Source organism: Manis javanica, chromosome 11, assembly GCF_040802235.1.
Source record: "Manis javanica isolate MJ-LG chromosome 11, MJ_LKY, whole genome shotgun sequence".
Classification (NCBI taxonomy): Eukaryota; Metazoa; Chordata; class Mammalia; order Pholidota; family Manidae; genus Manis; species Manis javanica.
The window spans coordinates 108,920,614-109,042,509 of record NC_133166.1 but is presented as its reverse complement, the minus strand read 5'-3'; the positions used below and the strand labels follow the sequence as shown (position 1 = coordinate 109,042,509).

General features: G+C 54.8%; 1 protein-coding gene across 1 annotated transcript; it reads right to left on the bottom strand.

The window, feature by feature from the left end:
• Window positions 1-2,904: 2,904 nt before the first annotated feature.
• Window positions 2,905-106,238, bottom strand: LRP5 (LDL receptor related protein 5). Its single transcript, XM_073217229.1, has 23 exons — window positions 106,038-106,238; window positions 75,649-76,045; window positions 69,392-69,589; window positions 66,277-66,473; window positions 65,022-65,153; window positions 49,558-49,954; window positions 47,428-47,599; window positions 37,670-37,886; window positions 35,620-35,909; window positions 33,593-33,819; window positions 32,176-32,360; window positions 29,719-30,042; window positions 28,007-28,206; window positions 24,150-24,358; window positions 22,977-23,167; window positions 22,236-22,445; window positions 19,022-19,147; window positions 15,932-16,168; window positions 13,923-14,033; window positions 12,063-12,299; window positions 10,886-11,025; window positions 5,610-5,707; window positions 2,905-3,366 (listed from the first exon to the last, which is right to left on the bottom strand). Exons 1-23 carry the CDS (start codon window positions 106,114-106,116, stop codon window positions 3,105-3,107), a joined length of 4,836 nt encoding a protein of 1,611 aa, XP_073073330.1. The 5' UTR covers window positions 106,117-106,238; the 3' UTR covers window positions 2,905-3,104.
• Window positions 106,239-121,896: the final 15,658 nt, after the last annotated feature.

Here is a 121,896-nt window from a genome sequence, read left to right as displayed (position 1 = left end):
TGGGACCCCAGCCCTGTGATCTGAGGGTGTAGTCCAACAAGGGCATCCCAGTGCTGTGAAGAGCTGGCTTAGTGGCTCTCAAAAAGGAACGCTGCAGGGGCCAAGAGGCAGCCAGGCCCCACCCGACTCCCCAAGCACCCAGGTTTCTCAGGGACAGAAACTTCCACATCTGCCACATCCCAGCTCCCCAGCATTCTGCCTGGCAGTGGACATGACCAAGATCGGCCATATGGATTTTTTTTCAACTGCCCAGGGCAGCTATCTCTCCAGACGTCTGTGGAAGCCAGGGCCTGAGACCAGAGGAGGCTGAGCTGAGCAAATGGCTCTCCTCTGACAGGGTCGGTGGGGAGGCGTCAGTGAGGCAGGACAGAGACTCAGGGAATCGTGGGTCTCACTGCAAAGAGGGGAAGGCTGGAGGGAAAGGAGCACCCAGTTCTGTGTTTTGGATAAAGGCATGATTAAACAAATGAATGAAAGATGTTCTGGCTTCTTTTCCCCAAGCCTTTATTTCCTCAACTAGAAACTCAGGACCCATCTGCCTGGCTGGGCTGTCATAAAGTATCAGTGAAATAAGCTGGATTAGCTTCACCCCCTCATTTAAGACACAGCTCAAACATCACCTCCTCCAGGAAGCCCTCCAATCTGAATATGATACCATCTGGGCCTCAGCATATCTCAACACTATGCTTCCCCCCCCCCACCTTCCAACCCCCACTTGGGAAACTGCTTCCATCACTGAGTTTGGAGTGCTTTCAAGGGAGAGGCCACATCTGACTAATCTCTGGGTGCCCCAGCATGTGACTTAAATGCAGTGTTCTGCACAGCGTGGGTGCTTACTGAAGACTGACAGATTGACTTGGCACACAGTAGGAGGCCAGCAGGTTGGCCTCCCCCCTAGCTGACCTCATGACAGGAAAAAGGCCAGCAGAGTAGCCTCTGGCCACCAGATGGCACCCTTTGGCCAGGCAATGGCTCCACCAAGGGGCACACCCAGGATGCTGGGGGCAGGGAGAGAGCAGCAGAGTGACTTGACCCTCTGCCCAGGCTATGCAGCCAACAGCTCTCAGCAGCCTAGGCCACGCCTTCCACACTCCCTGCCTAATCTCTGGCCTGCCAGCAACTAGATGTTTAGCTGGGCAGAACGAGCAGCGGTGCTCCCAAGGGTGCCCCCCTCTGCAGTGCATGGCTGGCAGGCAGGCAGGAAAGTGGAGGGTCTCCTGGGGTACCCCCACAGTGCAGCTTCTGCTTTGGAGTCAGCAAAGGCTCCTTGTCTCCCTCTGTCGCCTGCCCAGCCTGAGATTAGTACTTCAATTAGCACCTCTGGGCATGTGGCCCATCTGGGAAGAACAGGAATCCTGGGTGCACTGGGGGGCCCTGGACCCCAGCAGGCAGCTCTGAGGGGCAGGGGATGCCGCCGTGGGCTTGGCAGCTCTGGGTGCACCCCTAGCTCTGCCGGCCCCTAGCTGTGGCGAGTATGTCACCTCTCTGAGCTTTAATAGGTCACAGCTTCCATTTACCAAGGACCTGCTACTTGCTAGGCACGCCTGGGTACAGGCGTCCTCTCAGGCATTATTCACCAGACTTACAACTGTCGGGCCGACGGCGCCTTCCTTAATGGATGGGAGGCCGGCTAATGAGTGGGTAAGGGCTGAAGTGTAGGCATGCAGAAGCAGGCGCCTTGAGTGCAGGTGCCCACAAGGTGGCAGAGGCAGCCTGAGCTGGCCCACAGGACGAGGTCTTCTGTGGTCGTGGCTGCTCTGCACCGATGGCAGGTGGCCTCGTCCTGTGTCTACTCTTGGTCCCAGCAGCAGCAGTCCACCTGTCTCCATAACCATCAGTGTGCCACCTATGACCCCCGGGGCCTCCCAGGCAGCTGTGGGGTGGGGCAGCAGCTCCCCAAGGCCAGTCCCACAAAACCAGGCCCTGCAGGCTGTGTGCCTGGACAAGCCCATCTATGTCCCCTGGCTGAGCAGTCGTGGAGCCCCAGGGGCCGCCGCCCCCATCCCGAGAGCTGGGGCCACAGGACCCGTGTGTTCTGGGGTTCCTCTATCCTGGAGGCTGTCGCCCTGCACTCCCCCAGGGCCACGTCAGGAGGCACATGTGCACTGATTCTCTAGTGGAGGGCATGCCCACGCTATGCATGTGGTTCTCCTCTGGCCTTCCCGCTGGGGTCAGCCTTTCCCCACAGCTACATTCCTCTCTCCGCTCCGAATGTGGTTATCCCTGCCTGGCACCAGGAGAACAGCCCCGCTTCCTCAGACATACCATTATGTGCTGACTTCTTAGTCTCCTTCTGCAGACTGGCACCCCCTCTCCAGGGCAGGGACCAGGCCTTACTTGTCCATCTCCTCCAGTTCCAGCAGGGGGCATAGGGCAGTCTTTACAGACTGCCTGGGTGAGAATGGGTCCGACACCGCCTGTCTGCAGGAGAGGACATGGCAGGGGCCGGGGAGGGCGACAGGGCTGGGGGCTCCCTCCCCCTACCACTGGGGGCCACACAGATGGCAGGGCCGGTGAGGCTCCCCCATCCCCTGCCCCATTGCATGGGGCCAGCACACACAGAGGTCAGACGGTAGCAGAGAAGGGCTAGGGAAGGGCCCAAAGCCCAGGCATATAATCTGCAGAGCCTGGTGCAAAATGAAAATGCAGGGCCTGTTTCTCAAAAATCACCTAAGGGTTTCAAGATGGCAACGGCAGAGCGCAAATCCAGTGTGAGGCCCTTCATGACCACATGAGGTCCCAGCCCTTTCAGTGCAAGCCTGATGAAGAGACACCCATGCCCAGGACAGGTCACAGCTCTGACGACCGCCCCAGGTGGCCATCCCAGATGGGCCAGTGGCCGGCATGCACTTTGGGGGACACTCAACTCAAACGCACACATGTCATGAAAGAATGGCAGTGATGTTTACAAAAAATTAAGTTTATAAATATTTTCTCCACTGTACAAAGTTTTCCCAGGCCTGCCCACCCCATCACTGTTCACATTTTTCATGTTTTTAAAATCCCAGCTATATTTATTTTTTAAATCATAAAATATACTTTTTCTTTGTTCATATTTAAAACTATTTACAGGGGCACAGAGAGGCCAGGGGGCCCAGCCGAGGTCAGGATGAGTCTGTGCAGGGAGAGGGAGGGGGCGGGAAGAGGTGGAAGTAGCTCCTCTCCGTGGCAGGTGAGGGGGGGTAGCTGTCCTCTGCCGACAGGTACTGGCTGCGGGGCGTGGGTGGGGGCGGGTAGGGGTCTGAGTCCGAGTTCAGATCCAGATAGTACTTGCTGGCCTTCCAGCAGCTGGCACTGTAGTCGCTGTCGCACACATCCGTACTGCAGGGCGTGGCAGGGGGTGCCATGCTGCGGACGATGTAGGGCCTGAAGGGGACAGGGAAAGGGGAATGGGACCTCGGTCCGGGGAGACCCACATGCATATCTGAAGGGCATAGGGCCCTGCCCCAGCTGCATGGTCTCTCTGAGCCTGAATATCCCTGCCTCTAAAGTGGGCAGGCCTGCACCTGCCCTGTGGGAACTGGCAGCCCCAGGCCAAGGTCGCCTTTCTGGAGGACAAGACCTCCAGAAACAACCGGGTTGACCATGGACAACTTACTAAACCCCTCTGGCTTCACTTCCTCATTGACACAATGGGGAGGATGGAACAGTACCCATTTCAGAAGGGGATTATGAGGACTACATGCGATTCTTCACAGCAAGTGCTAGAAACAGTGCCTGACACCAGAAAGCGCTTGACAACCGTTCCCCATTATCATTATGTAACGATGGGAGGCAGCTGGCTTGGAGCAGTCACATCTTGAGCTAAAGCAGCCTGACCCTGGAGACGTCTCCTGACCGCCCCGATGACGACACTGCAGGCCAGGCACCGCCTATACTCTGAAATCCTGTGTTGGGCTGCCTTGTGGCCTAAGGTGGGGACTGGGATCTTAGAATGTGGGGCTCACAGAGGGCGGAAAGGCGGAGCCAGCGCCCAAGGAACAGCGGGGGCACTTGAGGCTGGGAAAAGCAGCAGGAGGGTGACCTGGGGTCAAGGACTTAGGCCCCAGGACGGACTGTGTTTGAATCCAGCTGCGGGACCCTCCCTGGCAGTGATCCCCTGCGCAGTGCCCGGTCCCCAGGAGGACCAAATCCAAGTCCATGCGAGCTGCCTTGGTGGGACAGTCCTCTCTTCTCACCCACTGCAGGGCCTGTTTGAGCCTGGAAACCCACAGGCCTGTTCAGCTCCCACCCCCATGTTGTCCGTACTGGGGTTTCATGCCCACCAGCCTGGGTGCGGAAGGGGCATGTGAGGAGTGGGATCCAGGTGTGCTGACCTGTGTCCAGGGGCCAATCAGAGCCTGCAGTGGGCAGGGTGAGCTTCTTGACCTCTGACCCACAGGAACACTGGGCACCTCACCCCCAAGTGGACTACCTGATGGGGTAGGTGGCAGGGGGCCCAGGCCAGTTCCCTCTGTAGGGCTGAGGGCTGCAGCATGCCCCTGGACCACCCCGGTGGAGGCAACGCTGGGGAGTGGCGAAGGCCCCTCGTCGTTGCCCAGCCACCGGAGCAGTGGAGACCAGGATGCGCGCCACCTGCCATCTGATGGCCGTTTGGGACTCTGTGGCTGCTGGGAGCCCTGCTGCCTCAGGAGAGATGCTTCTCTGTGCGGGGCCGTGGCCCTGTTCTGGGACCTGCTGTGGCTCCCTGGTGCCCTGGCCTCAGTCTCTCCCCAGAAGCCTCGTCCACTGCTGGCCCCAGGGCTGTCACATCCGCACCAGCCAGCCGGGCCCCTCAGTCTTTGGTCCTCCCCATGCTTTGCTTGTTCTATCCTGATCTTGGTCCCACCTCTGACCCCCTTTCCCTCCCCCTTGGGCCCCCCTGAGCTCACCCTCCTGCTGCTTTTCCCAGCCTCAAGTGCCCCCGCTGTTCCTTGGGCGCTGGCTCCGCCATCCCGCCCTCTGTGAGCCCCACATTCTAAGATCCCAGTCCCCACCTTAGGCCACAAGGCAGCCCAACACAGGATTTCAGGGTATAGGCGGTGCCTGGCCTGCAGTGTCGTCATCGGGGCGGTCAGGAGACGTCTCCAGGGTCAGGCTGCTTTAGCTCAAGATGTGACTGCTCCAAGCCAGCTGCCTCCCATCGTTACATAATGATAATGGGGAACGGTTGTCAAGCGCTTTCTGGTGTCAGGCACTGTTTCTAGCACTTGCTGTGAAGAATCACATGTAGTCCTCATAATCCCCTTCTGAAATGGGTACTGTTCCATCCTCCCCATTGTGTCAATGAGGAACTCCTGGCCTCCTGGGATGGGGGCCTGGCTGTGCTGCCATAAAAACTGCCTGGTGGCACCATTCAAGGCATGTCTGCACGGACATGTCCCCACTTACAAAATGCCCCTAAAGCTATTTCAAGAGCCCGCTCAGAATGTGGGACTTGGTTAGTGTCCAGCTTCAACACCCAGGCCAGGGCTCCTGCTTGTGGGAAGGCAGCCCGGTGTGGTCCCAGGGCAGCGGCAAGCCCACGAGCTGGACCTCTCTACCAGCATCCTCCAGGCAAGGGGTGGATGTGACAGCCCTGGTGTCCTCCCCACCCCTGGTATGCGGAGGCTGGGGCAGGGTCCCTGTACCTGCACGGTCTCGCAGTCGTGGGAATGTTTGAAGAGTAGAACATGTCCACGTTGTACAAGGATGGGTCTGTGGCAGGGGACGGCGGTGGGTTCAGGATCTGAGGAAAGCCAGGCAAGGGTTAGGGGCCTGATGGAGCAGTGCATCCCCACCCCCTGCCAGCCTCCCTCCAGGGCAGGGTGCCAACGGCCCAGGCCTGCTTGGCTCTGAGGCCCACACCTCCAGGAACCCCTGGTCTGCAGCCTTCTGGGTCAGGGTTGGCCAGACTCGGAAGGTGGACTGGCAGCAGCAGTCACCCCGAAGGCCATCGCGGTGAGAGGTGGAGGCAGCTGAGGTGCCCAGATGCCCACCCTGCTGATGCCAGCTCAGAGGCGGGAGGTCCCTGGGCACCTGCCCTCCCCTGCAGGTGTCCCCTGGGCCAGCGAGCACCTCCCCAGGTTCCTCTGAGACCTCTCTGCCAGCCCCCCTTTGGACCTTCCCACGCTGTCTCCCCCCACACGGTGCAGTCTAATGCCCACGACATATTCCTGGTTCCCGGCGCTCAGGTGGCCCTGTCCCTGCTGCAACCTTGATGAAGCACAGGGGTCCCCACGTGGGGGTGGGGGGGCGCAGGCCTGTGGCCGGCCCTCAAAGTACCTCTGAGCAAATCAGGAAAAGGTACCCCTTTCTCAAGGGACTGTATTGCCCCAAAACTGTGAAAATAAACACAATTTTACTGTGTGAATACACCTTTCAGAGGTGGGCAGCATGTGACCAGCCCCACAAAGGGCCAGAAGGACATGGGGCCTGGACACCCAGCCAGGTGTGCATCTCCCCTGGCAGCCAGCCCGCCTCCTCTGGGTCCACCAGCAGCTGTCCCTGAAGGGGGCACTCCGCCTTCCCACAGTAGCTGAGAGGGAACAGGGCTGACCCTGCATGCCTAGGACCGAATGTCCCCAGGCCACTGAGGGCAGAGGAAGGGCGCTGTGGCTGCCAGGCTGCAGATGCTCCCTGGGGAGGGACTACCCCTCTCTGGGCCCCAGCTGCCCGGTCTCCAAAACGGGGCTGGGGAGACCTGCTTCCTGACACCTGGTGAGTCCCCTACAAGAAGTGCCCAGCCCTTCCAGAGGCACCTGGGCCCCTGCTTCGGTCCAAGTAGCCAGCCTGGGGCTTCCTCGGGATGTGACCCCAAAGTTGGATGGCATGATACTGGGGGGAGGGAGTCCAGAGAGGGGAGCAGAAACCAGGCAGGGTAACCCCACATAAAGGGCCCCCAGCTATCTGCATGCCCCAGGCCAAGGGGCCTTTTTGTCTTCTGCCCACAATTTGACCTGCTTTCTCTTCGCTTCCAATTCCAAAGGCACCCGGAGCCTCTCCTCTGCCCGTGGCCTGTGCCCCCCACCCCTGGGGGCCTGGGGAGTTCAAGGCCAAGGAGTGGCCCCGATGGTCCTCCTGAGACAGTAGTTAGATTTCCAGCAAGTACCGGGGGTGCGGCATGTCGGTGCCCCCTCAGCCATGGGCTGAGCACGGCTGTGCCCTCAGCATGGCCTGGTCTTGGCCCTCGGGACACCGCCTTGGCCGATGGGCTTTTACTGCGCTCAGGTGTTCCTTTTGCCTCTCGCTGGCCACTTCCCTGGCATCCCAGCGCCTACTGATAACTCGTACGCTGCGCCTCCTCTGTTCTCTGGCCTCTCTCCTGGTTGAATCGCCACTAGCAAAGGCCACCTGACAGCCCTCAGCACAGAAATACAGGCGGGTGCCTCCTGCCTCAGTACATTTAACTACATTCCAGAAACAGCAAACATTTAAATAAAAAGCATGCAACCTTGAGAACATTTAGAAAGAGAACATGGAAAGAATGGTTTCTTATGATCAGAGCTGGGCAGCCTTTCTGAGCTTTCCAAAAAACCAAAAAAAATCCTCGGATGTCCACAAAAGATCTCTTAATTTACTGCATAAACAACAAAATACACCATAATCCAAATCAAAAGACTGGGAAAAAAAATATCAACACACATCTTAGGCAATGGGCTAATTTTCTTAGTATGTCTATATGTAAACAGACCTTACAAGTGATTAAGAAAAATACCAACAACCCAATATAAAAAGGACATTAATAAACCCTCCTGAGAAAATAAAACCACAAAGGTTACTGAACATGCAGAAAAGATGTTCAATGTCATATGTAATGAGATAAATACAAATTAAGATTATACCACCAACCATTCTCACCCTAAATTAGAGCTGTGGGCAGTGTTCAAGAGGGACAGGCCTGCTGGTGTGGGGCTTTGCTGGTGGGAAGGTGGACTGTCCCCTCAGGAGGGCCACTGGGCAAGGGAGGTGAAGATGACCAGTGCTCGGCCTCCCGCTGCCTCCCCTCGGGAGGACAAACGAAGCGTAGGGGTCCCATGCAACGCAGCTGGAATAACAAAATGCCCATGCGACCTGATGCCCCCACACCACCTTACCAAGGCTGCTGTTCAGCCACCAAGAAGAGGGTAGCACTGCCCGAGGAGCAAATTCCAGGGAAAGGCAGGGTAGGGGCAGCTGGCCCCACCATCTGCCGAGGAATGGGGGACCGGGTAGTTACCACGTGTTTAAAATGGGGCCATGATAGCGCCACCTTCGAGAGTGGGTTGAAGTGGCATACGGAGAGGGCTCTCAGCTGGGGACCGTCAGAAAAAAACTAAAAGCAGTTTTTTAGAAAAAAGTGCCAGTGTTTTACCTATTATAAAAAAAAAAAAAAACTCAGAGAGGAGCTATCACTACCTTCAGATGCTATGATTTGGGTTTTAAAAAGTACATGTGAACCACTCTGTATAATACTGCAATATGTGCCATTGTACATGTGTCCAAACGCCCAGAATGCGCACCACCAGGAGTGAGCCCTGCTTAAAACAGGTGACTGTTTCAGGACTGTGTGTCAGGGCGTTCACCACTTAGAGCACCACTTGGTGCAGGATGTTGACAACGGGGGAGGCTGTGCATGGGGGTACAGGAGGTACACGGGCAATCTCTGTACCTTCTTCGCAATTTCGCTGTGAACCTAAAATTGCTCACAAGAAAACAGTCTTAAAAACAAAGGCGTAAGTATGTAAAACTGATGGAATCTGAGTGAGGTCTGAGGACAGCCTATCAGCGTCCTGACTGGGACACTGTACTATTGCATGGACTACGTATCTGTGTCCCCCAAAATCCCTATGTTGAAACCTAATTCCCAGTGTGGTAGTGTCAGGAGGTGAGGCCTCTGGAAGGCCATGCGGCCGTGAGGGTGGGGCCCCATGCAGGAGGTCAGCGCCCTTGGGTGAAAAGCCCTGCGAGCGTTCCCTTGCCTTTCTGCTGCGTGCGGAACCCAACTGTCTATGAACCAGGAACGGAGCTCTCATCAAACACCAAGCCTGCCGGAGCCTCGACCTCGGACTTCCTGGCCTCCAGGACTGAAACCCCGCTCGCGGTGTGAGCGAGCCAGGCTGTGGTACTTTTGTGAGAGCAGCAGAGAATAGCACAGCCAGCCATGGTTCTGCAAGAGGTTCCCACGCGGAGACTGATTTAAGGGTGGACAGTGTGAAGGGCGTTGCTGCTTCTAACGGCTCATGAATCTACAATTATCTCAAAGTGAAAAGCAAAAACATGACTCTGCTGGGAAAATAAAGTCCACACTGGCACACTCGCTCGTGTACAGATTACCGTGGGAGGACACACGAGGACTGGCCACAGAACTCGCCACTGGGGGCTCTTGCTCTGGGTGAAGGGGGATGTCTTTTCGCTGAATATTCTGCCATACATTTTGAATTCTGTATCACGAACATATATCCTGATACAAAATAATGTCATTAATTGAAAAACAGCTGGCTCCATGCAAGTTTCTTTTTGGGTGACGAAATGTTCTAAAATGGTGGTGGTAGTTGCACGACTCTCTGAATATTCTGAAGCCCAGCAAACCGTACACTCGAAGTGGATGAATTATAGGGTATGGCAATTCTATCTCAATAAAGCTGGTGAGAAAAAGAGCTGGCTGCTCAGTGTTGTCTCACGCTGCCGAAGATGATCCCTCCAGCTCCTAGCAGAGCCTGGGGACCGAGGAGCCAGTTTCCTGGGCCTGCTGGTGTCTGCATGGGGGCCCAGGGGCTGTCCTGGAGGAAGCCTGGCCTTCCGCAGCTCCCTGGTGCTCTCGGCTGGTACATGGGCCTGAGAGTCAGGAAACCGCAGCAGCGGGCAGGGCGACAGGAATGATGGTGGGCATTCTGAACTCCCAGCTGCAGGCTCCTCGCTTCTGCCACCCCTAGACGCTGCCAGGCCCTGGAGCCTCCCGGGGTCTCGGTTCCTATCCTGCACACCCGAGGTAGCAACCTCCTCCTCTACATTCTTCCTCCCAGAACCTGCCATTGTTGTTGGATAAGAAGGGGACAACAGCCCAGACACAAGTGGCCTCCAAAGGGGAAGGAGGCCCAGCCCTGGTGGTGGGGCCCGCTGGGGACGCCCAGAGGAAGCGCGAAGGACTGTCTTCACCTTGGGGAGAACAGTGTTGCAGGAAGTTGGGCGTTTAAGAGTTTAACAGCACAGAATCATGTGAGGTCACACCCCGATGTCTCGTACACACAATCACACCTGGGCACCAAGCCCACCCAGTAGCCCTGGGGCTGTGCTCTCGGAAGTGGCGGTCCTCCCCAAGCCAGCCCTGGGGAGAGGGTCTGCTTGTGCAGGGCTGGGGCACTGGAGGCTCCAGTGCTTCACGCTCTGTGCAATCATTTCTCTCTCGCACGCGGCCCGGCCGGGGTCAGCCCCTCACCCCATTCGGGCTGCCAGGGAGTATTTAAGCCAGAAGCCACCTGTGAGTGCTTGTCCTTTGGAAAACCAGCTATTTTCTGGGAACCAGAAAGGCTTTGGGTAGAAAACAGGGTACTCCGTATGGGGGCAGAAAGGGGAAGCTGGCACAGACACACACGGGGCACCCTGTCAGCCCCTGCAGAGGCAGCTGCAGACAGGGCAGGCCTGCGAGGAACAGAGCTGCCACCAAACACTGAGATGCCCAGCAGCAACCCTCGGAGGTAGGGGTACAGGCAAGACCTCCACTCTTGGTATCTGTATGTGGTCTCCAGATTACCCACAATGGACAAGGAGTATCTGTTTCTAAATATAGAAAACTAAAGAGAAAACCCAGGTGTCCAGAGGGAGCAAAGGGGGCGTGCTCACCATTCTCCATGGTGGGGGAACAGCTCGTAACCCTAGAAGCATTGCCTGGCCAGCCAGTAGTGGCGGGGACCCCTGGCTGGTCAGGCCTCCTCCAGCCCCCACTCACCGGTGGGTGCAGCGTGGCCTTGGTGCTGGACGAGCTGCTGGATGAAGCCCCGGTGACGTGGTTCCGGTCGTAGAGGGGCACCCCGCCCCGGCCCCCCATCAGGCTCACGGAGCTCATCATGGACTTGCCACACGAGATGCCTGGTGGGGGTGGGACAAGGTGAGTCAGAGGCCAGGCCGCCCAGGGTCAGGGCACGCCCCCTGGGCCCTGCAGCCCAAGAGAGGCCCTGCAGCCCAAGAGACCCAGGTGTAGGTGGGTGGGTCCTGCCTGAGGAGGGTCCCCACCCTGCAGGCCCTCTACCCGGCACCAATGTGAATCTTTTCAGTTAAACAGGAGGGCGGGAAGGAACTCAGTAGGCTCTCAGGGAGCCTGCCTGACAGACAGGGCCCCACTGTCTGGGGGCTGCCGCAAGGTGACAGTGCCGCCACATTGGACCTCCCCGACCTCTCAAGAAACCCAAGAGAAACCCCACTACCCCAGGGAGAGTCAGGCCACATCTGCACAGACATCAGGGTCCAGTGAGGTGGCTCTGGGCAGGGAGCCAGGACAGGAGAGAGGGACCCAGGGCTGGCACGGGGCAGTCCCTACAGCGGCCCTCGAGCTGCCCTCCCTGACCCTCTTTGGACTCAGCACCTACTGACCCCACCTTCTTGGCTACACCGTGACATGGCATGAACAGGTGTGGTTCAGCCTGGAGGAATGGCCCCCAGGCAGCTACATACATGGCCTCCAAGGTGTGGGCTCCTGCTGGACCACATCTCAGAAATTCTAACTGCTCGGCCCCAGGACCACACCCAGGACAAGGCTGCTGCTTGCTATGTCCTGACTCCTTCTGCTCTAGAAAGCCTAGTTGCACCCATTTCCAGGGGACACGAGGATTTGAAGAGGACACAGGACATGCCCCAGGAGAACACGGAAGGACAAATCCCAAGAGTTGTCCCCACACCTCCAAGGCCAAGGGACAGGTCCTGGCTGTGCAGGCCTCTGTGTCGAGGATTCTGATGCCCAGCACAGCTCAGCAGGAAAGCCTGCACGCCGGCATCCTTTAGCGACGTCTGCCACGGGCATGAGGGGGCTGGTGGCAGCATTCCGGGTCCACTAAGCCCTGGTCCCACAGAGACCACTGAGGGGCTCCCCCACCTCCGCCCAGGGCCCCTGCACAGCCCAGGCTCCTCACCTGGGAAGGGCCCTTGCTGGGGGCCGCCTGGGGCTATGAAATTGAGAGGCAAGTGGGGCGTCCCGCTGACATACTCGTGCGGGAAGGGCCCCCCGGCCGCCGTGTAGCGCTGTCGCACTACACGCTGGCACACGAAGTAGACCCCGCCCACGACAAAGAGAGAGAGGATGATGCCGATGACGGGCCCGATGGTGCTGCTGTGGGCTGGGCTGTCGTCAGAGGGCGGCTTGGTGATCTCTGCCGGAGAACAGACAGGAGAAGGTCACAGGAACAGGCTCTCTAGCCCCAGGGTGGGCGCTGTGTGCTTGGGGGTGGTTCTGCCTGGGCCCACACCCGCTGCCGGAGGGCAGGGGGAAGGGGACCACTGGGGGTGCATGGGCAGCAGGCTGACCCCCACTGCCCCTGCAGCCGGCCTGGAGCACCCTCCTCCTCCTCTGCTGCCACCTGGCTAAACTCTCCCTACTTCCAGACAGCCCCTCAATGTGACCCCTTGTGCAGCCTCATACCCATCCTTGTCCGGCACTCTCAGGGTGGCTGAACACAAGTGCACCAGCTTGTCCCATGAGTCATGCCCTTTGTGCAGCTGGGCAGCTGACCACCAGGCCACAGGAGGGAAGCAGGTCGGCGGGGCCCAGGGGCTCCAGGCCTGTCTGTCATGGACTCGACCCATGCTTAAAAGCTGGGCTGGGCTGACAGACGTACCCAGGGTCCTGGGTCTTTACCTGCAAGGGCTTGCTGAGCCCCGAATGTCTGCCTGACACAGAGGCCTAGGATCCTGAAAGGCCCTAAGTGAGGGTAATGTGAGGGGCAGAATGCGACAGGATTTGGACTTGGGGGCTCAGCCAAACCCACAAAGCTAGGAGCAGGCTCAGGGCTACACAGGTGTGCCCAGGGGTCCTTCTGGACATGGCGTGACAGCCAGGTGGGGGTGGCTCCACCATCCAAGCCATGGGGGACAGCAAGGAGGGCTCTACACTCAACTTTGACAAGAGGACATTCCCTTTCCCACCAGGCCGGCTCTGTGATCCCGAAGGCAATCCGCTCCGTCCCTCCTGCCAACCAAAGCCCACAGGAGAGGGAGAGAAACTGCTGGCCCCAGTAATAAGACTATGGATAGACACCAGCCCTGACCCCTAGGGCCCAAGCCATGCTGTCAGACTGGGCCCGGCGGCCCCGCCGCTCACTGAAGACGGAACCTGGAATGCCTGGCCTGGGTGACACGAAGGCACAAGGTGCTGTGAGTCCCTGGGGGCTGCTCCTGCTTCCCCACCCATAAGGCCTCTCTCCTGCAGTCAAAGCTCTCAGCCAGGTCCCTCTGTAGTATATGGCATGTCCGTGTTCTACTTGCTGGGGCTCCAGCTCCCTTCCTGTCTCATCAGAGACGCCCTTCAAGAGCTACTACCTCTAGGAAGCCTCCCCTAATTGCCCTGGCCTCACATCCTCTGGCCCCTGCACCCCTGGCTGCATGGGCCCCGCCACTGGATGGTCAGAGAACGTGTGTACATGTGCACATTGCACCTCCTCAGCCAGGCAGCAGGCTGCCAGGGAACATGCCCCACCCCCATCAGGGTAACCTTGCCGCCTGACAGATGCTGCTGAATGAGGGCCTAGCAGGCGGAAGCACGGCCCTCTCAGGCGGGCCTCTGCGCCTCGGCCCCAGGTGGAAAGCCCCACGGCTCCCAGGCTTCCCCTCCCCTTCTCAGCTAAGCCTCCCAGCTGCCTCTTCTTCCGGGAAGGCCTTCCTGCCTCCCCCCAAGCCAAGGACTCCTGGTCCCCACAAATGGCCCCCAGAATGTTTCCTCATCCAGACCCCACACTTTTGGGGTGACCACTCCCCTGCCCCGTGGGAAGACCACTCACCACACATGAGCTCATCAGAGCCGTCGACGCAATCGGGGAAGGAATCACACTGCTGTTTGATGAGGACGCACTGGCCACTGGCGCACCGGAACTGGTTGGGCAGGCAGACAGCTGCAAGGAGGGGCCTTGAGTTCAGAGAGGCCAGAGGGCACCATGCGATGGCCACCAACCAGTGCTCCCTGCCCTGCCACCTGAGACCCAAGAGAGGTTCCAATACAGAAGGGACAAATGGGACTGTTTCTAGAGCAGAGCCGGGCAGTGGTCACACCAAATCCAGTCTTCAGCCTCCCCTCCATGGCTGCTGTTCCAGGGCCTACGCATCGCTGGGCTAGGGCAGGCAGGGAGAGACCGCCGCCTCCCCGAGGTACTTGAGGTTCCTTCCACGGGCCAGGCCTCCAGAGCCAGCCAGAAATAAGCCGGCACCTGCCCCAAGGCTCTCCCGGGTCACCTGGGAGGGGAGAGCCCACTAGAGGAATGCCCTGGAAGGGGCAGGGTCACAGCAGAGCTCTTGGGGGAGGACCGGGGAGGAGAGCTCAAGCAGGGAAGCAAAGCAGCCCTTTCCAAGTGGCCTAGGCAGCTCATGGTCCCCCGCAGTCGGGGGAAGGGAGAGGCTGGTCCTGCAGGCCACACTGTTACCTCACCACTCCAGTGAGGACCTGGAAGGAACTGCAGCCCCGGAGGAAGGCAGCGGCCCCAGGCTCTGCCATCACTGGCCCCCGGGCACATCCTGCCTCAGCTCCCCACCTGCCTGCCCCCGTGCCCCTCTCTGGGAACTAAAGACAAGGGGACCCTGTCCTCGCAGTGTGGGGGACGATTTCCTGGTAGCCAGGCAGGGGAGGAAGCTTCTGAAACAGGGTGAGCCGAGAGCCCGCACTAGACCTGCTGGAGGGACTGCATCTGACACCAGGAGGGGCACTCCGTGTGGGAGGGCAGGGGGATGGCTCAGGGGTCCTGCTGCTCTCTGGGACGGGCGCCAACACTCTGTGTGCCCAGGCCAGGGCCTGCAGCAGGGCTCAGCACAGGGCGCTTAGGCCACAGGTCTGTCATAACTGCTGCACTCTGCTCTGGGAGGCCAGCTGCGAGCAGTACATGAACCAAGGAGCCCGCCTGCGTTCTAGTACGCCTTTATTCACCAAAACCCACGGTGGCCTGGATTTGGCCCTCAGGCCGCAATCTGCCAATCCCTGGCCTATCGCCTCCATCAAATCCTCAAAGGGTCCCCGAGTTGGAAGATTTAACTGAGGCTTTATAAAACCATCTGGGGAAATGACCCTCAGGCCCTCCTCTTCCACAAAATGGCTACTCATCATGACAGGGAGGGTGGGTGGTGACCACACAGCATCTGTGTATCTGAGAATAGCACCCTGCAGCTGCGGGGGGGGCAGCTAGAGTGACCCATGGGCAGCTCCGCAGCAGTCATGGGGCTGAGGCGCTAACAACATACGGCAGAAAATAACCGAGCAGGTGCTCCACAAAGGGAAATTTCAGAGGGTGCACAGAGACACGTTTCACTGTCAAGATCCGAAGGAAGACCCTGCTGGTCTGAGTGGACCGGATGACCACACCGACCCTGTTTTGTCACTCCCGACTCAATGAGCTGGAGACCACCCAGGAGTAAGCCCTACCCCCACACTGCTTGGTGGAGGGCAGCACGGCAGTCTGGGGTGGGGAGCAGCCAGAGTCAAGTCACGGAAGCCCAGCTGACCCTTGGACTTGCCTTGGGTTTCCGTGAAACCCTCGACTCAGTGGAGGCCGGCAAGCCAAACTGCTTGGCAGGACAGGACGGGGCCAGACGGCAGAGCTGTTCTCAGCGGACCTAAAACTAACCCATCCCCTCCCAGGATGAGGAAGGCCCGGCAGTACCGCCTGGGCAAAGGCTTCACAGTGATCTTTCTCGCCGGCGGCCGGAGGAGCCCACGCTCCGGGAGGGCGAGGCTCGGGGGACTGCGGCTCTCCAGGAAGGGCACGGAGGGGGCGGGGCCGGGAAGGGCGGGGCGGGGCCGGCTCACCGTCGCAGTCGGCCTCGTCCGAGCGGTCCTGGCAGTCCGCCTCGCCGTCGCAGCGCAGGCGCAGGTCCACGCACTGGCCCCGGGCACAGGGGAACTGGGCGGCCGAGCACACCGGGCAGCCCTCCTCGTCGCTCTGGTCGTCACACTCGGGGAAGCCGTCGCAGCGCCAGGCCCCAGGGATGCAGTCAATCTCCCCGGTGGCGCAAGCGAACTGGTCGGGGGAGCACGTGGGAGGCTCTGCGGAGGGGCAGAAACGCCATCACACGCCGCCCCGCCTGGCGACGCGAAAACCAGGCGATGTGCTCCTGGGTGTCACGGCAGGGGACACGCTGCACTGGCGAGTGTTGTACCCACAGTTTCCAGACCGTGCCCTGTCCGCCGTCCCCCCTCCTGCCCCAAGGTGACGATGGCGGGGTTAATAAATACTTGCTGAGCGGAGACACAGTCTTTGCTGTTTTGCTTACTGTGGAGGCGAAAGGGGGCCCTTGGAAACCTGGGTTTGCAGCAGAAGGCTTCGCACCAACAGGAGCAGAAGGCACTTTGGGCTGGGAGGCTGGGAACAGCGTTTCTCTGGGCCCTGGACCTCCTCACAAGCACCCTGAGGGCCCTGAGCCAGGTCTCTTGGATCCTGGCTGCCCCGCTGGCTGGACACCCTGCCTCTGCCTGCCTCTGGGGCCCCCTCTGCCAATCTGGTGCCGAGTCTGCGCGCGTGTCAGCTTGTTCACCGGAGCATCCGCTGCACTGTTGCTGGGAGTTGGGAGGGTCAGAAAGCAGGTGGTCAGCACCCACGCCTGTTACATTCTGGGGGTACACGGAGCGGTGGGCTGGGACTCTGTGGGCGGGCAGTGTGCCCACAGGAACCTTGCTGAGGAGTGTGCCAAGGGCAGGAGGGTAGAGACAGCATGTGGAGGTGGCGGTGGGGGGGGGGAAGGCTCCCGGAGGAGGGAGTTTCATGAGGGGAGGAGCTGGGAGGGTGCAGGATGGGAGGATCTGGAGCCACCTCGTGCCAGGCGACTACAGTGAACCACAACACCCCCGGACCCAGCTTCCTCAGCACAGTGCCCTAGCATGGGCCGGATGCCCCACAGCGCTCGGTGAATGGCACTGTGGGACTGTTCTGGGGGCCCAGGGAGTGGGGCCGGGGTGGGGGTTGGACAGGCTCCCCTCATCAGCTGTGCAGCCTGACAAACCACCCCCCAGCCACCCAGATACTCTGTTTGGTCCCTAAAACAGAAGCAGCAGCCCTCTGTCATGGCTCCTCGTGGGGAGTAACAGAGAGAGCAGGGTGTGTGTGTGTGTGTGTGTGTGTGTGTGTGGCTACAGGTGGCTTGGGAAGGGTTCAGTGGCACTGAAGCCATGCAGGCTGCACCTCGCGCCATCTGGCTCCTGCCATTCATGAGGCACAAGGGTCCGCATCGCCTGGGCACTTCGGCGAGCCCTCACCCTGTGACTCCCTGGAGAAGCAGCCAGGGAGGACTGAAGATGGGTACACAGTGAGCACACGCTGCTTGCATTACGAGGAAAGGGCCTGGTATCCTCCAGTCTGGAGGCTCAGGGCCCGGGGCAGGTGCTGAGAGAGGGGCCTGTCCCCCATGGGAGTCCAAGGGAGAGCTGAGAGCTCTGAGCAGACCCCACTTCAACAGGGCGGCTTAGACAGCTGTGGGAGCCGCACGGCCACTCAGGATGCAGAGGCGCGTGAGCTCTGGTGCTGAAGCTTGGGGAAAACAAGAGGCTTAGGGGGGCCAAGGGAGCCCCCACCAGAGCACAGACACGAAACGGACCCTCTGCTCTCGGCCAGGCTTTCTGGGGTCACAGTGTGAGGTCGGCAAGCAGAAAGACCCAGACAGGCCCTGCAGCCCTGCTCGCTGGGCTCCCAGCAATGGCCGATCTCTCCAGGGAGCAGACAAGCTGTGAGAGCAGGCCTCTGTACTGGCGAGCGTGTGCTGAGCACCTGCTGTGTGTAGGGCATGGTGTGGGAGTCACGGGTGTAAGAACAAGAAGAAAGGCACAGGATAAAGACCTGCCCCAGGAGCTCAGAGGAGAAGCAGAGATGAGAGGGTCTCAGGTAGAGAGGCAGCCCTGGGGATTGGGCCTCACTGTGGTACAATAACACCTGTCACTTTTTATTACTACTGCCATCCCCATGACTAACAGTAGCTGCATCCCTGTGTGCCATGTGTCAGGGACCATGCAGAGCGCTCTGTTACTTAATGCCCATAACAACTCCATCAGGGATGTGCTCTCAACCTCTCTTTTTCACAGAAAGTGGAGGCTCAGAGAAGGCAATTGACTAGCCTGGAGTCACTCAGCTGGGATTTGAACCAGGTCTTCTGATTCTACTCACAAAGTTGACTACTGCCCACTCAGCTTCAGACCTTCAGAGGAAGAGGGCCAAAGGTAGGGGGAGGGGAAAAGACAGAACTACAGAAAGAAACAGACAAACCCACTACTGAAGTTGAAAACTTCAACACCCTCATTAGTAACAGAGCTCAAGCAGACAGGCAAGAAGGATACAGAGGACCTGAACAGCAATGCAATTAGCTGGGTCTAATTAACATTTGTAGAACACTCCACACATTAACAGCGGGATACACACTCTTCTCAGGCTCACACAGAACATTCACCCTGAGAGACCACATGCTAGGTCATAATAGATACCTGAACCAAGTTAAAAAGATGGAAATCACAGAAAGTATGCTCTTGGACAACAGTAGAATTAAAAATTAAACTAGAATCAGTAACAGAAAGATGGCTGGAATATTCCCAGTTATTTGCAAATTAAACAATACACTTCTAAATAATTCAGGGGCCAAAGATATCCTCTCAGGAGAAATTTAAAAATATTTTAACTAATCAAAGAAAATATAACTTATCAAAATTTGGGGGATGCAGCAAAAGCAGTGCTTACAGGGACATTCATAACCCTTAATGCACCAATTAGAAAAGAAAGGAGGGTAAATGAAGAGACAATTGGCCCTGGAAACTGGATGCCACAAAGACTCTGATTTTAGGTGTTAGGCAACAATTTGGCAGGCAGAGAATTAGGTCCCTGTCCAGCATCCCAAGAGAAAGCACTGAGGTCACACCTACCACCACAGGTCAGTAGGTTCTGCAGGAGCACGAGGTGGACTGGGCATGAGCACCGTGGCGTCCCATCACCCTTGGCAATGCAGATATGGGAGCAGCCGCCGTTGTCCTGGGCACACGGGTGAGCTGCTGTAGAGACAAAGCGGGAGGGGGTTGCGCTGTACCTCCCACCTCAGTGCTGTAGCCAGAAGATGCTGGGAATGAGGGCCAGGCAAGAACTCACAGGAACTGGCACTCCTGTAGGCCAGGTCCCTGCAGATCCTCCCACGTAATTCCCAGGGCAGCCTATGAAATCTGTTTCCACTGACACTGTGCTTTACAGATGAGAACAGGGGCTGAAATCACTTACAGAACCTGCCCACTGCACCCCAGCCCGTGGGCACCAGCTCTCACTGCCCACAGCCATCACTCTACCCTGTCCACCTGTCCCTCATGGTGTGGTGGCACACCCAGATGATATGTCCACATCCTGATGCCCAGAATCTGCAAGTGTGACCTTATTTGAAAAAAGGGTCTTTGCAGATACAATCCAATTAAGGATCTGGAGAAGAGGTCAGCCTGGATGTTCAGGGTGGGCCCTAAATCTGGTGACAAGTGTCCTTATAAGAGACTATGGAAGAGGTGAAGACAGAAACAGAGGAGGAGGCCATGTGATGGCAGAGGCAGCGGTGTGGGACACAAGAAGCCCTGCCACCACCAGAAACCAGAAGGGGCAGGGGCCCCCGGCCCACCCGAGCCTCCAGAGCCAGTGCAGCCCTGCGACACCTTGTCGGGCTTCTGGCCCCCAGAGCTGTGGCGGGATGGTTCTGCGGCTTTAGTCTTCCGGTCTGTGGTGGTTTGTTAACACAGCAGGGCACTGAGTCCCTAGGAATGAAATGCGTCCAACACCTGAACAACGGGAGGGCCCGGGAGGAGGCTGATCACCTTGAGTGACAGGAAATGACAGGAAGCTCCCTCTGCATCCCCAGAGCCAAAGAAAAATCACAGTGTCCCTCCTCGACCTGCAGGAGCAGGTGTTTGTAAAGTGACAGAAGCCATGGTTTAGAGCAGAGGTCAGCATACTGTGTAGACAAGAAAGAAAATAGTTTCGGCTTTCCATGCCAGATCTTCTGTCACAATTCCTCAAGTCTGCAAGCTGTAAGCAAAGGCAGCCCTGGGTGGCACACAGACCAACAGGTGTGGCTGTGCTCCAATGAAACTTCATACAAAACCGGGTGGTATCTGGGTGTGTCACTCCTGACCGTTGCCTCTGTTTTGCAGTTTAGGTGTGGGATCTTGTGGGGAAGCTGGCTGGGGGACCCCATCCCAAATCAACTCGGGAGAGCTCACTCAAGGATTCCTGCCCTCTCCCAGACCCAGGAGCTTCTCCATGTCACCCTAGACATTGCACAGTAGCACCCATGGGGGTGTCCCTCATGTCAACTATCCCTGTGCACTAAAGGCTGCCTGGCCCTCCCATGCTCTCAGGTCCAAGGAGCTGCTGGCCAGCGTGCTTTCTGCTGCCATCGGGGGGTCTAGACATTCACGAGCTCAGCGTTCACTGCTCTGACCACCTGCCAGCCTTCTGAAGGCCGGGACACCCAATACCCGGAGATTTTGCTGAGGACGGTGTAAGGGGTCAGGTAAATACATGCATTCCAACCCAGATCCACGGGGTGCCTCAGGTGCCCAGAAGCTGGGGAGTGTTACCAGGCCCAGGCCAAGGGTCCACAGGGACAGAAACTGGCCACCCAGCTGTCAGTACAGAAGTGACCAATTTGCTGGGTCTGATGTCACACCCTGACGCACAGCAGTGAGCCCATCGGCCTCATTCAGACCCAACTGCTTGTACTTACAAAAAAACTCTATAGAACTAGGTTGCCAACTGGCCTGCCCCACTGGAGGTAAGCAGCTGCAAAGCCCCGTCGCTACAACACGGGGTCTGGCCTCAAGGGCAGGTCCCGGCATGTTCACAGCCAGCCAGAGGGGCGAGTTCACACTGTCTGTGAGCTCCACTTTGCTCAGCTGTACAGTAAAATTACTGTGAAATAACATACCTAATAACGTACTGAGCATAAGGCCTGGGATGCAGGACAATCAAAACATGGCGTGGCTGAGAGGGAGGCCAGGGGCAAAGACTTACCCACTAAGAGTGACGCTGGAGCAGAGTGAGACCCGAAGGACTAGCAGGAGCCACTCGGACGCAGAAGGAAAGGAAAGGAACGGGGGTGAGAGAGGGGGGCCCTGGGGAGTGGGGACACGGCCAGGGGGAGGACAAGGGGCCGGCATGGGGCTGCAGAGTGGGTGGAAGCAGGCGGTCTGAAGTGGCAAGACCTGGGGCCGTGACAGGACGGGCAGGGACGGCCTGGCTCACTGCGCTGGCCCTGCACCAAGCATCCAGCCAGCAGCCCAGGGGTACTTGCTGAACGAAGAGCAAGAAGAGAGTCAGGCAGCCACACAGACACACAGACACACACACAGACACACACACACACAGACACACACACACACACACACACAGAGACACACACAGAGACACACACAGACACACAGACACACAGAGACACACACAGACACACACACACACACACAGATACACACACACACACAGACACACACAGACACACATACACACATACACACACACACAGACACACACACACACACACACACAGACACACACACACACACACACACACGGCCCTAAACACACAAGGAGCCGTTTGTGGAAGAGCAAGACCCCAGGGGTAGAGGTCCCTCGTGCCCAAGCCCCTGGGCACAGCCAGGCAGTTGTAGGCAGAATCTTTAAACGCCCCCCCAATTTCCCACCCTGACCACAGCACAGCGGTCGGGATGAGCTAGTGCGCCCCTGTTTTGTTACTTCACACGGCAAAAAAGATTCTGTAGGTGCGACGAAGGCTACTAATAGCTGATTTGGAGTTAATCAAAAAGATGCAGATCTAAAAGTGGGTTGGATTTAGTTATGGGGCCCTTGAAAAGCAGAGCGGGTTCTCCAGTGGTGGGAGAGGAAGAAGGTGGGAAGCCCAGGGTCTCTCACTGAGATGGAGCGGGCACCGGCTGCAGGGCCTCTAGGAGTGGCAGGCGGCCCAGCCAATAGCCAGAGAAACAGGGCCTCTGTCTCCCAGCCCTCAAACCAGCCCAATCTCCTCCCTTATCCAAGAGGCCACTTCAGGGGTCACCATGCTCTGGGCAGATGCCCACCCTCCCCTTGACGTACAGAACTCCTCTGGGCTGATGCCCTCCACAGCGTGGATGCCAGTCAGGTGGGCGACACGGCCCTGGACACGCGTCCGCTTGTCCCCAGAGGTCTTCTCCACGCGCTCAATCATCTGCTGCTGGCGGTCAACCCAGTAGAGGTGCTTGCCCAGCACAGTCAGGCCCACAGGCTGCACGATGTTGGCATCCTCCAGGGTCAGGCGGTTGGCCCCTGCAAGCGGACGAGCACCCCCTAGTGGCAGCGGCCCTCAGCAGCTCAGCCCATGCTGGGCTTGGGAGAACAGAGGGCTGCCAGGGAGTGGAGGGGGGATTTTGTGCTCGGGACAGGGCTGGGAGCCGGGGCACATTCTCTGGAGTCAGGCAGACCTGAGACCAGTCCTCAGACAGCCCTGTGCCCGCCTGGGTGTCTCCCGTGGACCCTGCTGCTGGCCCCTGCACACACAGCACCTACCTTCCCCTCCCCTATCCCATCCCATTTTCTGGAGGAAAAACCCCTCTGAGCATTGCTGCTCACTCTTTTCCAGTCCAGGGAAGCACAGCCTGCTCACCCTCTCTGAGCCGCACCTTCTGCCCCTGCCACGTGGGGACCTCATCCTTTCAGGTGGGGGTATATGTGAGGTACAAAAACCCAGCACACTGTCCGCTCAAGGGAGCTCACTGACAAACCACTATTACCGATGCCTGAGGTCAGGCCTGCGGGCTGCCGAGGGACCCGCTCTCCAGGGAGGCCCTGGGTGCGTACCTGACAGGTCGCAGCTTTCGATGCGCTTCAGGTCTGCATCCACCCAGAAGAGCTTGCCCAGCACGTTGTCCACCACGAGGGCCACGGGGCGGATGAGGCCCGTGGTGAAGAGAACCTCCCGCTCGGTGCCATCCAGGGCTGCGCGCTCGATCTTGGCCGCTCGGTCCTGCATGTTGGTGAAGTACAGATACCTGCAGGAAAGAGCGGGTGAAGGCTGGGCTCCGCACCCTGTGCCTCGGCCAGGGTTGAGCTTGCCAAGCACCAAAGAGACCAGCCCTGACCCTCTGGGCATCCAGTGAGCTGTGGAAAGTTACTGGATCGAGGGTCCTCAGGGCAAGCCCCCGAGGCTGAAAGGTCACATCCATACTGGCTTGAATGGTGTCCCCCAAGAATTCATGTCTATCTAGAACCTCAGAATGTGACAGCATTTGGAAACAGGGTCTTTGCAAATAAAATTAAGTATCAAGACGAGGCCATACGGGTCAAAGAACGCCTGGAGGACCCAGAAGCAGGGTGTGGACACTCTGGCCCCCATCTGGTATGACAGCACCCCTGCTCCCCAAACCTTCAGCGCTCAGCTTCACTGCTGGGCTTCATGTCATCCAGCTTCAGGCTGCCCACCTGCCCTGGTTATTCCCTTTGGGACCCTCCAAGTCTGTCATCATGTCCCAGGTGCCCTCCCACCCATCCAAGAACCTGAGGGTGGACAGTGGGAGTGTCCAGGACCTTCATGGAAGGAAGATGCTCCCAAGAGTTGAGGGTGTACACAGTAAGGTAGTGAGCTCCCCATGGTGAAATATATGCGACTGAACAACCAGCCACCACTTGGGATGCTATGGAAATTTTTGCATAGGGGTCAAGTCTGATGGAGATGCTACCCAACCTGCCAATTAGAATTTACATCCTTCCTGTGTCTCTGAGCAGCCCCCCACCCCCGGCCCTCGCTTTCTGCTCAGGCCGTCCCTCAGTCTCTGCTTCTCATGCCGTGAATGAGTGGGTGTGCTCCCATGTGGGGCTCTGGTGGGACCGTGCACAGCTCCTGATCACTGGAATGGCCGGGGCAGAAAATCCCTCCCAGCCTGAGAGGTTTTCATCCAAGGGATACCCTGAATGTGCAGCAGGGTGCAGCACCCCATACCGAGGGGCCCGCCCACCCCCCCTTTGGCCTCGCACCCTCGCTCTGCGTTGATGACGATGGCCCTGGGCTTGTCGCGGTCCCCACGGAGCACCACGCCCATAGCCTCCCCATTTAGCCGGTGGACGTTGATGGTGTTGGTGGCCTCGCACGTCCAGAACAGTGTCCGGCTGTAGATGTCGATGCTGAGATCGTGGGGCTGTCGGTCTGGGTTCTGGCTTTGGCTTGGAGAGGTCAGAACGAAGGGCTGTAAGACAGTATGAGGCGAGCTGGCTCAGACGCTGCAGGGAGCACAGAGGCCTTGGTGCCTGACTCCAGACCGAAACCCAAAGTTCTGACCCCGCCTGGGGGCCTTTCCAGACAGATCAGCTCCCATCCACATGCCCATGGGAGAGCAAAGTGGTGGTTCTTCCTGTCGCCTCTCCAGGCCTCCTCCACCAGCTCGACCCCAGCCCAGCCCAGCCACCCAGCCACCCAGCCTGGCGGCGCCCATGCTCTCCTGGCCCTGCTCCTGCTGCACAGAGGGACCACCCGGTAGCTGGATGGTCAAACCAGGATGAGATGTCCCCTTCTTGAGACATCTCTGTTCTTGCTTTCTTGGACTCATGCTTTCGGGTTAAGACCCTCAAATCTTGATTTTTAAATTTAGGGTGCCAAGATAACAGGTATACAGAACGGAGGTCTGCCTGAGACCCTCTTCCCTGAGAGAAAGGGATCGGGGTACAAGGCCAGGTGAGGGTGCGTGGATCCCAAGTGCATCCTGGGAGTGGAGGGGCTGGTCGCACCTCTCTGCCCAGGCTCCCCCTTCTCTGCTGCAGGTCTCCACCCCAGGAAGATTCTACCAAGAGCTTTGCCTGACCCGTGCCATCAACTGCTTTCAGGGCCACTGAAAGAAGATCCCTTCAGAGGGGCCTCGTCTCATGAACTGAGGCAAAGGGAGGGGGAGCCCGGAGCCACCCTCAGCCCTCACATGGCAGAGGCTGGATGCCCGGGTGCATCCGGCCTCCTCAGGTTACTCCAAGACAGCGTTCAGGCTCTTGGGTGACTTGATCTGGGGCAAAGGGGGTCAGTCACCTGGAGCTCCTGGGCTACTGGCAACTGTTTGATGAAAAGTTCCGTCCTCTGAGAAGGGCACCATTAAGATGACGCTCTAGGACGGGTCGCTGCAGACCCTCTTTATCTACCTCTTTTCAGCAGTCAATAAAACAAGAAGTCTCCTGGTGGACAGGAAGACCCCTTCCCCAGGCCCAGCCTTTTACGCCCCACCCCCACCTCCCCACACCAGCCTGGGGCCAGTCCTGCTGGGCACCTGGAAGTGTGTGACTCACATCTGAACACAAAGCACTGTTTAAATGGTCAGGTGTTTCTGTAGATAACCACGTCCCCAGGAGTTGTAGGCCCTGGGAGCCAAGTGCCAACTCCAACCGGGCACACTTCTTTCCCCAAAGCCATGAAACTCTCTGGCTAAGGACCACAGCTTCAGGCAGATGATAGGCTGGGAATGTAGCACGATTCCAGCCAGCCCTGGTCGGACCCATGCTCCTCAGGGAGGTTCCCTGGTGGGAGCCAGGCTTAAAGCCAGACTCTGGGACCCCAGTCATCAGAACACGCAGCTTGGCATGAACGACACACTGCCCACACCTCTCTCCACAGGCAGACACACACAAGGAGACAAACTCTAGCGACTGGCCAGTTTTATAAAACCAGATCTCCCATTTTAAATAAGGAATAATACTTACACATAATGCAAAATTTCTTAGGAGAATCCTGTCCTGCACCATGATCAACACCCCCTCTCTACGCCAGGAAGCAGTGCACCTGGCCGAGCAAGAACGTCTGCAGCAGCCCAGGGTGGGCGCTAACCACATGTCCACTGGCGGATGGATGGAGGAGCCCAATGTGGTTCACTCACATGATGGAATATTCTGCCTTCAAAGGGAAGAAATTTCTGACTCCTGCTATGACATGGATGAACCTTGAGGGCATTATGCTGAGTGAAGTAAGCCAGAGAGACACTGTGTGACTTCACACAGAGGAAGCACTTAGCGTGGTCGGACTCACAGAGGCAGAAGGTAGGACAGGGGGTCCTAGGGGCTGGGGAGTTAGTGATTCACGGGGACAGGGTTTCAGTTCGGGATGGTGGAGAGCTCTGGGGAGGGGGGTGGGGCAGGTGGCACCACGACGTGAACGCGCCTGATGCCGCTGAGCTGTGCACTTGAATATGGAGAAGATGAAAATGTTATACTGTGTATATCTACCACATAAACAAGTCTAAGAAGTAGAAAAAACAACTTCGCCAAGTAGATAATAATTTGGAACACTGCCTTGGGGGCCAAGGGATGCCCTGATGAGGACCCAAAGCCACAGAGGGTGGAGCTGAGCCAGAGATTTAGGGAAAGGCCCATGTTTTCCAAATTAAGCGGAGACGCAGGAGCTGCCCCTAACAGGCTTTCCCTTCAAAGTTGCCCACCCCCCCCTGAGTTGCCCCTCATCATGAAAGAATACCTCTCAGATGAGATTTTAAGGCAATTTGCGCCCACTAACTCTCACAGCAGGGAAGCCACAGTCCATCAATTAACACTTCCCAGTCTCCAAAGGACTCAAAGTGACTGTCAGCTGCGGGGAGGGGGTGGGAGGAGCCCACTCCCACTCCCATCAGGCTTGGCTCCCACTGGGACGGACGGACGTTACCACAGCTGCCCAACCCCCTGGGCTTTACCACCAACCAAGGCCACTGGGCTCAAAGGGCAGCTCCCTGACTTCACACTGCTGCCACTGAAGCGCTTTGTCCAAGCAATGCCCGGCCCCCACAGACAGCATGGCGTCCAGTTCGGGACAGACACCGGTCATCTGAAAATCTCCCCTGAGCATTTCTCTGCATCGTTGTCATAATGGGATCAAGATCTCATCAGAACAACAGAAGACCCTCTGCTGGCCACTCGATGGGGAAAGAGACCATCAGTCCTGCGGCTTTTGTCGAAGGAGTCTTGGGAAAGGGGCACGAGGAGCCAGGCAGGTCTGAATTCCACACTACCGGAAAGCCAGTCACAGCCGCCTGCCACACGGAGACAGGGAGGCCAGAGGCTGCCGGACAGCCTTCCTGCCGTAGGGCAGCGAGACCTAGCAGGAAGGCAGTCGGTTCTGCTGGGACGTGTGTTTGGAAAACGCGACTCTGTTCCCATACAGTGATGTTATTCGGGGCAGTTTCACATTTGCTGATGTACAATTTCATGCTTGAGAGACACTAGGTGAGTCCAGAGCACCGAGGGCAGTAGCCGGGCACACACATGCACACGCACCGCCCCCCCCCACGGTCTGCCCCACCCGCACCGGGGTTACAGCTTCCATCCCACTGCAGACGCTTCTCCTAACACTGTTTCACAAACACCAGCTGCAACCTCCTGACACCCACGTCCTCAGCCAATGTCAGGTCTTTCCAAAGTAAAGCAGCACAGGATTTATGTATTTAAGTCACCGTAGGATTTCTGCATTGAACCATTTAACATGTGCAAAAAGGAGCTCCTGTATTTATGAGGTTCCTATCTTTTTTTGAGTGTCACTGACGGAGTTCTGAGAGTTGTGCACCCAGAACCGTCTTCCCCATAAGCCTTGTGGTTTTCACAGTGCAGTTTTGCAAAGCATAGTGAGTTTAAAGAACGCATATGGCATTGCAGAAAAGGCTACACAATTCCTACGAAATACAAATAAATCCAGACATGTGGGAATGAAAAATCCCACGAGGTTTGTCCCCTGCCCCCGCTCCCCTACTAAACAGTCACAAAACCCAGTGTCTACATCTAACCGCAGTCTAAGGGTTCCCACTGCTCAGGGTCCCAGCCTGCAGTGATGTGACAGGAGCCCACAGCACCCCCCACTGCCGCCCCGGGGCACCTGCCTGGGTGCCGTCGTCCTTGGCTCGCTTGATGTTCTGGCGCCCATCCACCCAGTAGATGAACTTGTCCAGTGGGTCATAGTCGATGGCCTTGACATTCCTGAGCCCGTGCAGAGGCAGGGTGAGGTCTGGGCTGTGCTGGTCGTCGGGGATCATCCGGCTGATGGCACATTTCTGGCTGAACAGCAGGAAGGCGGGGGGCACTAGAGGGAGGCAAGCAGATGAGGGGGCTGCACGTCAGCGTCTGGAGCCGAGCGGGGAGTCAGCAGGCTTGGACGGCGCTCCAGGTCGTGGTAAAGGGGAGATTTGTGCTCTCCCCTACAGGATGTATGCGGGAAAAAGGCTGGAAGGACAAAAAGCTCTTTCTCAGGGGAGGACTACGGGGAGCTCTCCTCTCCATGTTACATGGGTCTTTGTTGTTTCACTACTTTGTGAGTGTGTGTGTTACTTTTGAAATGGATATCAACTTTCTTTTAAATTATCAAGATTCAACAGAAGGCAGGCAACAGTGGGGACACATCCAACACCCACCCCCACACACAAGTACTGCTGGGCTGACTGTGTCATCTGCTGTCCACCCGTACACGCTCAAGTGAGCTGCTGAGAACCACAGGAAGCAAACAGTGACACCAGGAGGGGACTCTCTGCAGGGGTGTCAGTGAGCAAGGCCGCTGGGGTGCAGAACGCATCACTCAGAATGTGCAGGCCACTTTACAGTCACCATCAGAGGTATTGCAATTGGGCGGTGTTCGAATCCAAGCCACGGCCCCAGGCCTGCCTGCCACAGGAGCAGGGCCCGAGTCCCAGACGCCCCCTCGGGATGGCGGTCACCCATGCCTCTGCTTGGCCCTTCAAGGTAATGGCTCCTAGGACCCAAGGCAGCCCAGGAGTAGGGAGTCCAAGGCTGGGCCCCAGGCCTGTTGCCCAGCAGCACGGGCCTCAATAAAGCCCTCTGTAGCCTTAGGTTGCACATCTATACAACTGTGCCCAGGAACACCAGCCCTCCAAGTGCCCAGGGCCGCATGAGGCATTTGGACAAACAGCCTCACAAACTACCAGAGGGTTATCACCAGCTCTCTGATGTCTCAGGAGAAAAGCCTGCCAACAAGAGGTAGGATTCTTCCTGGGGCCAGTGGGAGAAAGCCACCCTCAGGCTCTCTGAACCCCCCTTTCCTTATCATCAAAATGAGAACCTTTAGAAAAGGCCTACCTAATACAGAGACTGTGAGAATTCCATGAGTGTATGTGAGGCCAAGTGACAAAGGGTCAAGAGCAGGGGCCCTGAAGCCAGCCTGTCTGGATTCAAACCTTATCGGCTGTGTGACCTTGGGTGGGTTACTACACATCTCTGTGCCTCAAGTTCCTCATGTGTGAAATGGGGACAGTGATTCTCCCAACCCCGTAAACGCGAGGATCAAATGCCATAAAAAGCGCTCGGGACAATGCCTGCTCTGTGAGTGAGCGCTCTCCCCCAGTGACTGGTCTTCACACCCAGACATCCTTCTGGGGAACGTGCCAGCTGAGGACTTAACCCAGCAATAGGTCCTCCACCCAGGCTGCGCCTCCCAGTAATGTGCAACTTGTGCAGCGCACAACCTGCCCAACATCCACGTATACCAAATACCCCCAGACAAGAAGCTCCTTTCCACCTCAGCCTCCAGAGCCGGCCTGATATAATGTCGGGGTGGGGTGCAGGAGAAAAGCTAGACACGTACAGCTGCAGTTGCGGCTGCTGGGGTCCAGGGTATAGTGTGAGGCACAGCTGCAGCGGTGGCCACCAGGGATGGCGAGGCACAGCTGCCCACACTGCCCATTGCTGTGCATGCAATTGTTGAGGCCATCCTGGCGGGAGGAGTGGAACACCAGGATGTCCATCACGAAGTCCAGGTGGCCCTGAATGAGGGTGCGGTTCCGGCCACTGGTCTTGTCCGCCCTCTCAATGCTGTGCAGGTTCCAGTCCGTCCAATAGATGTAGTCACTGTACTGTGTGAGGCCGAAAGGGTGCGGGAGGTCGTCGGCAATCACAGTCCGCTCCTGACCTACATGGAGACACATATTGTCAGCAATGCATGGCCAGGCCACAGCATAGGGTGCCGTCAGGCAGACCAGGTCAGAGCCGCCTAGCAACCTCAGGGTTGTTAAATTGAGCAAAAGAAGCCAGACACTAGAGAACACACACTGTATGGTAACACTGATAGAAAGTTCTAGAATAGCGAAACTGGAAGTCAGGGCAGCAGCCACCCCTTTATGCCAGCAGTGGAGGACTTGTGAAATAAACCATGGGGTAACCATTCGGTGGTGTAGCCATGCACCGAGCATACTTATGTGCACCTACCGTGCACCTTGGGGTAAAAAGCAGGGCATGGGGGCTGAGCTTAGGGGAGGGGGAGTGTGCAGGGCCTCAGGGACACTCAGCATGTTATGTCCCTCGACCTGGACACGGTTCTCCACGTCCTCACTTGTCAAACTGGGTGTGTTGTACAAACACTCCTCCAGGTAAGTTCTATTTCACAGTAAAAATGGTGCCAACAGAAACACGTTAAAGACATGAGAACATGCTCGTCAGAATAAGAGGAAACAGAATGAAAACTACACATGGCATGATCTGGAGTCATGTTTTAAAAACTATTTTTAAAAAGTAAAGTAGTGAAAACAACCTTAAGATATCAACAATTGAGGATGTTTACTTTAAAAATCACTCTAAAAAATGTTGAAACTATAAAGTAATATGCCTACACATGAATACTGGTAATTACAGAGTGTTGAAATACTAGAAAATTAATTTTTCTTCTGATTTTTCTGTATTTTCAGAAACTTTCTAAATTGATTATTTTATTATTAGAAAAAAAAGTTATTAAGTAAGATGCTCCCTGACTGCCTCCATCAAACCCCCACCCCCACCCCAGGGCTCCAGGCTGGGAGCAGACAGGTCCCTGACCTCAGTCATCACTGTACCTAAACACCCCGAGCACAGGCTGGGGGCAGGCGAGCCACCGTCTCACGGCAGCTGCCCGAGGACGACGCCAGCAGCATTAGGTGGTACACTGAGGCACAGAAAGGGAGCTGGGCGGGAGCCACGTGCTTCGGGAGCGGCAGGGCCGCGGCCTGGCTTGCCCTTGCTCTCCCAGGGCCTCACACGTCAATAGCCTGGTGTGGTGGTAACGGGAAACGAGCTATGGCGGACCCGGGCCCATGCACGTGGCCGCCCTCAATCTGCAGGGTCATGCGGGTTTTCAGGGCTGTCGCCGGTTTCCAACCCGGCGTGCCTTCCCTCCAGGTAATGAGCTCAGTGACCCTGGGAGCCCGGAGCCCTGCTGTGACTGGTTTCTCATCTGGCAACAGCCTCCTGTGATTCACTGCGGGGCTGGAGTGGGTCTCGAAGACACAGTCAGACCTTGCCGTTGGCCTCATGGACCAGGACAGTCAGCGTGCAGGGTGGGTGCTGTACGCCCAAGGCAGAAACCAGGCACTGGGGTGCCAGCTCTGCCCCACTCACTTAGTACCCGGCCATTGAGCTGGCCTATGATTCAGTGACCTCATCCGCAAAACGGGCACAACCACGCCCACCCCCTAGGTGGCAGCAGCAGTAATTAGGAAGGAAACCAAATTCGGTGGCACAGGCAGCCCCATCACCTGATGTATCCCCGGAGAGTGGACATGGCCACAGCCCTCCAGCACTGTGTGCTCTGGGTTTAAATCCTGCCCCTACTGCTGGTGACTTGCAGACTTTTTTTTGTTTAACTTTACCTCCAGGTGTTGGGTGGAGCCTGGGAGCAGTCTCAGAACAATGCCTGGCACACAGCAGGTGTTCAAGGTCAGATGGAGATTAAGTGTGTGGCCCTGGGGTCTCAGCGGTGCTCTGGGATCTTAGGCAAGTCCTGTGACCTCCCTGGGCCTCAGTTTCCCCATAAAAGAAAACCTATACCGTGTAGTGTGGGGCCAAACTAGAGTCCTGGCACAGGGCTTAGCTGTCACCAGGGCCTCTGTTGACATGCCCACAGCAGCAGAGCCAGGAGTGGAAAGGGACCACGGCCAGGAAGGCCCCAGCTGGATGAGCACTCAGGTGTGTCCACACCTCCTGAGGCGCCTGAGACTCACAGGCCAGAGGACACAGTGCAGCGGGGGAGAAGCGGCCAGCACCCCAGCCCCTGCAGGACCCCACCAGGCCTCACCCAGCATGTTGGACGACTCGATCATGTTGGTGTCCAGGTCGGTCCAGTAGAGGCGCTGGTCAGCGTAGTCAATGGTGAGGTCGTTGGCTCGGCCCACCTTGTCCACCAGCGTCACGCAGTTGGTCCCATCCATGAAGGCCCGCACGATCCTCGGCTTGCCGCCCCACTCCGTCCAGTAGATGTAGCTGGAAGGGACAAGGCGAAGGGCAGGTTTGCCCATGCTCAGCACAGCGCAGGGGGACACGACAGCCACCACCTCCTTGGCACATGCCTCCCTACCCAACAGAAAGCTGCATCTAGGACGTCTTCTGGGAAGCAGGGAAGGTGTGACGCCCTTAGAGCCCCCAGGACCCCCACATTCCCCTGGGGGCTGTCACCATGGCTCCTTGTGTTCCCTCCTGAACTCCCAGGGCATTTCAACAGCAAGGTGATTTTACAGACACAAAAACCGGATGCAGTGATGAGGTGACCCTGCAATAGAACCTCCAGGCTGGGACGCTTTTGAGGGACAAATGCTGACTAAGCTGGACTGGACGCTGAGTGATGGGGGGAGACCAGGATGAACACGGGTGGATCCAGATGTACAAAAGCAAGACCCCTGGGGTGGGCAGTAGCCGCACCTCGCTCTGCTGCCTCCGGCAGCGGGTCCTTCCTTTCTTTCGCAGCTCCAGAAGAGGAATCCTCATTCCAGAATCACCTACATTTTACTTGCCCTTCTGCTAAAACCTGGGCTCTTCTCTTTGTTCTGCCATCCCGAGATTCTTCCCTCCCTAACAGAGCACGCGGCAGGCAGGGCTTGGGGCTCTCCATGCCCATCACCGATGCTTTAGGGGTGAGCACAGAGAACTCTGGTGCAGAGGAGTCTGGCCGCAGTGCCCAGCACGGGACCCCCAGGCTGCTGGCATCTAAAAGCAGTGCCACATGAGACAGGTCAAACTGTGGCTGAGCAGCTACGAGAAGCTTCTTGTGAGCAGCCTGGAATCCAAGTGCCTCCAAGCGGCTCTGAGACAGCGAAATCTGGCAACACAGGGCAGGGAACAGGGCTTCTTGGCCCAGCTCTGCTCTAACTGCTTATGTGACCCTGGGTAAGTCACTGAGCATCTCTCAGCCTCAGCTTCCACATCTATAAAATCAGGGGCAAAGATACACAGTCCTTGCTGCCCCAGGATGGTGATGGAACCACCCACCTGAAGGTGCCTGCTACAGTGGCTGCTGGTCCTTCCCACTGCTGTGGGCCCGTTTTCCCTCTGTGAAATGAATTAGATCCTCCCAGGGGTCCCTCCAGCCCAACCACCTCGATGCTAGGGGTGGGCAGTACCACTCAAGTCAGAGTGCCAGGCGGGAAGCCATGCACTGGCTGATGTGGAGAATTGGGAGGGAGATGAGGTCACACAGGGCAGACAAAAGGGCCCCTTACCCTTTGGTGGGGTCCAGGGCCAGTGACCTCGGGTTGTCCAGGTCCCTCCACACGAGGACCTGCCGGAACTGCCCATCCAACCGGGCCACCTCAATCCTGTTGGTCCCAGTGTCTGCCCAGTAGAGGTTCTTGCCCATCCAGTCAACGGCCATGCCTTCTGGGTAGTCGAGGCCAAACTCGATCACGTGCTCCACCGAACTCCCATTCATGAAGGCTCGGCTGATGGTCTGGGAGCAGGTGAGGAGAGGGACACGGGTTAGAAGCCGGCATTTTGTGGACATCCAATCATGAGGTCTCGGCCACCCGGAACACCTGCTGACCACATCTGGGCCCAGATCGCCAAGTTCAGCAGTTTTTAAACGGACGTTTGATACGCAGCAAAATACAACGTTTTTAGAAAAAATAACTTAGCACTATTTATATATTTATATTTATACAGATACAGCCCATGAGCCTTAAAAACAGTTGGATCCTTTCACCTAGTAATCTTCCTCATAACATTTGATCGCAAAGAGCTTACAAAAATATAAAAGATGAGGAACTACAGACACACCTGGGAGACACTGCGGGTTCCCTCCCAAACACAGCCAACAACCAAATAAAGCCAGTGAAACAGACTTTCTGGCCCCAGTGCACGTAAGGTCATGGCTATACTGTAGTCTATTAAGTGTGCAATAGCATCATGTCTAAAAAAAACAGTACATACCATAATTTAAAAATACTTTATTGCTAAAAAGTTAACCATCATCTGAGGTTTCAGTGATTCATAATCATTGATCACAGATCACAATTATAGAACTAATGAAAAACTTAGAAATATTGTAAGAATTACCCATTTGTGATACAGAGACACACAGTGAATAAAAGCTGTTGGAAAAATGGCACCAACAGATTTGCTTGACTCAGGGCTGCCACAACCTCCAATTTGTAAAAAAAAAAAAAAACAGTATCAGCAAAACACAATAAAGCAAAGTGCAATACAACGAGGTAGCCTGTACTAAAAATGCAAAATAAAGGCTTTTACACACACAGATGTTCATTACTGAGGGACTGTTCAGAGTTGGAAAAACTGGAAGCAACCAGAACATTTAAAATAAGGGAATAGTTAATAAAATGGGGAGTCTGTGCAGGGAAATATTTACACATTTAAAGAATCATGTTAAAGAGTTCATAATAGGTGTTTACCTGTTACAATGTTAAGTGACAAAAAAACAGCATAAAGAATCCTCTGTAGCATGTGATTGTGATTATGAGAAAAACTAAACGGAAAGAAACTCAAAGAAAATACACGGAAGCATTAGCAGCAGTTTATCGGGGCCTGGGGACTATGGGTGATTTTTATTTTCTTCTTTATACTCTTTTACTTCCTTCTTTACAAATGAACCCTTGTGACTTTTAAAGTCCGAAAATCTTTAAGAGATATGGAATATAAACGGTAGAATATAAGATAAATGATTAAACTATTTCAGTCGTCCAATAATTGAGACTAGGAGTCAGCAAACTCCTTCTGTAAAGGGGCAGGTGCTATTTAGGCTTCAAGGGCCACGTGGATCTGTCACTCAACCTAGTGGGACAAAAGTAGGCACAATCGATAGACAAATGGGCGTGTGTCTATTGACGTGCAGTAAAACTTTATTCACAAAGCCAGAAGGCCAGCCCACGGACCCAGTCTGCCAAAACCTGTGCTGGAAGGCGACATGGCCCTGTCATCTAGGATGTTTACATCTGCACAGTCTGCTGAGCGAGTGGGTGCTGGTGAGGGAGTGGGGGAGGGGGGTGAGTCTAAGAACAGTGTCGATTTATAACCAACATTTCAGTTACACCGTCCCTCTAGAAAAGCCCATCTGTGTGTCTACTTGGATCTGCTCGCTTAGTTTACTGCAATAGACTAACTGATATTTTATTGGCTTGGATTGTTACAATAAATACCATTCTTTAAAAAGAACCGTGAAAGCCTCTGAAGCAGTTCATTAGAGCCAAGGCATTCACAGGAAAGCTTCGTGCACAAGACGCCTAGCAGGCCGTACCTTCAGGCTGACGTCTGTCCAGTAGATGTGATTGTTGGACACGTCAAAGTCCAGCGCGGACGCCTCCTTCACGCCGGTGAGCGGAATGGCCACGTCGTTGTTGTTGGTCTCCAGGGAGATCCTGTGGATGGCGGCCCTGCTGGTGAACACCAGGAAGGCCTCGGGGACGATGCAGGTCTTCAGGTCGCTCAGCAGCTCCAGGCCGATGGGGCAGCCACACTTGGTGGCATGGGGTGTGAAGAAGCACAGGTGGCTGCAACCCCCGTTCCTGTCTGCACACGGGTTGGTTCCTGGAAATACACATGCCTGCTCTGAACATCAGCAACCCAGCAGCAATCCACGGCAATGCCGGGTGGGGCCCTAGGTGGCGCTGATGGAGACCAAGGTCCCGCCCTGGCTCGGGACGGGCAGGAACAAGGGTACTTTAACTTGCTCTGTCCGCACAGCAACCTGTGGAGGAAACTGAAGCCCAGAGAGGGTGCTGAAGGTCACACAGGAAGCGGCTGGGACAGAACAAACCCAGGAGGTCTAGCCTGGCCTGAGATCCGGCCCAGGCAGGGCACAGACGCCACAAGGTGGTGGCAGATGTCCCCCTCCCAGGCTGGATCCTGGGCTGCAGGCCGACCAGCCCTTGAGATCCCACCCAAATGGTTCCAATTCCTCGTGCACTCAGCAGCCTCAAAGACGCAGACAAGCCCAGGATAGCCTCTTTACTAGAGCTTTCATGTATTTTTGGCCAGCCTGCTAATTTCACCCATCTACTGAAGTGCTGTTAAAATTGGCTTTGATTTACTGTTAAATGTTTCAACTAAAAAAAGACTCTTTTCCCCATCTCTCTCAGTAAATCTTGAGATGAGCTAGGGAGAGAGGAAGGGAGATGAGCCCCATTTCTCAACTTAAATTGTACCCTATGGATCATCTTTTTTATCTGCTTTTGTTTTTTAAACACTCACAGGCGGGTCCCATCTTCCACAGTGGCTAATGAATGGGTTTTAAAAGGTGGCTGAAAACTACCATCAATCCATTGCCTTTGCATCAGCGTGATGTTGCAACTCAAGGCCAATTCCATTGACACAGGTGCACTGGCTGCTTCCCGGCCGCCCCACCCCCCTTCCTCCAGCCCTTTCCTCAGCCTTCCCTTCTGCTAGGCAAACGCTGACATGCGCCTGCTGCTCCCTGAATTCCAAGCTCAAATTCCCTCCCTTGCGAAGGCCAGGCACCCCTCACATTCCGGCCACAGCCATCACATAGTGGTAGCGACTAAGGTGTCTCACCCCTTGACTGTAAGCTAGCGAGGGTGGCACCGGGTCCTCTAGGGGCATTCATTCATTCATTCATTCATTCATCCAACAGAGGTGTGTTGAACATCTCTGATGTGCAGGTGCTGGGGTCCCAGCTGGAAACAGAGGCCCTGCCTCCATGGAGCCCCCGGTCTCGTCCCCCCCAAACACATGGACCCTGCTTTCTCCAGTGAGGCCTGACCTGCATCTGGAATCCTTTTCATACAGATAAAGCATGTTAAGTGAGCTTTCTGTAGACCCTGGCTTTCAGGTAAACAGTGTGCGCCTGAGGGGCCCTCCCGGCCACTCCAGACAACAGTCACAGCTCAGCCCAGCGATGCGGCTGGGGCAGACCTGGGATGAGGCCTGAGCTCGGCCACTCATCAGCTATGTGGCCTTGCCTCCTCTCTCCCAGCACACGTGGGCAATACTGTAATCAGCATACAGGGCTGCTTTGGGCACTAAGGTGCAGAGCCAGAGCACCGCATGCCCAGGCACTCATCAAACACTAGGTGCTGCTAGCGCAGTTATCCCAGCAGTGCAGGCCACAACCACTGCCTAGCCAGTATCTCTGGTCAGTACACCACCTCCATGCCCGCCTGTCCTTAACCAGGCATCAGCACCATTTCCTACCCTCCCCATCCCAGTGGATGCGCCGGCTGTGGCCCCAAACCTGGCTGCCTGTGCTCCAAGGGCAGCTACAAGCCTGCGGCTTCTTCCTTGAGCTAGTCGGCACGATCAGTGCGTGGCTGGGGGCTTTCAGGACTCACCAACAGCCCTGGCCACGTTCACAGCCTTGAGTCCCATCAGGTCAGGCAGCTGGTCGATGATGACGTCCCGGCTCGCCTTGACCTTGTGCACGCGCTCGATGCTGCGCCGCTGCCAGTCGGTCCAGTAGATGAAGTCCCCCAGCAGCGTGAACCCGAAAATGTGCGGGAGCTTGTCTTCCAGGAGTGTCCGCCTCTTAGTCCCATCGACGTTGATCACCTGTGGGACGGCAGACACAGGTCTGGGGGAGTGTGGCGAGTGGGCCGAAGCTGCATGAAACGAGGGGCTCGACCCTCAGGGGCCTCGGCTCTGTCTGTATGGCCCAGGCCACTGTGCAAAGCCAGGTGCCACAGCTCACTGGGCAGCTGGACAAGTGACACTGGGTGACAGGGCTGTTTAGAAGCTCTCCCCACAGCCTCCCCTTCCTGGGTGTGGATGCTATAAGGGGAATTCCTCCTGCTGCCGGTCAGCCAGCAGTGGCCGCCAGAAGTACCGAGGTGTGGGTCTCAGACCAGGGCTGGGCTATCAGTTAGCAATGGGTGCCCCGTATGCAACACTGGACGCACCACCCTTGACGGGGGGTTGAGTTTCAAAAGGCTGAACTCCTACCGCACCGCCAGCCCTGGGCAAGACCTCTCACTTTCCTGTGGACTCATTTCTTGCTCATCAGGACCAGATGAAGTCTGAGGGTGCTTTTGGTCCCAAGCCTGAGCCTGTAGCGCTAAGATACTTTCCACCCCCAGACACAAAAGTGGCCATTTACTCTGAGATATAAAAGCTAAATCTTTTTGTTGAAGTCAGTGCTGATTAAAAGCATCACCACAAAAGCCACAGAGGAGAAAAACACTGTCAAACATAAAAACACCTTAACCCACTGAAACACATGAACAGGATCAGGTGTGATTCTGATGACAGATGACCCTGTTGGAGCTTATGTCAAAAGGAAGACTCAGTAAAAAGGCACCGTGCAAACTCCCGGGCTCCCCGGCCAGGATGAAAGAGACAGTGAATGAAAGGCAAGTCTCTACAGGCCTCCTGGGGCCAGATTCTATTCCCAGCTCACCAGAGAAGTCACAGACCCCCTCTGTTTTGCAGGTGGCAAAAACATAAGATCAATTCGTGGTTAGCAGAGGAGACTTTGTCCTGTTGTCGGACAGCACGAACAGAACCGCAGGGCCCCCGGCTCTGCCCTGCCTTGGGCAAGTCCCTGCACCCCATGGACCTCAGTTTCCCCACTGTAACTGAGCGGAGCAGCTGAAGTCACCCGGGAACATAGGCAAACAAAAAACAATGGCTGGGTCCCGACCTGGGGTGACTGAATCAGAACCGGAAGGCGTGGGCTCGGGTAAGGACCTGTAGGCTGCTCCACCCCTGGTAGTGCCAAGGAGCAGCCCAGGACAGAACACAGGGTGTGCATGACATGGTCCTTTGGACCACGAGCTGGCGGCTGTGGTCTCACCTGGAGGGCCGAGCTCAGGTGGTCACTGATTTCTGTGCCAAACTCAAGTGCCCCTGCTGGCCCCTCTGGGCAGCGGGAAATGGCAGGTGATGGATGGTCTGGCACGCTGGCTCCTGTTTTGAGCAGAACCAGGAACCTCCTGCTTCTCTTCCCCACAAGAGGGAGGCACATAAAGGCAAAGGAAACCCACTGTGTGCTGAGCACCAAGCTCCTCATGGAACCTCAGCACAAGGCACGCACCTGGCCGGGGTGTCGCCCCGGGATCAGAGCTGAGGTGGCGAGGGTGGAAGAAGAGCGTCCCCAGGAGCACACCGCCCAGCGCAGGGCTCAGACGAGGCCCGGGCCCCGTCCCACCCGGACTCAGAGTGATGGACTGGGGGACCGCAGACGAGGACATTAACGCTACAAAGAAGACACGCTCCAGAACCAACCAAGACTCCCCGTTCTGATACACCAGAAGGTCAGGGCTGCCTCGTCATGACTTCTCTCTCCCATCTCTTCCAGTCTTTTCTTGATTTTCTTTAGTAACTGAACTCCAGACATAAAGAAATACACCCACTTGGAAGAACAGCAGGACTCTAACACTTGAGAAAATAAATGATCCCGAAGTGGGCTTTTCACAGCAGCTTTTGGCACAGCTTGAGTAAATCCAATGCATCTATGAAAGTACATCTGCTGGACTGGGCCTTTCCCAGATCCTGCAGTAGGAGTGGGGCCTGTCCTCGGCGAGCACACCCAACGTGCCCCACGGGCCCAACTCGGGGCCCCTACCTTACCCCAGAGCCTAGGGTAACACTTCCAAGCAATTCAGAAATAACAGAATCGAATTTGAACTCCAAGAATGTTAGGGTCGGAGAGAGTACAGACAGATTTTCCAGGAGAAAGGCCAGCGAACTTCTCTGCAAAGGATCATAAATATTTTCTCAGCTTTGCAGCTATATGGTCCTTGCAGTGCAAAAGCAGCCTTGTAAGAACGAGTATGGCTGTGTTTCAATAAAACCTTATTTATGCAAAACAACCAAAATTGTTTGTGGATATCTGAAATGGGAATTTCATATCATTTTTGTGTGTCATGAAATACTATTCTTAATTTTTCAATCATTTAAAAGTATAAAAACCACTCTCAGCTTGAGGGTGGTATAAAAACAGGCAATCTGACCCCAAGGGCTGTAGTTTGCTCTGAAAGTTCCTGCGTCTTTGATTTCCAGGGAAGGAAATGACGTCTCCAAGGAATCACCTCAAAATGGTCAAGCCAGATGCAGAAGGCGCCCAAGTGCCAGCCGTGCGCCACCTCTGGCCTCTGCCTTCCTGTGCTCAGCTAACCCCACGCTCCATGCCCAGGTCTGGGTGGAGTGGGGGGAGAGGCGGGACCAGCAGAGCGGACACCAGCAGATCCCAAAGAAGCTACGCTCTGGAGAGCAGGGCCCACAGCTGTGGGGGTCTGCGGGGCCTCCCCACAAAACAGTGGGCCCCAGAAAGTCACCTGAGGTGCAGTTTCCTTATCCTGAATCCTGCTTCCACAGACTTGATCAGGCACCACATATGGGCCCAAGGCCAGTCCTTCGAAAGCTATACATTTAAAGGAAAAAGAGTTTGTTTTCTGATGGAATAATTACCACAAATGAAATGAAAAACCCTAAATTAAAATGGCTATGGTTATTTTTTTCCATGGAATAAGATCCTAAACACACTGCACACCTGGAAGCTCAGTCACCAGGACCAGGAAGTTCCAACTTCCTTCCTGAGGACAGGGGACACACAGGTGACCAGCCTTGTATCTGTCACTCCTGCAGTGAGTGCTTAATCTGGCCATAATGCCAGTCACCTCCACCAACGTAGTAAATTTCAGGAGCAGGTGGGTGGGTATATTTTTAACTTCTCAGTCTGTGGCTTATCCTTGGCCCACCTGCCAACCTGGCCTGTGGGGTGTGCAGGGCCTCCCCAGGTACTCAGAGAGCCCACCCCGATAGAGGACATCCACCAAATGTCAGCTGCAGGGGACGTAAGCTCTCCACAGTCCCAGCCAAGGAGAGACGGCAGGCGACCAGAGAGCCCAGGCATCCCGGGGCCCCCAGCAAGTTCACAGTAAGCCACACCCAGGTGACCCTTCCTGCCTCGGAGATGGGCCAAGACTGTGGGTCTGTGAGATTTCAGCTTGTCCCATCCTCAGGTCAGAGCAAACAGAGGGAAGCAACCGAGAAGGAAGCTTTATAAGCTCAAGTCTTCAAAGGCCCAGGACCAGTCCTTGCTCTCCAGCGGCAACGGCTGAAGCCACCATCCGCAGACCAGCCTGGTCACTGTGTGCGCCGGGTTGCTTAAACGCTTTGCCTACTTCAGGATTAAAGTAGGTTTAATCTTTGACTAAATGATTCCTCCCTCTACTCCAGAAACAGAAGGCGGCAAACTGCACACAAGTGAGAGAGACAAGGCAGGACTTCAGAACAAAGGCGCTGGAGAAGCAGAGCTGCTGCTGGGGAGCCAGAACAGCCCCCAGGCCCGTCCCCTCCTCGGCGTCTCCCGGGAGCACTGGGCCTCTGAGCACTGAGTCTGTCCTGCTGTTGCCGGCCTGTGTGCCCCTCCAGGACACTCCTCCAGGCATGGCATGGCTGTGTCTGTGCCCGCTTTCCAGCACAAGGTGGTGCTCAGTGATGCTGGGAGTGACCACCGAGGGCTGGGGAGATGTTGGTGGGGACGGGCAAGGCTTGTGTGGCACTGTGACCTGAGGGCAGTTCCGCTCAGGGGTGACCCTCCAGGCAGCAGCGGTAAGGGGGACACAAGGCATGGCCCGGTGAGGGGCATGTGGGAGCCACAGACAGTGCAGGAGGGAGTCACGGAGGGCGTGGGAGGGGCCGCTCCTGACACAGACCCATGCATCCCGAGTCCCCTGACCCAAGCTGGACTTCAGAGCCCTCCCACCTGCTTGGGGAGACCTGGCCGACTCCCAGGGGAAAGGGTGAAGACAGTGAGGATGAGGATTCTGTGGCTGAGCGAAAACACCGGCTGGCGGGGCTGCAAGGCGCCACAACTTCTAGAGGAAGAGATGCGTCCAGGTGGGACCCTTGATGTCACCTTTGTGGAGAGAAGAGCCCGCATAGGGGCCAGTGCATGGAGGAGGTGGGTGCTCCCCATGCATGAGCTCAAGGCACACACTGGGTGTCCTGCCAGTGGGTTTCAGCCCCGGGCAAGTGCGTTGTGTGTTCACTGTGACCAATGAAACTGACAGCGGAATGCTCTTGGGGTGAAAGGGTTACACCCAACTTTATTTCCAGGGGGCAGGTCAGTCACTAGAATCCCATTCAGTCAGAGCAAGTCTGCAGGCAGCAAGCCGATCTCTGCCTCTGCGCCTCTCTGCCCCCATAGCCGTCCTCTGGGCCTCCATCCTCGGCACTGCCACCACTCCAGCCTCTGCTCTGCTCTCCTGAAGCCTTGCCACCGTGTCGTGCCCAGAGTACTGGGCGGAGCTCTTTACATAGAGTCAACAAGCCATGTATTGCCCACAGGTGTGCAGTGAGCTAGCCAACCAGGGCCAGGGGAGAATCCTGGCCACAGGAACTCTCATTTTATCCACACTGGGGTAGCTGCAGGACTCTATGCTTGTGGGCTGGGGAGCACAGGAGGGAGGAGCTGCCTGGGGGACCCACACGGGACTCTGAGGGTCTGCCAAGAAGCAGATAGACGGGGAGACACGTGGGGCCCAAGAGGCCATCCAACAGCTTAGAGAGACAGTGAGTCCCAGCTACTTTTATGAGTAAAGTTGAATCTTGTAGCATAAAGCCTAAGAGGTGTGGTGGTCAGAGCAGGAAGGGCTGCAGCCCAGCAGGGCAGGAAAATGAGGAAAGTACCAGCTGGCAGGGGGTTGGAGGGTGTAGGGGAACACCGGGTCCTGCCAGTGAACTGGAGTCCCAGGAAAGGCTGAGCACAGACTAAGGGCACCCTTGCTGCAGGAATTTCCTGCCCCAAGAGCTGCTGACTTAAAGAGGGTTAAGGTGGCTTCCCAGGGAATTCTTAGGCCAGCAGGATGGAAAAGCAGGCGGCAGAGGCAGCTACAGGCATGCAGAGGGAGACCTGCATCCACAGACCTCAGCCCATGCCCATCCCACCTGGCTTCAATCTGCCAGTGTTGGGACTGATTTGGTGTCTTGCCAATGGGTTTCAGCCCCAGGCAAGTTCACTATGGATTCAATGAGACCAAGAAATGACAATGGAACATTCTTGGGGTGAAAGGGTTTGTACCCAACTCTATTCCCATGGTGGCAGGTCAGTCACTAGAATCCCATCCACTCAGAGCGAGTCTGCAGGCAGCAAGCCGGTCTCTGCCTCCAGGCCTCTCCACCCCCGCAGCCGTCTTAGTCTCTGTCCTTGGCACTGCCACCACTCCAGCCTCTGCTCTGCCCTCCTGCAGCCTTGCAGCCGTGCCCCCATGTCACCCAGAGCACTGGGCGGAGCTCTTTATATAGAGTCAATAGCAATGTATTGCCCACATGTGTGTGGTGAGCTAGCTGACCAGGGCCAGGTGAGAATCCTGGCCACGAGAGCCTTCACTTTATCCACAGTTGGATAGCCCCCTCTACCCCACAACCAACGACAAGGACAATTAGCCAGCAAGGGGGTGGCCCCAATCCCACACCTACATGGGGAGACAGCCACCACCTGACTCCCGTCTGTTCCTTATGACAGCAACGAGCTAGTCATCTGAGGGTGCTCCAGTCATGCTGACTCAGGGGCTGGCCTGAACCTGATTGCTGGGATGGCTGTCACAGACAAGGCCAGCAGGAGGCCCCACCCGGAGGGCAGCACAGGCCCCCCATGATCTGGACTCTTGTTCCATAAACCCCGTCTGTGCCATTAATACCGTCCAGATGAAGCCCTGTTGCGTCAGCTCAGCATTTCCAGACCTTTGTTCTCCTCCCAGTTCATTAAGGGATCAGCCACAGCTGTCCTGTAAAGTCCTTCTTGGGGACTGGTGGGCGGAACACGGGAGCCCGATTACCTCTTCAAAGGGAAAGCAAGTTTATCACCTTCCAAAGTTCCTTTCTTCCTGCGCCTCCCCTCTGTGTTCAGAGCCAGGCCATGTGCATACCCACTCTGAATGGAATCCCTTCTCCCCCTCAAAGGCAACTCAGTAGAAGATGCCCAAGGCCGGGCCTCAGGACCCTTCACATCTGCACTGGCCACTTTGATGTCTGCAGGCATAACCTCCCGGGAACATCAACCGAGGTTGGAAGAGGGCCCTACTCTGCCCTGATCTGTTTATATCCCCCTGACCATCCCACCCACTTGGAGTCCAACTCACCCCTCAGCTGACCCCCTTAAGCCTCAGAACCCACTGTGATCCCAGCAGGGCTTCCGCACCTGGGCGGATGGTCTGACCCAAAGTCCTGTGTAGCACAAGCACCTGAGGGGCATCCCAGAGAGCTGTCTGTGGGGCATATTCACTGAGTGGCCCTGCACCTGGAGCAGAGCTGGCACTCACTAAGTGCTTGGTGGCAGACCTTGGGACCCGAGAGGGAGGTGCAGGGTCCACAGCAGGCACACGAGGGCAGGTCCCCAGGTACGCACGGGCCACCTCCTCAAAGCTCACCCCTATGTCAGTCATCCCCACCCTGGGGGCATTTCACCAGTGGAAAGAATGCCAGAAGGATCTGTCCTGGGCTCCAGGCTAGACCCCAAGAAGTTGCCATGACCTGAATGCACCAGTGACTCAACCAGGGTGTTTCCCAACCTGCGTGCAGTGTTCACAGGGAGAACGGTCTCCACACCCATGCGTGTCCACGGCCTCCTTGGGACGGGGGCAGAGGGATGTCCAGCACAAACCCTGCAGCCTGGCCAGCTCTGTGGGCAGACGGCAGCAGCGGCTTCAGCCAGGCCTTCCCCGGTGTGCGCCGCCAGGCACGGGAGGAAAGGGGCCCGAGGCCAGGCAGCCTGACAACGCCGGTCCATCTGCATCAGCCACTGCACACGACACAGGCTAAGGGCCTCGTCACCTACTCCTGTCTCTCCCTCATCCTCCTGCTACTGTGATGTCACCGCCATTAATTTCCCTGCTGCTTACCCTTGAGACTCAAATATGCTCCTCATCTCCCTATTGTTCTCCTCCTAACTTCTGTGTGTTCTACTCACCGGTCACCACGGTGGATAATGTTCATGTCACATATCCTCCTAATAGCATATTTCACATAGTAGCCTGACACTGTCTTAGGGCTGTGTCTGCGGCTTGGTTCTAAAAGCAGAAAATCAAAGTCCACCTACTCACTGGCTGGCACTGAGCACATCACTGTCCCCAGGACCTTGGTCTCTCACCCGCAAATGGGGACCATGCTACGTCCTCAAAATAAGATTGTGACACAAGTGCAAAGAAAAGGTGCTTGGCACCCGCAGCATCAGGAAGAGGCAAATCGGAGCCGTGGGCACCTCAGCCCACCCAGTGGGGTGGCTATGGTAACAAAGAGGAATGTGGAAAACTGCGAGCGCAGACAAGGGCGTGTCAGACCTGGAACACACGTGCACCACTGGTGAGAAGGCGGCACGGTGCAGGGTGTGAGCACAGGCTGGCAGCTCCAGGGGCAAAGCCAAGGCTGGGATGTGACCCAGCAACTCCGCTAAGTGGGTACCCAGAGAATCGACAACAGGTGTCAAACAAAACTGTACATGAACGCTCCTAACAGTGTCGTTCACAGTCACCAGAAGGTGGAAACAGCCCACTTGTCCATCAACAGGTGAATGGATAGAATGTGGTCTCTCCAACACGATGGAATGTCAGTCGGCCTTAAGGAGGAATAAGGCCCCGCAACACGCAGCCACGTGGATGAACCCCGAAAACATTCAGCTTCATGAAGAAGCCAGACACAAAGGGGTGCACTCTGCATGACGCCGCCTGCGTGAAATACACAGAACAGGCAGATCCACAGGGACAGACAGACTGGTGGCGGCCAGGGGCAGAGGGGTGGGTGGGTAGGGGCATGGGGAGTGACCACTTAATGGCTGCGGGGCTCTGGGTGATGAAGGTGTTCGGGAACTAGAGAGTGGTAACAGCTGTGCGATACTACAAATGCAGTGGATGCCACTTTATTGTACACTCTAACATGTTTGAATGGTTAGTTTTATGTCACATTTAATTTACCACAATAAAAAAGACCCAACACATTGCAGCAGGGGTAAACAGAGCCACGCCTGTGGTGGGTCCGGCAGTGTCGGCTGGACACGCACATCCCGACCTGCTCCAGGGGACGGGGTCGTGGAGGTGAAGCCCCTGTGGCAGACCCTGCCAGGAACAAGAGGCTCGAGAGCAAGTGTCTGCAAACTCCCTTTAGCAACAAGACCCTTTTAAAAATGATCATTAACAGGGACTCGGACAGGGCATGACTCCAAGCGCGGCCAGTGGGGTCTGTGTGGGAGAGGTGTCCACCCAGCCCGGTCCCTTCGCATTCCTGCTCAGAGGCATGGCTGGAAACCCTAAGCAGGCGCACACTCGTGTCTCGCTGCTGTCCTACCCCCGCTCGCTGCCCCGTGAGGTTGTCCCCACGAAGCCAGGAGAAGAGCGGAGGAGACCGCCGGGGTGATGCCAACAAGCAGTGATGTGCCTGGAGGTGATGTGAGACAGACAAAGACCGCCCAGCGTCACCGGAACTACAGTGGGTGCCCACGCCAAGGGGCACAAACACCAAGGACCTTCCTGCGACAGGGACAAGCTGAACTGCCCTAAACAGAGCACTAAAAAAACATAGGCCCATGAGCAAAAAGAAGCTGCAGAAGAATGCACATGGGACACCCCTCAATTAATCATGTAAGAAAATGTCTTTTAATGCTTGGGAAGGAATCACCAGATTTAGGATGGTGGTCACCTCTGGCTTCAGCTACACTGATAAGGTTTTTTTACTTAAGCTGGGTGAGGGATATGTGCGTGTTATTTAATTTTTATCATGACTCTGAAGTTTGACTAAGACTCACAAGAAGCTACAGGTCACTCAGAGGGTTCCCTGGACCCTTTGCCAGCTTTCCCCCACAATGTCTTATGTAACCACAGTGCCTCTAACAACACTACAGACCCAGCTACGCACACCCCTAAGGCTTTCTGTGTGTCAGGGACGTACACGGCGAGTCACCATGTCAAGGATTCCACTTGGCCGAATCGCAGAGCACAGGCATCATCTCACGCCCGCCTGCTACGCAGGGTGGGCTGCAGGGGTGGCCGGGCCTGGCCTCTACATGAGACTCGGGGCCCAGGGACTCCTGCGCCGCACACCTGCGCTCATCGGCGTCCAAAGCCACTGCTCGCACACCTGCGAGCCACGCATGGCTCACCTCGATTTTGTCCGTCTTGGCGTCTCCCCAGTACAGCTTCCCTTCCTGCAGGTCCAGGGCCAAGCCGTTGGGCCAGCCGAGGGAGGTGTTCACCAGCATGTGCCGCTCCTGCCCGTCCAGGTTGGCGTACTCAATTTTGGGGTTTTCCCCCCAGTCTGTCCAGTACATGAGGCTGGAGAAGAAGCACGCGTCCATGACGCTGTCTCGGCCCTGCTGCATTCCAGGGCTGAGAACAGCGCCCTCCCCCCCCCGCCACGCAGGCCATTCTGGAGAATGCCGGCTGCCTGGACAGATGAAGACTAGGCCCGTGGGCAGGACGGGGGCGCTCCATGAGGGACTCCAGGCCCCGCGGGTGCACCTCCGATCCTGCGGGGCACTGACAGCAGACACCCTGCCGAGGGACTGGTGGGCTGCGGGGGCCAAGCACCAAAGGGCAGGAGAGGCTGAGCAGGACTTTCTCCCAATAGCCCAGGGCTCCTATGAGCAAAGCAGACAGCACGTGCTCCACGGCCTCAAGGGACAAGGCTGGACACTGGGAGGGCAGCTCTGGGGCGGAGGCTTCAGCACAAGGAAAACCTGCCACAGCTGCGCCGAGTCACACTGTGCCAGCCAGGCGGGCCAGCCTCTCCCACCCGGCACCCCATGAGCTCACACACCTGACAGCCAGCCCCACTCCCCAGGGGGACCCCAGACTCAGGGCTGGGAGGAACCCTGGAGTCTGCTTCTCCCACCCCCACTCCACAGAGGAGGACAGTGAGGCAGTGACCTGACACGGGTCATCGGCAGCAGAGCGGGGAGCAGGTCCTGGGTCGTGACCCATCCACATGAGCTGGCATGAGCTCCTCTGCCTCCTCCCCTGATACCCTGCACTGGGGGACCCATTCTCCCCCTCCCTCACCCTCCTTGGGACACAGTCTTGCTCTCTGGCAGCTGATATGGAACAGGGTCCACCTGCCCCACCGTGCTCCCTGCTCCACAAGGGCTGCTCAAGCCACAGCGCTTGGCCCCCAGGTCTGACCTGCCGCACTTCTGTGCACAGAAGGCGCTCCACGGCACACCTGGGCCAAACCATGAGCCATGAGCACAGGCTCCGTGGGCACACAGGCTGTGAACCCAGCCCTGCTGCCAGGCACCAGTTCACTTCATTCCGAGCCTCAGCCCCGGGGAAGCAGGAGAAGCACCTGGTGCCCAGCGGGTGCTCCACAGATGGCAGCCACCGCTGGCTACAAGGCTGCTATTACTGCAGCTTCAGTTACTGCCCACGAGGCATAGCTGCTGGGGCCACCCTTCCTCCTGTCAGCCAGTTCCCCCAGGCCCTCTCCAGGCTGGCCCACACCCTGAACTGTGGGCCGCGGCTCCTGCAGCCCCAGCGCCACCCTTCGAAGAGTGCCAACTGCTCCTCCTCCCTCAGGGTCCGCCAGCTCAGACATCTTGGCCATGAGGGCCCAGGAAGGCACTCTGCTGCCACCCTCTGAGCTCTGGGCATCTCAGAAAGGCTCTTATGTAAGTTGATAACCTCTCTGTTTTCCCAAAATCCTAAAATGTAAAGTTGGAAACAGACTGCAAGGTCCAATCCCAACCTCTGGTTGTGTGACCTTGGGCAAGTCCCTTCACCTACCTGAGCCTCAGCCTCCTCCACTGTACAAATGTTTCTGCCCAAGAGGTGACAGGAAGGGGAAGAGGCTCACCACGTTTACCCTGCTTAGAAGAGGCCTGGTCTGTGCCCCTTAGCGAGTCCCTTGGCCATCACCACTGTCAGCCTCATTTGCCTGGAAACCAGCCCGGTGGGTCAGTCCATTTCACAGATGAGGAGACTGAAGCCCAGGAGAAGAAACAACTTACCCAAAGTCTCCAGGGCTTTGTACACCTGTACCCAGCAGCCTGTGTCAGAGCTTCTCAAAGCCAGGTCCCCAGATCAGCGTCTCCTGGGAGCTTGTTAGAAATGCAAATTCTTGCCCATCTCCCCCACCCCCCAACCTCCTGAATCAGGACCTGGGGAGCAGGGCTTGGCCTTCTGTGTGTTAACGAGCTCTCCTCCAGAGGATCCTGATGCAGGAGAAAGTCCCAGAACACTGGTCTCTCTCACTCCAGTGTAGCCTGGCCCCCAGCCTACCCACCCCCAAGCCTTACCCCATCACAGGGTGCAGCACGATGGCCCGGGGCTCGTCCAAGTCCTCAGACACCAGGATCTTGCGGGAGGTGCCATTGAGGCGTGTCACCTCAATGCGGTCTGTGCCTGTGTCAGTCCAGTAGAGGTTGCGGGCCACCCAGTCGATCGCGATGCCATCAGGGTCATTGATCTCAGTGTTGACCAGCGTCTGTGCCCCCGACCCGTCCAGGTATGCCCTGCGGATGGCCCGCACCTCATCATCTGTCCAGTAGACATAGCCCTCCAGTGGGTCGTAGTCAATGGCGATGGCATGCCGGATGTCATCCACCTGAAGCACGATGTCAGTGAAGTCCGGCGTGTCCAGGGAGATCCTCCGTAGGTCCGTCCGCCGGGCCAGCAGCAGTACCTCCTCGGCCCCTGTGAACACACGGGCAGTGGGGTCAGAGGCCTGTGGCAGGACTGGAGGCTGGGCGTGGGCAGGGAGGGGCACGCTTCTGCAACAGCAGGTATGTTAGATAACGTTCGCCAAGGTCTTTCTACAGTCATTAGTTCATCATAATAATAGCTCCATGAGGCTGGCACTCTTTGCTGTACCAACTTACAGATGAGAAAACGGAGGCACAGGGAGGTTAAGCAATCAGTTGAAAGCCACACAGCCATCTGGCATCAACCACTGTGAAGAGCTGCCCCACACTCAGTCCCCCTTCTTCCCTGCAAGTCCTGGCCTGGGCACTGGACTCCAGGCTGCCCTCGCCAGCCACTGTCCCCAAAGCCCCACTTCCTATGTGCTCACCCTTCATTATGCAGCCCAAACGCCACTCCCTCCTTGAAGCCCTGCCCCCACCTGCCCATCCCACAAGGCAGTTCACACCCCATGTCTGCACCCATCATCACACAGTCCCACACCTCCCTGCCAGGGGCCGTCTCACCAGGGACGATGGGTGCCTCAGTCTTCCTCATTGTCGCCCAGGCAGTATTAACATTTTATTAACATTTTGACTCTGTCCTGGACCCTCCCTGATGGGACGGATGGGCACTTCCAGCAGAAGTAGCACATGGACACTCAGATGGACTCGGAGACCCCAAGGGGGCTCCCCAACCCCAGCCCAGAGGCTCTGGAGGCTGCTGGGGTCAGATGCATCATCCCCAGTGCTAGGCCATGGCCCTTTCTGGTCTCAAGGACCCACAGAACCAGGAAGATCAGGCCTAGAGACCACTTTTGGCATTTGGGAGCCACTTGCCTGGTTTGAAGAAAGGGCCAGGATGGAAAAGGACCCACGTGAAGTCACAGAGCAGTGCGGGATGGGACAGGGACAGAACCAGTCTGGCGCCTGTCTCATACCCAGGCTCCCAGACCCCAGCCTCTAGCCGACTATGGGGTTTCCGCGGTGCCTGGCCCTCCAACAACAGACTGGTCGGTCCTGCACAAGGAGCCAGCTTCCTGCCACAGTGGCGGGGCCTTCGGAACCCATGCCTTGCGGAGACATTCTGGGGTCCCCTGCCCTGAATTTCAAGTGAGGGTGGGAACCCCAACCTGACTCTTCTGCTCTGAGGCCCAGAGTTCACAACTCAATTCCTCCACTGGAGGGCGCACACGCAGCAGCAACGGCTTCGTGGGTCCAGGCAGGGGGAAACTGAGGCAAGTGGTGGGAAAAGTGAGGCAGCAGGCGGTGTGTACGGTGCTGCAAGGGCCCAACCACACTGGAAACCCCCAAGGTCCAAGGTCAGATTTAGTTAGAGCTGTTGATGTGAGTTCTGATTTGGTGTGTGCTGGAAAGAGGAGGGAAGGGGAGTTCCGAATTTCAAAAGACTGTCTTTCTCTGGGTTACCTTCCCAAAATGTCCTGTTGACATCTGACCTGTCCTTCCAGGCCCAGATCACACACCTCCTCCTCCTCCAGGAAGCTGTTTCTGCCTCCCCTGCCCCAGTGGCGGGGCTGACCACACAACACGCCGTCTGCCCCTCTTCTCCAGCACCGCCCTTACGAGCTCTTTAGGGTTCTGGCACATGCCCCCTTGGCCCTCTGCAGCCCCTAGGCAGGTGCCAACATCCTACGGAAAGCAGGGAGAATGCAGGGCAGAAACCCGACCTTGCTTCCGCTGTGTGACTTTGGGCAGCCCCCTAACCCTCTCTGAGCCTTGGTTTCCCACATACAGGGAAGAATCAACCTGACCTGAAGGTACCTGGGTCCCCATCAAGCTCTGACATCAAGAGGACCATAAACCAAACTCTGCGGAGGGTTCTGGCTTACCCTGCCGCCGTGGAAGGAGGAGGAAGCCCCCCAGGCTGCCCAGGAGGAGCCCCATCCAAGCCCCATCTTCAAAGCTTTCCAACGGGGCTGGCGAGCTCCCAAGCCCAGGCTGGTGCAGCCCCACTATGCGAGCTGGAAGGTGAACGTCAAACGCCCCGACCACAAGTAGCACTTTGACAACTTCATAGAAAATATGGGTCCCCGACAGAAAATGACACTCAGTTCCCGAACACATTCTGGAGCCTGTTTCACCCACCCATTTCCGTGGTCCTCCAGACACAAGCACCTAAGAGCACAGTCCTCACACCGACCCCCGAGGTACACTTACGCCCCATTTGACTGACCAGGAGCCTGATGCACAGAGGTTAAGCTCCCCACCTAAGGGCTCACAGCAGCAAGAGGGAGCATTTTGATCCCACGAGCATTTTGATCCTAAAGCTGGCACCCACAGGAAGCCCAGGGCGGACGCACTGACCAGGAGGCTGGCCACTCCCTTCCCCCAACCCCCAGTATCTTTGTAAGCAGCTACTTTAGGCCCTGGACCAGGTACTGGGGGTCAGAGTCAACAAAATGGATGTGGGATGTACCCCCATGTCGTTTCTGGGGTCCCAGGGCAGAGACCTTCAGGGAGCAAGACCGTCAAAGGAATTGGTAGAGGGAAAGCAGGGCTTGGCCTGCAAAGGGAGTGGCTGGGACTGGGGTCTGGCCTCCAGCTCCAAGAGCCTCCAGAGTCATGTGGCTGGGACCACACGGCAGATTCCAGCAGTGTCCCCGACAGGGGCAGAGCCATAGGGGGCTGAGTGTGCCCAGCCCCAGCTCTCCGGTAACTGGGTCAAGAGAAAGCCTAAAGCACACCAACCATCAGAGAAGCCCGTTATCAGCACCCTTTAGAGCTAAGTCTCCGAGGCTGAGGCAATAATTAAATGCTGGGATAAATCTGTAGGTGATAATTGACTCCAAGGGGGTCTCTGACACACCTCTGGGCTGCAGAGCCTTTGAGGTTTTTATTTGCATTTTGCCAAGAAAAACGCCCGGGCCAGGACGGGGGAGACAGCCACTGCCCACACACTGGACTGAAGGTCTGAGTGGGTGAGCCCAGTGGGGAGGAGGGGAGCGCTCTGTCCGGGGCCAGGCCCGCAGGGGCAGCTGCGGAGAGAGAACCACAGACCTGGGCTCGGCTGGCCGCTGGCCGAGTGTGCCCACGGGTGACCTCCAAGAGCGTGAGCAGCAGCTCCTGGACCACCGGCAGGTAGCCTGGGGACACTGTGCGGCCCATTAGGAGGAGAGGTCAGCACCTTCCCTGGACCAGACGCAGCCTGGGTAGGAGTTTGTTTAAACACAAGGGAGTAAACTGTTTAGAAACTAACTGATTCACCAAATGGTTTTCTTTGGAGTTGTTTAAACAAACAGCCTGCTCCACAGCGCTGCCAGAGAAAGTGAAACCTTCGCCTCACTGGGCAGCAGTGCCTAGAGCCTCCTCTGGGTGGGCTCTGCCCTTCCCTGCCCTCCCTGCACACACAGGAGAAGGGGAGCACCCCAGTCTTGGGGCCAAGCACAGGGCACGGGGTGCAGGCCAAGCTGGGTAGCAGCCTTTCTGGCAGGAGGTTCTCCTCAAAACAAAGTGGACCTGAGAGACGGCCGAAATCACGGACACGCCAGTTCAACACCCTCCCTCTCCAATAGCCGTCCAGACAGAGCTGCCCTCTATTCCCCGGCCCTGCCCCTGTGCAAGGCCCGAGATCACACAGACAGGCGACACAGAGAAGGCTGTCACCGCACAGCATGGCTGGTGACAGAGGAAACTGACTCCCTCAGTCTCTGGAGGCCAAAGGTCAAACTCAAGGTGCTGGCAGGGCCCCACTCTCCCTGAAGGCTTGGGGGAAAGGCCTTCCTGCCTCCCCAGCTCCGGCGGTTGCCAGCAATCCTTGCTGTTCCTGGGCTTGCGGCTGCATCTCCATAACCTCTGCCTCTGCCTTCACAAGGCCTCTTCCCCTGTGTGCCTGCGTCTAAATTTCCCTTTCATAAGGTCAGTCACTGGATATAGGGCCCACCCTAATCCAGTGTGCCCTCATCGTAACTTGGCTATTTCTGCAAGGATTTTCTGTCCAAGTGAGGCCACATTCATTCACAGGTCCCGGGGCTGGGACTTCAGCGTGTCTCTCTGGGGACACAATTCAGCCCACAACAGGGAGGGAGCACAGGTTGAGAGGAAAGGTTCCATGGAAGGACAGGCAGGCTCAAGGGAGGAACTCCAGGCAGAAGGACCACACGGAGGCGGGGGAGCGCCAGGGCCATCCTGCAGCCAGCATGTGCAGGACAGGGCCTCCCACATACCACAACTCTTCCCCGAGCGCCCTCTGCACACAAGACACGGGGGAGGCTCTGAGGCCGTCCCTGTCTACAAGGAAGCCTTGTGCAAACAACACGCTGGGGTGCGTGCAGCAGGAGCCCAGTCCCAAGACAAACAAGGGCCAGCCTGGAACAAAAGCCGATAGGAAACGTGCAAGTGCCCACAGCATTTGCAATGTGCCCCATCTTCCTTCTAGTCTCTGGCGGGGGTCTGCCCACGTTTGCAAAGTGCCAGATGGTGAGCGTTCTAGGTTTTGCAGGCCACAATGATATCTGTTGCAATCACTCAACTCCACATAAGCAATTGTGTGCAAACACAACTTCATGCTTCGACACTGAAACTTGAATTTCCTATCATTTTCCCATGTCACAAACACCCTTCTTGTGATTTTCTTCTCAGTCATGCAAAAATGTAAAAATCACACTCGGTTCACTGGCTGCAAAGAGCAAGCAGCAGGCCATCTGGCCCATGGGTGGAGGTTTGCTGACCCCTGGATGAGAAGTATGGGTGAGTTTTACAATACTGGAAATTCTAATAGCAGGGGAAACTGTAAGGTGGGAGAATGGATAGAGAGGAACGCTCAGAACTCTCCATTTGCTTGTCTTGTAAACCTAAAACTGCTCTAAAAAAGTCTACTAATCTTTAAAAACACATTAAAAGGCATATGCATTAATAAAAAATCACCCAATAAAAAAATTGGTATGCATCAATTGCTGGCAATCCCCAGCAATAAAGGGGCAAAGACCATAAACACAAATTAACAGAAGAAAAAAACAGTCAATAAACATGAAAAACAGGTAACTTCTGGGTAAAATGCAAATAGGAATGAGTGCCGGTTGCCACCAGCTCAGGTCTGACTTGTTCCCGCTGTGCATGGGTGCAGCACCCTGCCTCCCATAGGAGCAGAACGAGCACACATTTCCTGGGCAGCCACGTGGCTCAGGGACCCTCTGGTCCAGTGATTTCCCCTCTGAGAACCCAGCCCAAAGCAGCAGCTAGAGATGCACAAAGATTCCTGGTCACAGAAGGTCACCATGGCTTTGTGATAAACAGCAAAACCCAGACAGGAAGAAAAGAACCTGAACAAATGTCCCAAAACAGAAAAACATTAAATAAATGAAGGTGCTGAGGGGCAGATCATTACATGTGCTCTAAACACCGCACTCTGAAGAGGGACTGAGAGAGGACACGCGGGCGAAGCAGCAGGTGGGAAAGACCGGACACACCACGGCCTGCACACTACGACGAGCAGATTGTGCAAACACAGATCTGAACACACGCACAGAGAAAAGATGGGTGAAACATGAAGGCGCTAACAGCAGCTATCTCTGGGTGGCAAAATTATCAGTGGTTTATATTTTCCTGTCATTTTTTGTGATGTTTCCCTTTTGACAGTGAACACAAATGTAACTTTGTAACAAGAAAAAAATAAGACTTTAAAAAATGGGCCTTGACGGCACCTTCTCAGTGACAGTCTGGGGACTGAGAGAGGCAGCGCTCCACTCAGTGAAACTGCCATGCGGGGGCGACTAACATTGCCTTCAGGTTCTAAGCCGGGCAGGCAGGCAGAAAACGGGAGAGGGGTTTGAGGCAGAAGGACCATAGCCGCCGACGCCCCAGGAGGAGGAGGCCCTGCTGGTGGGCTGCAACACGTGGGGAACGGAAAGGTCCTCATGCTTAATCCCCTCCGTGCCCCAACATGGGAAGAGGAACTTCACAAGGAGCAAAACAACAGCACATCCCAGGGTGCGGACAGGCCGAATCAACACAAATGAAAGAGGCAGGGCCCCCAAGTCCCGGCCCCACAGCTGCCGCCCAGCCTCAGGGTCCTGGCCATCCCAGAAGGCAGAGTGGATGTCACAACTGCTCCCCACTGGACCAACTGAGGCCCCAAGTCACAGCCCTTCGTGGGGAGCACAGGCCACCCCCACCCCCAGAGGCTCATGCCGCTCCAGGACAGCTGCTTCTCCCTGGGGACAGGAATTGGAGAACAGCCTCCCTGCCCCTGGGCCTGCCCCCAGCCCTGCCCCCAGCCCCAGGGTCTCCCTCAGCTGCCCCCACGGGAGGCCAAGCCTACCTCCTGGGCCTGGAACCGCACAGGCGGAGCCATCCACTCTGCAGTTTCTATGGGGCCATGAACAGCCTCACAGCTGGCAGGCAGCTGGCTGACTTTTGTTTTTCAGCAACCGATTAAGTTTCTCCACTGCCCCCCTGGGATACGCGGTTGGACAGACACCGAGACCACAGCCCAGCACCCTGGCCCAGGGAACCGTGCCACGTGGCCACAAGGTCACAAGGCACAGAGGAAGTGGCTGGGCCAGGCACTGGCTCCACTGGAAACCTGAGGCCAGACAGTTGTCCACCGCACAGCCCACCTCAGGCCTCCCAGTGAGCATGTAGAAGGCTGGAGCCTACCAGGCAGGCACCCCATCTGGAGTCTGGGCCTCTGTCTGCACAGCTCTAGAACGGGCAGGTACCCCTCTGACTTTCTGTGCTCCTCCACCACCTGACTGTGCCCCTACCACACCCCGCAGAGGCCACTCCCTACACAGGCAGTCCGGTCCACTGGTCACGCCCACTTTGGCCCCGGGCCATTCCTGGGTGACCCGGAACCAGCAACCTGACCTCTCTCTTCTCAAAGGTAAGAGTCAAGTGTAGGTAAGCCCCCCAGTGAGGCTGCGAGGTTCCCTGAGAGTCAGTGAGCCCCCAGCCTGAGACCACACCCCAGCAGGTTCCCCTCCCAGTGGCACTGGATACACACTTGGGACCCATCTTGGCCACGTTCTCCATGAAGTAGGAGCAAAGATGTGCCCCAATGGCTCCCATCCCAGACCGGAGGGAACAACACGAAAATACGGTTCAGGGGACAAAGGTGGGCTGCCCAGCCACTGAACACAGGGATGTGGAGCTGTGGACCATCAAGTGCCTCACATGAGGGAGGAGGCCGGCCCTGCCTCTTAAGGCACGTGGCTCAGCTATTTAAGAAGTGCACAAGAGTCCCCTCCCCAGCCCAGGCGCACCACACTGCACGGCGTCCAGGTGTGGACAGAGCGGCCATACTTCCTCCTGCCGACACCCTCTGGCCTGTGCTCCTGGAGACGGCTCTGGCCGGGTCCCTTTGTACCCAGGCACATGAAGGCTCCCTAGGGCTCCAGGCAGTGGGGGTAGCCCCTGGGCCAGGCTGCCTGGGTTCAAACCCCGTCTCTGCCCCTTTTGTGGCCTTGGGCAGGCTCTGACCGCATACACATATGAAGCGGGCTGGCCACAGACCCGCCCTCCCAACAGCTCCTGTGAGGCACCGACCAGGCCAGGGCCCAGGCAGTGCCCGGCAGCCCCCAAGAAACATGCCTGCCATCATCCACGCTGGCCTGGCGGTGGAAGCCAAAATCACGGAGTGGGCTGAACTGAATGAAAACATGGCCTCTTTAGCTCAAAGGTGGTTGAGCATCAGCAGCTCACATGGTGCAACCTCACTCAACGACACCACACTTTACAGTTTCTAAAGCACTTGCAGAGACATAATCGTGTTTACACTCCCAGGTCGAAGGTCCGGCATTTCGTAAGGGTCACAGCCACATCTGCACGGTCAAGGCCAGACTCAGACGCCAATTCCCACCACACCACATCTCAGGGGGTAGCAGGGAGGGGCGAGGGAAGGCCCCTCTCGGCACAGCCGCCAGAGTCATCCCTGGCCCCCAGACAACTACAGAGCCTCACCTCTCACCACGGCAAACACCCTTGAAGGCAACTAACCAATCTTCCCAGCCTCTTCCTGGGCCTGATGTCAGTTCCACGGGAAGCCAGGCCCCTCTCCCAGTGGAGGTGGGAGCAGAGTACCCCCCAGGGGCCGGAGTGCTTGCCAGTTCAGGAGTGGGAGGCTCCCCAGGGAGTGGGCAGGAGCTCAGGGGTGGCCTGGAGGGGAGCGAGCAAACTACTGTGACTGGAATAGGAGGTCAAGGGGGAAAGAGCCCCCTCGCCTCTCTGAGGACAAGCCAGAGGCCCGAGGCACTGGCCCAGCACGTGAAGGCCTCTGGACCCACCCCCAGGGCACATGGAATTGGGGAGGGCAGAGGTGCAAGGGTTCAATCGGTGGAACCAAGACAGGAAATCTGCAGCCACCACCAAAGTCAGAGGCAGCACACGGGGCATGCAGCAGGCAGGAAGGTCTTCCTTAGGGCAGCCTGAGGCTCTACCAGGGCCCAGACCCCACAGGCTCAGAACCTGACTCCAAGCACAAGGGGAGCCACCAGAGAGAGCTCCAGGGCCAGTCTGCGCTCAGCTGCGGCAGCAATGGGGACCCCAGACCAGCTAGTGGGCACAGGGCCAGTGTCAGGGTGAGTAACTCTAAGTCTGCAGCCAGTGGCCTCCTGGCCCCAAGGCATCGCACAGCTGACCACACCCAGGAGGCACCGTCTGGTCTTAACCCCCAGCCCCAGGATGCCCGTTTCCCCTTTCCAAGAACATGGCAGCTCCCCTCTCCTCTTTTATCAGATTTAAGTCAGTCTTCAGGATCAGGCACAAAGGAGCACATGCGTGTGGTTCCACTGCCAGGACGTTCCAGCGCAGGCAGAACTGATCCCCAGTGAGGGACATCAGGACAGCGGCTGGCCTGGCAGGGAGGAGAAGGCTGCGATGGGCACCAGGGACTTTTCCAGGGGGTGGAGATGTCCTGTATCTGGGTATCTGGGTTGGAGTGGTGATTATGCAGCTGCCCACGACTGTCATGTTTAACCAAAGTACACACTTGGAATCTGTGAGTTCTGTTCTTTGCAAGTTATACCTCCAGTTCCAAAAAAAAGAAAATGAAAGTTAATGCTTGAACTTGTCACACCACTTCCTGGGGCCGCGCAGTCTGATTTTCTTACTATTAAAAATTCACGGTCCATGGCTGAGAACAGCAGCTGCCTTCTGTCTGCACAATTGATGCCAATCACAGCCGGGGAGGCGGCAGCCTCAGCCACAGGGCCTCCTTTCTCTTCCCTTTGACCTACTTCCCTGATAAGTGACAAGACAGCCAGACAGGGAACAGTCGCGCCCCTTATTCCCCGGCCCTGGGCCCCGGGTTAATCCGCTTGGACAGACAGGGGACGCGAGGGGCTTTGAGATGCAACCCAGTTGTCAGTCTGCCTGTCAGACCCGACAGGGACACATCTGTCCCTCCTCACGGGCTACATCCCGCCTTTTTGTGTCCTGTCCCTGCAAACATCTGCTAAAACTACTTCTTACCGAGGTGTGGCAGGCGGACCCGTAAATCACAAAGTCTGTGCCTCCAGACCAACCGACCAGCAGCCACAGCCTCGTCTGGAAAGGCCTGGGTGGGCGGCACAGAAGGATGCCTGGAGCAGGCAGCCTGGCTGCCCTGGGCACACGGCCCCGACGAGCCACCTGCCCAGAGGTCCCCAGTGATGAGAAATGCGTGGGGGCAAAAGCCACAACAAGAGGGGCATGCTCCACAAAGAGCTGGCCCCTGGAGAAGGGGGGGCAGCAGGCTTCCCCTGGACGGTGGTGTGACTCCCACGTAAGGCCCCGCTACTGCTGTTTTTAGCCCATTCCACAAATTGGAAAAACATGGAGAAAAGCAGAGCCAGCTGGGCGCCTCAGTCAGGGAGGCTGCTGGGGGAGGGGGCTGGGACTGCAGCCTGGCCCAGGACGGGCTCTCTGCCTGCTTGTCTCCCAGGCCAAGTCCCAGCCCCTTAGGGAAGCTCAGTGCACCCCACCCACTGCCCACCACCAGGGTCTCACCAAGCCCCCAGCAGAGCTGCACCCAAGGAGGGGGCCACCTGCTGTGACATCCTCCCAGTCCCAGAGACTCACCGAGGCCACTTCAGGAGGGGCTGGGGCATCTGCACCATTGCAGCCCGGAGCCATTGGGTGTTTGCCACCTAGAAGGGACCAGGTCCTCCTGAGCCCAAAGGGAGAAGGAGCCCCGAGCCCACGTCCTTTCTGTAGGGTCCCCGCACAGGAAGCACAGCATTTACACGCAGCTTCTCATTCGACCCCCAGTAGTGCTGAAGGGGGTGCACCTGCTCTCCTCACCTCACAGATGAGAGAACTACCACTCGGAGGGCTGGCATGTGGCCACGAGAGGACTGCCCCCATCCTATCCTCCGCTTCCAGGGGATGTTCGCATGCCCTGGGGTGGTGTACCCCCCATTCATTGGAGTCCACGCATCAACATCTCAGCCTCATCCTTGGGAGAGTCACCAAAACTCAAACAAGGTTTTTATTTGCTCAAACTCAGAAAAATAGGGTTTACGTACACCACAATTTCTTCATATCCAACTCCATGATGCATGAGAGGTCAGATGCCCAAAGCGAGAACCCTGGCTTCAATCCTGAGACGTGCAGGTGGCTCCTGACCTGCTGCCCATCAGCCTGTCTTGGGCACGTGTCAAGTGCAGAGTCTGCCCTCCACCTCTCACACCCTGTCCCTTGTGGAAACTGATTTGCAGGGCTGGGAAGCCTATCTATGACATAAAGATGCCAGTAATTCCAGCACAGCTAGGTGTTACCTGCAACCCCAAGTCCCTCCCAGCCCAACACCAGCCTTCATCCCATGGAAAGGGGAGCCATGTGCCCAGGGCACCCAGGACACGCATCTGACTGCCCGGCCCTCACCAGCAGTGTGAGGAGGGTTCCCCATTGACTCAGTACCCCTCTCCCAGCTTCTCCTGGCACCACCAGGCCTCACACCTACTTCTGATTCCAAGAGTTTGGAGAAGAATTGCTCTCCTGGCATCAGATTGTCTATTCAGCTCCAAGTTCAAGTTCAAATTCAAGCACAGGTCATATTTGCTGGGCACCTGGCCTTCCTCCCAACAACCCCTTGAATCAATCAGGTACTATTATCATGTCTTTGCATGGGTGAGGAAACAAGCACAGAGAGGCTGAGTCAGTGTCCCCAGATCACACAGCCAGGATGTGAGTTAAGATGTCACAAAACCATGACCACGCATGGAAAGAAAGCCATTGCATGAGTGAATGTTCTGGATTTGCCCAAGACTGAATCTGCTCACCACCCCAGAAGTCTCTGGCAGGCTCTCAACTACAGACCTAAACTGTGTTATACATTGTGAATGTCGCCTCCGGTGTGCCACTCCCCTCCCCCCACTTCTGGAATAGAGGAAGTGGCACCGGCACATAATTTCTCCATTTCTGTCTTGTCCGAAAGCCTTTTCTCTAGCTCAGGGCCATCTCCTAGGCCGTCACATGTGGCCTCAGTTCTTCATGCCCCTGGGACACCAGGCCTCACCAATTCCATGGCCAAGAGGAGATCCACAAGCCACCCAGGGACCTCTCTGCAGGCCCCTGAATCCCACCCTCCTACCAGACACCCCAGCCTCAAAGACTCTCCTGGGCTCTGGCAGCCTCCACGGGCCTCGGTGTACCAGGTTTTTGCCCACAGGACCTCAGAGCTCCCATCCACGGTGACACCCAGCAGGATTTAGTCTTCTTTTCTTCAGGTTACCCTGTGTTACCAGCTACTATCTCCAGGCAGTTTTCACAATCAACACCCTGCATATGGTCAGCAGTCAAAATCCACATTCCACGTGATTTATGTCCACCAGGATACAAAACTGCACATGCCAATGGACGTTGGCTGTCTGGAAGGCCACACGGGGAACCAGCCACCACGCTCATGTGACAGGCGACGGCCTTTGAATCAAGGCTCCTCCTTCAACGTGACATCATGTGGCAAGGGCTGGACACTGTAATGGGGTGAAAACAGTTCTTCCAAGATCAAGGAGAGTGGCCCTGAGCCACTGAAGTCAGGGGAGTCTGTGGGCCAGCTGTCCTCACTGAAAGAGGCCAGGAGTGTGGGTCAGCCCCTTGCCTCATCTCTTACAACAGGAAGGACAGGCTTTGCTGCTAATCCACATCCATGGTGTCAGGTGCCCATCACAAAGCTTCTAGCCTCTGGTGCCGCCTCCTCCAAGAAGCCCTCCCACCTCAGGCTGCCTCCTCCACTCAGCCCCAAGTCTCTCCCATCCCCCTGGAGGAGAGGGCTCCCCAGGGCTGTTCTGGGATGGGACAGCTGATGTGTAGTTTTAAGAAAGAACACAATGCCCTCCAAGGGCTCAACCACAGGCAGAGGACCCCAGGGCTCAGAGGCTCCAGCTACCAGAACACCGGGAACCAGAAGAGTCAGGGGTCCGTGTGAGTCCCCAGCCCCTGCCTCCTCTGGTTGGAAAAGAAATCAGCCCTCCCCCAGAGGTGCGGAGTAAGAGACCCAGGGCAAAGGAGGGGAACCGCCTGCAGTGGACCTGCCCTTCCTGCTCCCGAGGCCCAACAAGCTGACGAGGCGCCAGCGGCATGAACGCGGACACGGCAGCCGATACTGTGCGCCCATTACGGGCTGGGCACCCTGCAGAACACTTCCAATTCCTGTGGATGCCCTGGGTCCTCCGTGGCTCCCTGGGCAGGGGTGCTCTGTGACACCCATCTCATAGGTGAGAAGGGGAGGCACACGGTGACAAGGCCCTGGGCATCATCCCCCCAAACGACCAACAGCTCCTTGGGCCCCTGGGTGGCCCAGGCAGGTCCTTTCTGGGTGCCATGCTTCTCCAGCTGTGCAACTTCATGGCGCCAGGACTCTGGCATTCTATTAGGGCCCACACCCCAATTCCTAGAACTCTGATGCATGAAGGAGTCTCACAGGGCCCCTTATCAAAGCAGCCTGCATGGCTGCAGGAGCCACATTTCGGGGGCTTGTGTCCATCCCTGACTCCTTCCCCAGATGTTCCCAAGCAGCCTGGCCCCAGACACCCCAAGTGAGCAGAAATGACAACCATGCCTGCTTCCAGCCATGCCTCTGGCTGTCCCACAGCAGACATCACCAACCATCCAGCAGAGGGCCCGGGCAGGCACTACCAATCAATGGCAGCAGCAGACACCTGATCCAGATGCCCCTAACTCCAGGCCAGGCCCCAACCTGGCCCTCTCATGGCAGCACAACTCAGAAAGAGCAAAAACACAAATAGAAGAGAAATGCCCGGCAGGGAAAGATGGCCCAAAGGTATGTTCTCTCGATAAACTATTCTTCAGGTACTGGAACTCATGTTCTTGGAGCATATACACTTCGTAATTGCAAATGCTACTGCAATAACGTCAAGTGAAATGTGTGACACACATCGCAAACAGCAGAGGAAGACACACCAAGATATCAAGACTATTTCCAAATTTCCCTTCAGTCTCTAATACACAAAGCAGGGCTGGCTACATAATTTGCAGGGACAAAATGAAATGTGGGGCCCCTTGTTAAAAAATTATTAAGCATTTCAAACTGATGGTAACAGAGCATTGAACCAAGTGTGGGGTCCTTTTGAACAAAAGGCTGTGTGTGACAGCACAGATCAAACACCCACGAGGTCAGTCCTGACACCAACTCACTCCTGCCTCAGGGCTGCCACACATGCTGTTCCTGTTCCCTGTTCCCGCTCCCTCCTATCCGTTAATCCCAGAAGTCTCGGCTTAAATCATGTCTTCAGGAAAGGCCTTTCGTCTCAGGTAGCCAAGCCCCCACCCCTGTATATCATTCTCAGGCTCAACCCCTCATCTGTGACCTCCTTTACTCTGACCCAAATCTGCGCTGACATTATTCATTTGGGTGCCTGCCTGCTCCCTGTGACACTACCCCAACTAGCACGTGTGGCCTGTGAGGGGCAGGGGAGGAGGCCAGTCTCATTAACTGTTTCATTTGCGGCTCCCAGCACACAGCAGGCAGGCAGTAATTATTTGGTATGTGGAACTTAGAATACTTCCTATTTTTCAGATGTGCCAGGACACACTTTTTGTTTTAAACCTGTACCCGAGTTCTGGTAAGCCTCCCTTCCCCCCAGCCCCTAGGCCACCAGGGAAGCCCCCTGCCCTCCCTGTTCTTCTCCTGAGTGGGATTGGCCCAGGGGTTCCTGCTCTCTGACACCTCTCACTAGCCCTCTTGCTGGCCAGGCCTGAGTCCACCCTGGTGCCGTACAGCTGTGCCGAGCCCCAGATGGACCCCGGGGCAGGCAGAATCCTGGACGTGCCCCATTTCCGGCACAGCGGACTCTGAACCTGACTCCTGGAACTAAAGGGCCTCACCACCACAGAGGAGGGGTGACACCCCACAAAAAGCTCGTTGTAGTGCGAGTCCTTGAAGCAGCAATTGCCTGAAAATTAAGGGGTGGAAATACTGAGGAGAAGAAACACACTTGCGTGTGGGGAGGGCAGCCAACTGGGCTTCATGCCTCCAAGAGATAAGTCCCATGAGAGTGTGTGTGCAAAACTGAATTTCCACCAGGATATTACGGCACAGACACTCCAGAGGAATGGGACACAAGAATAAAATGGAATGATAAATGCCAGGATCAACCTGGACAATGCTCCTGAAAACACAGGAAAGCAGAGGGCGAAACCGTGGCTGGGGCCTGCAGCCCTGCACTGCTGGTGCACACTCGAGGGCATACGCTCAAGACACAGGAATGCAGAGAAGGCAAATGTTCTGTGCATGCAGGATCGCGGGGCGTTCCACCATGTTCTCACACTGTGTTTTGTACAATCAAGTTTTTGTTCAGTAAGTAACGACACCAAGCTTTTAGGCTGTGATCACTGCATGCTGGCAGTGTGCTCAGCACGTGGGGTTTTCACCCGTCCCGCCCACTACAACCTCATCCTACAGCCGGGAACCCCAGATCATCCCCACTGCACAGCAGAGCCCAGGTCTGCCCTTGAACCTCAGCTCCTGGGCTGCCACAGTACACCTGCATGCAGAGCCCAGAACAACTGAAACCTTCACCACGGAAAGCAGACTGTGCCAACCAGTCCAAGGGTGTTTACCCAAGGGCACCAATGCCAGCAGCTGCTGCCCCTCTGCCCGCCCGCCCACAGCCGGCACTCCATCTCACCTGCCTTGCACGTCCTGCCATTGTCCTGAAGCTGCACGCCAGTGGGGCAGGCGCACGCATAGAAAGGCTCCCTCGGGGACAGCAGGCACAGGTGGGAGCAGCCGCCATTGTCCTCCTCACATCGCGTGTGGACTGGGGAGAACAGCAGGATGAGAGAAGTTTCCGGAACAGGGCCCTTGATATCCACACCCACCCACCACTCCTGGTGTGGGCATCCTCTCAGCTTGGCCCCCTCCCCTAATCTTCTACAACAGGACACCTCCAAAGGACACCTCCTCCATGAAGGCCACCCCAGTCTTCCCAGGCAGGATCTCAGGACTTGGCTGTACAGTAACAGTGGGGAACCCCTGGGACGGCAGGTTCCTGGAGCAGAGGCCTGTCTTATCTTTGTGACATGCTAGGGCCCCAAAGGGCCTGCACAGTGCTTGGCAGCCCCACATGGACACTGGGCTGAGCCTTAGAGAAATTTCCAGAACAGGACCCTCAAGGCTTCCCCCAAAGCTCCTTCCGCCAAACCTTCCACAAGCAACTGAATTGAACAAATACTCTGGCCTCTGACTGGCCTCTGACTGTGCCCAGAGCAGGGCGAGGGCATAGCACCCCTGATGCGGAGTGCTGAACCCCCATTAACCAGAGCAGACTTGCTGGGCAGGGCCTGTCCTCATGCTGCCTTAGGCTGGCAGGTCGCCCCAAGTGTGGATGTGGTTCAGGACCGTGACGTTCTCAGCAGAAGACAACTCCAGAGAGGCCCCTTCATCCTGGCACCAAGAACAGTTGCCTCCCCGGGACCCCTCTTAAGTCCAAAGTTGGAACCTTTACAGCACCATGGCCAGAAACGGCTGCCCCGGTCCCCTTGAGGGCAGCTGCGGTCCCGCGGGGTCAGGTGAACCCAGGGCTCTGACCCCACCGGTCACCTGCCATGGGAACCCTGAGCTCTGAGGCTCAAGCCTTTCATCATCAGGGACCCCTGCCATGACCTAGGAGGACCCCAGGCTAGAACCTCGACTTAGAGCAGATTTTCTATTAGTAAATATGTAGCTTCCACTGGGCCTTGAAAACAGGGCACCCTCCCTTGGGAATGGCCTTTCCACCTCCAAGGACTGCCGGGGTGGGGCCCTGCCCGAACAGCCTCGCACCAGCTCTGCAGAGCGGCCTCTCCCAGCCGTCCCGGCCTCCCCTGCACTCTGTCCACACCTCTGCCACCCCAGCAAGCACCCCCTTTCCCTCTACCACTCTGAGCACCCCCTCCACTTACAGTAAGGCTGCCGCTCAGGGCTGAGCACCTGGATGTCCATGGGCGAGTAGAGGGCGCCGAGGATCTCCGTCCTCTTCTCGCCAGTCCTCTTGTTACAGGCGTGAATGGAGCGGGTCTGCCAGTCCGTCCAGTACAGGGTGTCCCCAGAGAGCGTCAGGGCAAAGGGATGCGTCAGGCTGCCCTCCACCACCTTCTGCCTGCAGGAGCAGAGGGAGGAGCCGTCGGCACGTCCCGGTGCCCCGGCTCCCCGCTCTGAAAGCCTTCCACGGCACTTCCACGGCGCTGCTGACCCGCCTACCCCACAGGACAACGGGGGCTGTGACGGAGCAGGGAGACCAGGCAGAGCCCCCCGGGAGCCGCCTCCTGCGCCGTCCAGACCCAGCCAGACCCTGCCGTCCCTGACAGTGACATCCCTGTTTCTGGAACGGTGGCTGCTGGCAAGGTGCCCCACAGGGAGGAAGGAGGGAAGGAAAGCAGCTGCGGGAAGCAGACCTGGTGGCGACCAGCCGGTGAGAAGCACACCCTCTTGGCCCAGGGTTTTCACAACTTGGTACAAACTAAAGCAAATACATTCACTCATTCCTGCGGTGCCAGTAATGTGTATTATCAGAGTAAACTTGATATAAACGTGAGAGGCAGCTTTGCTTTTTGTGTTTACAACACCCAGCAAACAGGAACTTGTTCTTAATGAGACTGTGGCCACTCACAAGCAAACCCTAATTTTACACAGCGGGCAGCAGGCGTGGCTCTCGGGCTCAGCGACTCTCCCCCAAGTACAGGCTCCCTGGGGGGTGGGGGTGGTCACCACTCCACCATGTCCCCAGCCCCTGGTTATGGCATCTTGGACAGAGTAATGCTCAAAAGGTGTCACGGGGTGACTGAAAGCCATGTGCCCATGCTCTTCCTGATCTGACATGGCACTGCCACCTTTTTTACTTGATGTCACCTTTTAAAAAGTTGTATTGAACTGAAATTCACATAACACAAAATCCAGCAATTCAAAGTGAATACCTGAGGGCTATGCAGCACACTCACAATGTTATACGACCACCACCTCCTTCACTTCCCAGACATTTCCAGCCCTCCTCAGGAAAACCGCCCCCATCAGTGGTCACTTCCCACGCCACCCCTGCCCCTCCCAGCAACCCCCACAATGTGTTGTGTCCCTTGGATGTGTCTGTTTTGGAGATTTTACATAAATGGAGTCATACACTGCGTGGCCTTCCGTGTCTGGCCGCTTTCACTGAGAATGTTTTCAGGGGTCATGCACATTGCAGCATGCGTCCGTGTCTGTCCCCTTACACACTGAGCGATGTCCCACTGTGTGGCTGTTTCCCACTCGTTATCTATCCGCCAGCTGCTGTGGAACGTTTGGGACACTCCCACCTTTTGGCTCCTGTGGGTGGTGCTGCCACAGACATGCACATACAAATACGAATTTCAGCACCAACTTTCATCTCCATGGGGTGTGCACCTAGGCTGGATCACGTTCATTGCATGTCTAATTCTGAGGAACCCAAACGGCTTTGCATGATGTCATCATTTTTTGATCAGAGAAGCCCGTCGTTTCTCAGGCTGCTCCTCCTCCCCAAGTCCTGCCTCACCGGAGGCACCTTGAGAAGCTGGTGCCAGACTGTGGCCTCCCCTGGCCCACCCTCACCCCTCCTCTCAGGCATCTCCTTCTCCTAACGCACCTCCAGCCATGCCCCCTCTGCCCCTCTTGGATCCAGGGAGTCCCTGAGCACAGCAGCCTTTATTGAGGGCTTACTGTGCCCAGGCACCACGCATCTCCCTGTGCGCACTGCTGCATCAGACCCTGTGAAGCTACAGAAAGTACAATCGCTACTCCCAATTCACATCTGAGGCTCGGACTCACAGTGAAGCGACCCAGTCATGGCTGAGAGGGGCTGAGAGGATCTGCTGAGCTCCAGTGCCTGTCCTTTACCAGCAGGTCATACCTCCACTGGAACAGCCCTGGGCACATCCATAAAGGGGGTTAGGCACCTACAGAGCCAGGAGAATCTGGTGGTGCGGCAGGCTGAGAGTGCGCCCTGCAGTCATGCTGCCTGGCCTCCCCCGTGGCTCTGACCAGCTGCGTGGCCTTGGGTGAGTTCATGTGCCCCTCTGTGAGTTGTTACAACAGGGGATCAAAATAGCAAGCACTTCACAGGGTTGGAGTGAGCATGAAATGAACTGATAAATGTCCTGGCAAACAGCAAGTGCTATGGAAGGGGTAGGCTCCAGCACCATCACCGCCGCCGCCGCCACCACCACCGCCACCATCATCCTCACTAATCCCCATCACAGTTCCTTGGCTGGGACACTCCAACCACAGCCTTTCCAGCCTCCACTCCACCTTTCTTAACTGCCGGGATCCCTCAGCTCCCCCACGACAATGATTCCTAGGCTGCCACACTGTCCAAGTATCAAACGAGGTCCCAGCTCAGTCTGTGCTCACAGAAACACTGGGACAGACTGCCTCACACCAGCCAGGGAGCACGGGGAGCTTGGCCCAACCGTAAGAAGAGGCCCAGGAATAACTGAGGCCTTCCGCCAATAGCATGAGAACAATGTTCCAAGCGGTTCCTCTGGCCTCAGTCAAGCCTCCAAATGACTGGGACCTCAGGACACACGGAGCCAGGACCACCCAGCTAAGCCACTCGTGATTCCTGATCCCTGCAAAAAAAGCTTAGACTCCCAAGTTTGGGGATATTTTGTTACACAGCAATAGATGGCTAATACACAGAGCCTGGATAAAATGTGGTAAACCTGCTAACATGCTCAAAGCTGCTTTAGGCTGGCATCTGCCCAGGTTTGCAGAGACCCAGCCACTGGGTCCTCACCGTGCTGTGTTGCCACGACCATCTACACCATGCCCCCAGCACATCCCCCACCCAGTCCAGGAGCCCTGCCCGTGGATGTGGCACGCGTACCCCATTCCTGCTCTAAGTTCTGAAAAATCCTGAATTTCTCAGGTCCCCAAGGTTTCTGACACAAGACTATGGGCCAGAGTTAAGAAGGTTCATCTGCCAACACTCAACTTGGACTGGCCGAAGCCCTGGTGGCAGCCAGGGTGCAGGGGAGATGGGGAGCCCACAACAGGGCGGGGACCTACCGGAATGAGCCGTCCAGGTTGGCGCGGTGGATAAAGCTGAGTTTGGCATCAGCCCAGTACAGCTTCTGCTCCTCAAGGTCGATGGTCAGCCCATTGGGCCAGTAAATGTCTGAGTCCACGATGATTTTCCGGGTGCTGCCGTCCATCCCCGCCCGCTCAATTCGGGGTGTCTCACCCCAGTCTGTCCAGTACATGTACCTAATGAGGACGGCAGAGGTATGAGGAGAGAGAGCTGACACAGACCTGTTTTCTTCCTTCATTTTCTGTCCACACAAATGCAAACATATGCAACAGAGACAGGGAATTTGCCCTAAAGTTTCACCCACCATTGATAACCAGTGTTTAGTGCCTGGAGTATTACTGCTTCAATTTTTTTTCTAAGTGGCTAGTAATATTAATTTTTAAACAAAGTTGGGTAATCAAAACATACTATTTCCAACTTGTTCTCAGTTACCAATATATTCTGGGTACCCTCTTTTTTTTACTAATAGAAATCTTCCTTTTTCTTTGAATGGTGATACACATATGATAAATTATTTAATGACTACAGTCTGGGTGTTTGGGTCATTTTTGATTTTTGTACTACTATGAAAGTGCAGCAAATGAATATCTAAAAGGCAATCAAAAACACGTAGGATGGATTATTATTCAGCACCAAAAAGAAATGAGCCGTTAAGCTACAGAAAGACATGGGGGAGTATTAAGTACAAGAAGGTAATCTGAAAAGGCACATACTGTATGATTTTAACCACATGACAGTCCGAAAGGCAAAACTATGGACAGCTTTATAAAAAGATCGGGTGCTGCAGGGCTGGGGAGGGAGAGACAAACAGGTGGAGCCCAGAGGATCCGCAGGGCAGTGAAACTGCTCCGTGTGATGCTAACATGACATTCAATCTCTGTCAAAACCCAAGGAATGTACGTGGACGTATCTAGGGAATTCTCTGTACCTTGCCCTCAATTTTGCTGCAAATCTAAACCTGCTTTTAAAAAATAGTTGATTAAAAACACACACACATAAGTGGGGTATACACTGACATAATAACAGCAGTTATGCCTGGGTGGGTTTATGAGGGACTTGGTTCAGCTTATCTGCGTTCTCAAGTTTCCAGCAAGGGTCAGGCACCATACAATCCATGAGAAACCACCACCTCCCTACAGGCCTCTGTATTTCATACCCCACCAAGTGAGCGGAGACAATATGCTGTGATACCAGGCATCCCGAGTGACAGGGACAAACCCTGCTAAGGTCTGCAGGCGGGGTGCCTGCAGCATATGCGTGGGGGCTGGGCTTGCTCTCCAGTGGAGAGTGGAGGGGAGCCACACCAGCCTGGAGCACAAGTCCTTTGGACCCATCCAGGTTGGCTGCGGATGGCCACGGGACTCGAGAGGCGACAGACCCATTTTATTTTGTCTACCTCGCATCTCTCTGCAGTGAAGGAGGACGCTGCCTGGGTTTCCCTGTGAGAAGCCCTGCTCCCACGCGTGGTCCATGCAAGTCCCCAGGTGGTACGGTCCCCCCACCTCTCCTCCTCCAGGGGTGGGCACAGATGCATCCTGGCCACTCAGCAAATCCCACTACCCTCAGCCTTGGTGACTGCTTTAAAGACAGGCACCCCAACTGGGCAAGTGAGGGGGCTCCAGGGCTCCCCTGTGCCATTCTGCCAGGGACAGCAAATCCAGAAAGGAGAGCCTGGGGCCTGCAAGAGTCTGAGACCAGTGTCATTTTTCAGATGTCCTACTTCTGTGGGCCAGACTCTTTTCAGGCTGTGGTTCTCGATGCCCAGGCAAGTCCCCCCAGGCCCTTGGCTCCACTTCTGCAGAGGTAAACATCACCCCACTTCAGCAGACCCTGCACCGCTGTTCCCAGAGACCAGCACGGTCATCAGGGACACAGAGAGGACAAGCCAGCTTTGCCCCGTGGGGGTCTCCACCCAATGGGAGAGGGAAAGTGATCAGCACACAGCCGCCACCTTCCCCACCACAGTACTCTGCAGCCACACCAGCTACAGATGCTGGAGGGGCCCCCCACTTGTGAAGCCATGCAGCTTTCTCAAAGGGCTGTCATTTCAGAGCTGGTGCCATTGCCACCAGCTGGAGGGGTTGTGACAAGATTAAGGAGAATGAGTTCTCAGGGGCTTTGTACAAAACGTGCCCTCCTCGCCACAGGGCAGCGAGCGGCAACCACCCCCAGCTGTTGTCACCAAGCTCCCCAGTGAGCACAGACCGGAGGAGAGGGCACACTTCACAAGGAACCCCTCTCCGAACAGCCCCTTGCACTCTCCCCTGTGCATGGCACATAGGAAGCAGGAATCACTATTCCCATCGGACAGAGGCCCCGAGGGCTGCCCTGCCCTCGGTCACATGCCAGTGGCCCTGGGGGCGCAGGGTTCTCCGAGTGAGGCCAGAGCCCAGCCATCATGTGACCCACCGCCAGCGGGCACAGGGTCTTAGGGAGCCTTCCTGCCAGCTGGGGGCCACTGTCTCCTTTGCCAACTTTCCCACCCCCAGCAGCCTGGAAGGGGCCCAGCCCTCCGGCTGCCCGCCTGGCTGGTATGGGGAGGCTGACTCTGGGCACAGGCCACTCCTGCCCACTCTGAATGCTCCACCACGGCCAACGGCAAAGGCTGGAAAATGGGAAGGCTCAGGACCTCCACGAGGAGCATAATTCAAATTCCTTCCCCCGAGTTTCATAACAGAGGCCCGCTGGTTTCCTTAAATGGGGAATTTGTGAGCCATTCCAATACCAGAGACCGGCTGGCGTGGACGTGCTCTCGCAGAATCTTGAACACCACCACAGGCCAGCCAAATTCCACGGAGGAAAATCAACTTCCGAAGGGAAGTGCTCCAGCCTGTCCCTGCGCGGAGGCCAAGGCTGTGCTTGTGTGTGATTTAAGGAAGGGCCGTTTTGCATTTTAAAGAAAGGGCTGGGTTTCATCCCAGCTCATCCTGAGACCCAGGAGCCACTGCAAGGCCCCAGGGGCTGCTGCAGGCCTGGGCCTCCCCCAGGGCCGGCCCTAGATGCTCAGGGCCAGAGGGTGCTCCCCAAGCCTACCTGCCACCCGTGGGCACCTGGGAATGATGTGCCTCCTCCCCCACCCTCCGCCAGCCGAGACCCCCGCACTTTGCTACCTGCGCTGCTCAAACCACCCCAAGTTCAGTCTCTGGGGTCCATGGGTCCTTCTGGCTGTGCGGCTCTTGGTCACGTGCACGCTGCCCTGACCATTCAGACTGACGACATCTGAGGTATGTATCCTCTCGCCGGGGGAAGACCCCATGGAGACAGCATCAGAGGGCCATGAGGAGACGGCAGAGGCAAAGCTGCTCTCTGCAACATCGTGCCAGCAGCCACTGTCCCCACTCTCAGGACAGAGTCCCGTCCCCAGCACTCAGCTCAAACTCATGCCAAGGACCACTACTCAGATCAGTATTTGGCGAGTGGGGGTGCCGCCGGTGGCTCCTGTGCACCAGCCTGGAATCCTTCTCTCCTGCCAGTGTGGTGCCTACAGACACAAAGCAGGCACCTCAAACCTCAACCACACTCACAGACGAACTTGGGGCCTTCAGTCCGGCATTCGCGCCTTCACTCAGTTTGCTGAGTGGGAGACTGTTCTCACTCCGCCATCGTCAGACACATCACTGGGGCAGGGGAAGGGGTGTGGGAAGCTGGGGACTCAGAGGTCCTGCCCAGGGAATCAACCCCAGAGTCAACTCTGCCCCAGGGGGCGGGGGGTGATCCCAAGGAGGTTCAGGGAGAATTCAGAGGCAAGATCAGAAAGGATTTCAGACACTTAATAGGGGAAGCCAGAGCCAGAGACAGACCAGCTGCCTAGGACGGTCCAGGCAGAGCCAGCTGAGGTGCGAGCAGGGAGAAGACGGCTCGCAGCTGGCACCAACCACCTCCTAGCCAAGATGGCGACCGGCCGTGAGGAAGGAAAAAGAGAAATCTGTGCACAGACATGGGGACTCATTGCAGCTGGTGTATAACAACAGCTTTTAGTATAACACATGACATTTACTGAAGCCACTAATTGTTCTTGGTGGTTTTGGCTGGACACGTGACATGGTCACGCCCCTACACAGATGGGGGCACCGAGGCACAGAGCAGCACCAGGGCATCCTTGCTTTTTGTCTTTCTCTCTAAACTACATGCCAAACTCCAGCAAACTCATATGGTTCTGCTTTCAAAACAGATCCCCAATCTGGCCACTTCTCACCGCCAGACCGCTAACTTCCCCATCTATGCATCCGCCCCCTATCACCTGGATCACAACAGTCCTGATGCAGCTCCCTGACGCTGCCCCCGAACTCCAGTCCCACTCCTAGAGCCAGAGGGATCCCCTTAAGCGTGAGTCAGACCTGGGCCTCCTCCACTCAAAACCGGATCTGCCCCTGTCACCACACCACAGCCCCTCCAACAGGCCCATTCTCCTGCTACCTCAGGACCTTTGCACTGGCCATTCTCTCTGCCTAGGATACTCTCCCCCAGATGGCTGCATGGCTCTCGCACTCATCTGCTTTAGGTTTCTGCTCAAACATCACCAAGACATGTTTCCAGGCTCCTGACCTATGATGGGAAGCCCCTCACCTCACCCTCCCTATCCTCAGGCCCTGCTTTACCCTCCTCCGTGGTATGTGCCCATCTCAGACATACTATCCACTCACAGTCTTCTCCCCATAGTGTGTCATTAGGGTTCCGAGACTGCTCCCCTTGACATCTCCCACTGCTAACACATGCCCCCTCTTAGCCAGGGAGACGGCCATGCCAGCCAACACCTCCCAGAAGGCACAGGAGAGGCCTGAGACAAGATCCATTCACCAGGCAGGGCAGAGACTGCCCAAGATGGTCAGCCTGGCCCCTGGGCAGCTATGGACAGCTCAGCCTACCTGGAGGTGGGGTGACAGGGGTCTAAGGGAAGAGTCACTTGAAGGACCTCGACCTTGACTGACATGGCCCCTCAGGATGCTGTGGCATCCCTCTGGTGGTGGGTACCAGGCTCGTCTGGCCTAACTTCAGCAACTCCAACACTGGGGCTGTAAATCCCACCACAACTGTAGCACCCTGATGCAGCATACTCACATGAGCGCATGCCTCCCATCCTCACACTCAGTGGCTCAGACATACTTGTGTGCATGTGCATTCACACACACACACACTCAGCTCTTACACAAAACAGCCAGCTCCTCCCTCGACGTCAGAAGCCAGTGTAATACACTGAGTACCCCTGACATACCCCTCACCCCACCCCATGGCCTGAGCTGCCCAAACACCAGCCTTAGCTGGGACAGGCCTCTGCCTCATGGCCCTCATTCCAACCCATTCCACCCACCCCGGGGCAGGCTACCAGGCTCCTCCCATCTGGTCTGCAGGCCACACAGCCCAAGTCATCCCCTGGGTGGAGAAGGGCACTGCTAGGGGCAATAGCAAGCTGGTGGCCATCAGGACCAGGGGTCCTGTTGTGTTTCTGTTCAAGGTGTCAGAGAGCCATCTCTCCCGAAGGAACCAGCAGAGAGCCAGACAGACATGGCAGTGGGCTAGGAGCTGCCAGCAGGTCAAGGGTATGTTGCCCCCAGGCTGAGGGCACAGGTGGGTGACCGAGCAAACAGCTTCCACTCAGAAAAGTCTGGGATGAACCTCAGCAGGCTGGCCAGTGAAGCTCGGCCATATCCCCATGACCTCTCCTTCCCAGCCTTCAACTCTGAGCATGTTTGTAGCTTTACCATCACTCACAAACCCCACCTAGACCACATGACTGGACCCTGAGCCTCATGCGTCATAGTGAGCTCAGCCAGACCGAGCAGCAGAGGGGAGCACAGGGCTTCCAGAACAGACCAGAGAAATGCCCCTCCAGCAAGTGCTGGGCAAGGAGTTTCACTTTCTCCACTGTCACCAGCTAATGCACTGAGGAGGATGGAAAGGTGCAAATTCTACCTGTCTGAGTGTCTGCACCTCCTCTGATGCTGTTACACGTGCAACAGAATATTTAAGCATTCAGATCCACAGCCCAGCACATCCCGTGCCTCAGACCCTAATGACATTTGAGCAGAGGCCTGAAAAGTCATTTAGAAAAGACTAGTGACTACAGAATATCAAGGGCAGACAATTCTCAACAACAAATTCTGGCATGACTCATTTTAGGACTGCCAGGTTTTCTCTGAAGAAACTACTTGAGCTCAAGTAAATTCCAGAAGGAAATCATGAGCCCCCTTGCCCCCGCGCCCCCCACCCAGCCAAAGAGGAGAGGCCACTGGCTTACCCGTGAGCGGGGTCCAAGGCGATAGCCCGTGGCTGGTCCAGGTCCTGCCAGAAAAGGACCTTCCGGGACGTCCCGTTGAGATTGGCCACCTCGATGCGGTTGGTCTCCGAGTCTGTCCAGTACAGTTTCTTGCCAACCCAGTCACAGGCCAGGCCATCAGGAGACACCAGGCCAGAGATGACCACGTTCTGCACGGTGGCGCCCGTCTGGTTCAGATAGGTCTGCTTGATGGCCTCCTCGCTCACATCCGTCCAGTACACAGCTCCCTTGGAGAACTGGAAATCCACCGCGGCCGCATCCTCCAGGCCACTGACCACAATGGTGGACTCCAGCTTGACCCCGCCGGCGTCCACCAGCCGCACATCCCGGCGGTTGGCAAACAGCAGGAGTGGTGAGGCTGTTGGGGCAGAAGCAAACCATAAGGGCCACTGGTCCAGCCTCGGCCAAGCAGCCCAGGACAGGGGGCTATGTGCCGGACGCCTCCCGGCACCTGCCTGGCCTGTGTCTAAAGCCCTCTGCTTGCCCCTTCCTTCCACTCCCCAAGGTGCCGCCAGAAAGAAGCCCAGGCAGGCCCCCGCCTTGTCATTCAGAGGCTCTTTCAATGCAGCAATGGAGCTGCTGTTTCCAACAAGACCAAGCGCTGCTGGTCATCCCGCCCGGGCCTGGAGCTTCTTCCTGCCGTGCCGACTACCCTGTGCAAGGACGCCTCACGAGCCACACTGGCCCTCTGGGGGCTGCAGTGGTACGGTCACATCTCCTTCCTCCACTGGACACAGGGAAGGGGTGTGAGGGCAAGGCTCTGGCGGAGGCCGGGCTGGTACACTCAAAGCCCATGCCAGATAAAGCCTCAGGATTCCCCTGCAATTCCTGGACCACTGTGTGAGCTCAGGCCCCTTGCTGAGACCATGGCCTCGGTTTCCCACTCTGGAATACCAGCCCTCAGCTCCAACCCCTTCGGTCCCTCCCGACGCCACCTGGAGTAAGGTCGGTCTGCTAGGGCAGGCACCTGGTTCAAACCCCGGCCCCTCCCCGCCCGAGGACACATGGAGGATTCAAGGTCAGGACAATCTCTGGGGCTCTGCTGCTCCCACCACCACCACGTCAGTCCACAGCCCTTTGGGGCAGGAAAGGACATTACAAAAATCAAACAATGGGATATTGCGATTACTATGAGCTGGGCACCCTGGCCTCTTCCAAGGCGGAGATGACCACCAAAGACTATCAGTCCCCAAATTCCAGCCCTCCCTGCGCCGAGCGGATGCAAGTGGGAAATAAAGAGCACAGGTCGTCGCAGGCTGACAGTTCTCAGCAGTTCTCACCAAGTACTCGGAGCTGTATGGGTCTCTCACTAAGCCTCCTGGGGATCCTGTGCACAGGCCTGGGGTGTGAATGACACCATGCCCACTTTACAGAAGGGGCAGACAAGGCTTCGAGAGGACCCTGCACAGCAGAGGTCAAAGGCCTTGCACTTCGGAACACTCACTGTGTACTGGCTGCACAAGTATCCTCAGTTTGTAAAGATGCATCACTTTTCGTGCATAGGTGCTTCAATAAAGTTATTCAAAATTAAAAACAGAACTTTCCCTATTTCCCCAGCTGCTCACAAGAATCCCCCCCCCAACAGGCCGAGGGGTCCCGTGGAGCCTGCACTCCAGGAGGGCTCGTTTGCCCTCTAAGAAAACCCCTGCCCCTGCCTCGGCCAGCACACAGCTCTGTGGATGCATCTCATCCGCCCTACCCAGCCTGCAGCACCCCAAATTTCAAGACATGAGTTACCTCTGCCCATGAGAGGTGAGAAGGAAAAGGGGGACTGCCCAGAAGGAACAAGTTCCCACCCCCAGCCAGAGTCTTGGCAGAGCTGGGGTGGCGGTGACGCCCACAGTGGAAGCCTGGCTGACACTTGGTACCATCTGAGGATCGCCGGCTGTCCACAGAAGGCAGTGGGGTGGCAGGGATGCCAAGATTGTGGAGGGTCCAGAACGTTCAGAGGAGGAAGAGTCAGTTTAGACCGAAGGCAGGGGGACTTCACAGGGAACAGGGTCATGTGTGGGACCCTGAGGGCACAGAGGCACCAGCAGGCAGAGCTGTCACAAAGACACCCCACGGAACAGCTAGGGTGACTTGGTGTGCTCAGACCATGGTCCCATCCAGCATCACCCGCTGCTCGTGACCACCAGTGATCCGTTCAGCCTGTGAGGCTTCCATTCCCCGGCCTCTGAGGTGCCATGCGGCAAGGTTCCCTGGCTCGGCTGCTCACCCAGCAAAGGCACGACCCGCCCAGGCCTGTGGCGTCAAAATTCCACACCACAGTTCTTAACGTTCAGGGCTCACAATGCCTGATAAGCTGATCGTCTCCCCAGAAACAGACACACACAGGTGTGCACATCCGGTGCTGTCCCCCAGGCCCTATGACCTCCCCCTACCAGGGTGCACCCTCTCCAGCCTGAGAACCCCTTGCTAAAGCTGGCAGGGAGAAGTGCGCTGAGTTCCCTTTCCAGGCCCGATCAGCCTCTCTGGGGTCAGTGACAGGGAATGGTGCCCAAGGCAGGCATTCACACGGGGGTCACGGCTGCAGCCAAGGCAGGGGACTCATGGGAGTGAGCAGCACCAGGTGGGCGCTTCCAGCCCGGAAGAGAAGCGCTGAGGAAGGGGCGCCCCCAGTGTGGGTGGCGAGTCGCCAGAAACCAGTGAACCCCTCCCGGCAACAGGGAGAGAAGGGGGAGGAGGGGAGCTCCCAGCAGCTGCCCCGGGGCACAAGAAGTCCTGGCTCTGCTCTGCTCTTTCTCCCCGAACTGGAAAGACCACATTTTCACCCCGGTTTATAGTCTGGGTGTTCAGGTGCGCCCTTCAAAGGTGCAGGTGGGGGTCGTTTGCAATTTCCTGTGCTTTTCCTCAACTGGGATGCAAGAAGGGGGGGTACCTTGGAGAGCCGGGCGGGCCACAGGCAGGCCTGGGGGTCCCAGGCACACGGCCAGGCCAGCAGGATCTTCTAGGAGGAGCCGTTCTCAGACAATCAGAAACCACCCTACATTCAATTCCTACATTCTAAGAGGCACCCACATCACCTGCCCACCACATGGGGGGTTCACAGGCGCACCTGCTCCTCCAGACCCCCCAGGTCCTGGAGAATCCTGGCTAAAAAGGCCCCGAGCCCTTGCAGGAGATGGGCCTCCTCAGGCCCCTCCTCTCCCATAGGTGAAAGAGGGCGGGGGCGAGACAGACACAGAGACTGGGGGATGCAGGCCCAGCAGAGGAGGGCAGAGCAGAGGTGAGGAAGCTGTCAGGACAGGCAGCCAAAGAGAGCATGCACCGGGCTGAGAGCACAGAACCAGGGGCCCACCTCTTGTCCTGCGTTAGCGGGGAGCAGACAATAAGCAATGTGGCCGATAAGGCGCATCAACACTGCCATCAACACAGCCATCTGGGAAAACAGCAGCCCCAAGGGCTGGAGTAGGGCTGCCATTGAACATAAAGTGGTCAGGGCAGTGTCACTGAGAAAGTGACAACTGGGCAGACTCCCAGGTCAAGGGAAGGGGGGTCAGGGGAGGGCACAGCCAGCGGGGGAGCAGCCAGTGCAGAGGTCCTGGGGTGAAGCACATGGGAGGAGGAAGATGCTGCTCCTGTAGGCTCCTCCCTGCCAGGCGGTGTGCCCACGTGCCCGGGACCCCTGTGGTCAGGGGTCTCGGCTGCTATTTCCCAGGGGAGGAGGCTGCAGCTCTGAGAAAACTGACTTGACCTGCCCTAAGTCACTCCAACTCAGGGACCATCTACCGACTCAAGGCCTGAACTTTGGGGGCAGTGAGAATAAAGATTCGCAATTAGAGGCGGGAGGGCAGACAGGCTGAGAGCCAGAGCGGGGAGGCCCTGCTGCCACTGTGCGCCAGGACCCACGCGGGGCCAGCACGAGAAAGACATGGTCACCTGGTGGCAACCCTCTCGGAAAACACCACGTCTGGTGCTCAGCATCATGAAACCCTGTCCCCTGGGGTCACCCCTGAGGAATTTCATCCCAAGGATCACCAAGAGAAGAAAAGATCCTAGTCACACTACTTGCTTCAACCTTATTTGTAAGAAGAAAAAATAAACAAATGACATGTCTCCAATGTTGGGTAATTAGACTGTTTGTTCTCTCGGTGGAAACTTGGATCCATTAAAGAAGTAAGAAATGCATAAGTTATCATGTTAAATGAAAACACGCACATGCATGCGTACATGCACGCGCACGTGCACACACACACACACACACACATAATTACAAACCCTCATTTGTACTAAAACTGCAGCCATGAGAATGTGGTAGGTGGGGACAAAGACTGAAAAGGAGACTAGATTAGGCAAAGATGACCCTGTTGAGTTCCTGGGTAAATACACTTCTAATGTTTTAACCTTGAATTCCATTATGTTGCCATGAAATTATCTGTGCAAATGTTTTTTTTCAGGACACATATCACACGGCAGACAGACTGGGTCGGCCCTCCAAGTGTGAGCCCACAGCCAGCTCTGGGTGACACTTGGAGCAGGGCTGGCTCGGACCTGGCCTCCTGTGAAATGGGGGTGACCACTGTCCCTGTGGGAAGCACCCGGCAGTTCCTCGGAAAGTCACACACAGGACGACCCTACGACCCAGCAAGTCCACTCGAAGGACGGCATCCAAGGCACGCCAAACAGGGTTCAAATAAATACTCGTAAAGCACATTCACAGCAGCGCTCTTCACAATAGCTAAGAGATGCAAGCGGTCCAAATGGCCATCAGCGGACAAACAGACACAAGGCGGCCCATCCGTACAGTAGCATGCCGTTCAGCCATAAAAAGGAACGAATCCCGGACACACATGACCACAAGATGGGCCTCAAAGACATTACGCTACATGGAGAGGCCAGACACAAAAGTCTCCAGATTTCATACACAGGCAAAGCCCAGAACAGGCAACTCCACAGAGACAGACAGTGGACTGGTGGGAGGGGGATGGGAGCCTCAGGGGGACTGAATGCTGAGTGGGTGCGGGGTTTCCCTCTGGGGTGACAGAAATGCTCTGGAACTAGACAGAGGAGGTGGGGCAAGACAACATTGTGAATGTGCTAAATGCCACTGAATTGTTCACTTTAAGATGGTCCCATTTTTGTGAATTTCATCTCAGTAAGTTTTTAAGTTTTTAAAAGGCACCACTGTGCCCTGAGCAGGTTGAACTTCCCCATGACATTCTCCCTTCATCCTGATCTCCCAGCTGTTGTAATAAGGCACAGATTACCCTTTCTGTGACTCTGGATTTACGCAGCCCTGCTCAGCACAACCTTCAGGACACCCACCATGTCCTGTGGGTTCTCTGTACCTCCGTCTTGGAGTGGGGGCAGGTCCTTCGCCCCTGATTTCCAAGGTGGTCTGATGCTCTCAGCAGCCTTGGCCAATTAGAGTCAGACAAAGGACGGCTCTCTCCCTCATCCTTGGGTACCAGGACCCGTGATTAATTTCCAGTCCCAACTACAGTGGATTCAGGAGTCTGATAATCTCACGCCAACAATCCCACTTTACCCCACATTAGCATATCCAGTATTTATGTAGAGAATTCACGGCAGATGTCTGGGCTTCCATTCCAACAGCCTGTATTTTACACTGTTTACATGGTTACACTAAACACAACCCAACTCAAGGTAATCCAACTGTCTGCCGCTACCCCGAATGAGCAACAGTTTTCAGCACACATCTTACTAACATTCGCCAAGCATGACACTGCTCACTGAGGCAGGCCGGAGCCTGGACACAAACTGTGGACTCATCAGTCTCAGTCACGTACAGCCCTACAGGGAAGGCCAAGAAGTGGAAGACAGCATGGGGCCATAGGCAAGAAGCCTACAGTGTAGCTGGGCAGGATGCCCACTGCACAGACACGGGCACATGAACCACCACCTAAGCAAGAAGAAAAGACGGATGAGCGACATGGACAGGAGGCGCCTGGAGGAGAAGGGGCTGTTGGGTGGACCTGGCAGGCTTTCTGGAGGAAAGACAGAAGCCTTAAAGGAGGAACAAGGCTTAGTGAATGCCAAGCATGCCCAGGCCCAACACCAATGTACGTCCCCGCACTGGACAATCCTGCTCACAATGGCTCACAACTTCCCCGACACCCACTGGCTCTGAGGGTCTTCTGGCTTGAGTTTCTCAAATTGGCATTCACATACGAGCCCCACGAGCCTCCTTGAACTTCTGCCCCTGGGGCAGAAGTTCCCCCACAACCCTCCTGCCAGGATGATACCCTCAGGTATGCCAGGTGCACTTCCGCCTCCCCTGCCGCTCCCGACCTACTAGTCTAGGCCTACGCCAGCACCATGGACCCAAGTAAGATGGTTTCCTAACCGGCCAGCCCTCGTGCTTTACCTCTGTCAGGATGTCCTGACTGTCCTGTGCCCACTACATCCCCTTACACATTTTACATTCATCCCAAGTCCCACAAAATCTCTTTTGGGAATTTTTTATGGCATTTTATTTAAAGTTTTTACAATATGAAAAAGCATATATGCCCCCGAAAAAGCAGGAGGTACACAAGACAATCTCTCAAATACGGGGTCTACGAATTAGGGGAATGGACTGTGGACACGCCTCTCGCTCTGCCTCCTGAGAGGTCCCGGAAGCAGTGACTGCGAGCAGCCATGAGCTCGCCCAGGCGCTGGCTGCCCAAGATCACTCTGCACTGGGGGCACTGAGGTTCCGCGGGGAAGGGGCCGGTCAGCCCCAGGGCTGGGGCGGGGAAAAGCACGGGTAAACCTGCAGCATGCAGAGAAATCCTCAAGGGATGGCGGGGACATGCCAGGAGGACACAAGAGCCAGGGGAGAGGGACCCTCACTGGCCCAGTCTAGGCAAGTTTTGATGCTTACGGCACTGCCGTTTGCAGCAGCAAAAGGCTGGTTTTAACCATTTATTAAGTGATGATGGGAGATGATGGGAGGTGGATCGGTCATGGCTGCACAGTGATGTGAGTGTACTACACGCCTCTGAGCCGGAAACTTTAAAGTGGCTCAGATGGCAAATCTCATGTCATATGTATTTTAGCACAACTTAAAATATCTATATTAAAAATTACGATGTAATAAATACTTTAAAATAGTACAAGTTACCAAAGAGAACGACTTAGAGGTACAGTTTTCACCTTCCTCTGGGATTTTGGTTTTAATTAAGTTGGCCAGTCATTAAGACATGTCCGCAACACACTGTTCATTTATTTAGGCCAGTGTAGACTCATCTATTCCTACTTCATTAAATGGGTTAAGATCGATGTTCCCATCTATTTTGATGTTCAAACTTGCCTAGACTGGGCCAGAATCTCTGCTTCCAGGACCTCTCTACTGCAGGCAGAGCGAGATGCATGCACACAGCCCATCCTCCTCAGTCACAGATTCCATATTTAAGAGATCACCTATTCACTGAATTTTATGTATAATCCCCAACTCAACATTCACAGAGCATCTCTGACCATCCTGGACATGCACGTGCCACAGAGGCGGGAAGATGGAGCTGCCCAACATGGCACGACTCTGTCCAGTGTCTGCTCTCACGCTGAAAACACTTGTCCCTTCTACAGTCTAGTGGGGGCTACGTTGTTCACAGTTCTAAGCTTTCGGTCGGTGATTCACTGTTTAAGACAGCCCCGTGCGTAGTGCTGCAGTGCTGTCTAGCACGCCCAAGTGCAAGAAGGCTGCACATGTCTGACGAAGGAAACACGTGTGTTAGAGGAACACCATGAGTTCAGTGTCAATGAGCCAGCTACAGGTAGTAAAGTGTCTTTAAACAGAAATATGTGAGACAAGGTAATGTATTGATCGGTAGACAAAAATGTGACTCATGGGAACCCAACCCCGTTTCCCGTGACAGTGATGATGGTTCAGTATTTGCTAATTCAGCGTTTGTGGAGACGCTATAGAATATGCATACTGTGAAAAATGAGAATCAACACTAGGTATATACATTGGCTTTTGTACACACACACCTATTAACTATTTCTACATCTATTTCTGTGCACGCATGTGTGTGTGTGTGTGTACATGTGGCAAAAATCCATGAAGGCGTGGCAGTCCTTACAATTTTATAGTTTCCAAGTACACATTAGGGCACTTTGTAATCTTCCCCATGTTCAGCACTACCTTCTCCAAAGCGGAAACCTGGCTCTTGTGGCTGTCAATATATTATTACCTGCTCAAAATAACCAACCTCCCAACCACTTGCAGAGCCTCTGCTGCCCACCACCTCTCACCCCACCTCCACCTTTTTCCCAGATCCTGGGCGCCCCAGGCCAAGTCTCCACAGAGGCACCCCTCACCCCACTTCCTCGAATGCTAGGCACCAACATTTATGCACTAGGAAAGGAGAAGAAAAGCATAACCGGGGATCATACTGAACCTATAGATCAATCTGGGGCAAAGTGACATCTCTATGACCCTGCTTTCCTACCGGTGAACACTTACTTAGGTCTTCTTTCTGTAAAGTTGTATTATTTTTTGCAGGCAGTCTTAGATATTAGTACTTAGATGTAATCTTTAATACTTTAAAATTCAAACCATTATTTAAAGAAAAATAAAATTAGTGTGATTAAAATAGAGAGAGACTGCAAAATTCCCAAGAATCGTATAATAAAACATGAAACTTCAAAGACAGTTTGGCTGGCGTGGGGGCAATCTTTCAGGTGACATGGAAGCCTCCCCCAGTCCCGGCAGGAAAATCTATTTCTCCTCTAAAAGGAAATGTGTGAAAAGCGCTGATCTGGCTAAATGATGGGGATCAAGGAGGAGCCTGAGTCTGCACAGTCCCCGAAAGTACAAGCAGTCACCCCAGCTCTGAGCTCAGAAAGGGCCAAGCCCTCCTTTCCAAGTGCAAGAACCATATGCTTGCTCACAAAGTACAAAGTCATAGACCTGGAGATGCTCACTGCTGTATCATTAGCAGCATTCCTGGCAAAATGATGCCTCGGCTTCTCAAGGAACCTTCCTAATTAAGGTAGAAGAAATATTAAACACTAAAACTCACTTCCACGTGGGCAGTTCCTTGAAGGCAGGGACTCCTCACCCCAAGGTCCATCCCTGGCACCCAGGGCATGGGAGGCGCTCAGCACCTGTGCTGGCCTCTCACAGTGGCAGCAGTGGCCATGTGAAGCCTCGCACAACTACAAGGACCACAATTCCAGTGACAGAATTTCACGTCTCTCTCAGGCTTTGCCCCACAGAGATAGGCTCAACTCAGTGACACAATTCTGCAGTTGTCTAAACATTCTAAAGGAGAGACATGACATTTACAATAATAATAAAAGCTTAGTTTTCCTTTAACTGAGCAGATGTCCTTCCTTTTATGGAAAGCTCAGCAAACTCAAACTTGTAGGTCTAGACAGAGAAGGCTGAGCAGAGAAGAATCCTGGGTAACATCCCCCAGAGCCTGGAACAACCCTACTCCAGCCACTTCCACCTTGGCTGAGTATCATAGTTCTCCTAAGACTCCTCCGTCCATCTATCCACCTTGGAATCAATCCTCTGAGCCCAGGTACACCCCCAAATTCTTCCTGGTCCCTCAGCCTGGCCTCAGGCTCCTGTACACAGACCCCACCCTCTCCACCTCCATGCCTTTAGCCATTCCTACCCCTGTAAGACCCTCCATGGTTGCCACACCCGGCCCAGGTGAACGCCGGGGTCCTCCACAAGCCGACCAGCTTGCCTGCCTCTCCTGAGCGTGTTGTCTGCACTCGCAGGCAGGGCCCACTTCGCCCCACCTCCTGAGGCCGGGCAGCCTCCTTCTGCCCTTCCCATTCCAGGTGCTATCATGATAATGAGGTAATGACCCTTCCATCCATCATGTGAGCTACTGGCATTTGCATAAAACAATAAATGTCATGATTGGCTCTGATTCCAGGGCAGATGTAGCCACGGCTGGCTGGCCTAAGACCCCCATGATCCAAAGGGCTGCCTGCCTCTCCCTAACCAAGGAGGCTCAGGTGACAAAGAGCTTTTTTCACAACAACTGGGGAGTGGGAGGCGGTGTTCAGAAAAGAGAAAACTCCAGGGGTACTTCCTGGGCTGGGGCAGGCAGGAGAAGGCTAAGAAGCAGCTCCAGGAAACTTGCAGGACACTGGAAGTTCTATGCCTGACCTGGGCTAACAGGGGAGCTGTGGGCATTCACGGAGGTCTGTGCACATCACCAGCTACAGAATGGCAACAGTCCCATCCCCGCTCCCTGTCCCGGCCCAGCCACGCCTGTCAGTGCCCCCAACGCCAGCCTCGCGCCTCCCTGGCTGCTCATCCATCCACATGCTCGCCCCAGACCTCAGCCGGGCCAGGGGTCCCAGTCTCTTCCTCCCAGTTCAGTCACCCCCATTTCTGCTACCCCAGCGTGCGTCCTGGTCTCCCAGTCTTAAGACACATGTGCGCACACGCGCAGCCCTATAGGAAGGCGGTAATTAACCCTGAGGCCCAGGCAAGTTTCCTGGGCAAGGACCACATTTCAAAGGTCAGGGAAGCAGATGGACAGGAAACCTACAGGGGCAGGTTTAGGGGGTGGGGCAGGAAAGAAGAAATCAGTCGCAAAAGATAGAGAACAAAGTGGCTTATTTCAGGCACCTCAGAGGACAAAGCCACTTAGTGCTGGGCCTTGGTCTTCCTCAAGCAGGGAGAGGAGCCTGGCGGTCCCTGCTATTTGCCTGCAGGAGGCCAGCTGTGGCCCTGGAGCAGGCGGGTAGACACTCCAGCACTCCAGCCAGAGCCAAGGACAGGACAGGCCCCCCCAGTTCCGGGGAGAGCCTGGGCTCAGCCACTCTGGGGAGCCCTGGGAGACAGCCAAGGCCAGGACCAAATGAAGGCCCCCTGCGTGGCTGCCAGTATCAGCTGGAGCAGCCCACTGCCCCCAGAGGCCAATTTAGGGGCCTGACCGGGGCCCAATGACCTGGGCCCCTTTCGGGAGTGACTGTGTGACCCTAACACCCATCCAGCAGGTCACCCCCCAGCCCAGGACTCCTCCAGAGATGACCACCAGGTGGCCACTGAGCCCCCACCTTGCAAGCTGCAGCCACCTTTCTCCCCAGTGCCCGGCGTGTAGCCCACCACCCACACAGGACAGCAGACCCTAGGAGGGCAGGCAGAGGAGGGAGCCAGCCTCTGGCTGGGCCTACTGTGCACCAGCCCCCTTCTCTCTACCTAACCCAACTTAATTTCCTGACCCCCATGATGAGGGAGGAGCCATTTCATCCTTTTATTTTCAAGCAGATGAGGAATCTGAAGCCCCAACAGGTCAAGAGGCTGAGGCCACGCAGCATGCAACTTGCAGGGGTAGGGGTAGAGCCCCCCCGACCCTAAGCTGGCTTTTCCCTCCACTTCCCCCCACGGTGCTGCACATCACCCTATGGACTCTAGACTCTGGACCCCTAGACTCTAGAGGGGACAATCCCAAAGGCAACCAACATGCACCTCAAGGAACGTGGAAGTTGACAAATCTCACCAAATCCCTTGATGAGCGTGGCCAGGAGCTTCCTCTGACCTTAGATTCGTCTGGGTCACTCTGCACACGCAGCGGGGGGGACAGTAAAGAATGCTGGTGATGTCACCCATCATTTTGGGCTCACCCAGCTCACACACCAGTAAGCACCCTCTCTTCCCAGCCTGTAAGGTGTGCCCAGGTAAAGGGGGCACAGCCCAGCATGTAATTACCATTTAAAGGCTCTGAGAAGTCCTGCAGTGAAGAAACCTAATTCACTTTCTATGCCGCAGAATTTCCCAAGTGTATCTGATCACAGAACACTTTTTTGTTTCAACCCAGGGGTCACATTTTGAAAAACACTGGCCTGGAGGCAAAGTGAAGCGAAAAACAGAAAAATAAAACCGAATAGGACACGTCGGCAGAGGTACTACAAATCCAGGGTGCTGTTGGGTCTCTGGTTCGGCATACTTGCCCCTACCTCCCCTTTCAAAGAAAAGGCAGGTGTCCAGGAAGGCCGGGGGCTCCCACGGCCACACTGCGGCCGGAGGCAGAGCTGGCAGAGCTGCCCTAGCACCCCGCTCTCCCCACACCATCTGGTTACAGGGACATCATTTACAACATACTTCCCTGGACACCCAAGGCGCTGGCCCACACTGACAAGAAAGCTGCCCCCTCCCCGCCAGGGCGGCATGGAGCCAGAGGGACCCAGCTGACCAGAGCCCCAGGCCGAGTCCTTGCATCCAGCCCCAGAGGCCGCAGAGCTCCCACAGCTGTTCACGCCAGCCCCACCTGGCATCCAGTCCCAGCGCCAGAGAGGGCAACACATCCCGCGGTGGGGCTGGTACCGGGGACAGACCGCCTTTTCCAAAGCTGAGCCCATTAGTGGGGCCCGTCGGTGGTGGAAGCCAGGGTCAGTTATGACCACCATACAGCAGAGATTTTCCTGTGAGGGAAAGTGCTCCTCCCCAAAAGCCATTTTCCTACTAGTTATGTTTCAATTGGGCAAATATAAATATTTCACTGCAGTGGCTGCGCAGGTACTGACAGAGGTCGGGGTTTCAGAAGCCGAGGCCCAGGAGCCTGAGAGGGAAAGAAATGGATGGGCAGGGCTCCCCAGTAGGCATCTCTGCCTCTCGCTCCCCGTCCTCTCATACACGCCGGCACACACACACATGCAGACACATGCATGCATGCACATGCACTGCCATACACACTTGCACAGGCACGCGCACACATGCAGGCATTCATGCACAGGCGCGCACACACATGCAGGCACACACAAGCATGCAGACACGCATAGACACGTGCACACACACACACATGCATGCACTCTTCCGCCTACAATGCTAGTGATACCTAGGACAAGTTTTTAGGGAATATGACATTTCATTTATATGTGCAAATGTGAGTTTTCACTAATTAGAAGGTTTAGGGCGAGGCAGGGAAAAATATGTATTTCAGAGTCCCAGTTTGTCTTGCCAGAAACCAGCCCATTACTAACATTCTTATTTTCGACAAAATATAGCTTTCTGATTACATACCATTTCAGCTCAATGGCTCCCGGCCACCAGGCTCCCAGAAGTGGCCCAAGGCCACTGCAAAGATTAGGAGAAAAGGTCCTGGGATAAAGACTAGGGGACCCAGGGGGCTGACCCTGCCATCCGTGCTGGTGGATGCATGTCAGTAGCTTTCTCCGGGTCCCGAGGCCCCATGGAAACTGGCACCAAATGGCCATGCATGCAGGTTCACACTGGAAGTGGACCACACTGGACAGCGGTTCTGGGAGCTCTACCCACTCCAGGACTCAGGTTCTTCATCCATTAAATGAAGAGACTGAGGGCTGGGCCAAGGACTCAGCACCACGCTTAATTAAATGCACTGGGGCTCTTCAGCCGATTTTCTTTAAAGATGAGAGAAAACACTTCTACAATTCTAGCAAAGAGAGAGGCACTGAGGCCTCAGTCTGCCAACATTTGGTCCCTGCATGACCCCGAGCATCTTCCCCAGGCTCTCCCAGCCTCAGCTTCCTCATCTACATAATGGGGGCAGTGACGGCACCCAGCCCCCAGAGCAGCTGGAAGGGTTAAATGAGTCAGCCAACCATCTCTGAACCTGCCTGGTATCCTGTAAATGTGCAATAACTGTCAGCTATCTGTGTCTTTTAAGTCCAGATGTTTGATCTCAGGTGTTCTAAGGCAGGGTGCATTGATCATAAAATAAAGATTTTCATTAAATGCATGCCCCCAATAAAGCAACCCCACAGAGATCATTCTTAATGGAGATCAATAACAAAACCAACCTGAACGCAAGCTTGTGTGGGTCTCTCAACTGTCCCTGGAAATCAAGGAATTTCTAAGGCTACTGTGTGTATGTGCATGCACGTGTGTGCATGTGTGAATGGGTGCACTCCGGAGAGCACACACACCACCCCATCACAAGAAAAGCAGCAACAGGCCAAGCAGCCATGGGGAGCCCGAGGCCCTGCTGGATTCCAGTGATGCCCACCTGGGTCGGCCTGCTCTCCAGCCAGCTCTGCACTGGTACTGTGGCCTGGACACCTGCTCTTTGGACAGGGTATTTGATGCAAAAAAGACCAAAAGAGAGAGAGGCCAGATCAACTTCAGGTCACAGAGGTAGTACTCAGTCCCAGGAAGCACAGACACAATGCAGGCACCAGAATTCAGCTCACAGCCACACAGCAAACTCAAGGATCAGAACAAAGGTACAGACCAGTGCCTCAAAGCCGCCACCCTGCAAACTACCATCACTAGCAAGCAGACAGCCAGGGCCTCTAACCAGGCTGGCACAAACCAGCCGCTCTCGCTGAGGTGGGAAAAGGTGGAACCATCCAGCCCTCCCCCACGCCCACTGGCGGGAAAACGGCGTTTTCCCCACGCGGTTACAGGGACCTCATTGTTCTGCCCACAGAGAGGAAACCGGAGAACTGAGCTCAGAAGGCATTTTGGAAACTGGGAGAAGAGAACATCTGGGAAAGGAAACACATGTCAGAAACAAACATACCTTTGTACCAGCTTTTATTTTCTTTAAGTGTTGCAAAGAAAAAGAATAATAAAGAAGACGTGCCAAATTTACCATCACTCTACAAAATCTCCTCTTTACAGGGCAAAGTGGGAGGCTCTGTTTGAAATGATCTACTGTTCCTGGGAAAAAGCAGCCACCTGGTGCCGAGGCCCCAGCACCGCCGGCCAGGAACCAAACAGGAACCAAACAGAAGACCTCAGGCTCACTGACACCCCTGCCTCAGGCAGGACTCGGCGGGCAGACAGAATCACCAGACGGAAGAGAACTCAAACCGCCATCACCATTGAGCCTCCCACCTCCTGGCCCCTGCTGAAGCCTCTCACGGTGCCGACATTCCTTGAGGAACCAGCCCCGCTCGCTTCTAAATACTGTACTGGGTTTTGGGGCTGCCCATGAAGTTCAACCTGAAGACCAGCTCCCGAGGATCTTGAGACGGAGCTCCGTGTGGGGTCTGGAGTTCCCAAGAATACGGGGAAGCCCGTCAGAGTTCCACAGGGACCCAGCTGAGCTCTTCCAGGTGCGGGGACTCTGCGCAGGAGAGTGAAGATGGCACGCAGTCCCCACAGCTCACTCCGGCAGCAGCACCCCTGCCCCCACTCCGTGCCTGGTGGCACATCAGTCTCTCCGTGCTGGACCCTGCTTTCTGCATCACAGCGGGCGCTCCTTGTGCCTGATATCACTTAGTCCCCACAGGAGGTGGTCCCAAGGCCCCTCCACCTCACAAACGAGGGGACTGAGGTACACGGGGACCAGGCAACCTGCCCTCAGCTAGTCAGTGATGAGGGGACCTCAAAGAGCCCCGGTTCTTCCCACAGTCCGTGAAACTCATTCATTTTGCCCCACAGAACAATCGAGGGACCCCGGGTCTCACTGCAGAAGGGTTGGGCAGGGAGCAGCACCCAGGCAGGCTCGTCCACCCCCAGGAGCTGCAGTGACCCTCTCAGGCTCCCGGGAGGGAGCACAGTCCCTCAGGCTCAGTCCCCTCAGGGCCATGGCCCCCACACCCGGCCACACACCCCATCCCATGTTCCAAGACAAGCCCTCGGTCCTCGGGAGGAGGAGGAAACGGACAGACGCACACAGCAGCCAGTGCTCCCCGCTGCTCCTTCTCAGGCAGAGGCAGCTGGTCCGGGAAGGGCACTGCCCTGAAGGGGAGCTGGGCCGGAGTCAACAGCCCTTCTGCTCGTCTCTGGGTCTCCCACCCCAGTGCCACACCTGCCAGGGTGGGCACAGAAGATAACCCTCCCTGTGAGACACCGGGCAAGGCCCAGGCTGACTCAGGGTCCCCAGCTGCAGGGCTGAGTACTAGAGCCACATGGCAACCCAGGAGAGGGACTCCACACTCCCCAGGGTCCCCTGCTCTTCGGGGGTGCCTCAGGGGGTTCTAAGCTTGGAGCTACATGTCTCCTCCGTGTTGGGGCCTAGCGCAGGGGTGGAAGGCAGTTCATTCTGCAAACCCGCGACCACGCCGAGCCTCAGCAGAAGTCTTGGAGATGTAGCAGGCCTCCCTGCCTCCGGGGGGGATGTGAGGGTTGAAGCAGAGGAAGGATGACCCACCAGGCCCAGAGGGCAAATGCTGCAGGGGCAGAGGCCTCCATGCTTTCCTGAGGGAGAGGTCATCCGGGGAGGCTGGGGTCCGGCTGGCTGGGCAGACTGGCCCGGGTCACAGCAGAAGAGGCACCGCTCTTCTCAGGCTCCCCGGGAGATTAGCACTGGCCGAGGGTCAGAGCGCACAGAGGAGCAGTCAGCACACACCTGCTAGAGGCTTAAAGTATCCCCACTACCAGCAAAACAGGAAGTCAGGAAGGCCAGAAGCCGCCCAGGCCGAGGAGGGAACGGAGGGTCCCACTTGGGCTTGTGGCCAGAGAGCAGGGAGCTGAGGGCTGCAGGGTGTGCCCCCGGGTGGCCCTGGGAGACCCTGCCTGGCACACCAGCAGGAGGGCAGCACACCTCACTTACTGTGGAGCACCCACTGGGTGCAGGCCTGGTCAGGACTGGGTAATGGCACTGACCATTCATGTCTCCGGGCAGGAAAGCCAGGTGGAGCAGGGACCTCAGTCTGAGGGTGAAGCCCCGGGGCCCAGGCTCCCTCTCCTGACGTCAGTGGGGAAGCTGACAGGGTAGGGAGGGTCCCAGCAGTGGCTGGGCAGGTGGGCAGGCAAGCCAAGGCATGCGGGGAGACGGAGGGCTGGTCCACCGTGGCCCTGTGAGTCTGCTGGGCTGGCGGGTCAGGTGGGCAGCTGTCAGAGGGAAGGAGCAGGGAAAAAGGAAGCAGGGTCCCTGGCAGCTCACTCTGAGGAGGGAGGGCGGGGCTGTGCTGGTACCACCTACAGGCAGATGGGTGGCCTCCGGATCTTCAAGGAGGGAAGCAAAAGCTGCCAGCCGCACTGCCAGGGCAGAGCCAGGGGAGGGGCACCACCCTCGGATGCCTGCCGGCCCAGGGCCTCTGCGGACACCCACACCAGGCTTCCAGCCACAGAATGAGTGCTGGTTTCACCGAAGCAAGGATGCAAGTCTGGGGCCCACGTGAGCAGGCCCACTACAGCCGTGAACACAGCTCAGACCCCCACCCTCCAGCCGAAGTGTGGACCCAGTGATCTGGGCTGAGATGGTTTTGGCCAAGCCACCTTTCAGCTGGAGTTGAGCCTGACTCCAGAATCCCCCGAGGGCTCTCTCCCCAGAGAACAGGAGTTAGGATTGTCAGAATAATCCTAATAGCTGATACTGAGCACCTGTCAGGAGCCAGCCCGGCGCTAAGCACTTTGCAGCCTTGGGCATGTCCATGGGGGAGGCAGGATGATCACCCTGACAGGTGAGGAAACTGAGGCCCAGAGGAGCTGCTTCACCTGCCAGGGCCACAGAGCTGACAGTACAGCCAGGAATGTGAGCCAGGTGGAGCAGGTGGAAGAGGCCTCCATGTGCCCCAGGACTCCAAGCCCGGAGGCTGGGCAGTGGGCCCCAGGGCCCCCAGGCTTGCTGCTGCTGGGATTCCTCTGGTAGCCCCTCAGCTGTTCACAGCAAACCTGGGGCCAGCAGGGAAGGAAGCAGCAGGGTGGGGTAGTGTTCTCACTCCAGGGATGCCCAGGACAGCGGCTCTGCTTGGAGGCCAGCAGCAGGGGTGGCTGTTGGGTGGAAACATACACCCGGCCATATGCACCACAGGGTCTGACCTTGTGGAGTGACCACTGCTGACCACGCAGGTCCTAGGTGCCACAGGTAGGCAGAACAGAACGGCGTCCACCTACGCTCTTCACACAGTCAAGGAGCGGGATGGGGACACTTGACACCTGAGGACCTTGCTGATCACGGATCGGGAGGCATTCCTGACTCAGCATTCCCAACTACTTCTACATCCTGCTCTGACACAAGCAAGAGAGGCTCAGAAGAACTCCACGCCTCTCGTTTCCCTGGACCCCAGCCATCAGGAAGAGGCCTTGACTCTTCCCGCGGGAAGGTCAGAGGAGTGACTATGTCCCAGAGACGCTGGAAAGCTCCCCCTCCCGGGTCTCAGGGAGTCAGCTCCCTAACAGGATGCCTGCGTGGTGGGGTCCCGCCTTCAGCCATCCCATCTTGGCAGGTGCGCAGAAGGCCGTGTGCACGGTGAGGTCTCAGGAACTGAGCCAGGCAGGGGCTCAAGAGCCCAGTGGCAGAAATGCTCCCCAGGGCAAGAGCTCTAAGTGGGTCTTCCCGGATCCTCACCGATGGAGCACAGCAAGGGAGTTGCAGGAAGCCAGCGCCTACCCTGGGCCTAGGATCCCACTTCACCCTCCATATCAGTTATTCCCAGCCCTGGTCCACAGCCCAGGGGCCACAGAGGGGTCCTGGCTCCAACAGGCACTTTCAACGCTGAAAAGCCAAATGGAAACAACTTCATGAGGGTCTAATGCAAGCCCTGCAAGCCTCCACATCTGCTGATTTGCAGAACTCCCGCCAGCTACGCTGGGTGGTCATGCGTATCTGGGATCAATAATCAGAAAAGGCGATTACTTAACAAATGCAATTTCCTTGAAAGAATAAAGTGTTTCAAAGCAGAGAAAAAAAAGTTTAAACTAGAAACTCTAGCCAAACAATGGAAACTTCCCTTTGTTCTGCTCTTTTGGTTTTAAGCAATCCTCCGCACATCTCAGACTGGTGGTGGCTGCTCAAGTGCCTTCTGAGAGAAGATAGGGGACTAACTGCAAATACGGGTAAATCCTCGGTTGGCCATTCTGCCAGCTCTGCTGCACATCACTGGGGGGGCCACTCAGGCAGAGACCTCTTGAAGCAGCAGACCGGCCCACCGCATCTCTAAGCCTCCTGGGGACACAGCCCTCTGTACCCAGCCAGCAGGTGGCAGCTCTGTCCCCAGACACTAGGCCAAGCACCCCGAGCTCTGCAGGGAGGGGCTGTGCTGCAGCCACAGCATGCACCAAGGCAAGGGGGACAGCTCCTCTCTGGGTAGGGGGTGCACACATGATTCTCCAGCACCAGGGCTAGAGATCTGACATCTAGGCTCTCGTGAGTGGGCACTCCACGTGACCCGTGGGAGAGAAGAACCCTGCAAATGCAGGCAACACTAGGAAAGCAGCATTCACAGCTCATGGGTCCTGGCCCACCTGAGAGCTGCAGCCGACAGCCAGGCACGGACTACGGGCTGCCGCAGCCACCGCAGGCATGAGGAGCAGCTTACAGGAAAGGGCAGTGACAGGGAGACCACAGCAGGAGGGCACTAGACACTGGCCCTCACCCCCCACCCCCAACACAGCACAGGCCCCTGGGGGCTGCAGCCAGATCACACAAGGCAGGGCCAGCCCGCACCAGACACACAAGGGGAAATCTGGAAGGGGCAATGCTCTCCCAATGCTTAAATGCCTGAAAGCTCATTAAAAAAAAAACCTCCCCCTCAGCTACCTACGCTGCATTTATAACTCAAAAGCAACAAAACCTTTTCTTTTTTTTTGCATAAAAATTCATCGTGCCAGTATTTCCACTTTTTGCATGATTGAAAAAGTTCATACGAAGTTTTTGGAAAAATGATAAAAATGATGGGTGAAGGATACAGGTGACAAGCCCCACGGTAACATCCCAGAGTCTGGGCTGCGGAAGGTAGGCAAGTGTTGCACGGATTCCAGACTTCCCGGTCAAGGGTGGGCAGGATGAGCCAAGTTTCTCCAAGTGAAACAGCTTTATTTGTAGCAGGCCTTCTCAGAGTCCACACCTCAGAAATATGGGCTGTTTCTGGGGGAGGAAGCCCCACACGTGGCCCCAGAAACCTTCTGTCATGGAACAGGACAGATGTTCTACAATCTGGGAAACACAGCTGGGTTGAATTTCAGGCTGCAGGGTGGGAGCTTAAGACGCAGCAGATTTAGGGGCCAGAGGAAGTACAGACGTGCCAGATTTGCTGCCTGGATAGATGAGGGCCTGGGAGGCGAATGCACAAGGATGAAGATGGCCTCTGTCTCCAAGGCTCTCTCATGCTGGGTGAGCCATGGAAGGCTCCAGACTCCAAGGAGCTAGATCTGGCTGGAGAAGCATTCACCCCAGGGAGCAGAGAGGAAGGTTAAAGCCAGCTCAGGGGCAGCACAGAAAGTTACAGCTTCAGACATTGGGAAACCAGTGTCATTCTCTGGGAAAGGGAAAGACATGATGAACTAGTTCTAGAAAAATTAATCTGGCTAGAGTGCAAGACAAACAGGCAAGGGGAAAGTTCTGGAAAGCAAGAAGACCACCTAGAAGCTGATGGAGTCCTCCACCCCAAATCTAGTCCTGCAAGAAGCAAGTACTATGGGCCTACAGCTGAGGCTTCAGGCCTAGGGGGCCTGGGTAGGGGAGCAAGGAGCATGGAAGGTTTTCCCTTCGCGAAGGGACAAGAAAGGGATCTGCCTCCAGAGGGCAGAGAGCAGGAGTCAGAGTGGGCTCCACCCCTCCGGCTCGGGCAAGGAGGATCCAGGGAGGGCAGACCGCACCCGCTGCACCCCAATCCCCTCCACTTCAGTCTCCCTTTGAGAGCAAGTTCACTCCAGGGTAAGTTCAGAGATACGGCCTTCCCGGCAAAAGCAGTTTGAGAACACATGCTACTCTGAAACCACCTTGCAGAGAGGGCATCCCTTCAGCTCCCATCATGGAGAATGCCTGCTCCTTCCAGGGCAGAATCCAAGGTGGCAGCTGCCAGCGCAGGCAGCCTGGAAGGCACCCAGACACCCAGGCTAACGTGTTCTGGCTTAATGCCCCATTGAGCAATTTCCTGAGAGTTTTGTTAGGCAGGTACTGCCTCCCCATCCGGGCTAATAGAGGGGTGCAGCCCAGGGAAGAAATTAAAAATGGCTCACATTTTGTACTGGAATGAACTAGGGGAGGGGAGAAGTAATTTATGAGATAATTATATTTTCCCTGGGGTTTATGCTAGAATTAGTTCTATGAGAGCTTGTTTCCCTAGGCAGACGCTGGGGTGAGCACAGGAGCAGGAGCATCTCAGGCAATCCAGCAGAGTCACCGCCACTGCTCTTGCTAACAGGGACCAAAAACATGAAGACAAGCTCATGGCAGCAGGTGAACTACTTCCACAGCCACAGGCCAGCTTACTTGTCCAAGAGCACTTCCCCAGTCCAGCCCGCCAACACCTGCTGCATGTCACCATTTAGCATCCCCAGATCAGAAGATCAAAGAATGGAACCTGATAGGCTGACTCCGAAGTTCACCACAGAGGAGTACACATACAGGAAAAAAGTACATCTTTTTTCAAAAAGAACAATGAAGGGAAAACTGCACCATCTCAAAATACACCATGACGCTACAGAGATTAAAACAGGACGCTATACAGAATGGTATACCCCAGGTCAACAGCAGGCTCCAAAATAAGAAGCCAAGCATCTGTGGACACTGAACTTGGAAGAGTGGCATTTCAGATGAATGGGAACAGGATGGGCCATTCTGTAAAGGTGTTGGGACAACTCTCCATCCACTTACGGAGGCTGGGGGCAACACCAGGGACCGTTCAGATCCCTACCCCATACCATATACTCATCCACCCCCCCCAAATAAACCCAGATAGAACAATGTCTGAATATAAAACACAAAAGAGTAACAATCCTGGAGAAAATAAAGATGTATTTACAATCTGGGGATAGACAAAGCATGGAACCCTGAAGCCAAAAGGGAAAAGACTGGGAGTTTTCATTGCACAAAACCTGTTAATGTCTTTAGATAATCAACCACCAGAAACAAAGATCTAGGACTAGCTACAGACCAGAAAAAAAATCTGGAATAAATATAACAAAGTATTAATATCTACCTCAAATAAAGAGCTCCTAACAATCAATAAGAAAACTATTAGCAACTCAACAGAACAATGGGCTACAGAAGAGAGTAGGCAATTTGCAGAGAAATAAATACAGATGGCTAATGAGCCAGTAATGAGCACAGTACAAATCAAAATGTGTTATAAGTTTTAACAAAATTGATTTTAAAAAATAGAATCTAGTAATTGACAGCACAGGAGAGGATAGGGAAAGTACATACTCTCTCTTACGGCTGGTAGGGAATCAATTGGTGCAGCCTTCTTGAAGGAATTTGTCAGCATTTTTAAAAAATTACAAATGTATATACTCTTTTACAAGGAATATATCCCACAGAACTGCTTGTACACACATGCATATACATGAGCAATGGTACTCACTACAGCATGCCTTATAACAGCAATAAAACCTGGCAAAACTTAAATGTTCCTCAACTGGATAAAAGCCATGAAGTATGGGATATCCGTACTATGAAATACTACTTGGCTTTTAAAAAGAATGAAGATCTAAAAGTAAAGATACATAATACATTAGCAAGAGAAAAAGACAGGCTATAGAATGATAGGGAGAGAGGGACTGTATTTATGTAAAAAATATGAGTGCATGGAAACATCCCGTGCTCACGGATAGGAAGAATTAATATTGCCAAAATGGCCATCCTGCCTAAAGCAATCTACAGATTCAATGCAACCCCTATCAAAATACCAACAGCATTCTTCAACAAACTAGAGCAAATAGTTCTAAAATTCATATGGAACCACAAAAGACCCCGAATAGCCAAAGCAATCCTGCGAAGGAAGAATAAAGTGGGGGGAATTATGCCCCCTGACTTCAAGTTCTACTACAAAGCCACAGTAATCAAGACAATTTGGTACTGGCACAAGAACAGACCCACAGACCAATGGAACAGACTAGAGAGGCCAGATATAAACCCAAGCATATATGGTCAATACGATAAAGGAGCCATGGATTTACAATGGGGAAAATAGCCTCTTCAACAGCTGGTGTTGGCAAACCTGGACAGCTACATGTAAGAGAATGAAACTGAATCACTGTCTAACCCCACACACAAAAGTAAACTCGAAATGGATGAAAGACCTGAATGTAAGTCATGAAACCATAAAACTCTTAGAAAAAAACATAGGCAAAAATCTCTTGGACATAAACATGAGCGACTTTTTCATGGGCATATCTCCCTGGGCAAGGGAAACAAAAGCAAAAATGAACACGTGGGACTATATCAAACTAAAAAGCTTCTGTACAGCAAAGGACACCATCAGTAGAACAAAAAGACATCCTAAAGTATGGGAGAATATGTTCATAAATGACATATCCAATAAGGGGTTGACATCCAAAATATATAAAGAGCTCACACACCTCAACAAACAAAAAGCAAATAAGCCAATTAAAAAATGGGCAGAGGAGCTGAACAGACAGTTCTCCAAAGAAGAAATTCAGATGGCCAACAGACACATGAAAAGATGCTCCACATCGCGCGAGTCATCAGAGAAATGCAAATTAAAACCACAATGAGATATCACCTCACACCAGTTAGGATGGCCAACATCCAAAAGACAAACAACAACAAATGCTGGCGGGGATGTGGAGAAAGGGGAACCCTCCTGCACTGCTGGTGGGAATGTAGATTAGTTCAACCATTGTGGAAAACAGTATGGAGGTTCCTCAAAAAACTCAAAAGAGAAATACCATTTGACCCAGGAATTCTACTTCTAGGAATTTACCCTAAGAATGCAGCATCCCAGTTTGAAAAAGATATATGCACCCCTATGTTTATCGCAGCACTATTTATAATAGCCAAGAAATGGACGCAACCTAAGTGTCCATCAGTAGATGAATGGATAAAGAAGATGTGGTACATATACACATGGAATATCATTCAGCCATAAGAAGAAAACAAATCCTACCATTGCAACAACATGGATGGAGCTAGAGGATGTTACGCTCAGTGAAATAAGCCAGGTGGAAAAAGACAAGTATCGAATGATTTCACTCCTCTGTAGAGTATAAGAACAAAGGGAAAACTGAAGGAACAAAATAGCAGCAGACTCACAGAACCCAAGAATGGACCAATAGTTACCAAACGGAAAGGAACTGGGGAGGATGGGTGGGAAGGGTGGGATAAGGGGGAAAAAGGGGCATTACCATTCGCACGCATAATGTAGCAGGGGTATCCACCGGGAAGACAGTATAACACAGAGAAGACAAGTAGTAATTCTATAGCATCTTACTATGCTGATGGACAGTGACTGTAATGGGGTGTGTGGTGGGGACTTGATAATAGGGGCACTCTAGTAACCATAATGTTGCTCCTGTAATTGTACATTAATAATACCAAAAAAAAGAATTTCCGTTGGAGGGTAACTAGCAGGCTCTTGTGGTTTAATTGAAATGGCGGCCCTTATGGACATAAAATAATCTTAAAACCTGGGGGAAAAAAAAGCTTAAACTGAAAATACCAATACCACTGAATGTTAGTGGTGCTGCATGTGGAGCAACTAGAATGTTCATATACTGCTGGTGGGAATATAATCTGATATAACCACTTTGAAATGTTTGGTAGTTTCTCCTAAAGTTGTATATATACTTGAACTTTTACCCAGTCATTCCACATACAGCCATTCTAAGTATTTATCCAGGAGAAATGAAAACACATGAGTATTGAAAAAAACCTAGCATAGTAATGTTTACAGCAGTCATTCACAAATCTTGAAACCCATCACCATGTGAATGGGTAAGTACTGAGAGAAGCAACGACTTGAATGAATCTCACAGGTAAGATGCTGAGTGAAAGAAACAGTATATAAAAGAGTAAATATTATATGACTCATTTACGTGAACATCTAGGACAAACAAAACTAATCTAGTTCGAAAAATAAGTCAGAACAATGGTTTTCCTCTGAGGGGCTGGATGTAGGTGGTTGAGAAAGAACCAAAGGAACATTTGGAAGATGGAAATGGTTTATAAATAATGATAAGGGTGTGGGTTATATAAGTACGTCCATTTTTCAAAACTGAGTTGGGATTTATGCATTTTGTTACATGTATATTTTACCTGTAAAAAGAACAGTAAAAATAATAGAAACAACATAGGCATGGGAAATGGATGGAGGTAAGGATGGACGTAGAGAATGGACAGAAGAATACAGATGATTGTTAAGGCTGGGTGATGGATACCTGGTGATTTATTATAGTGTTCTGCTTATTTTGTACATGTCTGAAAATTCTCATAATAAAAAATTTAAAGTGAAAAAAAAAAAAATAGGAGTGCTGTTCAAAGGTACCACGCTAGAATGTGTTAAAGGTTTGGTCATCTCCAAGAGAAATAAGACAGGCAATAAACAAGAACACCTTTATTCATTTTTTCACAGAATGAGATACCATGGTAAATGTTTAAGCTGTTCATATGTATTCATGTATGTCTTGCCTTTAAATATATATATATATATGCATATATTTGTAGAGGAAAATGGCCAATAAGCACATGTAAAGATGCTCAATGTCATTAGCCACAGGGAAAATGCAAATCAGAACCACAATGCGGTACTGCTTCACACCCACTAGGAGGGCCAGAACCAAAAAAAAAATGGAAAATAACAGCGCCAACCAGGATGTGGGGAAACTGAAACTCTCATGTGTTGCGGGGAATGTAAAATGGTGCAGCTGCTGAAGTTCCTCAAAAACTCAAACATAGAATTACCATATGATCCAGCAATTCCACTGCTGGGCATAGACCCAAAAGAACTGAAATCAGGGTCAAGAAGAGATATTTGTACACCCATGTTAACAGCAGCATTATTCACAATAGCCAGAGATGGAAACAATTCAAGTGTCCATCGACAGGTAAGTGGGTAAACAAAACGTGCTCTATCCATAGGATGCAATATGATTCCGCCATAGAAAGGGACAGAGTTCTGATACACGCTGCAACTTGGGAGGAATGCCAGAAAAACACTGTACTAAAAAGGAAACCCTACACAAAAGGACAAATACTGCATGATTCCACAAACGTGAGGAACCTAGAACACTCAGATTCACAGACACAGAAAAGTAGACTAGAACAACAGAGTGTTGACTATCCCCAACCACGTGATGGGCAAAGGCTGGCCCAAGGGGCACACAGTTAACAGGCTCCAGGCGGTACCCTGCCCCGTGTGGCTCAGGGGTGCTGGACCCCCTGGGAATGGGCTGGTGGCCAGGCTGGAGCTCCAGCCAGTTCAGAGCTGCCTGCCAGCCCTGGAGGCAAACAAACACCCCCAGCACCCCCTCACACTCCACCGCCAGGGCTTTCACCACTCCCAGTCCACAGTGGACACCTTCCCTACTCTGACTCTCAATCATGCCTGGAGTGCTTCACAAAGGAAACCTGGCCACCTAGGGCAGCACCTCTCAGTGGCCATCCCAAGAAGGCCTGACTTGAAGGAAGGGCCTGTAGGTCCCTCCTCCTTGACACTGGCTCACTGGCCCCAACCAGTACCCTGCAAGGCAGACACCATCAGCCCGATTTTGCAGGTGAGGAAACCAAGGCTGAGAGCTAGCAAACAGCCCCCCCAGAGCTGAAAGGAAAGCAGACAGCAGCCTAGAGCCCGCAGGACCCTGGGGCTGGCTCTGTGTCCTCCCCACGGCTGCCCCTGCACGTCAGCACTGGGACCCACACTGTCCCCAGGTTGGCCACACAGGGGGCCTGTCTTGGGGCACACACACCCCTGCTTTCTGAGCAAATGTGTTGCCAGCTCATGAAGGGAAGGGCTGGACGCCACCCTTCGTCCCTTTCAGGGCCTCCCCATTTTGAGTGTGTTAGCTGACTATCCAAGAGGCCACAATGCCTTAACCACAAATGCCTGGATTCTCTCAGGGCTCTGTCATATTGAACATGGCCCTGAGTCCACCTCCCTGTGCCCCCCTCCCTGCTGGCTCTTAACCTGTCCCCTGCCTTAGCCCCCTCTGCCATCAGCTCTCCTGTCTCTGAACCGAGACATGGATCTAAGATCTAAGAATCTGCCCATGACCCGGCCCAGCTCAAAACCCTGTCCACTGTCCTGAACCCGCTAGGACATCCCAGCCCCAGCCTGTGCCTGCTGAAAGAAGTACCCAACCAAGACCCACCCTTCAATGGGTGAGTGGATAAACTCCGTCCACACGAGGGAATATTACTCAGCCGTAGAAAGGACTGGAGCCCTGATACACGGTGCAGTGTGGCTGGACTAGAAAACAAGATGCTAGATAAGCAAAAGCAGCCGGACACAAAGGCCCCTCTCATGATTCCAAGTGTAGGAAATGCCCCACGGAGACAGAGGCACACTGGCGACAGGGGGAATGGAAAGCTATGGTCCTGTGGGTGTGACTTATTCTGGGGTGACGGAAACACTCTGTAACTTGTTAGAAGTGGCGGCTGCACAATACCGTGAATGTACTAAATGCCACTAAACTGTGTACTTCAAAATGGTTATTTTATATTTTGTGATTTTTTACCTCAACTTAAAGGAAAGGTAACGTCAGCACCTCCCACCCGGGACAGACCCGACAGCCTGCATCTCCTGGTCCTCCTGACTAAGGTTTTCGGAAGCTTCTATTGCTTCTGGATCACACCCAGACTCAGCGGCGTGGGCCTTTCTGCAAAGGAGACCAGCCGGTCTTAGGAGACAGGCTCTAGGACCCTGAGGACAGGCCCTTGGGCCTGCCTCTCCCAGAGACGCACAGGCGGCTTTTGCTGCCCCCCCCCCCCCCCCCCCCTACACCTCTACACCGAAATCCCTGACAGCAAAGGCCCGGCCTTGCCTGCTGTTCCATATCCCCAGCACTCCACACAGTGCCAGGCACCGAGGAGTAACAGCAACAATAACATGAGCTGGTATGGTGCCAGGCATGTGTTAACTCACCGTATGATCCCCATTTTACAGAAGAGTAAACTGAGGCACACAGAAGTGGAGTGAGCTAGCTGCCCAAGCTCCCTGCCCAGCAAAAGGCAAGGCTGAGATTAGGCCCTTGGCACTGAGGCTCTGTCCAAGCCATTATCACTCCAAGGAACCCCATCCAGTGGGGCAGCAATGAGTCACACAGCCAACTAGATATCCAAGGTCCAAGACTGTGCAATAACAGCTTCTAGACCTCCCAAGTCACAAAGATCAAGGACCCTGTTTCACAATAGCCACTGCAGCTCAGCCACCAGAAGTCTCGCCCCAGGCCAGGGATGGTGCTCAGGGTTTCACACACTGCATTTAATGTTCCCACTCGCTGGGGTAGGGGGCACCAGGTGAAGACACTGGACACAGAGCAGCTAAGTAAGCTGTCCAAAGTCAGCTACTGAGCCTTGTGAACCCAGGGTGGCCTGCACCCGAAACCCCTGCTCTCAGCCCCGGCAAGGCCAAGCTGCAGGGCAGGGAGCCACATGGAGTCCTCACCTGCCTGCACCATCCCGCACTGTCCCCCTGTCCCCCAAACAGTGTGCAAATTCTGCTAAATGCCTGAGTGGTGGCACAGTGCAGCTGAAATTAAACGGATTCCAAATACGACAGATCTCTATAGCAAATGCTGGATCGTACTGATTGGGTAAATTCTTGGATCTGAACAGGAGGGTTAAAGCCACGTGGGCCCTGCTTTGAAAAGCAGAGGATCCTTCAGTGGGAGATTCTTGCAGGGGACTCCACACAGCATTTAGTTAATTCAACACCACCTGCTGGGCCCTCGAGGGGTGAGGGTTGGGGACAGGCAGTGGACATCTGTAGTAACCACCCTGTGGAGGACCGGAGGCAGGGGTCGGGACAGGTGGTCCTGGAGCAAGTGTGGTGTGCCAGAGGGGGGAGGCCTGGGCCAGGGAGCTGGGGAGGGCCATTCCCAGCACGGGGCCCAGGAGAACAAAGGCATTTCATGGGCTCACGGCTTCAAATTGCAACAGGAAGCAATCAGGAAAAATAATTAGCTCCCAACTTAGTGGCTCCACTAGCAGTGACTGAGGCTTAAATCTAACATGGAAATCAGGGACACAACATATAAACAACAGTCAAATCATTTCTGCAGAAAGTTTCCTCCTCTTCCTTCCATTTTAAGACTGGCTACCACGTGAGCCAGCGCTCTAAAAACCTCGTGTGGACATGCTTCCTAACATTAAGATGATCGACTCTGCTTTGGCCTCACACAGATCCACAGATGGGATGCCTTCTACTTAGGGGCTTGAACCACAGAACGCCAGGCATTCAGCTCCAGCAAGGTCACCCCAAAAAGCACAGGAAATTCAAAACTGCAACAAAGTGAAAAGCAACACAGCCGGCTGAGAAACCCCACCTATAAAACAAACATCTTCCAAAAAAAAAACAAACAAAACTTTTGCCTCCGTGATGCAGGCATTTCCGGAAAGCGAAGGAGCAGGGCTGGCCTGAACTACTCAGATACTGTCATTGTTTTGTCGTCACCTTGTTTTGCTAGTATCAGACATGGCCGAGAAATGTAAACACGCTCCTGAGAGAGACAAATTTGGGGTGAAACCGCCAACAATCCCTAGGCTTGGGCTGGAAGGCAGGAGGTGGTGAGGAAACCACTCCCCCTCCGCCCCCCCAAACCTCAATGGAGGGGCCGCAGCACTGGGAATGTGACCGCAGAGCCAGGCCAAGACACCTCCCTGCAATGTCCACACTTGGAAATACTCAGGGAGACAGCTGTTTGCCTTAAAGGGCCCCAGACAACGGAATCCGAATCGACCCCCACCAACCAAAAAAAAAAAACTGCCGCCGCCAGAACAGCAGCCGGGAGAGTACAGGACTCGCTGGCCGGGTCCACTCCGCCGGCCACAGTCCAGAAAAACAAAACACGCACGTCCTAAGAGAATGATTTAGGTAGCGAGAGGCTTGCTTCAAAAACCACACGGCAATCTCCAAATTAAAAGAACATGTGTAGCGTTTCACAAGGCGCTTACGTTTCCTGAGTCCTCCTGACCTCAACCCCACCCCTTGGGACACACCAGAAGTCGGAGAGCAGGGTCCCCGGTCCTCGATTTCCCAAAGGGTGTGCGCGACTGAGGCACCAGCACCCCTCCCCGCCCGCCGCGCCCACGTCAACCCGCGCGGCGGCCCCACGCGGCCCGCCCCGAGGTGGGCACCAGCCGGGAGTCCCAGCGGCCAGACAGGTCGTCCGGGTCGCACGGGCACCTGGCAGGTGTCAGTCGTTTGGAAACCGCCCGCAACTTGGCCGAGAGGAGCTTCGCACAGGCCAGGCCGCCCGGCGCCCGGGCTCAGAACTTTCTCTGCAACTTAAATCAGTTCTGGGAGCGCGCAGGCCGGCCGCGCGGCCATCAGAAACAGCCTCGCCAGGGCTCCCGACGCAGGCGGCGGGGCCTGTCTCCGAGTCGACAGTCCCGACTCACGCGGGCGCACCGCCGAGCGCCCGGGGGCCGGGCAGGTGAGGGCCCGCCCGCGCCGCACCTGGCGGGGCCAGCGGGCGCGGGACGGGGCCCGGGCAGGCGAGACAAAGGGCCGGCGCGCGGCCCCCGGGCGGCGGGGGGCGGCAGGGCCCCGCGGCGCGCGCCCCAACTGGCACCCAACTTGCAAGGTCGCCTCCACGCGCGGCGCACTTGGCCGCCGGCGCCCAAGCCATTGTCCCCGCGCCCGCGCCCGCCTACCCGCGGCGGGGGCCAGGCTGCAGCACAGCGCCAGCAGCAGCAGCGGCGGCGGCGGCGGCGGCCGGGGCGCCGCCTCCATGTTGTCCGGGGCCGGCCGGGCCCGCCGCGCTCACTCGGGCTCCATGGCGCGGCACGGCGGCGGCGGCTCCTCGCGCGGCTCCCGGCGCCTGCCGCCTCCCCCTCGGGCGCCGCGGACCAGGACGGCGGGGGAGGAGGGAGGAGGGCGCCGAGCGGAAGCCGCGCCGCGTCTCCGCCCCCCGCGCCGGCCGCGCCCTCCCGCGGGCGCCCCCCGGAGCCGGCCCTCGGCCTAGCTGCCGCCGCGCGAGGGGCCCGCCGCCTCCCTGGGGCTGCTGGGGGCCGCGGGGTGCGCGCCGGGCTTCCACCTTGCGGAGCCGGGCCCGACCAGATAGTCCCGGAAGCAGGTGTGTCACCTGTAGAGCGGCGGGGACCCAGCCTTACCGGCGGGGAAACTGAGGCACGGGGTGCGGGCCGTGGAAGGGGGCCGCCCGAGGGCAAACGCCGTGAGACGGTGTCGGGGCCGGGAGCCAGGGCCCCGAGCCAGGTGTGTGCGCTTTCCTGCGATGCAGCCACTCGGCAGGGTCCCGGCGGGGCGGCCCGCCACACCTGTTCTCACGCCGGGAGGGCGCGGGGCCGCGAGCTGGTGACGGGAGAGGAAGGAGCTGCAGGGGCTGAGAGTGGGGGTGGGCTTGAGGTTCAGGGGTAAACCAAATACGTGCCCTCTGCACTAGTTAGGGTACAGGAAGACCAGACCGAACTGAAGACAAACGCTTCTCTTCGGAATGCGCCGCTGGGCGGGCAGAGAGAGAGAAACCCCTGCAGGATGGCAGACCTCCCCCTTGACCCATTCAGCGAGCCGGCACCGCGCTCCCCCATCCCCCACTGGGTGCCCCCCTGGGCACCAGGCTCAGCCCTGAGCCTTCAGGGCGCGGCAGGGGCTGGGAGGGGGCCCAGCTCAGCTCTGCAACCTTGGGCCAGAGTTCAGACTCTGGCTCTGCTGCTCCCCAGAATCAGGTGTGCCCTTGGTCTGGTCTAAATATAACCTCTTTCCGGAACTTCCCGTCTTAAAAAGTAAACACAAGAATGCCTGTCTTTGCAGGTAGGAGCAAACCTGCTGTATCTCACATGAACAGCTGAGGGCTCGGGGATGCACACATTCTGAATATATTTGTGACAACTTTACAAAACTAGTGGTCACGCAGAATGTCTCTGTCCTCGTGGGGTTTATATTCTAGGGAGGGAGACGAAAACAAGAGACATATAAGTTTATTTTTTTAATCAAAATATAGTTTATATATAATATTATATTGGTGTCAGAAGAACTTAGCTATTCAATATAGATATACATTACAAAATGTCACCAACATAAGTAGTTACCATCTGTCACCATACAAAAATATTACAGTATTATGAGCTATATTGTCTGCTATACTTATAAATTATTTAATAATTTAAAGTTCGTCACTGATTCTGTAAAATCTTTCTACATAGATAGATAGTAACCCCACTAGAGAGAGTGAGGATTTAATAATATGGGTCACTGTTGAGCCACTGTGTTGTACATTTGAAACCAATATAAGATCGTATATCAACAATACTTCAAATATAAATAAATGACTAATTTGAAGTTTGTACCTCTTTATCCCCTTCACCTATCTCACAAGGTCCCTGCTCTCATGGTAACCGACCCTCTGTCCTCTGTTTGAGTCTATTTCTGTTTTTGTTCATTCTTTTGTTTTTCAGATTCCACATGTAAGTGCAACCATATGGCATTCCTCTTTCTCTGACTGACTGACTTCACTTAGCATAATGCCCTCTGGGTCCATCCATGTTATTGCAAATGGCACGAGTTCTTTTTTATGACAATAATATTCCATTGTGTCTTTGCACCATATCTTCCTTATCTATCGATGGGCACCTCAGTTGCTTCCACACCTTGGCTATAGTACTAATGCTGCAGTGAACATAGGAGTGCATATATCTTTTTGAATTAATGATTTTTTTCTTTGGGTAGAGTGCTGGAAGTGGAATTGCTGGATTACATAATTTTAGTTTTCTGAGAAATCCCCATACTGTTTTCCAGGGTGGCCCCCATTTGCCCTCCTACCAGCAGTGTATGGGGGGGTCCTTTTTCTTCACATCCTTGCCTGTTATTCCTCCTCGTATTGATACTAGCCATTCTGATGGGTGTGAGGTGATCTCCCACTGGGGCTTTGATTTGCATTTCCCTGATGATTAGTGATGTTGAGCATCTTTTCATGTGTCTGTTGGCCGTCTGTTAAAGACAAATAAATTTAAAACAAAAACTCCCAAACACCATGAACACACCATGAGGAATGCCATGGAAATGGAGGGTGTTAGGCTGCAATGCTGGGGGAAATTTTGACGTAGAGAGGTAGGGACATTTGAGCTACCACCAAGGGACAGGTGTGCTGAGGGGAGAGCAGGTCAGGCAGAGACAGCATCAGGAAGGAAGGCTGTGGGCAGGGGAACCGCAAAAGGCCAGGGCTGCTGGAGCTGTGGGTGGAGGTGGAGGGAGGCAAGTGGTACGTTAGGAGGAGCCAGCTGGGACCTGTGCGGATCAGACTTGGAAAAGGAGTCAAGAGTTTGCCCCAAGAGGAGTGAGAAGCCAGGTTTAAGGAGCAAAGCCCCTTGCTGAGTCCTCTCTCACACCCTGTGCCCAGCCCAGCAGTGCATCCTGCTGACTCTGCCTTCAAAACAGACGCAGACTTCCGGTTCTGACACCCGCTGCCACCACCCGAGCTGGGCCACCTCTCGTCTCCTGGTGGATCTCCCACTTCCCACCTTGATCCCCTTCAGCCTAAGCTCACAGCAGCCAGAGTGAGCCGAGTAAGGCAAGTCAGATCACACCCCTCCTTGCTCAAGAACATGCTATGACTCCCATTTCAGAATAGGAGCCAAAGTCCTTATGGCACCTACAGGGCCAGCCTCATCTGGCCACATTTCTCCCTTTCTCTCTCCAGCCTCTGCTACTCCTTTCCCTCCCACAGCTCCAGCCAGCAGGGCCTCCTTGCTGGTCCTCAATACACCAGGGCATACTTCTGTCTCAGGGCCTTTGTACCTGCTGTCCTAGCTGCTGGAATTCTTGAGCCCAGTTATCCACATGGCTCATCCCCTCAGATCTTCATCTCCTCAGCCAGACCTTCCCTGACCCCCTTTGAAAGTAGTAAACCACACCATGCCCACACCCATCCTTGCTCCATTTCTTCGCTGCACTTTTCTCCTTTGCACCGACCACCTCTGACGTGCTAAGTGCTCACCTATTTTTCTGCCCTCCCCTAGAATGGAAGCTCCATGGAACAGAGATTTTAATTTGCTTTGTTCACCGTGTGTCCCCTGAGCTTAGACCAGGTACGAGTACATAGCAGGTGTTCAAAATGTTTGTTGAATGAAGGAATGAAGTGAAAAGATCTGAGTTACATATATAAAAGGAGCACTCTGGCTGCTGAGTGGGGTCAGGACTGTGAGGAAGGAAGAGGGGATGCGGGGGCTGGTCACCAGGTGGGCGCTGTGGTGGCAGCCAGGAGAGATGGTGGCTTGGACTAACAGGGGATAGGACACTCACGACTGGCAAGAAGGAACTGAATTCAGGGTATTTTAGGAAAGCTAATGGGACTTGCTAAGGGCACTGGCTGGGGCAGTGAGGGGAAGAGGCCCGGGTGGCCCACCACAGGGCCCTGCTAAGTGGACCCTTATTATAAAAGCTGGCCCAAAGTTCAGGTCAGGGTTCTAAATCTGAGAAGGAATACTGAGACACTGAAGACCCTACCCTCAGTTACGCAAACAACTAAAAGGAAAATGAACTAAAACTAAACAGAGATACATTGGGATACTTTAATCTCAAGGAGGCAGGGGAATGCTTGACTCTGAGAATGGGAGACCCAGTAAATACAGAGGAAGCCCGTTAGGTCAGGGGACAGTGGAGACCAGCACAGCTCCTGGGGTGCCCTGGGGTTTTCTTAGGGACTGCTACACAACTCTTGGGATGCCAATTGTTAGGGGGCCACCAGAGACCCCCAAAAGGGAGGGACTGTGCCCCAGATCCCAAGGCATCAGAGTGAGATCCCAAGTTGCCTGACTCCAGCCAGAACTTTGAGAAAAGTTATTTTCAAGGAACAACTGAGAACAAATCACTAGTTTATTCTGCAGAATCTAGATATCATGAGGGCAGTAATTTTTAGATCCTTACCAGTGTAAGAAGCAACCAGAGAACGTGCTAAGCTCCCACTTCCCCAGAAGCCTGCCTGTCGAAGCTCATCACGCCAGCTGATCTTTGCTCAGGCCTCACGTTTGGAAATGTTTACTCTCAGTTCACTCCTCAGATGCAAGTTCCATCCCAGTGAAGTCACAGGGGCTCGGCACCTGTCAGGTCTAATCACCTTCAGGGACAAGGGCTCAATTGGGGTCCTTTTAGGGCCCATCAGAGGATGATGTCTCAGCCCTGTGACACTTGGGGGCATGCCTGTTTGGTTTTCTTCCCAAGCTGGAACATGCTGACTCTGGAGTTACTCTGGGCATAAGAGCCTTCCTGCCCTGCAGGCCTGGCACTATGGTCAGAGGTGTGCCTAGGGCTCCAGCATCCCAGGCTCCCTGAGCCCTGCGCATCCTCCAGAAGACAACTCCGCAAAGCACTGGAAACCGGCCCACCCCTCACGCTCTGTGGGCCTCTCCCTGGCAATCTGGTGGGTGGTGGCAGGCCTCGTTGAAGACCATGGTTTCTATGCTGAGGTGTGAGGGACACAGGCTGTACTTCACCTCTCTGAGCCTTATCCATGAAACCCATCCAGCCCTGCACTTCAACCCTCCTGGTAACTGCCCATGCCGCGCGTGGGACCTGCATCCTGGGGGACATGACCCAGCCTGAGCCACACAAATGTCCAAATGTCCTGTCCAGTTAGTTTTGTTTTACTGCAGAATAAGGAGTTGACATGCAGGTTTCATTTGCCTTTTTAACACTTTAAAGACACCCGTAATGAGTTGAATGGTTTCCCAAAAAAGATATAGCTACATCCTAATCCCAGGAACCTGTAATTGTTCATTTATTTGGGAAAAAAAGGTCTTTGCAGGTATATCAAATCAAGGATCTTAAGATGAGGAGCTGGTCCTGGATTATGCAGAGAGAACCTAAATCGAAAAACAATCGTCCTGAAACAGAAATGCAGAGAGACATTTGAGACAGAGAGACCAGGAGAAAGAAGAGGAGCAGGCCATTTGAAGACAGGCATAGGCCAGCAAGATTTGGCCACAAGCATAGGAATTCTTGGAGCCCCCAGAAGCTAGAAGGGGTGGGAAGGGTCCTCCTCCAGAGAGAGCAGGGCCCTGCCCACACCTTGATTTCAGACTTCTGGTCTCCAGACTGTGAGAGAATAACTTTCTACCGTTTTAAGCTATCCGGTTTGTGGTGGTTTGTCACAGCAGCCACAAAAAACTAATATAGCCCCTAATTTTCTGAAACACATTTTAGAGGGAAAGAAACAAAAAGTCAGAAAAGTAAGGGCTTGTCCAAGGTATCGTCTCCAACTGCTGTGATGCTATGGCAAACCTGAGGAGGTGTAACAGAGACTGTGTGCATGTGAGGCCTGAAATATTCACTATCCAGACAGTCACAGAAACATCTGTCCACCCCTGCTCTAGGGGATCGGATGCAGATGCTTTGCTCTGAAACAAGTAAAGCAAAGTAGGAAGGTCAAGGGGTAAGGAAGACCTAACCTGGGGGTGACATTGGTGCAGGGACCTGGAAGAAGGGAGGAAGTAAGCCATGTAGCAGCAGGGAAGGCCAGGGCAAAGGCCCTGAGGCCCAGCAAGCGGCTGGAGAGGCTGGAGCAGAGAGGAGCAGGTCAGGTCTGCGGGGCTTTGGAGGCCTCTTACTCTGAATGAGACGGGGGTACTTCAGAGGACCAGGGGCAGAGAGAGCATGGGGTTTGATCTCCATTTCGCAGAATCCCTCTGCTACTGTGTGGGCAACAGACTGTAGGTAGGGGAGCCAAAGGAGGCCAGGAGGGGGGAGCCACTGCCGGGATCCTAGTTCAAGACGGTGGTGACAAGGATGGCAGCAGTGGGGATGGCGAGAAGAGGTTGGGTCCTGGATCTCTGAGGGGAGAGGGCCTGGAGTGCAACGTCGAGGCCGAGAGAGGGCGTCAAGGGTGACATGAGAAGATCTGGCCTGAGCACCTGGAAGGCCAGGCTGCCTTTCACCGAGATTGGAAGTGCTGGTGAATTAAAGGAAAGAGATCCCGGGGTGGAGCCAGCCCAGTGGTCATCTAACTGAGACCTGTTAGACCTCCCAGTGGAGAAGAGCGACAGAGCCTGCGGTCTGGAGAGGAGGGACGCGCTGGGCACAGACATGGGGGAACCTTTAGCATTAAGCCCACAGTCCCGGAGGAGCAGCCCCAGAGAAAAGGCTCAGGGGCTGGGCGTCGGGGCCTCCAAGCTCAGAGGTGAGGAGGGTTCCCGGAAGCTTCAGAAAAGGCAGACAGAGGGGTAGGGCTTGTGCCAGCTGCTGCCAGGTGAGTGGGATGGGGATGGAGACTTGCCCACTGGACCTAGCAAGTGGCCAGTCACCCATGACCTTGGGGAGCCATTTAGAAATATATAGTGGCTTGAGAGCACCTGACTTTTACTGATGCCTGGGCACACAATGTAGCTTAGTTGAATATGCAGGACCCCACAGGTCAAGACAGAAAGCTCCTGGTCAGTACACCTGACTGGAAACCTGGGCAGCAGTCACACCTCGCTGGTTACTCTTAGTGCAAAAAATCCTTGGGTCACTTCTAGTCCCCAGAACAGAGTCAGTTCAGGAAATGCCATTATAGTTTTGGTTTAATGATCAAAACTAAAATTTATTCAAAGTCAGAGTTTCAACCTGCCTAGCTGGACTGGGCAGTGGCCGGGGAGCCTCAGCAGGGTGGGCCAGCTGGCTCTGCCCTTCTCCTTGATGCTGCAGCTGGGGAAGAGGGGGGACACAGGGGCGGGAAAGGGCTGGGGACCTGGCATCCCTGTGACCACACATTCTCAGGCTCTTTGTGGGTACCCTGGGTATGTCTCAGAGGGCGTCTGATCCCTGGGACACACAGCTTCACCCAGTCATCCAGGAAGCACAGGCATTGTCCGGCTCAACTGCTGGCCAGGCAGCTATAGCCACGGCCTTGGCCTTTAATTTATCAGGCATGGAGCAAGCACCAGACACACGTTGTCCCCCAATGCAGACCCCAGCTTCCTGTCCCCTCCGGTTCCTTGAAGCCTCTTGCCAGTCTTGAGGTAATAAAATGATGGGGGGTCAAAGTAAAAAAAAGTTATAAATTAGCCCACAGCCTGGAATAAGGAGTATTCTATCCTCCTAGCTGGACAAATACACCTTCCTAACACAGGAAGGCAGGGCCACACAAAACTCTTTGGACTCCTTGAAGTTCTGTGTTGGAGCATGGTGACAAGGGTCAGGTGACATCCCAGGTGCGTAGGAGGGGGCATGTGGGGGAGGCACCCACAAGCCTAGACTCAGCCTCTCTGCTGTTTGGACAGGGATTTTGGGGTCCAAAAACCTGGAGCAAGGTGAGGGGGTGGGTTTGGCACCAGGGAGCAAAATGGCACTCCCCCCCACCCCACCCCCACAAAATGAGGGCTCTGCACAGGTGGGACATTGTGTAGTTTCCTCTCAGGAACATTCCTGGAGCTCAGACGTGGGGTGGACTCACCCCACCTTCCTGCAGGACCCACTCCATCCTTGGGGGACCCTAGCCACCTCAATAGCTATAATGGGAAGGGAGGACAGGCAAGTCTCCCAGGACCAGAGGATTTGCCTGGAGGCTGGGGTGGGAAGTGCAGGTCTCAGGGCTGTTGGTGGCTGGGGGCATGCCTGGGGGGTCTTGGGTCCCTGCTAGTCCCAAGAAGCCCCCTCCTTCTCCTTGCTGAGGTCTTAGAGGGAGCAGCTGTCCCAGGCCCTGGTGGGAGTGGGTAGGGGCTTTCCTGGCCTTCTAAGGCCAGCAGGATACCTGGGCCTGGCATTGAACCTAAAGATCCACTTGTTGGGGTGTTGGGGCAGCAAAGATAGCGACCCTCATGAAGTGGGCAAGTCAGACCTTGCGCTTGACCCTCAGCCTCAATTGGTGAAGCAGGCAAGACTGCAGCCTGCTGCCTAGGGGTGCCTGGCAATGGGGGACGTGTCTCCTGCCAGCACCCCATCCAGGGCCAGGATCACAGGTCCTGCCCTGCTTGTCCTTAATTCTCCAACCAAAGAGCACAAGGGCAGCAAGCAGGGCACAGGCACCTTTGATGTGCAGCTCAGGGCTCACAGCCAACAATCTCTTGTGCAGATTTTGTACCAACACTGTTTCCCCCTGCAAGGAAGGGGCAGATCAAAGGTCTCCTGCTCTGTTCCAGAGGTGCAGGGAGAGTTTTCCCAAGATTCTCCAGGAGTGCCACTGAGCCCCTGCTTGCCTAACAGCCCTTGAAGGGAGGTCTCACTCATGCCCAATCTACACGGTAAACCTTAGGCAGGGGGACAGGTTGAGTGACCTGACTGAGGTCCCTCAGCGAGCAAGGGCTGCAGCTACAGACCCCATTATTTTTCCTCTCTGCAAGGCCCTGTGTCCTTTCCTTTTTATATAGGGAAAAGGCTAAGGCAGATGATGGCCAGGGTGGCTCAGTCACGGGCCTCCCCTCCTCGGGCCTGCAGTGAGCCGTGCGGCCACCAGGGGCCAGCAGCATCCTGCCCTGCCTGGCTTCTTCCGGCACTCCCAGCGCTCTTGTCAAAATGGGAGTGAGTTTCAGGTGCCTCGCCAGAGAAGCCACTGCACACACCTGTTGCTGTCAAGACAAAAAGAAAGAAGCAGGCTCCCGGGTAATGGGACACAGTTCAGGTGCCCACTGCATGACCTCAGGCAAGCTTTTGATCACCCAGAGACCTCACTTCTATCTGGGTCAGTGGGGATTATAGTAGCTGCTGGCTTGGCTGTGTTGGGGATGAAGCTAACCAGGTAGCAAATACAGAATGGGTGCCCAGGATGCAGAAGGACCCCAGGCTGAGCCTACAGGGGGTGTCCGGGGCATCAGAGCTCAAACCTTGTAACATCTGAGTGGTGCTCCTCAGGGCAGAGCTGCTCGGAGCCTCCCTCGTCTGCCTATGACTTTCACAGGCAGGGCATGTTCTTCCTTAGCCAGCACTCGGCCTATACATGTACAGACTCATGCCAGACTCTGAGCACTTATGTTGCCCCTGCAGGGAGACTCTGTTATCATCTCCCTTTTGTGATAACGAAGCTGAGGCTCAGAGAGGCCGAGCACCTAACCTGGAACACAGCCCACATTAGCCCCAGAGCTGGGATTTGCACTGGGGGCTCTGCCCCCTGCATCCCACACAAACCACTGCCTGAGTCGCCTATGCAAGGTCAGGGATGTTGACTCCCTTCCAGATCCCCATCTCTGCCCCCATCTGGTTTGAGGTTTGCCTGGGAAGAAAAGCTCTAGGCAGATGTCCACTGTCAGCCTGCCATGGGTCTCCCCAGTGGCTCAGGACCTTCAGCCATGGGCAAGCCAACTGGCAGGCAGTGTGGTGCAGTCAGGATTCTCCTCCCACTCACTCCTGTCAGCCCCAACAGGCTGAGGAACATGCAAGTGGCCTGCGGCAGCCCTGTGATAGAGTAAGGTTGGTGTCAGTGAGGCCCACCAAGGTCAGAGAAGGAGGAGCCAGGTTAGGAGGCAGGGTTTATGGGTTTCATTAGGTTAATGGGATTTATTTTATACTCTGATTATAGAACTAATTCACGTTCATTGCAGGAAAGTTTGAAAAGATAGTAAAGGATAAAGAAGAGAACAAAAATCTTCTATAATCTCATGGATGCGATCTCATTACTGTTAGCATTTATATGTGCAGGCACATCTCAGAGATACTGAGGGTTAGGTTCCTGCACCACAATAAAGAAAATACTGCAATAAAGTGAGTCAGATGCATTTTGGTTTTCCAGTACATATAAAAGTTATATTTACACTATACTGCATGTAGCCCATTAAATGTGCAATAGCATTATGTCTAAAAAACATGTATGTACCTTAATTTAAAAATACTTCATTGCTAAAAAATGCTAGCCATAATCTGAATTTTTAGCCAGTTGTAATCTTTTTGCTGGTAGAGGGTCTCATCTCAATGTTGAGGACTGCTGACTAATCAGGATGATTGTGGCTGAAGGTTGGGGTGGCCTTTGGCTTCTTAAGTTTCTTAAAATTCTTAAGCTTTCAATTCCTTAAAATATAAGATAACAGCGAAGTTTGCTGCATTGATTGGCTCTTCCTTTCACACACGATTTCTCTATGAAGTGCAATGCTGTCTGATAGCATTTTACCCACCATGGTAGAACTTCTTTCAAAATTGGAATCAGTCTCAAAACCTGGCGCTGCTTTATCAACTAAGTCTATGTAATTGTCTAGATCCTTTGTTGTCATTTCAACAATCTTCACAGCATCTTCTCCAGGAGTAGGTTCCATTTCAAGAAGCTAGTCTTTGCTCATTTATAAGCAGCAGTTCCTCATCTGTTTGAACCTCATCATAAGATCACAGTGACTCAGTCCCATCCTCAGGCTCCACTTCTAGTTCTGGTTCCTGAGCCATTTCCACCCTGTCTGCAGTGATTTCTTCCACTGAAATCTTGAATCCATCAGTGTCATCCATGAGGGTTGCAATCAACTTCTTCCAGACTCCTATTAATGTTGACACTTTTGCTTCTTTCCGTGAATCACAAATGTTCTTAACAGCATCTAGAACAGCGAATCCTTCCCAGAAGATTTCTGTTTACTTTGCCCAGATCCATTAGAGGAATCCCTATCTATGGCAGCTATGGCTTTACAAAATGTATTTCATACATAGTAAGACTTGGAAACCACTTGGAAATCAGAATGACTCCTTGATCCCTGGGCTGCAGAGTAGAAGTTGTGTGAGCAGTGTGAAGACAGCATTAACCTCGCCGTCTGTCTCCATCAGAGCTCCTGGGTGACCAGGTGTATTGTCAGTGAGCAGTCATATTTTGAAATCTATCTTTTTTTCTGAGCACTAGATCTCAGCAGTGGGCTTAAAATATTCAGAAACCATGTTGTAAACAGCTGTGCTGTCATCCAGACTTTATTGTCCCATTTCTGGCAGGCAGAAGAGATTTAGCATGATCTTAAGGGCTCTAGGTTTTCAGAATGGTCAGTGAGCATTGGCTTCAACTGAGTCACCAGTTGCATTAGCCCCTCACAAGAGAGTCAGCCTGTCCTTTGAAGCCAGGCACTGACTGCTCCTCTCTAGCTATGAAGTCCTGGATAGCATCTTCTTCCCATAGGAGGGTTTCTTCTACATGGAACATCTGTTGTTTAGTGTAGCCACCTTCATGAATTCTCCTAGTTAGACCTTCTGAACAACTTGCTGCAGTTTCTCCATCAGCACTTACTACTCCACCTGTACTTTTCTGTTATGGAGACGCCTTCTTTCCTTAAACCTCATGAACCAGCTTATATGAGCTTCAGACTTTTCTTCTGCAACCTCCTCCTCAGTTCTCTCAGCCTTTCTAGAATTGAATAGTTAGAGCCTTACTCTGGGTTGAGCTTTGGTTTAAGAGAATGTTGTGGCTGGTTTGATCTTCTATCCAGACAACTCGAACTTTCTCCATATCAGCAATAAGGCTGTTTCACTTTCTCATCATTCTGTGTTCACCACAGGAGCACTTCCAATTCCCTATAAGAACCTTTCCTTTGCTTCCACAACATGGCTAACATAGGCACAGGAGGCCTAGCTTTCGGCCTATCCTGAATTTCAGCATGCCTTTCTCACCCAGCTTAATCACTTCTAGCTTTTGACTTAAAGTGAGAGATATATGACCAACACTTAGAGGCCACTGTAGGGTTCCTAACTGGTCTGGTTTCAATGTCGCTGGGTCTCAGGGAATAGGGAGGCCCAAGGAGAGGGGGATATGGGAACAGCCAGTCGGTGGGGTGATCAGAATGTTATTTATAGATTAAGTTCACTCACTGTCTTACTTGGGTGCAGTTCATGGCACCCCAAAATAATTGCAATAGTAACATCAAAGGTCACTGATCACAGATCACCACAAGACATTAATAATAATGAAAAAGTCTGAAATATTTTGAGAATTACCAAAATAGACACACAGACACAAAGTGAGCAAGTACGATGGGAAAATGGCACCGACAGGCTTGCTGAGCCCTGGGTCACCACAAACCCTCAAGTTGTAAAAAATGCAATATCTGTGAAGCACAATAAAAAGCAAAGTATAGTAAATCAAGGTACGCCTGTATTTTCTTCCAGTCTTTTTTTCCTAGGCACCTACATGGAGATGATATTTTAAAAGCAAAATCATGGTCAGGGGGTTCTTATTCTGTCAGAATGACAGGTTAGATGTCCAGAGAGCCCCTCTTGGTACAGGACATGTAAAAATGCTGAAACGATATTAATTTTTAAAACACTTTTTAATGATAGTAAAGTTGGTGGGGAAGTAGGGGTCATCTTTAAGGCCAGAAATAATAAGAAAGCCATATTCATATTTTTTAGACAATAGGCAATATGAACACTTATTATAGCAGAGAAGTAAACACTGATGATGTTAGGGGATTGTTACTTAAATTTTTAGGTGTGAATACAATATTGTGGCTATCTTTTTATTTATTCATTTATATATTTTTTAAATCAAGGTATCATTGATATATAATCTTATGAAGGTTTCTCATGAGCAACACTGTGGTTACTACATTCACCCATATTCTCAAGTCCCCACCACACACCCCTTTGCAGTCACTGTCCATCAGTACAGTAAGATGCTATAGAGTCACTACCTGTCTTCTCTGTGTTCTACTGTCTTCCCCGTGATCCCCCCACACCATGTGTGCCAATCATAATGCCCCTCAATCCCCTTCTCCCTCCCTCCCCACCTCCCCCACCCCCTCCCCTTTGGTAACCACTAGTTCCTTCTTGGAGTCTCTGAGTCTGCTGCTGTTTGTCCCTTCGGTTTTGCTTTGTTGTTATAGTGCTCTGTGGCTCTTTCTTAAAGAGTTCTTATCCTTTGGAGATGTACACGGAAGTGTTTTCAGATGAAATAGTGTATCTGGAATTTACTTCAAAACCATATCGAGGATGGGTGGGCTTCAAGATGGGCTGTGTGATGAGTTTATTGGGGGTTGTTTTACCATTCTTCATATAATTATATAAATTGTAAATTCTCCCTTAAAACAAAAAGATGAGATTCAAAATAGCGGCATGAGACGTGAGACGGAGAACCCCTCCAAAAAACCACAAATAGTACGAAAATATAGCTAATTAATACAACTAACCCTAAAGCAGCAACAGGAAAGAAGGCTGCACCAGGCTGCAGAGAGACCTCACGAACACAGCAGACCTCACCGAACAGGGTAACATACAAAAGCCTTGATCCGGCGGGACCCGAGCCCTTCCCCCACCTCAGCTCACCGGCGGGAGGAAGAGAAACGGAACGGGGAGGGGCTGGAATCCCAGAACTGCTGAACACCCAGCCCTGGAGGTCTGCTTTGGAGCAGAAACCTACATTCTGTGCTACTCTGGAGGTTGGTGGGGTTGAGGAGCTGGGACAGGCAGAGTGTTGAGAGACTGAGATTCCAGCCATTTGTGGAGGATGGGATCCACAGCCAGCCACTCTGGGACAAGGGAAAGGCAGGCGGTCTGAGAGGCTTCCTAGTGGCGAGAGGGCTGCTGAAGGGGAAGGGGTTTGCACGGAGCCTGCTGAGTAGGAGAAGGGATAGGTGGACAAGGACATCAATGAGTATTCAGCACAGCTGGCTGGGAACTTTGAGGAGCTTCAGGCACCCCATCCCGCTGGCTGCCTACTCAGCTCTGAGGACCCCACTGTGATATGCAGCCTGCTGCGCCTTCCTCCTGGCCTGCCGGCACTGTCTCACAAACCGGCCGTCACTGCACTGGCATCAGGCCAGCCAGAGGGAGGTCTGCCTACATCACCTAGAGATGCAAAGGACAGAGGCTCACACCTATGTGCTCGGCCCACTGGCTCTGATACTGGAGACAGGCACTGCTCCAGGAATCAGGAAAGAGCTCTTTCCTCCCCCCAGGCACCAGCGCCCCTCCCCTGTGACCCCCAGCCTCACTCTAGGGGCTGAGCACCTCCAGAGGATGGAGCTTCTGGCCACTAGAGGGTGCCACAGACATATGAAAAGTCAAAGGAACCTGGTTCAGACCAAAATCTCACAAACCCCAGAAAAAGGGCCAAATGAAACTGAGCTCACGAAAGTTCAAAATGAAAATCATAAACATGCCTTTGGAGGTACAGAAAAATTTTCAAGAACTCAGGAACAAATTTAAGATGGAGATTCAATCATTAAGAAATTCCACATCTGAAATGAACCATACAATGGAGGGATTTAAAAGCAGATTAGAAGTAGTAGAAGAGATGGTAAATGGAATAGAAATTAGAGAAGAGGAATACATACAAGCTGAGGCACAGAGAGAAAAAAGGATCTCTAAGAATGAAAGAATATTGAGAGAACTGTGTGACTAATCCAAACGGAACAATATTCACATTATGGGATACCAGAAGAAGAAGAGAGAGAAAAAGGGATATAAAGTGTCATTGAGGAGGTAATTGCTTTAAACTTACCCAATCTGGGGAAGGAGATAGTCTCTCAAGCCATGGAGGTACATAGGTCACCCAACACAAGGGACCCGAGGAAGACAACATCAAGACATATAATAATTAAAATGGCAAAGATCAAGGATAAAGAAAGATTTTTAAAAGCAGCCAGAGAGAGAAAAAAGATCACATACAAAGGAAAACCCATCAGGCTATCATCAGACTTCTCAACAGAAACCTTACAGGCCAGAAGGGGAATGGCATGACATATTTAATGCAATGAAGCAGAAGGGCCTCTAACCAAGAATACTCTATCTGGCAAGATTATCACTTAAATTTGAAGGAGTAAACAGTTTTCAGATAAGCAAAAGCTGGGAGAATTCACCTCCGCCAAACCACCTCTACAGGGTATTTTGGAGGGAATGCTATAGATGGAAGTATTCCTAAGGCTAAATAGATGTCACCAGGGGAAATAAAACCACAGCAAAGCAGAACAATTAATTACTAAGCAGATGCAAAATCAAATCAACTACCCCCAAAGTCAATCAAGGGATAGACAAAGAGTACAGAATATGATACCTACTATATAAAGAATGGAGGAGGAAGAAAAAGGAGGGGAAAAAAAAAGAACCTTTAGGTTGTGTTTGTAATAGCATATGAAGTAAGTTAAATTAGACAGTTAGATAGTAAGGGAATTACTCTTGAGCCTTTGGTAACCACAAATCTAAAGCCTGCATTGGCAATAAATACATACCTATCGATGATCACCCTAAATGTAAATGGTCTGAATGCACCAATCAAAAGACACAGAGTCAGTGAGTGGATAAAAAAACCAGACCCATCTATATGCTGCCTACAAGAGACTCACTTCAAACACAGACATACACAGACTGAAAGTAAAGGGATGGAAAAAGATATTTCATGCAACTAATAGGGAGAAAAAAGCAGGAGTTGCAGTACTTGTATCAGACAAAAAAGACTTTAAAACAAAGAAAGTCACAAGAGACAAAGAAGGACATTACATGACAATGGCGTCAGTCCAACAAGAGGATATAACTATTATAAATATCTGTGCACCCAACACAGGATCACCTACATATGTGAAAAAAAATACTAAGAGAATTAAAGAGGGAAACAGAATACAATGCATTCATTTTAGGAGACTTCTATACACCACTCACTCCAAAGGACAGATCAACCAGACAGAAAATAAGTAGAGACAG

Excerpts from the sequence above, each read along its gene's own strand:
- LRP5 (XM_073217229.1), bottom strand. The coding sequence starts at position 106,116 with ATGGAGGCGGCGCCCCGGCCGCCGCCGCCGCCGCCGCTGCTGCTGCTG. Across the intron at positions 11,026-12,062 it reads CCAGCAAGGGCCCTTCCCAG|GCATCTCGTGTGGCAAGTCC; the intron begins GTGAGGAGCCTG and ends CACCCCCACCAG. Across the intron at positions 3,367-5,609 it reads ACGACTGCGAGACCGTGCAG|GCCCTACATCGTCCGCAGCA; the intron begins GTACAGGGACCC and ends TGTCCCCTTCAG.